Source organism: Seriola dumerili, unplaced genomic scaffold (genome assembly GCF_002260705.1).
Source record: "Seriola dumerili isolate Sdu_G_001 unplaced genomic scaffold, Sdu_1.0 BDQW01000321.1, whole genome shotgun sequence".
NCBI lineage: Eukaryota > Metazoa > Chordata > Actinopteri > Carangiformes > Carangidae > Seriola > Seriola dumerili.
Genome location: NW_019174576.1, coordinates 1,422,868 through 1,528,535, shown reverse-complemented (window position 1 = coordinate 1,528,535; position 105,668 = coordinate 1,422,868). Strand labels below are relative to the sequence as shown.

Below are 105,668 nucleotides of genomic sequence, written 5' to 3'. Positions count from 1 at the left end.
TGAGCTATTTAGAGATCGATTTAACAACCAATTTATGGATTTATCTCATAATTTTTTAAAGGTTGCGTAGTGTTTTGTACCGCACACATGGCTGCATGGTGCACTGTTGACAGTGCTCGAGCCAACACGTGAAGCCACCACCACGCCCACTGGTTATTTAGCATGTGCACTGCTGAGAGCATAACTGTACAATGAAAAATGAGAGGATCGAGAGGGCGATGAAGCTTGTTGTCAGAGCTTCGCTTTCCAATTTTCTGTTGCTTCGACGAAACGTGTAACTGACGCAGCGGCAATTTAGCCTACGCAGTAACGTTAGCTAACATCTGCTACTGCAACTTTAAAAAATGCTAACATGGCGAGGCGCCTTATCCTTAGCCTGCTTGCTAGCTACCTAGCGGTCGGTACTCAATAACTAATGATAGTTTCCCCCCTAACGCCATCTGTAAAGTTTTGTTTTATCTACCGCGACAAGGCCGAAAGATCTTGTCAGATGCATTTTTCAACCACTTCGCGCAAGCATCTAATGTTAGCATAGCTAACACAGCTAACGCTACATACTGGCTGGCTGTTGAGAAGTGGTTGCGCTACACGTAAACGTTATAGGCTCCCAAGCTATGTTAGCTTTCGCAAATGTTTGATTCATTAGCTAGTAGAAACATCAGCCATCTTATTAGAATGTCACCTTTGGCAAACATGGCAATTTGGCAAGCATTACCGTGCTATCATTACCTTCCAAGATATCACGGGCTCTTGCGTTCAACTCTTCAGTAGCAGACGTCTCTACGGCAACCGCCTCAAATTTATACCCCTCAGCTCGAGGCTCTAGAACTGATTGGTCAAAACACCACTTACACGTGCTACAGTTCGCTTTTCTGCAGAGAAAGGCGCTGGAAACAATTTATTTCATGTAAGAAATGTAACCCACTTTGTCTCCTGTAAATGTGCAGCTAACTGTGGCTTTTCAGAGTTAGGTAAAGATTTTTGTGAAGTTCTTCCAAACAAAATGGTGGCTCTATGTCACGGAAGGATCCTGGAGCATTATCAATCGATGCGAATACTGACTGACACGTGCAACGTTAAGAGTCCTGCTGTTAATAAAGTCACTCGTCTGAATGTCCGCCTGTTAGTGAAGCTCTAGCAGCTTACAGGCAGTGGCTCTGTGCTGCTAACGCAGGCGGTAATGTGTCTGTGAAGCAAGAGGAAGGGAAAACTGGAATCTGGGCGGAGTGGTGATTTCAGGTGCTGACCCAGAAGCGGAAAACTTGGGTTCATTGACCACATAAAAGCTACCAACCCCACTCCACTAGAAATAAATACAATATTTACTATGTGGTACAATACCATGATTATGTGCCTCTTTCGCAGGATGTAGAAAACTACACGTTGTTAACAATAACAAGACGTGTGTGATATTTCCCTTGTTTCTAAGTTCACTGTTTTGCAGAGTCGACGTTTTTCGGGGACCTGCAAATTCAAAAATACGAAATGAAGGACAAAATTCACCAAACTGTAGAATATCAAATGTTGGAATAAGAGTTTTTCTTAGTATAGAACGAAGAGAGTTCCTAGTATTAAAATTGGGGAATAGAGTTTGGACTTTACCAGGTGACCGCGAACTAGACATAACTTTACTTCCTGTGAACTGGAAATTCAGAACAACTCAGCCATGTGTTAGTATCTGAGCCAAATTTGGTTTGAAGTTGGATTAGTTGTATTGTGTTCACGATTGACCACAACGTGAATACAATATTTTGATAAAATAACAGTCTAAAAATGTCAATTAGCATGGACTAGCAACATTACTAGCATCAATAGTGAAATCAATTCAAGTGTAGGCTATTTGTATACTGTGCAATATCACAAAAGTTTCAATGTGTTCACAAGGCATACCAGAGATATTTCAGCTCACTGAAAATCATTGCTAATTATTAATTCTGGAATCAGGATCTCAATTAAGGTCTATTACTGTTTTATTCACAAACATAAATGTCTTCCCTGAATGCTGTGGGCAGTGGGCTGAATTTACTAATTATGAAATGGGCCCTACTTGTCTCATGCTGTCTATATGCAAGCATTAGTGAACCAACTATAGGCCTAATAAAAAAGAAGCACTGATGAGCACAAATTGAACTCCTCAGTTAATAAATTAATAAATGCTAGAGTCATTTTTATCATAATTTCTTATTTGGTTTCTTGGACCTTGAAGCTTTGATGCAAATTAAAACTGAGTATATAATTTATAATTATGTGCCTGCATATATAAAGCATATATTAGTATGCTGCATATTTATTCGACTTATTCATCTTCTGTGTCAAAATTTCGGCACGTAACTAGTCCCGCAGCTTTGAGAAACCTCAGACAATATACAGTATATATATCAATATATAAGGAATGGTGTGCTATGACTTTTCTTTGGAGTAACCATGGCAACATCATACGTTTTATGTAATTTTTAGACAACTTCAGATTTTATAATGGGTGTGTATTACACAGAATGTTCAGAGCTAGAGTTGATGACATCACATGCACGCTAACTGCCATCCCTGAAAGGATTCCTAAAAGAAAAATCAGACAAACTCTTTAAAATATATGATATTGATAACAATTATAATGCTACCAATGATATATCATAATAATTGTAATAAATGATGTACATGTATGTTACGTATGTAACGGCAATGTACGTGTGCACTTATATAGACCCCTCATTAGCATTAGCATTAGCAGCTAGCTTGCTGGCATTGCTTATTGATAAATGATCAATGATGTCATTATAAGATTGCAAAATAACAAGTGGGGGGCGGGCTAGCTTGCTAGCATTAGCATTATCAGCTAGCTTGCTGGCATTTTTCATTGATGTATGAATTTAACACTTCCATAAACATTTGAAACCTTTCTCTGTCTCTCTCTCTCTTCAGGTGACAAAGAAGCTTGCTGGTGCAGCTTCTGAAATAGTTGCCTGGGTTACCAATGTTGGTATGTTGGCTTTCCAGGATGGCGGCCAGATTGATGATGCCGAATCTTTGAGGTGGACCCCCGGAGGCACCTGCCATCTCATTGAGGCATAGCAGTCCCAGCTGGAGGGGAAGCACAGGATGCTCGGCCTGACTGTTGCCAAGGCGATACAGAGGATCTCCTGAGGATCTCCTGGGAATCTCCTGGGATGAGTGGAGGCTCCACTGGTGCAATGATCCTGCCAGTCCTCAGCACAGCTGTTGCTTACCTTTTCCCCTAGCTGGGTCATAACCTAAAGACTGCCCACATACCATCATGGCTGCAGTGAACTGAAACCTGGCTCTGTGAACAGTCTGCCATGAGTAAGTAAATTTCCCAGGCTACAATTATGCCCAGTACTGGACCTAAGTCCCACATCATCTGAGGTTTTACTTTCCCAGCAAAGTGGTTCCACAAAGGGTTTATATCTTGATGCTTCACGTGAACAGTGAGAAATCTACTGGCCTGAATGCAAAATACAAATTTTGCATATCACAAATTGAATGCAAGAATAAGGAAAAGCATGACTGTATTTTATATTCTAAGCATAGATTTATATACTGTCAAAGCAAATCGAAATATGTTTTGTATGCATCAAATGTGTCAATATCAGTAAAGTTAAGCTCAATGTCTTCGTTTTAACTTAAGTGTCAAAACTAAGTTTGCAATGTGGGCAAAAAACAAAGCTTTACTTTTAAATGTCAGCTTTGGTGGTTATGCTGTAAAGGTGCAATATAAGATCTGGCCAGAACTTTAGTTTAAAATGTTCAAATAATGAATTAACACTATCAACAATGTGTGAAGGAGCCACTGTCATGATCAAGACCTCCATCTGTTGTATTTCAGAGTTATCTACTGAAATGAGCATGCTCACCAGCCAGCCCCGACCTGTCCTGTGTTGTTATACCACTTTGTGACACTAGACGCTGTGTGAGTCAGTGGAGCGTCAAGTCTGCTCTCAGTCCCACGAAGAAGAACAACTTCCTGCAGAGCTTGAAGTTATCGTCACAGAAACACAGAAATGGCTGAATCTCCTGAAAGGCAATATTCATCTGCATCCCGAAAGACCGCTCCTGACAAGAAACCACGTTCAATGGCAAAGAAAAGAAGCAACACGAGTAAATCTCGATGTGGCTTTCCACCGCTGGAGACAGCTCCTGAGATTAAGATGCGGTTTGATGCCGAACTCGCAACTTTCCTGTTAGCCCGGTGAGTAGCATCCATGTTAGCTCTTTAGCTAAAAGTATAATCAGTGCAACGACTGACAAACCGTACCGACAAACATTTCAGGTGGTGATATTGATACTGTTCCTAGAATTGTGCCCGTTCCTCTCGGCTGTTGTACAGCTAGTTACGTCAGTAACTTTGGGCTCATTTTGTAAGTGACTGACTGTGAATTGAGATTGTATGGACCCAGTAGACCGAGTGAATACACATCGATCACTTTACATTACTGTTAGAAGATCAGCCATGATTGAAAGTGCACTAGGTCTCAGGAGATTTCAGCATACCTCTGTCTGTATCAGGACCTGAGCCAGTACAGATGCAATACCGCCTCCACCTGTCTCACCAACGGTACAGACACAGCGAGGAGGGACTAGGTGAGTAACATGCTATCATTCACTTTTAAAAGTAAGACTTGTCTAAACCACTGTGATTAAATCAGACCCACAGTATATACATGTTCATAGTAGGAACTACTCAATAAGAACTCTGCTTAATGACTTTACTGCCCAAAGCTATACAACTCTAAAAACAACCACAATATGATGATGGATTTCACTCTAGTTTACAATGCAGGTCTGATGTAATGTGTTGCAATAACCGTTAATAATGTACTGCGAACAAGTTTTGCACGTGTAAAAAGAAAAACAAGACTTTGTGAATAAAACCGAACAAATGACCAGTGGAGAGGTAACGCAGAGACACTGACAAAGTGCTTTGTGTAAAACTTTGTGCTTTGAGTCATATTTACAGCTGAATCTAACTGGACAATGACTGTCCAATCAGAGGGCAGGTGGTTTTGTTGCCTTTATATCCTGAAAGGTGTAGTAGATTTTCAAGCCTGTGCCGTCGTCCACCTTGAAAATCTACTAAAATAAAAGCAGTTTGTATTTTGTGTAATTGCATTTCCACACAGATTGTAGTTAAATGTTTAAGATGAGTTGAAATGATATTCTGTTTATTACATTTAAGTCGTCATCATCGAAAGATCAGAAAACAACATGGATGTGATTATTAATATATTTGGCTTGAATATTACAATTAAAATACTTGTTTGGAAACTTTCTGTGTCTGATTTGTTGTTAAGGAACTTATTGTGATAGAGTAATGAAGAACTACTCTGTAACAACTACCAGTTAAACTACAAATAAAATTTTGCGTATGTGAAACAATTGCGCTTGTGTTGAAGAGATTTGTATTTGTTGCACTAAATTCTCACACAAATATTAATATTTGAAACCTTTCTGTCTCTCTCTCCCTCCAGGTGACAAAGACGTGCACTGGTGCTGCTTGTGAAACGGCTGCCTGGGTTACCAGTGTTGGTATGTTGGCTTTCCAGGATGGTGGCCGGATTGACGACACCGCATCTTCGAGGTGGACCCCCGGAGGTGAGGCATAGCGGTCCTAGCTGGAGGGTAAGCACAGGATGCTTGGCCTGACTGTTGCCAAGGTGATCCTGAGGAGTGGAGGCTCCACTGTTGGAGGAGGACACATGAGGCAGAGGAGACGGCCCTCCTCATCCAGGATCTCCACTTCACCCTGGACGTCCCTTTGCTGGATTCTCTCCGCATCCAGGACATATGGAGACACAGAGGCGCCACCTCAGCTGCACTCAGGACCCACCAGGTGTGCAGCTGTACACAGAGACTGGTAGTCTGACAAAGGGTGGGCTCAGCCTTCTGGTTTCCACCTTAACCAGTTTATCCCAGGTACATGCGTGTGTCTCGTAGCTTGTGATTAATTAGATTGTGTATTATCATTTAATGCAAACAAAAAAGGAGTGAAGTGCACACAACAAAGCAGCAGGCACATTAAAAATTTCTCCAGGAATTTTCTAGTGTAATACATAATTCAACTAGTGCTCCCTAAAATACAAATTCTGTATTGTTCAATTTACTTTCATATCAAAATTACCATCTTTAATTAGAAATATAAGGGAATGGTGCTAAAAGGCTTTCAAGCTGTAGGACATGATTGTTTCACATGTTTTTCTGTAATCACAGTCAAAACATTAATAAATCAAAGTTGCTTGGAAAACACTGCACTTTTAAGATACCTAATATTTTAACTCATAAATCAAATGATTGTAAACTTATACCTTCTTAATAATTTACACTTTTTGACCACAAGATGGAGCCATGGGCAAAAATGTAATTTATACTGTTCAACTGAAGAGATTCGATGGCAGAAGCTTGAGGGAAGTTGTGGTTTGTGTTTTTGATAACCAGAAGTAATTGACTGAACTATCTGGAGATTTATATGGGCAGGAAAAAGAAGTCATTGTGATGTGACATGTTATTGAACTCCTGAAACCAAACACAAGAAGTTGCGTAGCAGCTGTACATCTTTGAATGCTTAAAGGAAAATGAATGAATTTAATAGCAGACAAAAGATTTTTGAAGAAAATGTGTATAGCCTGTAATTTATGGTTAACAGGTTTATGGTTGACATTATTGCAATCTACAAATCATTCAATGTTTCAGCAAGAACCCCTGAAAATCCCACAGTTCACTGCCAACTATATTTAGAGTCATACTGTAAGAAAGCAGTAAAATAATTATGCAAATTAGGAGTTGGAGAGCAGAAATTATAAATTCGAGGAGATGAGGCTCAAGTACAACATGACAGTGTACAAAGGAGGAAGTATACAAAAGGCAAATTCCAGGGAGGTTTAGAAAGGGAAAGGAACGGGCGGTTAGTCAGGTTGTCAGATGTCCTAAATGAGTTTTGAATCAGACCATAAATACTGACACAGTGTCTGTTCCCCTGACAATGGCAGGAAGCTTGTTCAGAAGGGAGGAGGTCATAGAGGAAAAGGCTCTGCCCCCTGATGTTTCAAATGTGAGGAGTAACAAGGAGTATTTGTTTTTGAATGAGTAAATATAAACTCCTGAAAACAAGGGCACTAGCAAAGTTGACATATACTACTTCTTCTATTTAGTGGTGGAATGTAACTAAGCACATTTACACCGGTGCTATACTTACACTTTGAGTGTGCCGATTATATGTTACCATATGTATCCACTTTACTACATTTTCAGAGGTACATTTTGTACTTTTTACTCCATTATGTTCAACAGCTCTCGTTACTTGTTACTTTTCAGATTAAGATTTTACATATAAAATCTACAATGATCTTATGAAATGACATTAAAAAGTCCAACAGTAAATAAAGTAGGTAGAAATACTTCCACCTTGAACAGCTACGTAACACATCAGTCATATTTAGTCTGTTAATTGAATATATGAAAACACAAAAATTAGCAACTAGGACCAGTTACTTCCATACTGGTAGGTACATGTTTCTGCTAATATGTCTTTACATCTACTTTTGAATGCAGAACATTTCTACATTGTGATAATACTACTTAATGTGACATATCTGAACACTGAACAGCTCCTGCTCCTACAATACTACTAATAATAATGTGTACACTTTAATCGTCTGAATTCTATAATGAAGAAGATGGAATAAGAAATGTGCAAAGTAGGTTTATCTGTCTGAGGATAACCTTGATCTAAATCATCCATAAGAGGGCAACAGAAACCACATATTTGTGTTTAGCAAATGATTACATTGCACTGGGCGTGGGTTGTTTGGGATGGATATCTTCCAATTTTACTATTCAGTTTACTGGAAGCATAAAATGCTGAATTGTGAATTCACTACTACTCTCACTGTACAGTGCACATGAAGGCACTTGAAAGCCTAAATTTGTGTGTACATACATTGAAAGCAGGTAGGATAAGCGCTGACGGACAGGTCTGACTATTAAAAATGTACTTTCAAAATTGACTATTTTTATTGAAAGCTGCAATAAACAGGGGCAACATACTTGATGCACACAGGAATCTGTTATTAACCACCTACTAGGTTTATGTGTAATGTGCCCCATATGTTGTTAGTAACAGATGGGGAGTCTGATAGCTAAGGTTGTTTGGAGTGGTCCAGTGGCATGTGGTTTGGTTTTTTTAAATTAAGTAAAAGGAAAGCCCACATTTAGATAGGATTCAGATGTGTTTCTGCAATGATTTAGGGCATAAAACTCAGTATTACAAAAAAAAGAACACTGTACAACAATGAAAATCATCTTGTCTTTCCTGCTACTGGTAGGTATTTTGAAGTCAAAGTGAGAACATGTGAGAAACTGTCCTAGGTCCATTTACAGTCATGGCTGTGGTACCAAGAGCCAGCTGGAATAAAGTTTTAACATTGGGTTTGCCTTTTTTTTGTGGCCTTCATGCGATTGTGAAAGTATGAGGCAGCGGATCCCTCGTTGTTCCGTCCATCTGATAACTCCCTGCAACTCAAGTCAGCAGCAGTCCAAAAACAATCCCTGCCCAAATCAAATATTTAGAGTGTCCCAAAGACATTACTCGAAAAGAGACAAAGCAAAGGGGGAATCCCACTGCGATGAGAAGTTCTTCTTTTCAAGACCACTGCAACCTGGATATAGATGATACATTGATTCATTTATCTGTGAAAGTTTCATACCACTAAAAGAGAAGAGTACACAAAAACAAATAAAGAATATATACTTACTCAATGCATGACCTCTAAGTAAATGCAGTGACACATAACCTTTACAGAAAACAACAGAGATAAAAACATTCTTGCAAAAATGACACTTATATAAGACAAATTTGTCTAAAAATGCAGCATCTTTATTGTCTCTGAAACAATCTAATACTGAGATCATTTATACAGTAACACTTGGTGGCGTTTGCACTGACAGTAGCATGCTATCTCTGACAGAGCATGGTTGGATTTGACAACTAGTGCAATCAACTGGGTCAATACAAACCCAAGGACTCGAGTTATAATGCAATGTGACGATGCTTCAGATTGCAGGTATTTTTGATGCACTGTTACGCTTTCTATTCCCCTTCATCTCAGCTGTATTCACAACCCTAACACAGTGTAAATAAACAAAGTGGAACTCTTTATTGGAGACATGCATATGTATGAGATGTAAAATAATTTGATCCCTTTGAGCGTTTCCTTGTCAACTCTCAAAAGCAGCACATCAGTGTGTTTTTGTGTGTTTTCCACAACAAAAGTTTCCTTCCCTCTTTTCACAGGTGCCATCTCATTAGTGGTAAATCACGATGTTGACATTTATGTTGTACCCAGTCACACAGCATCTCCTTTGCACTGGAAGTCTGATATCACAGCAAAGCAATGCAGTGTTTGTTCAGGAGGGTACGAGAAATTTCACACACAGAAATCATTCTGCGTGCAGTTTAGTGCTTGTGATTTGGGGGCTGTGGGGTGCTGAAATGAAAGGATGTGACAAAAATGTCTTCTGAAAGCTGTAAAAAATATTTTACATCCTAATGTTGGAAGCCAACTAAGATTTAAATGTGGGAATGGCTGAGAAGCCAAATATATAATTGATGTGTATCGTGATTACTTTTCTAACATCTGGTCTTGTGAGATTATGATGACAATAAAGAGCTTAAAATGAAAAACAAGTTACTCCCAACTCTTCCTCTTCCTGAAATCAGAATGTATAGTATTATACTGATAGTGATTATGGTAAATCATTGTCTTTGGTGTCTTGTTGTTCCCTGGAACCTTGCAGTAGTAAAATACTGTATGAAGGTCCATACTGTGTCATTAGAAATCACAACAGTGGCATGTGTGTCACCATCATATACACTTCCTCTCATCTCCTCTCTCCTCTCTTCTAATATGACTGTCCCTGTTTTAGCTCCTGTGAAGATTTGGTGACTTCTTCCCTGCCTTTGACCACTGTATATTGAGATAAGATATCCCATTACCGCAACAAAAAACAACCACATAAGGAAAAGTGAACAATTATTCCATAAACAAACAAATACATATTGTATGTTAATGAATTATTAATTAATACACACATAAATATATGTGTATTAATAATATTAATGTATTAATAATTAAATGAAAAGGGCAAAACAGGTTTTTACTGTCATCTTCGTGGATTTTCCACAGCAACAGATCAGTTTAATGTTATTAGCAATAGGTTTGGCCTATTTCAATAATTAAACATAATAACTGTCTGGTTTAACATACTTGCTTCCCATTAGTATTTAATCTCAGCCTCTCCACTGGTCTACATAAAGATGTTGCTGGGAAACCAAAAGGTTGCACATGGCTGAAATGGTGCAATGCAAACCAGTCTGCAGTAAGCACAGCTGGCTGTTATGGTAATGCCAAAGATGTGTGTATTGACTGTGTAAGATTTTGGTAGCAGGCTCTGCTTGGCTCACAGCAATGACAACCTGAGTTCAAATCCACCAGGCTGCTGTTCTCGTTTCCTCCCACGTTCCAGAGACATGTAGGTTAGGACATGTAGAAATGGAGGCTATAAATTTCCTGCAGATTAACATGGGTGTGGATTTTTGTTGTCTGTTTGTAAGGTCCCTGTGATAGACTGGTTGTCCTGCCTATCATCCATTGCTTGCTGGAACATACTCCAACCTAGAACTGTCAGGTTTCAGCCCTGCAGCCCTCTGTTTTTACATTAACTGTCCTTAAGCAAGCCATTGATTTCTCCCTTTTCACACATAACACAGTTAGTCAGTTAAGTGGTGAAAAAAAGTTATCAGATAATAAATAATACTACAGTCACATTTACATTGTATGTGAAACTCTTGCATTCCAAATTTAAGCAAAAGTAGTAGAAGCCTACTCTTTTATGCAATATACTCACTTTAAGATTGTTTACTGTAAACTTATTACCTTACCTATTATGCATTAATGTGTACAGCTAATTGTTCTATCTGGTTGATGCATTTGAATAACTTTATATACTGTACATATTGTTTAAATACTGTACTTTAAAGCATAACAATGCATCATATTTTATAAAGTAATGGGTTTTGTAATGTCTGAATCTACAAAGTATTTGGTAACAACACCTGTTAAATAAGAGTAAAACGTTCAATAAGCATAAAGGAACATTGTCTTCAAGTCAAATAAAAAACGCCTCAAACAGCAGTAGGTGCGGCATTTAAGTGAGCTATGATTAGTAACAAGACCCTAACTAACTTAGCCAGACATTTCAATAATCTGGCATCCTGGATCCCCATATAGATAGGGACCACTCCATGGACCCTCATGTGATAAGGCTGGCTTGTAGTAACCTGATACAATACTAATAAGAATTGCACACCTGGCTGCGCTGTTAATGGTGACTGAGCGCTGACGCATTTCAATTCCAAGATTTGAACTAAAATCTATAAGAAAAGCCAAGTGCGTCAAGGAGCTCCTGACCCTGCAGCAGGGACCCCACTTTGGGAAGCTCTGCAACGGTCCCATCTCTCGCGCGGCTCAGCCTCCTTCCTCGAAGCCCCGCCCCTAGATGAAGCTCTTAGTAAGAGGGGAGATAGATAGTAGTGAACTGTTAAAAACTTTGAGAGAGGGGCTGTTTATCTACACTTTGGTGAACTGTCACGTCAGCTTCGTCCACAACTGTTTCTTTTCTTTTCTCTCTCCTCCAAAACAACGGAATGGTGTGAATGTGCAGCCGAGAGGACGACTCTGATATCCGCATCTACCAGAGCGCCTTCAAACTTCTACCAAGTTTACTCACATTTTCGGGAGACTCTGCATGGTAAGTACGCTCGTTTTCAAAGGCTAACGCTGTGAAAAGTCGCCAGTTATCTTGCTTCTGGAAGAGTATTGCTTATCAAATGACTGTCATTCTCCTAAACAAACCTGTGAATTGAGAAAAAAAAAAAATCTTTTCCAGCTAGCTAGTGTTTACTTAACCGCCCATAAATCCAGCTCAACATCTGTCTGTTGAGCCGTTGACATGCAGCTATCTTTCCTTTCCTTGAAGCTACGAGCTGTTAGCTAACGGTTGCTCGTGTTGAGGCCATGTTTTAACAGAAAACAAATGAGAGTTAAACGTGACACACAGGTAAACAGAGAGTGCTTCCAGCTAACAGAGGTAACTCCTTCAGCAGCATGATTCCGTGTGTACGCTGTCCCCTCTCAGTTAACGGGCAGTACAGACGCTCCTGTGGGATGAAACGTGACTGACAGTGGAGGCACAACTGCAGTATTTTACGTTTAAACTTATTAAGTTTACAGGAATTGTTTTATTTGCACATGGCAATAGGAGCTGCCTGAAATTAAACTGGTGGGTTGTTGTGTATTGTGAATGTTAGTCAGTGATGCTGTGACAGGATGAGGTTGTAATAGTTGTGGAATCAGCAGAGTGTAGATAAATGTGATTAATTAGCACAGCTATCAGACAGATTATTGATCTGCATTAATTAGATTGGTCCTGTATCTTACATGGAATCTGCACTTGTTTGTATTCATAGCATTTTACCAGCATTGATTGAAAGTTTGATTAACTCTGAATGGCCTGTCCAGGGATGTCTATGATGAAACATTTGACTGATTTGATCAATTGAGGGCTGCAGTTATTTTTACTATTACTTGATCTGACAATTATTTGTGGATTAATTGTTTAGTCTATGAAGTATCAAAAAACTAAATTTGAAACACCCATCGTAGTTTCTCAGAGCCCAAAGTAACGTCTTAAAATGTGTTATTTTGTCCCAGCAACTGTCCACATGCCGGAGATGTTCAATTTACAATGATACAAAACAGAGAATAGCAGTAAATCCTCACATTTGAAAAACCAGAACCAGTGAATGATGGTCATTTTTGCCTAATACATGACTGACAAGATTAAACAGTTATCAAAATAGTTACAGATTATGATTTTGTCAAATAACTAAATTAGTCATGTAATCGATTTAGCTCTAATTTAAGAAATTGGATATCAATACTAAAACTTGCCTGTTACAACATGGTATTTGATGGACTTAACAGGATCTGAAGTGTCAAAAATGCAGCACTATGACTAATACAAACTGGTTTCACCATTTGTTTTATGGTTAATCCTAATTATACAGTATGCAGGGAACTCAGATTGCAAATGTGCACACCATGCACAGCTGTCAGGGTCTGAACTCAGAGTGGGATGTTTGCAGCGTATCAGCCCTGAAGGTGTTGCTGTGTGCTGAATTGTGTGTGGTCAGGGTCTGTAGCTCTGTGAGAAATACGGCTGTGAGAAAAGACTTGTAATCAGTCATTCAGAGCTGCACTTTTGTGATGGAAGGGGTGAGAAGTTTGGTGGTTTGCCAGTAAGAGCCGGTACGCATTCACACAGAAAGAGGCCCAGTTCATCTGACCCGTGAACATCTAGATGACTTACTGTATGAAGCACACTAGTGTCAGATTAATAAGTCTTTACATCTTACTCATGCACCACATGATGCTGTTTGTAATACAGTCACTGCCTCAGCCTTTTGTGCTGCTGCTCTCTTCACTTATGGCTTTGTGATTATGGAAACATAGTATATGCCCTCTGGATATCACAACACTTAACTGCATTGTATGCATATATGATGACACAGATACAAGCCAGGCCTTTAACACTGAAGTGACCACAAGAATGTAGCTTGGTTTCAGTAATGTGCAGGACTTTCAGTCTGGGGGTCTACATGCTCTGATGTACTTTCCAGATCTTCTTTGGGTGAATAGTTGTTCGGCTTAGACGGTCAGGGTTGAAGAGAAGTCACATGAGGTGATTTGAGTTGTTGCTGCAACAAAACCAGGACCATGGCATGGGGCTTTTTGTGTAAAACCACTACACTCATCCCAAAACAAGTTTGAAAAGTCTCTGGGTAAATCTTTGAATATAATAAGTAAGTGTTTCCTTTTAGCTCCTTAAATCTTTGACCTTAATCTGAACAGCCTCATATGCATCAGAAGAATTAGATGCTGTTTTGTTTCACTCCTGAAAGTCACCTTCCTTTGCACTGGTCTGGGTATTGCAGCACAGTTTACCTTTGATTAGTCAGTGAGGAGATGAATGTCAAAGAGGGCCATATATCAAACAGAGGGCACTGGCTCTCCTTCAGTAGCTGAAAGTGTAATATTTGTCATGATCCTCCAAAATGACTTCCCAGCCCCAGCAGCTGCCACTCAGTGAAAGGCCCTTTTGTCCTGTGCAAGCTGCTTGCACTGCAGAGCAATGCACCTTAGTGCTTTGTGCATCACTTCCCATACACACTCTGCATGAGTCAGAAAGGTGCACATCTGTTTCTTCCACATGGTTCTTTACTAGTCACCCAGCCTTTAAACTGTGAACATATGCAGTTCCTGTCACAGCACCTTCAACACATGGGTCTGACATTAGAGTTACAGTTACAGTTTTTGTTGTCATAAAGTATCAGATATCACTCAGAGAAGCAGTTTGCATAACTTTGTCTGTGAACCGCATCTTTCTGAAAAATGTTTTGCTTGTGGCTGCAGAACGTGCCTGATAACCATCCAGAATTGGAGGAAAAAACACACAGTTTGAAATGATTGAAATGAATGAGATAAATTGGTGCCAGTTTAATCTTTCAATAATCCACTTTTAAACCTTGATTCAACATTTGAAAAACAAAGGTCCTGATGATCAGAAAGGAGAAGCTCTTGCATTGTTTTGGAATCTACAGGCCATAAATGTACAGTTAGTTTTAATGCAGAGTGTCAGAATAACTATTGTATGTGTTCCTAATCTGCTTTGCTGCTCCAAAGTTGTGAAACTCCTCAACTTCTCGTGTCTGATCCTCACGACTCACTGCTTTGATGCAATTGCAATGATATTTTTCTATCTGATGTCTTTCCTCTTTGTTGTAAAGCTTTTTGAAGTGTGGTAACCAAGAAAATGAAATGAATATATTGCTTTTATTTTAGGTTAATAGCGACTTTAATCATTTTACCTACTGGCATATCTTCTTTGTAAAGGTTCAGGATACATTTCTAATGGTCGTGTCTAAAATTAATGACCTTCAAATCCAACCCATCTAATCAAAATTATGTCTGTATAGAGTAGTACATAAATGGCAAAAATCAACATAATTGTTATTAGAGCTAGAATGATACATTGGCGCACAAATATATAAAGTGATATTGGCTTATTGCAGATAAATTTTATTGATGTATTGGTTGGGCTGTAATACCTGGATTTCTCTGATGTATGGCTGCCAAATCATGAAAAACTTAATAGAAAAATGTGGAAAAAAATTACCAATGCAAAACAATGAATTCTGATCAGAACAACAGTCATTTAATTCTATATACCTGCATATGAACTCTTGGGATAATGCAATACATTTCCTGTTTCTACAGTTATAATGAACTAAAATTTGAATACTGGTCACTGTATATAAACTGTCATGTTAGTGCAGCTGTTGTGTATGGGAAAAAGCCTCTGGGTGGGTTTTTCCGTGTGGCAGCAGGTGACTGATATCTGGGGGCCGGTGTTGCTAGGAGACATGCTGACAACTTCCGTGGTGTACCACTAACTGGAGCATGTGATAACCATATATAGCCTATGAATGTTGATACAAGACATTTTTTCCCTTTTTTCAGCATGGTACATATTGTTGGTTAGAGACATTTAAGACATCTTTCCAACATGCAGCATTTGGGAGGACTTGTCGTGCTGTTCAGTTTGTCTTTCACTCGGGAAGTGGAAGGTAGTTAGCCTAGCTGGTTAGAATAAGCACTGCTTCTCACAAGATGTTACTTTTTGTTCATGCCCTTTCACCCCCTACTCAGTATATTTGTTGCACATAATAGAAAAGAGGGGGTCTAGCTAGCGTTAGCAATCTCTCCTTCTTGGGTGCAGATGTGGAGATGGTAAATGACTTACAAAGCTAACAGCAACAGGCCTGTATCCTCGAATCACAGATCGGACATAGCGATGGCTACCAACATCAGTCCTCATCTGGTTGACTGCCTGTGATATAACAAACAGTGGCCACCCCCACACAGATATTGCACAAGTCAAACATTCACGGAGAATGTAGGGGGAGACTTCAGTTTGACTCCAGATTAGAATCACTCGCACTTTATATTTTGCATGTTCAACTTATTAGTTCACACTTAGGTGAAAATGAAAAGTTCTCGTCTTAAAGAGAGGGTTTCTTACCTGATTTTATGCAATCTTAACATTTCCTTTTAAAATATGTTTTATTTATTAAATGCAACCTTAATGTCATCTAAATGTTTTATTTGTAATGTATTTCCATTCCTCTGTAACTGTGCACTTTGAATTGTCTTGTGTCTGAATGATGCTATATAAATAAACTTGCCTTGTCTATTATTTTTTGTTGGTTAAGATGAACTCTGTAGAGTGTAAAAATGTGGGACATGCGTACTGTATAATAGTACATGATTTTTTATTTTTTTTGCTGTCATGGCAGTCAATGTTTGTGGTTAGATTACTAAAATTAAAGCTTCAGGTGAGGTCATGCTGATTAGCTTGGTGGTACTAAGCTGCTTACTCAAGACCCCACTGGAGCATCCAGTGTTTCCTGATGCTCTCAGTTAAAGTGTGTTAATAACCTGTGGCATGTTCCTGAGTGTTTCACACCCAGAAAGTCAGTCAGCCATCCCACACTCTCACCAGCCGTGGGCACGGGAAAGGTGTGTGTGCCACGAAGCATAAATGACCCCCAATTAACCCTCCCGGATTAATCCCCTGTTCTCCAAACTGCTCATTCTCATCGCATCATGCACACTGCGTATATTAAGCAGAGCCCAGTCCCCTGCTGTTTGGCCATGCTCAAATACAACATACTTCTTCTGGTTGACTTTCTGTACTTTTGTTCACTTTGCAGCTGGAGCTTGAAGCTGACTTCCTGTAGGCCGCTTCACAGAGAGGGAAATCCTTGTGGAAAGCAGGAGAAAGGCCTGTTCACCTACCTTCCTCACACTGGAAGCTGCAGGATAATAACAAAATGGCTAGAAGATCCCCCATTCCCGTGTTACTTCTTGCAATATGTTGCCTGGCATCTGCAGGTAAGTTTCTCTTACTCCCCATGTGTATCTGAAAATATTTCAGTTCTCAGATATGCATGATGTTGTTTGAATTTAATTGTCATTGTTTTGAGCCAAAATTGTATCCATTCAAATTACACTGACTATCCACTAAGGCTTGCCGTGCTGTGCCCATACTCTGGGATTTTCCACTCTTTCTCCCAGCATGCCTTTCTAGACAGTGCTTGTCAGAATCGTGAGTAAGGGGGATTTACCTTTTAAGAAAGTGCTGACAAGTTCAATCTCAGAACACAAAGACTCAGTAGGCCTACATGTATCTGTCAGATTGATTGGAATGAGACTCAAATACAGCCAAACACCCAGTAATTTACAGCCGTTAGACTTGAAAAATAGAGAGAGAGAGGGAGAGAGAGAGAGAGAGAGAGAGAATAACCAAGAAAACAGCTACAGAGGTGAATGCAGGAAATGTCTGGGCACTATCAATGTATCATATCAATTCACTTAAGGCTCTGAATGATGTCACATACTGCCTCAAACTACCCTACGAACCTTATCTCACTGATGAGAAATACAATGCTGTATCTCTCACTCAGGAGAAGATGAATGTTGTTCATGACCTTTTATAGTCCAGTAATTTTTGTCGGTGTGAGCAACAGTTTCCTACAGTGCTGAGACTTATATCTGTGACACCTTACCACTTACTTTACTTTGTCACAGTCACCTCTGTGGTCTTTAGATTGCCCCCATTGTGTCAGGCTGCGGGATGCAATGACTGGCTAATTTAACTGTGCTAAGGTTTAAGACCAGAGGAGATCGTGCTTTTGATGTTAGGGCACCTAAGCTCTGGAGCTCAGACTCACCAAATCACTATCTTCTTTTCACTTCTTAAATCTAATTTTCATTGCTTAACCTTTAGATAATTTGAATGTTTTTGTGTGACATCTTTTTATGGTTTATAAGCTGCACATTTCAGATATCAGTCTAATGGTCTGTAAAAGCATCATGTAACTTTTTTGTTGTTGTGTGTAAAGCACTTTGTGACATTGGTTTTGAAAGGTGCTTTGAAAACAAACTTGATTATTCTTATTTTTATTATTGTTATAAGACATGGGAAAATCTACTCATGTAAATAGAACATTCTCATAGAAAATGCATATCAGATATGTTGATAATACCATTTGGACTTGTAGGCCTCTGCCACTTACAGAAGATGTGGCTAAGAGTCCGCAGCGTGAGGCTGTACGTAGGTACACTGGTGCTTTGAGATCAATGCCAACACCAGCATGCTAAAATGCCCATAATTTTATCAGGTAATGTTGATCATCAGCATCTTAAGCATGTAAGCATGCTAACATTTGCTCATTAGCACTAAACACAAAGTACAGCTGAGGCTGATGCGAATAGAGGACTAGAGGAAAAGTCAGGGGATCAAAAACGTTATTACAGTGCATCCTTAGGTGGACAGGAATGTTGGCACTGAATGTTGGAGTTCATGTCAGATTTTTACCTTCAACCATGAACCTACTTGGAAATGTCAGGGGACCACCAAAGTCATTAGATTACATCCCCTTGGAACCACAAATGTCAGTATGAAATTACTGCTGGTCAATTTACTGACGTAGAGAAATTTCACTTGATACAGTGACTGTGACCTGCCTCTGGCCCCAGAAAGGTTAACGGACCAACAAGCGGTCAAGTCCTTAGGATTTCTCTTCCAGACTTAAATGTAATAGTCTCACAAGTTCTATGTTTGTCATTGTCATGGTCATAGAAATGTATGATTTCGGCTTCATTTCATGTGTCTGTTAAACTGCCAATGGTGTAAAAAGAGGGTCGCACCATGGCAACCACTCTGTCTTAGCACTTGTTGAATATAATATGGGAAAAATATGGGAAAGTCTACGACAATGGCACAGTCAATAAAAATAATTATTTTATGTCATTTCTATTTTCCTTATTGCAGAAAAAAACCCATAGATTTTCTGTTGCTGGTGAGAATTGGGTTTGTGGTCATATCTGTACTGACTAGAAGTGAGTGGAGTCTGAAGTTGTGGAGTTGGCCACTAGCTGTATTTAGAGGAACTGTCACTGCTGTAACATCTACATTGGTTTCAAAATCCAACAGTGGTTTTTGTTGCTTGGTAACTTGACCAAAATGTTAAATTTGCTGACCTAAGCCTGACACTCAGCCCCACGGTTTGATGACAGACATGTCAAGTTGGCTAGAATATGGCACGACCCGCTCAGAGAATCTATTGTACATTCCTCTTCTATTTTTCACATTGTTATATGTTTTGTTTATAGAGACTGGTTTTACAACGTACGACTTTGGATTTGAACCCACTCCAGCTTTAATCTGCAACATCCCGTATTGTTTTTCTGTGGTAGCCCAGGAATGATTACCCAGTAGGAGGCGTGCTACATAACTAGCGCAGCAAAAAAAGTGTGGTTCGTGTTTTTCATGCTTTCAGTCTGATTGCCGCCATAGGTTATTATTTCAAAAGTTCTTCTCCATTCTCTGGAGGTTTGAACCGCACTCTAGAGAGCTGCATTTTACTCAAACAATAGCAGTGTAGTCAGTATGTGCTGTGGGTAGAGCAAACATAATTTCTTCCACAATGCCAGGATCTCCAACACAATGAAGTCACGTATGAAGTTTTCCTCTAAATTCTTCCTCATACGGCACAAGGCATTGTTGTACTGTGTCACAAGGGACAGATATTTACAGTTGGACAACCAAATGCCCTTTCCTCCAAAGTGCACTGGCAGCCAGTGATTTATAGACAAATCTTCAGATTCTCTGAGTTATCCAAACACTTCATTTTTGAGCAGGTAAAATGCAGGTCAATCAACACATTTTGATTCAAATTTCAAGGCCACAAGACCTCCACCTGCTTTTATACAAATGAAGTTATTTTCCAACTGTCAATTGTAAGCTTATCATTTTTTTATCCACCACCTTTCAGCCTATCTTCCATCTCTCTTCTTATTCTGTCTGCTTCTATCATCTCACAGCATCTGTGTAAACAGTCACATCTGCCCTCTAAACTTGTCAGGACAGCTCTTACGTAATGTTTAGATTAGTCTGCAATGAGTCTTCTCTCAGCGTAATGCAACCCAGGATCTGGGCCTCCCATAACTCTTAAAAGTCAGGCTGAGAGCACCTTGACGTCAATATTTCAAGTCTCTGCTCTGCTGCTTCACTCTACTTTTCGGTGTTTATAACTTTTTTTTCTCCATATTCTTACTACCATTTTGTGGTTGTGTCTCCCCAACTTGCCAAAATAGTTATTTAATGAAGGATATATTGTGGAGCTTCGGGCTGACTTTGGGTTTTGCAGTGAAATAGAGTCTTGTAGGAGCCCTGCCAGATATTAATTTGAGGCACTTGCCAGAAACAGCTCCGGCAGGATGCTGGTTATCCTGGAGGCACAACGCCGGGCATCGCTCGCTGAAAAACACACCAGTATTATTGAGTGCAGAAGTACTTTCACCTCCTCTTATAGCCTTTCCTGATTTTACGTATGGGGCAGCTTGATGAATGACGAAGCAATCAGAGTGAATCTGTCTTCAGCTATTCATTGTAGAAGTTTTTAGTCTATACACTGGGATTGTGAAACATAACAATAACTGGAAAAAGGAATTCAATTGTGCACAGTCCATATGTTTAACTTAAGGATTTTTAAATGAATGTCTTTACAGTAAAGTAAACTTTCTCTCTGTCTGCATTTTTGTATACTCTTGGCAGACAAGAGTCACTATGATGCCAAAAGTGGTTGTGATGTTTTTTCCCCCCACAGTTGAGCAAAAGGTTCGTCTCTATATCCAAAATGTGTTCTTAGGGCCAGCAAGAGGGGGGCTGCCAAAATGCATTGTGCAACCACTGTAATCTGAGAGGTGGGATAGCCAGGGGGAGGAGAGAGGCCGGCGCAGGCGTGGGTCGTCTGGTCCAAATCGACACACTCCACACACGTACAGTTTGCCAAACCAACAGAGTCCCTTCCAGCATGCTAAACCAGATGTTGCCCTGTGATTCATGAGAGGAGCTGGAGCAGCGCAGCACAGAGGCAGTGTGCTGCTAGGCAGAGTGGTTGGGATGTTTACATAGCAACGGGAGTCCTGAGTGTGTCTAATTACAGGTCTTCTCTCCCCCATGGTGAGGCCTTTATCTTAACAGCGCTGTCAAGGAGGAGGCAGCCATTCTGTCCGTTTACATCTCTTGCTCATTAAACCCAGGTCACCCTAGTATTACCCACTTTAATTAAAAGCAGTGTATAAATTGAATTGTGGAGTATTTACATACCGATTTAAGTGAATCTTACTCACTTGCTTTGATTCTCTCTCTTGCACACACACTTAGTCAAGCGGGAGCACTTGAACTGCAGCAGACAGATCTTGTATCTCATATTTTCATCCAGGTTCGTCATTTCTTGTCAGTCTCCCATTAAGAGGAACGCTTACGCAAATCGGCAGGAGTAAACCGAATCCAGCCCCCTTTCCTCTCTATCTCTCCATAGTTCCAGTAAGCAGGCGTATAAATAATTTAGTTCAGAGCCAGTAATGAGAGACAGCTGGGGTGATTGTGCGTTTTCCATTGTGTTTCACAGCCCGGTAAAGAAAAAAAAAAAAAAGAAGCCACTGGAGCTGGGGAGAGTTAGAGTAAGTGTGACTTCATTGAAGAAAGAGAGAATAATAATGAAAAACTGGACTCTGTCTCTTCACTTAACCTTTGGAGGCAGAAAGAAAAAATATGTAGTGCTATCATGTTGTAAAGGTCACGATGTGGAGTAGTTTATATTTCTCAACCATGACCAGTGTGAGTTTATGGGAAATTTAGTTGCCTAATCACTTTGCAAAGGTGCCAACTTTTGAGTGCATGACTCTTTATCTCCAAAAAAAACATGGGATGCTAGGTGAAGGTTTCCAGGTGGTGTCTTTCATCAGACCAGCCCCTCTTGGGGCCTCACCTTCCCCAGTCTATTTCCACCAGATGAGTCCTGCTGAAAGACCATGTCCTAATTTTGGAAAGGTCCTTTGGAAAACAGGAGTGTCTGTCCAAAAAATGACAGCGGGCCCTTCTCTGAGCCTGATATTTGCCTCAGATCACAAACACACACTCTTGGAAATATTCTTCTTTTCCACTTGTTTTTCAAAATTTGATTTCAGAAATGTAATAGAGACAGGAGTTGCTTGGTTGCTGTAGAAATAAAATACCAATTAGATTATTTGGTATACCACTTTTAAAGCAGGTTGACAAAAAACAATAACAACACTTCTTTTGGTCTTTGTACTTTTTAAGTTATATTTTATAAATTCTCTTCATAGTTTATTTGTTGTCTGGTAACTGTTCACCTAACCTTTTGTTCATCGCACTTTCAGTTTAACTGTCCAGTTAAGAGGCCCTGCCAGCATTCTTTCAACATATTAATACACAACGCAGAAAGGCATTTGACAAGTCTTTCTTCTTCTTTGCCCTGTCTTTCCTGAAGACGAGAGAAGCCCAGTGGAATGTAGCCCCTTCCAGCTTGTTTGAAAACGCTGCCTGTCGTGCCCTTTCCCACCTTTCTGACTCCTTCACACAGGGCTCACACACTGGCACAAAGGCCCAGCATTGTGTCACTCTTTGCTTTCTGTTGATGGCAACCTGCTGCTTGTGAAAGGCCCCTGTTATCGTTTCTGAGTGATGATGTTTCTGTAGAATATCACAGGAGCAAAGACATCTTTTTGGGCTGCTATTTGATTGGTGTCAAAGAAAGAATGTGCTTGGTATTATTGATTTTAACAAAATCCTTTTCTCGTACTAAAATTATTATATGATATGCTTCAAGGTTCAACTTTGTTCAGCAGCTGTCATTTAGCGTTAGACTCAACAACTGCAGTGCTCTGTGCTGGCTAGCTAGTTACTTTTTTTAAACATTAAAAAATGATACATAGTGGTGCCTATTCTTTCACAGAACCTCCTTTGGCCAAGCAGACAGTGTGCAGAGAGCATAATTAACCATAGAAAAACCAAGAGTTTCTTTTTTGTTGTTTGACCAACTCACAGAATTAACATGAATTAGCTACAGCTGGTAGCTGGCTACAGCTTAAAGGTGCTATATGCAAGTGCTTGCTATTGCTCCGTAGACAATATTAGCATTAACAGCTGTAAACCTAGCAGTCTAGAAACCAATGTTAAATCTTGTTTTGCTTCTATTCCTATCACTTATTTTCTTTTACTGAAGTTAGCATGCTAACCAGCTAGCCCCAGCACGTCCCGTCTTGTAATACTATTTTGCAAATAGTGAGTCAGCGTAGCGTCCGATATGCCCTCAGTTCAGCATACTATAGGACATATTCTAACCTCTTGTTTTGTAAACACAACAATGGCTCAAGCTCTTGGCAAGTGACCATTATCACCACCACCATCACCTGATCCCGGCAAGAAACTATGTCCAGCAGCAGAGAAAACTTACATATAACCCATTTAATAGTTCAATACTATACATTGAGGAGATCTCGCAAAGCAGATGATCCAACACAAATGAAATGAGGCTGATATCAAGTGGGACAAGACAAATGACCCCAAGGCACCCTTCCCTGCCTCCCCTACTGAGTCTGAATCTTTGTGAATGTAGATTAGTTGGTTGCTCCCAAACACCCACAAAGCTGCTGTCAAAAACTTTTTTGCAGGCATCTGTGATTGATGAGTGATATACCCTTGAAGCAGCAGGAGAGACGTTGCCCTGTTTACTTAGGAGAGGCAGTTCTGCTCGGGTACTATAAGTACTATGTACTGCAATGTGCTGGATGAGCTGATGGCTGATGCACTCCACTTTATGATATCTCACCAAAGTCATGTCTGGTGGACAGCTTACACAACCACTGTATAATATGCCACTACACTGTTGGCGCCACTGCAGCATTTTATACTCTTTCTGTCATTACCAATCAAGCCTTCACTTGTTCTGGCCCCAGTCAGAATGTGACAATAATTCATCGCTCCCCCATAAACATTTACATTTTTAACTAGTTGACTACATCTGCAGTGTTAAGTCTATCTTCTTAACTATATTGGTTTATATTGTTTTACTGATACTGGACCAGTTTGTGCAAATGGTTGTTGGTTTCATCCATTTGCTACTTTTAGATACATGAACAGCCAGTTCTTGTTTGCTGACTGTGCTGACAACATTTTTGTTCTTTGATAATATAGGTCCAGACAGCATATGTCAGCACCCATCAGTAAAGACATACATTGGTAGCCCAGCCAGTAAAGTCTTTATTCATATGCACACATTCTCGGTCTCTCCCAGCTGTCTCACTTTACATTGTGGCTCCTGTGTTCCTGTGGGAATAAGCCTTGTCATCCATCTCTTCAAAGCCCTCTGATTTACTGTATGTCTGCATTTAGAGGTAGAGAGGAATGTACCCACTTCCATCTTGCCCGTGGGTTCACTTGCTACTCGTAATTGGTCGTGTATGTTTTTCAACCAATGCTGATGGTTAACCAACAGGTGCTCCCTCCATCTGTCAGGGCTGATGAATAAAAACCAGACTCACTGTCTGTAACAGAAAAGTGTTTTACCCACATTTTTTATTGCACAGAATACATGAACTACTGTATCTTTATCAAACAAAGCTGTTTAATATAAAGTCTTTTACAAGCGAACCTACTGCCATGACATTTGAAACCACAGGTAACTTTATAGTTTCAGTTTACTAAAATCTCTCGAAACAGTTTGCTCTTACTGTCCAGATACCAAAATCCAGACAAGATCAGCTAATTTTTGAGCTAAGCTAAGGTTTTTTGCCCAGGGTTTTGCCTCTCAGGCAACAAAATACCTTTCCTATCTTCATGGTGGGAGAGACTAAGAGGAAGACTACAGACACTACACAGGGTTGAAAAAAATTACTTAAAACTCAGTATGTTTATTGGGTAAAAAAAGAAAACCCAGACTTTTCCTTTTAGCTATGGGTGTAGATTCTTCGTCTTGTTTTTGTTATGCTGTCATTATAATGGAAAGTATTCATAATTAATGATTTACTAGATTGATATGCATATAAATGCAGGAAAAGTCATTTACTTTTTTCCTTTACTGTGCCCAAACCTACGCCTTAGCAAATGAGAGATGCATTTTTCCTTGAACTCTGTTTTCCTTTGTGTTCAGTGCCTTCACTGTTGCTGAAGCTTTTACATCCACATGAATGTAATTTATTGTCTGAACACCTGTTAACATACTTAGACTTTGCCTGCATAACCATACTTCTGTTTGCGCCACATCTCCCACCATAATAGAATATAATCTATTGAAACTTCTGTCTTTTAACAGTTTTTTCAATTGTATGCCAGCTGACAAGATTATGGTTGATGAATCTACCACTGAAGAGTGTTTGGGTGATTGAGTTACAGACAGGTTTGTGGGATATCTTCAGATTTCACACTCTGATGGGGGAGTTTACGACTTCCCTAATGGTGTTCGGGCTCACTCCTGCCCTCCTCCCTTCATCCCATTCCAACTTCCTCCTCTTATGCCTCCAATTTTACAGTCCAGAGATAAAGCCTTTTCATAGGCAGGCCAATGAAGTGAACTTGCACTACCCTTATGAAAGGCTTTGCTCACTTCCTGTAGTAGTGGCTCAAGGTTCAGGGGTGAGTGGGCTGCGCTAATGTCAACACTGCAGTGCTAGTGATTCTTCAGTCCAAAGCCCCTTAGGAAAACAAAAGCGGGCAGAATATTACGTTCCCTAAACTGGTTTGCGTGGTTCATGGTTCATGGGAATCATGCCCTCCAGTTAAAAGACCACAGGATTCATTTAATCCTGTGCTTCATATGGGAACTGGGATATCTTAGATAGCGAGCAGATATTGGAAACAAAGAGGCCCTTCTGAGCTACTTTGTATATATTGTAATTAAATTGGCCTTATTGTATCTTTGCATTATTGGAGAAGTGCATTCAAAATGCATTATGGTTCATTATTGTCTTCCTCTGCTCCATTGGTTTTTTCATATAGGGAATTATGGAATTGGTTTTATGAGGCAAAGTTATATTCACTGCTTTGACTTTCTTATGCATCTGAAGAAACTCAATCAGCCTGCTTGCTGAAGGATACTGGGAACTCGACATGTGAGGATGTGTATGCACACACAGGGGGAAGGTTCTGTTTGTTTATCTTCGGAAATGGCTTTGTGGGAATATCAGATTTGTCCCTAACTGGCACACAGACTGACATCACTTCCTGTACCCAAATCTTGGCTCAGTGCCACAGTGTGGAAAGCAACAAAGTGCATTCTCTGGAAACAGAGGCACTTATCTCTAGTAAGATATGAGAGGACTGTATTGATAAATGAACCTAGCAACGAGGGTCCAACTTTTCTACTCTTTCAAACTGAAATTTAAAGATAAACACACAGTCCACTTTCCAATTTTAGGACCTGAATAAAGTAGGTTCAACGTTGGAGTTTGACCAGAACTTGACAGAAGCTTTGATGATACAGTATAAAAGAGAATTTTGTCTAGATATGAAATGATTAATCAATTGGTCAACCAAAAGAAGTTCTTGCCTTTTAATAGTGGTCTTGGTTTTAATTGATATTAAACTGAATATTTTTAAATTCTGGACTATTGTTCAGACAAAACAAGACATTAGAAGACGTCAACTTGGGCTTTAAGAAATTGTATTTGGCATTTTCCAATACTTTCTACAACATTTCATAGGCCAAACAAAAGAGTTGCAACCGCAATATCTGATACTGACAAAGTATATCTTTCAGTTCAGTTTTTTTTCCTACTAACTTCTATAAATTTTTGTTCCATCCATTTTGTTGGTGGAGTAATCACAGATACTGACCTTTGATAATATGACATCAGCCCACATGATAGTGAAGTATTCACTTCAGAATGTGCTCATATTGATATATTCAGTGGAAGTACAAACACAGACTTCAGACCATTACAAACTGATTACAACATTGTTTCTGTTATGGATGTAGACACTTTCATTTTTTCTTAAATCCTTTTTGAGCCCCAAATAGTTGTAATTCTCTCATTTCCCTGATATTTTTGCAATTATTTTTTAGTACAAGCCTGGTTTTGATTCTTAAGACAGATCGTTTTCAAGAACTGCAAGACAACCAGGCGTCTGCATAATGTCAGTTTACATAGTGATTGGTTTTTTCCCTTTTGAAGTCTGAGAGGTGTGAAAAAGAAAGCAGGACTTTTGATCACCTTCATTTTATTACACGTTTTAATAGTCCGCAATGACAATCTGTTGGACTTAAAAGCATGTCTGAAAGAGATATTAGTGCTTAAATCACAAAGGAGGTTACAATGCAAAAGTAGCCTGCCAAAGACTAAAAAGTGGTCTATTTATGCAGTCTCTCCCTCTTTAATTTTGATTTACTATTTTTACTTCCTGACCTACCTCTAACAATATCGCAGCCAAAGCCTAAATACATTTTAGGCAGTGAATAATAATAACAGAAAATAATTAATATCCTTTTACAGAAAATAAATTCCTCTTGCATGTGGTCTTGTAATACCATATCCAGTGTGTCTGCTAGAAACAGTGTGTGTATGTGTATGTCTGGTGTTAATCCCTCAAAAAGGCATAATTGAAGCAATAAACATTGAACTGGGGGTGGGTAGGAGAAAAAGAAAAAGGGTAAGGTGCACGTCAGTCACTGGTATTAACCTTTCATGTTCATATCCTTTTCTCATTGTGTAGATTGAGCCACATTATGGGGAACCCTGGATATGGTCCCAGCTAAACAATCCTACACATGTCTGTCAAGCTTGTAATAAGTTCTTCCCTGGTACATGCCCCATCCCGCCACCAAGTTTGGTGCAAATCGGTTCAGTACTTTTTGTGCAGTCCTGCTGACGAACAAACAAACAGACAGGTGAAAACATAACGTAAGAAAGCGCCACTGTTTAGTCAATAAAATAAGCCAAATTATAACTTAAAGTGCTGTGAATGTTTAAAATCATTTCAGCTTCTTAAAGCGATTTGAACTGTCTCCAATGCTCCCACTTTGATTTCAACTACTTTTACCACCTACATGTGAACTGACATTTCATCTGCTTTCATCTCTTACTCTTTAACTGACATTTCTTCTGCTTTCAGCACAGTACTGGTCAACTTACAGTTCTGCTTCTCCTATTCTTTACTAAGAATGAAAGAATAAGACTCTCTCACTTACACTTTGTGATTTCAACTCCTTTCAGTGCTTGATTTTCAACAGAGAATTCAACTGATACTCCAACTTTATTCTGTGCTTCTATAAAACTCAACTTCTTTAAGCGCTTCAGTGTATTTTGACTGCCACCCCCACTTGAGTTTTCTTTAATATATCAAATGTTTTAACTGGAAATATTAATCAGCAGGCACACAATTTTCCTCAGAAAATGTAGCTCTTTCTAGTTTACAGTGTTCCCGTTAAGACACCCGCACCAATCTGCTATGTGTTGCTAAAGTCTAGCATCTGATTTCCATCTGTTTGGCACAATAAACCAAAATGTGGTATTATTATAGGATCTTTTATTAGTGTGTCTGTTGCAGTGACAGGATTCAATACTTACTTCTTTTTTTTTTTATCGGGTACTGAATATTGTGTATATTGATTATTTTAATACCCATATGTTTAAACTATATGTGCCATTATCATGGTAACCTGTAAGTTGAAGAGTATGAGGCACAAGTGGCTTGGGCAAAAATCATTTTCACTTTCTCCTACATCTAGAGACTGAAAGTAGCAATGAAAGTTTGAATAAGATCTATATCTGAATAAATCTGTTATTTTTTCCACCTAGTAACTTCTTCTCACTTTCACAAGTGAAACCACAGCACGCTCTTTCTATTATACTGTATGTGGTTTTTCACACGTGTGACGTTTGTCGTATTTGTCAGTTCTGATGCCTGTGACTTTTAAAGTTAGCGAAATGCAACCTGTCTTCTGACTGCAGTGAAGACAGTCATCTCTTTGTCTTTACAAGAGTACATTTCATGTTTAAGGTGGTGATGGTGGCCACGTAGAGATGTCCCCAGCTGACGTGCAGGATCGTGGATAGTTGCTGATAATCTTTGGATAGACCCTGTTGGCTAAATAAATTCTGAACCACTTCTGATCCTTTGTTTGTTTGCTCCATGTCTGGCAGTTGTCAAAATGCCCCCTTTGAGCCCTGTTACAACACACGAATATCTCCTGCACAGTGTTTTGTTTGCGTGTGAAACACAGAGCACAGCAAGCTGTTGGAGGGTCAGTGGGTGGTACCCAGTCTAGTTCAGTTTGTGGTGTATTTCTTTTCTGTCACTTTCAGATCTTTCCCTTGTTTAAACAGTGTCAGAAATCCAAGCATGCAAAGCTAAAAGAGCAGATGTGAAGGTGTGAGAGAAGTGTGCTGAATCTCCATGAGGCATTTTCTGAGACTCTACATTGACAAAAGTTAAAATGTCCATAACATTGCAAATATTACAATACATAAACAGATCCTTGTAGAGCTTGAGCTATTACTTTTGAAATCCTATTTTAAACATATCATCCAGTGGTTAACATTTCAAATGATTTCAGTTATTTGAAATAGTGAATGTGACTTGACCTCACAGCTGGGCAGGACGGAAGGATTAGAGTGATGATGAGATGTTGATGTTGAGTCTGTTCAGTCAGTTCGGACGCTGGACTTGTTGTCCATGTTAGCATTTGATCTGATTTAACCTGACACAGACACTTCTGTGACAACTAGACTTCCATGAATGTTAACAAAATGAATTCTCAGGATTTTAAGTTAAGAAATGCAGGGTCAGTTTGTCATGGTTGGCAGGATTGAGATGGATGTACAGCACCTTGAAGGTACAGGATCATTCATCTTTATACAGTACAGTACCTCAGATATCATGGGTCCGATTTTGCCAGATCCTGTTGAAATGAAGCATCTAACCACTTTATTCCATTATTTTCAAAATTATGCTAAGTCCCAAAAGTATGCTACAATTACCCTGCATTTGGTAATAGATTGTTTTCCTGTAATTTACTGTGGTTTGGAGATATTAATTTGTATCTTACAATACAGTTGTATAGTCAGTTTACTGGTAATTTGGTACTGTGGTACCAAAATAGTGTGGTAATCTACAAGGTGCAAAAGGGAAGGACACACCTGTTTTTGTATGTGTTATTGAAGGGTAGAGTGTTACACTCTCCGCTGCCATCTTTTATGCAGCGTTCTCTTATTGCATCTCTCTAAGGATGTTAACCAAAGTTTAGAGGTTACTGTCCTGGCTGGAACACCAGATTTACCATAAGATTTCGGCGTATATGTCGGGTTAAGGAGGTATTTGTGGTATCGTCTGCAGAGTGTCTGGTAGACTCAGGCTGGACTTGTTTTTCTGGCAGAGTGAACAACAGTTTCTCTCATTCCTCTGCTGTGGGCGTTTGGCCTGGCCAGCTAAAAGGCACTAGCAGCAGCTGGACAGGACATACACTGTACTCCATCGATGACCGAGGAAACAGAAAAGGTGGCTGGAGAGGAGGGGGGAGACAGAAGCGGGGGAGAGAGGCAGACAGACAAGGTGACAGAAGACACAAAGCTGTGGCAGGGAGAACAGATGCAAGCCTTATTTCCGCCATAATTTTTTTTCTGTCCTTTTAGGTTGTAGGCTAATGGCAATGACATATGTGATGGGATTAGAACTCAGCTGGCTTCAACTGAATGAGTGGTGAAAGCGTTTGTCCGTTGTTATGTATGACTTTGAAGGTTTTTCCATACACGCACTATAGATTATCATAGTAAGACTACATCCATATAGCTGTGAATGGTTTGTGTGAAGCTTTTATCAACCAAATCTAATAAACATAATTGGTTCATTTGAAAATATTAATCAGTTGAATATTATCCGAAATGATTATTAGGGCAAACATGTCAATACCATTTCTGAACAGCCACTTTTGGAGGCGGGGTGAAAAGCCAGCCGTGATATACTGGCACCTGAAACCCCGACTAGTTGCCCCTAGACGCTGCAGTGTAGCACTGAACACTAAACAGATAAAGTTAGCAGCTAGCTGTTGAACATAGTTGAGCATTTAACAGCTAAAGAGCTAAATATTTCCTTGCAAGAGTTGGTGAAGACTAAACTAGAGCTAATAGGAGAGTGGATATTGGACTTATATTCATCAGGTGACATGACTCTAAATTAATGCTAATGTTGCTCTGTATCCTCTGGATGTGTAAATAATTGTTCAACTCTCAAGTTTGCTCAACTTTAAAGATAATATAACAGGGATGGGTTTACATCTTAATTTCTGCTTCCTCCAAGTTGCCAAAAAAATATCAGATTTTGGCTAAAAATGTAAGTGTCCGGAGGTGCAAGAGAAATAGCCTTAGTATCATGACAATTAGAAGGCCCTTTTTCCTCTGCTGGTCAAGAATGTGCTCAGTGATAGTCCATGGCATCTATTTTGTATTTGGTTATATTTCTTGCTCTGGAACAAAGTACTGGAAACTAATATTACCTTTCACAGGCTTGGCAAAAACAAGACCATGACGCTCTGAATGCCCTACTTCTCTGTCTATGTGGTACCTTTTCCTCCTTTATTTCTCCCATTTCTGTTGGATTTGTAAGCACGTAAAAAATCAGATCATTGCCCAACAAGTATCGTAATCTTTTGGCAGTCTCCCAGAAAGAACTTCGTTTTTCTTTGTTTGTCTGGCAGTTGTTTGTTATTCTCCATGTGTGAGGGGAAAAAGTGAGTTGGAGTGCCCTCAGACCTGTTTGTGGGAGTGAGGCATGATGACATGGTTAGAGAGGGAATAGGCTTCGGTCCTTTGGGAGGAAAGGGGGGGGGGGTTAGGCGGGGGCTGGAATACTGATGCACCACAGGTTTTTGCCATTAAGCTCTGTGCTTTTATCACTATAGCAAGACCTTGCCATATTTTAATATATGTTTGTTCCCAATAAGAGGTTCAAAGTTAATCTCTATAGACTTGGAGTGGATTCACAGGCAGCACAAAGTTCAGGTTGAGACATATGTCAAGGGCTCATATTTGTCTCAAGAGACAAATATGGTAACAGTAAAGCATCTGTGTTTTTCTCACAACAAGGAGAGGGGAGCTATGCCATGATCTCTGGCATTATGTTGATCTAACATAGGCTTATTGGACATTACAGAAAGTGAAAACAATAGCAATGTGTTCTGAGCACAAAAAAAAAAAAGAAAAAGATTTTCCCCCTAGCTGTACCCCTTCGCTGAGGCACTGTGTTTTTGAGTCAGCTGGGGAGAATTTAACATTGTTATCTAGCTGTCTTTCACTTCGTCTTTAATTATTTCCAGATGTTCCATCTGATTGCTATTGGCAACCTTTGCGTCTTTAGCGCCATGTGTTTGAAATATGAGCGGAGCCTTGGTTGGCACAAGGGTGTGGGGGTAAAATACACGGTCAGACATTCTCATCGTATACATGACTTTCTAAAGGAAAAGAGATGTTTGTTGCCTCACTCAAAACTCAGCGCTGTGTGGGTTTTTTTTTTTGCCACCCTGACTTCATGTGAGATGGGTGTATCTGTGATTAACATCCTGGATTTGTTTATGTGGTTCATACGGACGTTAAATGCAAATAAAGTTTATACACAGGAAGATCACAGTCTGTGGTGAAGCTGTTAACCACCTGAAAGCTTGTGGCTGAAGAATCAAGACATTCTGTATCATGCAAGAGCTAATGTGGATCTTAAGTGCAATCCTCTTCATATTAGTGAATCTGTGTTTAAGTCAAGTCAATCACTGAACTGTTCATTGCAGCTTACTGTGGAGAAGACACAACACAGATAGAGACCCAACAGATTGGGCTTCAGTGCCTTTGCACCGTGCTGTTCTGCTTGATTGACGGAGCTCAGTCACTGTTTTTTTTTTTTTGTTTTTTTTTTTTTTGTAGTTGTGACTGCTGTGATGAAATGAGAGCACAGAGAGAGAGAGTAAAAGAAAGCAGTCTATAGATGTTCAGAGAAAAAACTACTGTACATTATAGGGGACTGAGAAAAACAGCATTTACGTACATTGATGTAAAATTTGTTGGCAGACGTTGCTTTTCAGAGTGAGTATTTACTGTGCTGTACACATCAAAAAATATATCAAAATATTCAAGCCAGCCCACCACCAACACCAACACCATGCATCAATAACAATGACTTTTTCTCTTGAGTATATCATTATGACCACGGGACATCACTGTACACTAGATGAAAGTGCATACAAGCTTCACATAAATAAGTCGACATCATGTGAGACAGGGCATTTGAATCCCGCACGTGCTGTTGCCTTTAGTACTCACATTATTCTCTTGTTCATCACTGCAGGGCCTTTGTTTCGCAGCCCATGTGAGCTGCTGCCGGTGGGGATGGGACACCCGGTGCAGGCCTCGTTGAAAAGCTTCACCGCCCTATCAGGCTGTGCAAGCAGGGGCACCGCCAGCCTCCCTCAGGAGGTCCACATCATCAACCTGAGAGGACATGCTCCAGAGGGACCAGACAACACCCCGGCAGAAGTGAGTCATCTCTAGTAAAAGACACTAAACTTGTGTTATATTTGCTACTGCCATAATTAACTCTTCAGTTAAGATCTGAGCTTTCGAGCCAAAATAGAACAGGAGAGAAGCATTTGAATATTCTCTAGATGCATATTTACTCTCATTATTCATTCATTCATCTGGTGACTTTATTGTTCAATCCGATAAAGAGTGCAAGATTTGCTGCACTTGAACTCTCCGCTGCCTTTGTTTGCTCTGTTTCATCAATCAGTGACTCTTGATAATGGGCAGCCATTACCAAGAGTCCAACAATCCTTTTTCCCTCTTGCTTAGAAGAAGCATCTTGGCCAGAGGAGTAAAGGCCTCACACAGAGAATTTCATTAACCCGTCCACACGAGTACTGTAGTTGGTGAGCTACCAGCTAACATACTAGCAAGCCGAGAAAAATGCTAATGTTAGCAGTAGTCAGTCACAATAGATGTCCGAGCTTCACTGGAACTGACACGTTTTTTTTCCCTTGAAAGTGTACACCGTTTCAGTCGACAAAGAAAGAAGGAAAAAAGCTCTGTGAGCTAGCAAGTTTATTAATTGCTGGTTAGCAAATTCAGTAAATTTAAACAGTAAGTTCAAACAGTTTACTCAATAGAAACAGTGTATCCCACTCTATGTTTGTAATATGTTTGTAATAATATCCTGTCTGCAAATCATTCCTCTGCTGTGGAGTAGTTTATAAAAGGAGGTTAAATAAGAGTGGAAGGTGCTACACAGCTAATAAGCAACAATAGCGTCCTCCATTTTGGACCCTATGGCTATGCGTTACCCTCAGCCTCACCATCAGTACAGCTTCCTATTAGTCAAAGGCACAATACTTTGTGTCAAAGTTCCCCAATGATGAACTGGACCCTGTGAGTGATTGTTGCAGCTTTATTGAAATGTATTTATTAACAGCAAAATGTTATCATTTTATAATGCTGGAGACCTACATTGGAGAATCCACAAGCCAAACCTGATGGTCACTTGGGCTTTACCTTATCTAATGCATAACTTTCCAGAGGGTGAAAGAAGAAGAAAATGGTTGGTACTTTCCAACCATTTACTTGTTTTGTGCAGGTCTGTTTAGTGCACTCATTCAAACTGTCAGCACATTTCCTAATAGTGTTCCAAACGTTGTGTTGGTTTTTAAACCACTCCCTGTCCTCAGGTGTTATACAGCATGTCTCGTGGCATGACTCCCCAAAGTTCGTCATAGTTTGAAGATGAATCATGGGCCCACGGCCTTCGAAAATGCTGTGTCTGTACTTTAAACTGTCCCAAGTTCCCACCCCCCTCCATCACAGCAGTGAGAAAAGCTGCATGTATAGACTTGCCAATGCAATTTTGCTGCTGATGTATGCTCAAACGTTTCCAAATACACAGAAACACAGTGGTGTGTGTGAGTGTGCTGCATCAGCAGGTAAAGAGAGAAATTACCCTCCGGTTTCAGTGGCTGTGCTTGTTCTGAAGCTTTACAACATGAACTCAAATGATCATTTCTGTGATCATAATAATGAAAATGTAATGATCTTTTTTGTAATCTGTCACGTTTAGTGTAATGTAGTAGTTGAAGCAGTTACAGGGCTTCTTATACATTTGAGATTTGTTGAGCTGAGCCGTAGGTTTCAGCATTGACATTGAGATGGATACATACTCTTCCCTGCTTTATAGTAACTAGCAAAGTTTACTTTATGAGTTATCACAAAGACAAATCCAGCTGACAATCTGTATTTATTTAATTGTAATGTGGTCTATGGTTGTGCACGCATACACTGCATGGGGAATAGCCAATCAGATTTCTTTCAAATACAAAGAAAAAAGTTAGTGGCTTGAAATGCACTTTATGCATCTAACTCTAAAAGGAAGACTTTTATCGTCTTCCTTTTAGAGTTAGATGCTTAACTTCTAAAAACAAAGAGTTGCTTGTGGAAATAAATTCTGCCAAAGATGATTTGTAATAAAAACAGGAACTCTTTCTCTTCAGTTTGATCCTCTGAAAATAAATAAATAAATACTTTTTTCTAGAAACAAAAATATGTCAGTGTTGTTGTGTTGTTGAGCTCCAATAGGAGGAAGGACAACACAGCATTGTCTGTTTGTCTGCCTGTCACAGAGATACAGTGTATAATGAGAGACTTGTTTTCCATTGGCTAGTTGGTTTACAGTTGGCCTAATGCTAAGTTGCTTTGAAAGTTGGTGTTTTTCTAAGTAAGATGTACTGTTCCTGGTGTAAACTTTGTATAATTTCCCCCAATATGTCAGTGATTTTGTCACATCAGAACACGGCTTTTAATGCATGGATTTGGGTGGTGTACGTATCACCACTTAAATCAAAACATATTCTCCTCTGAGTGTTTTGCTGTGTTTCATCTAACTGCAAATATAAGTAAGTAAGCAAGCAAAGTGTATTTGCATGGCACCTTTCACAGACACAAAATCAAAAAGTGCTTTACATCAATAAAAAAAGCAAAAAAGTTCCAAACACAGACAGAGAAATAGACCAATAAAAAGCAATAAAACGGAGCAGCTATTCAGACAAGCTAACCTAAATCCTGTTGGAATAAAAACGTTTTCAGCTGCTTCATAAAGATGTCACAGGAGTCTGGGGATTACAATGATAAGTTGAGAGCATTCCATAAATCGGGTGCAACAGCTTGAAAAGCACTGTCACCTCTGGTTTTATAGCAGGTACGAAGGACAGCCAGTAATTTTTCTTCAGCAGATCTGAGAGCCCCATTGGCCGTATAAGGGAGGAGGAGGTCAGCAATATACTGGGGTGTTTGACCAGGCAAGGCTCTAAATATTATGATTATGAAAATTATGATTTAACGCATATAGATATTCACAAAAAAACACATTCAAAACAAACCGAATTGGGTTTTGTTTGCACCTGCGGTCAGATAAGATAGCTGGTTGCATGCATTCAAACCCTCAGGTATTTCTCTGACCGCCTGTCTGACTGGCCTTTTATGAGACAGATGATTGAGTGCAAGGCAAAATGAAATGCAGGAAGGATCCTTCCTGTTATTAAAGGACACGGCAGAAAACCAAACAATCATAACCATATTTTAGTAGAAATGAAAGCTGTCCCAGCCCATGACACTGACTGGCTAAATCTTGTTTTTACTTGCTCTTGAGAGACCCCTCTGCTGATAGTGATGAACCAAATAATGGTTCATAGATACAGTAAACTGACAACGGCTGTAAAACTGATTTTTGTATGCTTTTGTTTGCTACTTTGTCCAAAGTAAATATTTTTCAGTCTTCTACAGAGTTTATTTATCAGGATTTAAAGCAGAGTGGTGCAACAATGAAGAAAAAGTTTGACTTTCTACTGACTTAGCTGCAGTTTTAGGAGCTTTATGCTTTTCCATTGTGTAACCGCTTTTTTGTTTGCACAACACGCAAAGAAAGTGAGTGGAGTGGAATTTTCTTTGTAAAATTTAGTATAGAATAATTTGCTCTGTAAATCTATAAATGGTCACTCATAGCATTACTGTTATGGATAGACCAATAAAACTTTTAGTTTGAGAGGCTGTAAAATCCATCTATTCTCATCAATTCATCTACTTTTTTCTGAACCATCACGTCCATTGTCAAGTGAGGACTTATGCGGAGGAGGCAGCGATCCAGCTGTCCGTTCCCTTGCCTACAGCCTTGGCCGCAGAAGGTCACTCCAGCTCTGGCTGAGATTAGGTGGCCCTGCAGAAGCTCATTCTGTGAGTGGAGGATTCAGCTTGTGATTAGATAAGAACCCCTAAAGGACACTCACACACTCTCTCCACTCCTCGCGCTCCAGTCCTTGATGACTTTTTCACCTGAGACGTGGGCACAGATTGGCCTGTTCAGATACACGCGGCCTCTTCCTAAGTGCTTAGCCTTCACCAAGACTGCGTTGAAGTTGAAGGGCACACAGTGCGTCAAAGTGATAATCAAGTGGAAAAAGAAATAATTGCAGAAAAGGAACAGGCTCTTAAAATGTTTAACACTCTTGACAGATTTGGGCATAGATGCTCTCACCTAAAAGGACGTTAATGCTCTTCATTCTTTAACTTTGACCAATGGGAATCTTCAGCATGAAACCTGCTCCTTATTTATGGAGCATTTGAAAGCAAATAAAGTTAGCTGTAGTCAGTTTGGATTCACAACAGTTACAGTGGATTCTGATGGCAACTTGGTTTCATGGTGAAATTAATTATCAAAACTTCTCAGGCCATTCTTGCAGCATTATCCATTTCTCCTCTGCCTGTCTGAAAATTTATAGCTAAATAAAAAGGTTTTGTTTGCTGCCAATGCAGTTTTTGAGAAATCTTGTCAGTGAAAAAATGATCTTAGTGCCATAGATCATCTTAAATGAAGTTGCTTTAGGGAAATGGCGCTGATGACTGTAAATAATAATGGTGGGAGTAATATATTCAAACAGGAATCTTTCATTTTCAGTTGCAATTGAGGCCATTTTCTTAATTTTAGTGTTTTAATCCATTTGATCCTTTGATTTGGAAGCATGCAAATTGATTTCACTCTCAGTAATGGGTCTTTTCCCTTGTTTGCTCTGGCACATGTATCCTTTGTTTATTTTTTAAGTCAGCACAGAGGTGCCTGGTCAATCAGCGATTATGTAGATTTTCTCTGACTTTTCCTCACCTCTGCTGATGGGGAGGAAGTGGTGTCTGGGCCACAGAACAGACTGTATTTGGATGTTTTGAGCGATGGCCTGTAGTACAAGAGGTGCCTGTGGCTGAGCTTTGGCCGTCTGGGTTGAGGGGCTTCTGGAGAACACGATGTGCCCCAGTGACTGCTTACCAAGTGCCGGCAAGGAAAAGCTTTGACCCGGTAGGGGTATAAATCTGCTATTGCACATGGTGTTCATGGACTAATATGGATAAGGGGGGATCACATGGTCAATTTCAGACACAGTCATACACACGCAGGCACACACGGATCCCAGCAACTGCGATGTGTGAGGCCCACTTCACATCTCTTTCACGTCCATATGTGAAAGTCGCGGCTTGCAGTTTGTCCATATTTTCAGTAAAGACGTGAGAGCAATGAATCGTTTCCGGCCTGCACCAGTGAACCCATTCTGTTCGGGTATTAACCAAGGGGTATGAACTGTTATCCAAAGAAAGAAATGCACAGCTGGACCTGACTCAGAATACACAGTTTGGCTCCTGGCCAATCTCAACACCAAAGCTGAGTTATTAAGTGCAACAGAACACCTCAGTAGTGACTGTGCATAGTGCTTTGTCGGGGATATCCTCACATTTACAAGACTTGCAGCCACCTTAGAATAACAGGCCTGAAGGAGAAAATATGGTAATCATTCATTCAAGAAGCTGGAAGTACCCACAATAATATTTGGGTCGTATTCCAGTGATGTGTGGGCCATGTGTTTGTATCTGCTCAGATGAAGGTACAACATCGTCAGCTGAGCAGATATAGTGTCTGTGCTTGATTAAAAGTCGTCTAATGCTGTAAGATTGAAGCTAAAAGGAGCAAATGAATGAGTCAGATGTTTTCTTATTGTTCTTGATGTATCCATAATGAAAGTGTGATCTTTAGAGTCGTTTGTGTTTAATACAGGTGCTGCTGATTTAGATTAATGAGTAACAACAGCTGTGAGACGCTTGTATCAGCATGAAAGAATTAATGTGGAAATTGGTTCAGCCTAGTTTTGCGAGCGTTCCCTCACAGAAAGCAAATGACTAAAACCAAGTACAGCTGCCTAACAACTGTGCTCAAGTACACTATTAATTACTTGGTTAGAGTCCAGAATTTCCACCTGATTACATACTTATTGTTGTAGTAGCATGTAGTGATAAAATAAGAAATCCATATCATTGTAATTGTCATGATAGGTTCAGCCTCACTTCAGTGTTGCTGCTACAGTATACCTGCTGTTTCTCTATGCTGCGAAGAAAACACTTAATTTGGAGGAATTAAACGTAGATTGAAATTAAATTTGGCACTGACATTCATGTTCCCCCAGAACAACTTTGGTGATCTTTAACTTTTCGTCTAGCACCACCATCAAGGTAACATTCAGATTTGTCCAACACTTTGGTTTATGACCAGATACCTGCAAAACTAATGGTTTTCTCATCTGCATTATTATATTAAACAAGATGCAGTGGCAGACAAGCCAGTGCTGCATTGGTTCATTTAGGTGAAGAAGAATTTATTAATATTGCAGCAAACGACTGCACTCGTCAGTCATTTTGCGCGTATCCTGAAAAGACAACAGCCCCAGATAGTGTCCACTGAGCATAGCCAGACCACACTCAGGGAAATTTATGAGCTGGCTTTACATGGCTAGTTTGTGATTTCAAACTAACATGTTTTTTTTTTTTGGGGGGGGGGGGGGGGGGGGGGTTTATCATACTCTGGCTTTTTACTCAACATTTCTTTTAGACAGTGGGCTGTTTGTTTTATAGACTCCTAACTCTCCTTTTCCATAAATGACCAGTATGGACACTGGCTTGCCTGGACAAAAAGTTTTACTTCTAAAGTGTTATTCACATTTGTCTGAAATAAAGAGTGATGATTTCTTCAGCTTCAGTGGTCCTGATCAAAGTAACAGAAGCCTCTTTTTTCTCTCCCATGTGGGCCTCTATAAAGAGAGGCAGCCCAGATTGCAAAGGCAGTAACCTTGGATAAGTCTAGTAAAGTGACTATTGGTTGAGCTGCCAAGTCATAGTGAAGCCTGTAGTGCCAGGTTGAGGCTGTGTGTTTCAGAAGGTAGTGATTTCCTCCAATAATGGCAGAATAATTTCCACATTTTCTCAAAATTCAGTTATGCTGTGCAAAGAAGATCTAATCTTCTAAAATAAGAGAACAAATGAGAGTTACAGTCAGAGTGAGCTGTGCTGCAGACTAGACTACTGCTCATATTTCATTTAAACTTTAAACCGCTTGGGATTTTGAGGCAAAATATCTTTTCGTGGGTTCACTATTGACCTGAAGGTGTTGGTGTTTTGCCACTTAAGCTCTACCAAAACAATGACCTCATAATGGTGTTCTTTTCTGTTCCCCATGCTCTGGTTCGACGGTGTAGGTATCAAGTTTGAACATTTTTCCATATGTTCTCCCTCTCACATGCCAAAGTGGCCTTTTGCACCCTTCTAACAACCCACCACCACATCTGCGTTGACGCAGAACCTGGCATTATGGCAGACACCTTGTTCCTAAGTTTCTGCAAATTGTAGAGCAAAAATAAGAAACTCAAAAAAGGAAGCCTGTCTGAGCATACAGTTACAGGGTGATAGGGTGGAAAATAAACAAAAGGGGCCCGTGATCTTGAATCGGCCATCTTTCTCTAATCAGTTCTACCAAAGGCAAACATCAAACACAGCCACTGGCTCTGAATCAGGGTGAGGCACAGCAGAGGAGTGTTTTATCAGCTGGAATTTACAGATATCTTTGACTGTGTGAGTGACAAGCTGGAGGAGCTCAGCAGGCACAAACAGCTGGCGAGAGCTCGGTGTCAGATATGAGTTGAACTCGCACACAAGACAAACTGCACACACAAATTTTCACCTAGGAGTTCTCCTGAGGTGCATTTTATAATGAAGATAGAGGGATGTAAGGCTTACCCCCGCTTAAAGATGAGCTGAAATTCAACTGAAAGGAAGTAGGAAGTGTTCATACTTTTCAAATTTTCAAAAAAGGGTGAAACTAGTTGTAGACATATTTGTGGGTGGAGGTTTCCCTTGACAGCTGCTGATTAAAATCTGAAAGCCCGCATTGGTAGGAGACTAGAGCGCTTGTATAGCCTACATACGTTGACAGAATCCTTTTCTTTTCCACTTTTGCAGGAAGCTGACATACTGCATTGTGAGTTATCAGTTGTTAGTGATTTAACAAATGTCTTTTTTCAACATTCAACATTTATGAGGACAGATTAAGTTTGTTAAGTTTGTATTCCACTCAGAAAGTGGAAGCTAGCATGCTAGGCTAACTAGTTTCACTTTCCAAGTGAAAGTCATCAACAGCTCCTGCATATTTAGTGTTGTCTTCATCCCACATTGGCATTAGAGCTAGCATGAGCTTTCTGTATTTCAGAAGTCTAGTTGTAGTGATGATAAATGAGAAGACTAATAGCAACGAGTCGTCTTTTAACCTCAGCATGCTGCATGTTACAACAGGAAGTAATGTCCTGAATCATGCGTAACACAGCGTATGCTGAAATTACAGATGAGACTTGGCAAGTTAGCAACAGCTAACAACAACGACCCCCTCACCCAAACTAGTCAATTGCCTGTGTGGTGTGGCTGTTGTAAATGCAAAGATATTACAACTAGAGGTGTTCCGATACCAATACTAGTATAAATGTTATAGTTTCACACCAAAATAAAATGTCAGTTTTCCCTTAAATCAATTCTTGTTCGCCGCTCTAGCCTACACCGGAAATTGCTGGATTTTTACACAGGATTTTTAATGACTCACAGTCAAATTAGATAGTAAAAGAAAGATTCTATGGATTCATGTATTGTTCATGTTTTATAAATGGTTTAACCTGAGCCATACCTGAGCTATCATTACCATATAACAGCAATCATATCACCATACAGGGTTAGTAGTATACAGCTGTTAAAAAAAAAAAAAAAAAGCAGTTGTATCAGATTGTTATTTAGTATTGGCTGATAAAAAAGTTCAGATATTGAATCAGTATCGGGAAACAAAAAAAGATATCGGAACATCTTTAATCACAACTTTTTTCAGTAACCATCCACACACACATTGCACCAAGAAAGTTACAGTAGTGATATCGTCCGTCTGAAGAAAATTTAGATTTCTCCTGCTCTGTAATTACAATTTTAACCAAATAAAAACATAAGTCAAAATAAAGACCAAGCAGGAGATGTGTACTATGGATTTTAATTTCAGTTTGTCTTCATCTAATCTAATCAGTGTAATCTGGGTCTGTCCACCTGACCCTCATTGCCGTGTTATTTTCTTTAGCATGTCCTGCCATTCTGCCATATCACTCAAAAGATTTCTATCCTGAGGTCCCATCTCACTTTGACATCTTTTTTTCGGGCTGTTTTCTTGCGGTACGGCATACGAGCTGAGTGCAGACTGATTACCATCGCAGGTTCAGGTAGCATCCCCATCCTGCTCAAATATGTGGGTGGCAATGATAAGAGCGTTCAACAGGTCTTGGTCCGCCTCCTCTCCGTCATTGAGCTCCTTTGCCCCAGCTCCCCTTCCCTCTGTACACTCTCAGTGATCCAGAAAGAACCAAGATCCAGACAGACAAGACACACGCACATACACACACATCAGATAACATAGTATGATTGCTCCCAGGCAGTGCGCCTTTCTCCTCTTGCAGCCATGACTTTGTAGTTCTTAGCCCCCAGCACTCTTTGTTTTCTACTTGCAGTTTGTCTGCACCCAGTTCAGTATGTGAAGTTTGTGTTTTTCTTATAATCTTGGATATTGACCTATCTTAACTCATACTTATTCTTATTTGTAACATGCAAACCAGTTCTGTTGTTATTCAGACACTGCATATGTTTATGTTTCATGACATGGAGTAGATTGTGATTTTTTTCTTGCTCAAGTTGATTATTATTTCCGGGGTGGGAGAGTGTGTTCCCAGATTAGTCTTACTTTTTGGCTAATTAAAGGATGTTTTGGGTTTTCTCTGAATCACCAGGGATCATCAGGCAGTTAATTAGCTCTGTCAATAAAGGAAACTCCCTTTTCCTGCAAGGACACTGAGCCGCGCTGATCCTGAGCTCTGACTGCAGGGTTACTGCTGGTTACATTGCTGGGCACCATATTTGTCTATGAAAGTATCACATTCCAGTGTTGATGCACACACTTGAAACTCAGTTGGCTTGAAATGTCATGAAATTGCGACTACACAATTACAGTGTCACAGGCATCAACTGGATCTGAAGCTAACCATGTGGCTTTGTTACACGATAAATGCTTGTGCGTGATTTATCTTTTCAGTTTGCTCCATGTTTGTTGTTGGAGGTGATTTACAGCTTAAAGTTGATGCTGTATTGTTTTGGGTTTTTTTTAACATTTCCATTGTTTACAAATGCTACCACCACTAATGGTATGCTCTGTGACAGGCCTTGCTTATCCTGCCCCAGCTGTCGTCCCTTGTGTGGAGTTTAATTTCAGTAATGTGATAGGTCTAGACAAGCCTCCATCCCTGGTTGCTGGCAAATGTGCCCCTTAACTGTAATGTACACTGGACCTCCAAATCCCTGTGCCAGCCTCCTGATAATCAATCAGGAGCGGCCTCCTGTCCCCAGCAGACCTCTCTCTCTAGGTACTTTGATGCCTGGTGTTTCTGCACCTCTTCTCTTCACACCCCCGGCTGTGTGACAAGGTCACTTGTTATGAGCACCGATCTTACCAAGCCTCATGACAGCAGCTCCGTGGGCAGAGATGCGCATCAGCTGCTGCTTGCTTACAGTCTGTAACCCAGAACTGATTTTGACTGGTGTTATCACAGTGAACCTTGAAAGTGACATTTACCACAGTTTTCCCTTTTTTCACCCTCAGTGCCTCTTGGCACTTCCTCTCCCTCCTCTTCCTCTCTGTTTATGCGTGTGTTTGCAGGTGACTCACGTCTTCTGGAAACGTTTCTGTCTGGGTTTAAAATTCCTCATCTTTTACAACTCTCTCCCTCACTCTCATTCTCCTTCTGCCTCCCTCTCCCATCTCTCAAAGCCAAGGCCTCAAAGCCAAGCCAGGTATGATTATATCTTGGTTGTTGTTATTCTCAGAGGAGCGATGCACACGCTTTTTCCAGAGTCTGGACTAAGGAAGGGGGGGGGGGGGGACTCAGTGAGTCTTTGAGTCTCTGATGTGTTTGTTTGGATCACCATCCAGTTTGCCTCATAGATAAGTGTTCAGTAATTTCTTCCATTTCTGTGTCTCTGAGGGAATTTTTAATGATTTTTGCAGCACTTTCATGGACCACATCTCTAAACACTCTCTTTTGTCTTGCTCCCCTCCAGGGCTTACATCTGTGGAGGTCTGATAATTAGGCTTTGATGCTTCATGTTCACTCAATGCTGTGCAATGTCTATGCTGTCAGTGTCTCTTGTTAAATGGTTTCATGCGGCATCGCAGTGACAAGTCTTTGAACGCAGAGTATCTGTCAGAATACACAGAATATAAAAATCACACTTTCATGGGTGGAATACAACATCTCTGGTGAGGGACTTGGCTCGGTGAAGTACAGACAATGTGTGTATCTCGCCTAATGAGAGTTAACGATATCAAGAGAATATCAAACAGTAATTTTTCTGTATTATTGTAATTGCAATCATAATTGTGATTATTGTCTGAAAAATAAATACCAGGTATGTATTTGTGTCAAACAGTACTTCTCTGTTTAGGTCTATTTAGTAGGAGCTTTTCATTGTATCACCATTTGACCTTCATCCGCTGATTAAGTTTGCCCAATTAGAAACATGAAGACTTCCAAAAAAAGGGGGAAGAAAATCTATACCAACTGAGTGTTACAAATCAGGGTAATCAAATAAAGCTGTGATGAGATCCAAGAGTCTACATAATCAAGAAACGTGAAACAAAGAAATCGTATTGGTATAAATGCCAGTCGGGTGACTGCTGTATTTTATCCCAAAGAAGGTCATTCGCCAAAATGTTGCTGTGGCATTAGTTGAAATAAATGTACACGGCGTTTCGGGTATGTGCCTTTTTCATCCATGTTGGCATAAAAGATGGGTTTGTTTTGAGTGTAACCAAATTCTTATCTTGTTTTCACATGAAAGAAATCTGATAAAAGCTTGCAGCTGCTTGTCGTTTATGTCCTTTGAGGACTCCTGAACTTTTATTAAACACAGTCAGTTTGACTGTAAATTTGACAAATTAAGCACATCACTGTAGTGGTAGACTTGACTTGGTTTATAATTTTGAGTGGCCACCTAATACTGACAAAATAATTATGACAAACTGCTGGTAAGTCACGTCTGACAATGTCACTAAAAGTTTGGATATTTGACTGAACTATTCTAACAGAAAAAAAATCACTAGGTGCACCTAACTCCATTTGCCATATGCTGGTGTCAGTAGCCAGCAAATTCAAACAGTTTGACCTCTTAATTGTTTGCTATGATACTATTCATGATTTGTGATAGAACTAATTTGAAAATAGCACTGTTTCAAATTTCAGCCCCACTCACAGCACATGAAAATATCAGTGCAGCAGGGAGACATATGGAAAATAATGATGGGATGAAAGAAGAGTGTTTTTCACTCTGTATTCAGTATTTAATCTGGTTCAGGACCCATAACAGACTGTTATATAAGTGGTTTATTTTTTTCCTTTAAACAAATCAGTCTAAAAGAGAACAGAACTGTTTGTAAATATGATTTGTAGTGACCAAAATAAAGAGCATATGATTGTAGCAGAAAAGCACTGTACCACAAAATAGTTTTTTTTTATTGTATACACACCATAACCACATCCAACAAGTTACTGGTATGAATGTTCTCTACAGTTTTTCATGGTTCTAACTCATTCAAACACTCCTAATATTAAACTCTCAACTATTTTTTTACAATCTCCATCAATGTAATTATAGATTATTTGTTCCATTATTAGCTGCTATGAGGCTCAAAGGCCGCATTCATTGTTAAAAGCAACAGCCAATGTTTTTTGCGAGGCATGACCGATTAAGTTACTGTGGGGATTGTTTTATCATATAATGTGAATCCTTGTGGGTTGAATTAGTGATTTACAGGCTTTTACTGCTGACACACAGAATTGGACTAATGTGATTAGTCTGGGAATACAGAGGGAAAGAAGTTTAAAGAGGAGTGTCAGTTCTTAATGGTGCTTGTGAGAACAACTGAGGGTTTTTAACAACAACAAGTAAGTACTGCTGATGATGATGTTTACCAACTATAAAGAAATATTTTAAGAATTAAAGGAAGATGATGGAAAGCCAGATCCCTGCCTGAGACGTGTTAAGGTTGAGTGAATGCTCAGACCCTGAACCACCTGACTAGATTTGGTCCAAGTGATCCAGACAAGTGTGATGCTGAAAACAAAAAAAAAACAACAGTTCAGGTCCCAAAACATCAAGTTTGTTTTCCCCGCGCCTCACCAACAGACTGTGAAAATCTGTTTTAATGGCAGTCTGAGCACCAAAGGCATAGTTGCATGCTGTAGAGATGGTAACAGAGACCCACCACTCGCAATTTTTTTTTTTTTCCTCTGTTAACAAAGACTCCACTGTGTGAAAGTTCAGATCCCGCTGAGGCTACATATCAGAGCTAAGCAAGTGCCTTTTAGGGAGAACACAGCATGCCGTCTTTGTGAGTTTATCAGCAAAGTGAGTACATAAACAACCACAAAGCCTGATAAAAAAAGAACAATCTACAACGTGATAGTGCTGCAATTACACCAGGATGGCAACTGTGTAACGCTTGATATTTTTGATTATATTTAAGTAAACATGAGAAAATCAAAGCTTTAACATATGTACCATGTGTGAATGGGATCATGTGATGTACTGTGACTGATCTTGCAGTGATTTTTCTATGTTTATGTCCTTATCTCTCAGTATACTCATAATGCTATACCAATGTGCTGTTCCTTTATGTGTCTTTTGTGCCTTACCAGGTTGAGTTGCATCTGAAGCCCATCCAGTCTCTGCTGCGCCACCAGAAGCCCCTGGTCTTTGTGCTTAACTCCCCCCAACCACTGATCTGGGAGATCAAGACAGAGAACCTGGCCCTGGGCATCAAACGTACCTTTCATGTGAGTCCAGCATCACTAAAAGCCTTTAAGTCCTACTTCCCTAAAACTGTGTATTCATTTCCTCACAGGCTAAGCTGTATTCCCATTTCAGTAGCCATCTACTCTCAGTAAAATACTTCAAGTGATGTAAATCTGTGAAGGAGTCCTTTCCACACTCCAAAACAAGTTTCCCATGATAAAAGTTGGATCCGCACAGTCATTGTGGCTAGGTATTGGTCTCTTTATGTTCATATATAATGTTTCATCTGCTAAACTGTGAACTCTTCTCAGAAATGGATTAGATGTAGACTTTAGGGCAGTACGAGTTTGATTCATATGAATATTCTTTCATTCATATCAAAGAATTTGATACCTGTATCGCTCCCTCACATCATGGTGTAGAGTGTGTTTATCTGAAAAGGTGAAATGTGCTTTGTCAGCTTTATTCTCACTCTGCAACCACAGGCCCATATCCCCACCGCCTCCCGCCCTCCTCTAAACAGTCCTGTTGATAGCTTGGCAGCTGTTCAAATCATTCAGAGCGTATCCGCGTACCACGAAAACCCTAACAACGGGGAGTGTGTGGTAACAAACACTAAACCACTAAAACTCTGCTGAGGAGGGAGTTGATCTATCCTATCGCCCGCTGATAATATGCTGAAATCCTCAAAACTGTAGATTGTCAACTGGTTTGTAAATAATTTGGATCTTGCAGAGGAAGAAGTTGACCCAAATTTCAGCAGGACACTCATTCAAAAAAGAAGTGTTCATCACTGTGGCTGGCTCCATCACTGAGCCTACGTAAGTTTTTGCTGAATAGTGGCCGCTGTGGCCACCAGTGGTTATTACAGGACAACAGCTCATGGAATTTGCCTTCATTTCCCAAGATTCTTTTGAGGTGGTTGCTTTAAAGACCTTTTCATGTTATTTGTGTGATATGCTGAAATGTAGTGTAAGGGGATCAGAGTTAAAGAATAGTCAGCAACCTGACTGTTTAAGGTTAGTTACACAGCATCTATTTAAAGGAGCTATTTGTAAGTTCTACTAGTGCTGCAAAGCCAACATTAGCATTCACGGTTTTTTACTTACCAGTCTTGAAGAAACGTTGCAAGTTCAACATCAAACTTCATTCCTTTACTCGCCAACAGCTGTCTCCAGCGGTTGAAAGCAGCTCCAGTGTTCACTTGTGTCTCTATCACATCTTTTCTTCTACTGAATTTAGCATGCTAACCGGCTAGCCCCAGCCTGTCTTGCCACTTTTTGATAGTGACTCACTGGAGCCTCCAATCTGCCCTGATGAAGTAGTGCTGCTCAGAGGGCGTATTATAACCTCCTGTCTTGTAAACGCAATGATGCCCGAAGCTCTTCTCAAGCGACAATCGCCACTACTGGCTCCCAGCAAGAAACCACGTTCAGTGGTAGAAAAAACTTACAAATAGCCCTTTTGATGTCTGCCAAGATTAGCAAACATTACTACCAACATTATTATTGTAAAGGACAAAATTTCTGAATGTTTTCAATTGATGAATGGTGTGTTTTATTGTCCATGACTTTTCATTTTTTTTCAAAAAGTTACTTCCACACTTGCTTTTAACTCATCATATCCAAATAGCTTAATGGAGGGTTGTATTAGTACCAGCTTGCATGAGGGGGAGGAAGAGAAGAAGTTTTGGTGAGGGGTATCTCAGTGTAGTTGGAGCCAGGTCCCCTGGAGAGCCAGCCATATTTAGTAAAGGTGCCAGGGGGCCTCGCTGGGAAACTTAATAAAAAATGTAAAAATGGATTTCTTCAGTGCCCTCGTTCAAAGCTTGTGTATCACATGAGAAAACCATTGCAAAATGAGACCCAGAAGCATCAGCTGTGGCTTAACTATACTATATTGCTATGAAAACTTACGTCTTTGCCTTTATATGCTCTGAAGGCTTTTCAATGTCTTTGGCTTCCTAGAAGTAATCATTTTCAGTTCTATGTTAACACCACAGAAATCTGCAAGAATGCAGTATCAGGTACACAAATCATTTCCATATGTGGTCAAGTGTTTTCTTGCTTACTTCTCACGCGCAAAACATCCTGCCGTGAAAGCCAATGTGACACAGAGAGGAATATATATTTATTGCAAAACCCTTGCATTATGCACAGTCTCATCTACACACACACACACACACACACACATACACATACGCACTCAAATTATATAAAGAGCTGTGTATTCCAGCCCCTTTGACCTTCAGAACAGAGTATTAATATGTCTCTTCTGGACCTTATGGTGAACTGGAGCGAACCAAAAATCTTTCTATAATTTTCTTGTGCGTGAGCAGGATGATAGCTTTCAGAGAAATGCACAACAGATGAAGCCTGTATGCCAAACACTCTTTTAATTATTATTTCCCGTAATGGAACTGTTCTCATGTTTATGGAGATGGATGCGCATGTGGCCGGCTTGTATTTTCCTAAGCTGTGATAATGTGTGGCCAGTGAGATGGTCGTCTCTGTGGAGACCAGCAGGTCAGCATCACAGTAAACGTCTCCCCTTGTCAGCGATTGCAGACAGAAAGCAGCTGACAACCATCATTAAAACTTATATAGAGCTGTTGCTGTGCGTCTAATGATGTCGGACATCAGTGCTTTTACAGAGTAAGAAGATATCACTTCGTCTTAATCTCAAATGAAAAAAACGTTGCTCTGAATTTAAATGATAAGATGCATGTCTGTATTAGAGGAATGTCTGTCTTTAGATTAATTTACAGTAGCTACAGATGCTCAGCTATTCGTCTGACTCCATATAAAAAAAACTTATCTTTTTGGAGACAAAACTGAGGTATTAGATTTCTCTGTTCATCCTGCGGTTTTTCAAGTGTGGCGAGGAGAGATAAAGGGAATCTTAACAGTGAAGAAGGAGGCCCCTGCAGTCATACAAAGCTGCGTTAATGGCTTTGACTGACTGCAGGGGCCCCTGCTGAATTAGGTGTTAAGTATTTTTGTGTTTGAGTGACAGCACTGAGCCTTCTGGCAGTTCAAGCTCTTGGTATCTTATCCACCAGCCTGACTGCACATAGCGGTAACTCAGAGGATTCCCAGACGCTGCTCCTCTTCTCAAGTTCTCTCCACGGTGACACGACACTTAACATGCCACAAAACTCAAACACCACGCGGCATCCTGCGGGAAGAACAATTGCCAGACTTTTTTTTGTTAACGGTTAAGATTCCCTCTTTTCATAAAACTTGAATAAATTGCAAATGAACATTTGCTAAGTACCGCCCCCCTCAGTTACTGTTGTTATGCTGGTAAAGCTCTCTATTCTCACACGGCACATAACGCATGTGAGAATCTTTTCATTTTCAAAACAATTGATCCTGCAGCACAATACACGTATCTTTTTTTACGTACTGTGTAACCCCACTGAGTAATGTCGATGATGTGCCCCTTTTGCAATAGAAGTAATGCTCCATTATTACTTTAGATAGGATGCTAGTTAGCTGGACATGCGAACAATTGAAGCTTATTTTAGTCAGTAAACACACCTTTTAAGGCATTCCTTGCACACTCTTGCTTTTCCGGTTTTTGAAAGGGTAACAAAAAGGTCACCACCCTCCCAAACCTAAAGTGCTGAGTATCGTTGTTGCTACAGCCCCGTGTGCACCGCTCCAACATGTGGTGTAATCTAAAAACTAAACTCGGCAGGCCTGCCGTACCTACTTAGGGTTGCTGTGCTTTGATTGGATAATCGTTTTTGGGAGGAGTTTAGCAAATAGTCAATTAAATTAAAAACTTGCATCGGCCACAGAAGTGTGCATGTATCATCACCACAGATGCAAAGAAGTCTGTGTGTTAGGGACCTTGCCAATTCCTGCACGTTTTCATCGGTAGCTCTCAGGTGGAGATGAGATGTTGCTGTGGTGAGGGTGTAGAGTAACAGAGTCAAGAGTAACTGGTTTTGGGCTTAACACTTCACAACAGAAACCCACTGCCAGACCTCCCTCACTCTGCCTTTCCACTGGAGAGGCTGTTTCCAGGGGCTAATTGGACTCTGAGTCAGGCCTGCCAGTCCTTGTTTCCTGGTCCCAGTGCTCTGGGCTCCGCGGACACAGATGGGCTGCCTGGAAAAGCTTCAGAGACGTTGAGCACACTGTTGCTGTTGGCCACTGGACCTGGTTGGCTTTTAAAATGCCAGACTTTTGTTGTAAAACATGTTCTCTGCAGTACTCCTTGTCAATCAGCAGCAGGCAGGAATCATCAGGGGTCTAAAATGATATGAAATATGAACATTGAAATCAGGCCAAATTTTATTTTACCAAGGGACACAAGCATTCAAAGTGAGACACATGTGCAGTGTGTGCTGTGTTGACTTTGTGGCCAAATGTATATATTTCTTTTGGGGGTTTGGGGGAGGAGGGTTGCATTGCATCTCTGCTTGAAAGGCTTGATCTGGACCAAATGTTTTATGACTCTTGATGGAACAACACTGTAAAGTTTTGCTGTTGGCTTGAGTTGCCTATTGTTTGTTTGCCAAGTGTTGCCTTTTCACTCCTGCATTACTTTCATTAGTTGAAGGCTTATAGTATGAGCTCTTTTACTCTCACACACACACGAGCACTCTCCTCAGTGTAATTGTTCATGGAAACCATGGGTAGCCACGATTGGTTTTTATTTGGAGACAGGAATGGCAGAGGAACGCTCCAGAGTGGCGCTAAGACATATGGTATTGTTTTCTCCACAACAGAGCCTGCCAGTTCACAGGAACACATGCACATCTGCAGCGAAGCAGCGTGATTAGCTCCCTCTATCTCATCAAGAGAGAGAAGATCAAATCAGCCACCAAAGCATTTATCACATTAATATCACCAGAGAGCTATTGCATGCTCATATCATCTATCAACCCTGTCTGCACTTTCCGTCACCCTCCTCTGTTTGCAACACCTCTTAATTTCCAAACAGCCATTTGTGATTTCCCCGGCTGAGGGTGTTGCCCTGTGAGAATGCAGTGGAGGATTACAGCTCTATGATAATTGATCTCAAACATTTGGCATGCATTTTCCTTTTTACCTCACATATGGCCATAATATGTTAATGCTTACAGGCAGAAAGGGCGAAGAATATACTGTTATAATATACTGGACCGATACTCAGTACCAGCAGATGTTCCTTTATCAAAACAGATGATGGAGAAAAGTGTTATCTTACAATTTAAAAGTGCAGTAGAAAAGCACTTTAAACATGTATGACACACATTTTATATCATTTAAAATACAACAGTTGCTGAAGCAGCATGCCTGCCTGCAAATACCATTACAAACATGACATACATGAGTTTCTACCATTACAAACATGAAAGCATGAGTTTCAGTTCCCATGGTAGCGTATCCAGCTAACTCCTCCTCTACATTCTTTGTTTGATCTCAGCTGCCAAGTCTGAGAAATTCCTCTCAAGTCAAGGTAATATCCAGTTTTCATGTATTTCAACTTCCGAACACATTACAAGGTCCATCAAGACAGTTTCTGGCAATAACGGCAATGGATTGTTTAATAAGAGATGAGCTATATTTTCATATAGTAAGGCTATGCTTTACTTGGCAGGAGGCTGCTGCTTGCAGCTCGGGAACACTACATAGACACGAGAGCTTCGCTGCATCACTGATTGGTCTCAACATGTATCCAACATAAAGATCTTATAGATGTTTTTCTAGAAATTGCTAATATGAGAATAAACAAAATAGATTAATTGGAGCATGCTGTGCTCTAGTTTAACTTCAAATCAAACAGATTTTTATGATTGCAACAGTTTTCTTCAAATGTAATACAGCTTTTTTCTCTTTTTTTTTTTGCTTTATGTGAATGCATTAGCAACAAAAGTAACAGTACTGAGTGACAGCTTATGTAAATAGTATGCAGTATAATATGTTTATATTTATATATTCTATTTAAGACCATGACTGAAATTGCTCTTTGCTTTCCAGCACTTTAAGTCATTTGGTCCATCAACTGGGCATGCAGAGGGGGGAGCGAGAGAGGAAGAAGGAGAGGGAGAGTTTGTTAAGGCCCAGAATGGGTCCCTCACTTCCCCATTTCAAATTCCTGAGGTTTCAGAGCTCTGGAAGGCCTGGAGCTAATTTGGCTTTCAGGCTTTCCCCTCTAATTCTTTGCGACTAATTACAGTCGTATTCCCGCAATTAAACTGATAAACTCTGCTGAACTTGGCAGGGTAAACGAAGAAACCCCGGCCCCTCCTCGCCGGCTCAGGGCACCACTTCTCTCCTCTTTGCCATCTTTCTCCGTGCTCCTACTCATCATGGTAAACGCACTAAAAATAAAAATCAACATGAATTCTTCGATAGAGTCTGTCTCCTCAGCCTCAGTATTTATCGCCGCTGGTGACAATGCCAGGAACACCGAGAGGAGCGTCCAGAGGTCAGACAGATGTTGCACATGAAGGGATTTGAATAGTTATGTCTGAAATACCTAAACACCCCAGAGGGATGTTATTCTATTATCATTAAAGCATGATTGCAATTTAGGGATAACTTCATAACATCATCACGAACAAGTGGCCGTTCGTATTCCTCTTGGATTAAAATGGATTTAATATTTGAATTGGGCCTGCCAGCAGTGTCTCAGCTCACGCATACAGATAGGATACCTTGGGAGAAAGAAAACAAGCATGGAAATAAAATGAGGTAGGCTGTCTAGACCGAGTGCTTGGACTCATTTGGTTGTTCGGTAGGTTTTCAGCACATGTGAATGTTTATCTCTCTGAAATGAAGCATATGGGCTGAGCTCCATTAAGTGCCAAAGGGGTGGTCCCTCCTAAATACAGTTTTCTCTGTCAAACTCAAATCAGCACGTCTTTGCCCGCCATATAGTTGAGACTTCTCCCTGATTTTTGTGTTTTTTTTGTGACTGTTTATAGAATTTACAGCTGGATCCACAACATTAACAACCGATAGTATCACTGTAGTACCTAGCGAGCCTAAAGAATTAGGGTTAGGGCAGTAAAAAGGTATTCAGTAAGTTAATGTCCTCTGGAAAAAGTCTGAATGTCTTCATAATATGTTTTTATAAAAGTGGCTTAACCACCAGGAGCACCAGCATGTGGCTTCACCATGTTTGTGTAAGTGACCACCTACTGTCCTGCTGTCTTTGTCAAGTGTTTTTTGCGTCTTCTGCATCAGCCCTCGTGGCCATGTTGAAGCATACACATTTGTGATGACGCACTGCAACGCAACACGCTGTATAAACACTGGAAACCAGACACCTTATTGTGTAGGGGAACATGTGTAAAAATACGCTGAGCATATTTGTAGAAGCTTTGAAATAACGGTTGGGATGGAGTGTGAAGGATAGGTTTTTACCAATGTTTAGAGAGCAGGTTTAATTTTGGAAAGGCTGAGCTCTTCTTTTCAGTCTGCCTGCAGGTTCTTCATTTTACATTGTGTAAAGCAAGGATGAGTGTAGTGGAGATGACTTTTATGTGCATATAGTTCTGGTAGAAATAGACACTCTTGAAAAGTTGCACTCAAAATATTTGATCTTTCTTTCTGTGAAGGCAGACTACTATTCTTCCCTCTCTAATATTTTTTTTTCCTTTAGCAGATAACTGAAGTTGAATAGACAGAAGAAAACATTCAGTTATCCCTTCTGCAGTTCAGCGTTCACTATCACATTGCAAAGAACTGAGATAAGAGCTTATCACAGCTTCCCTTTGTCCTCTAACACTCCTGCCTTTTCTCCTCCTCCAGGTATCAGAGGGCTCAGAGGTCCACTTTCAGCCGGGAAACTTCTCCCTTTCCTGCCAGATCCAGAAGGAGACCTTTCCCCACGGCAATGAGCACCTCCTCAGCTGGGCCCAGAAGAAGTACAGGGCAGTCACCTCTTTCTCTGAGCTCAGGATGACTCAAGACATCTACATCAAAGTCGGAGAAGGTATGTGCTAGAGCCCCAAAATTCCCAAACATAGCTCTAGGCCCCAAGGCACACCTCCCCATTCCCCTTCAGCTCCCACAACTTTACTTAGCTTTTGTGTTTGAGCCCTGGCTAGAGGTTTACATGCACTACTCTGGTGAAAGAATTTCCTTCCCTCAACAGGCATTTAGCCTTTCACACTATTGAACAGGCTATCTGTGGTAATTCTGAGTTGTGGCTGCTTATGGCCTTAAGAATAAAGAAAGTGCACTGATCATGTATTTGACTGAATTACAATAAATTTAAGGTTGTTTCACTCAGTACACAGTGATTACATATTTTTGATGTAGAAACAAATTCTCTGTTTTTGGCCTCATGATCTCTTTATTAGAGCTGAAACAATTAGTTAATTCATTGTGGATTTGTCATGAATACGACAGAAGAGCAACTGTCCGTCTCTTTACAGTGCAGCCAAACAAACACTTCTTTCAATAAAGACATTCAATAATTGTCCTACTTCCATCATGCCATGAGCAACAGTAATCTGATGACTCTGTCTTGATGTATAGAAGCTTTTTGGGGGCAAATAAATTGCATTTCCTGTCACTGCTTTTGCATGAAAAACCATCCTGGGTTTCACCATTTGCACAACAATAGGAAATGTTAGGTTTGTATTAGCAATCACTTAAGGCAGCTCTGATGCAGCTGTAGGAGAGTGAAACAGTGAGGTAGGATTACTGACAGTAAACTACAGCATAGAAAGGTAGTAACAGAAAATAAATACACTGAATGGCCATTTAAAAAAAAATCTGAGTATAAATGGCAACAAAAACTGGGTTTGATTTCATGAAAACCATAAAGTGAAACTTAAATACTTTGGAAAGAGGAGATTTAGACACCAACAGTATCTTACAAGTGGATTAAAATCCTGAGAAACATCCATCATTTGTTTCTTTGCAAAGTCATTGTTACTCATTTAGTTTCTGAATTGGTTTTGTAAATTGTAATAATGAAATAACAACAACAGCATGTTTTCCTGTGGAGGGAATACATAGTAAGTTGACCAGATGTCAGTGGGGAAAAAAAAAGCTGAGCTAAGCAGGAGATAAATCATGCCTTTCCAGTTTTTCCAGTGATAAGGAAGGATGAGCAGTCTGCTGTGAAGAATCACCAGGGTGATTCTCAGGAGAGGCTATGATTGATCTTCACGTATGTTCGAGTCTTGGACTTCTCAAATCTTTATTCTCCACTGGCTGGTCCACACAGTGAACAGACAGCATGTCCAGCTACACAGTACGTCAGCTCTCAGACGGGACATGTTTTTAATGAGCATCTTTCACTACATGGAAATAAAGCAAAGCTCATGTCTGGAGAGACATAATGGCTCCACTACTCCTGGTGATAAGTTCTCTCTTTATGTTATTGGTTGCTGTGGAGAGCAGAGCGGTTGCTCAGCCTTCAAGCGTTTGGCTTGTGTCATTAAGGGGCTGTGGTTTGGCAAGAGCCCAGGGTGCCATGATGTTTACTTCAAGCAAAGAGCTGTAGATTTCCACTCCTTCACATCTTCAGTAGTGTTTCATGAAGATGGACAGATTCTCACTTTGCTTCCTACCCAGGGCTGTACTCCAGGTCTCCCCTCAGCTCTTTAAAAGTGCCACAAGAGTTCCGGAGAGGAAGGTGCCAACCTTCAGTTTACACTTTGTCCAAGGCTCTGTTTGCCAAATAAGGAAGCATCTGTCTTGTGTTTTCTTCGTGCGCTAAGAAGGAGCTTAACTTTTCATGCTCTGAAAGTATTTTCTTAGCTGTTAACGAATTTTTGAACAGTCGTGAAAGCTGAGGAAAAAACACTAGAAGATTTGATTAAATGTGTATATGAATATTATTATCCTGTTATTGTGGAGGTATTCTGGTAAAATATCAGGATTAGTTTTCCCACGTATAATGAGAAGAGAAATTTCCCTGTTGATAGCTTGACAGGAAGATGGGTCATGCCAACCAGAGCACCTCGTCCAAGAAAGGAAGAAAAGGCTTGTCCTTGTTAGCAGTGCATTTTGGACGAGAGACAATGGGAATACCAGCTGCGGGGTTGCAGGGAAGCTGTTCTTCAGCTGGAATGGCTGGGTCAAAGCAAACATCCCCCCTACTGAAGTCTCTGTGAGCAGGACACTGAAATCCTCTCAGAAGCAGGGGGTGCTGGTCTGCGGCTGACCTCGGACTCTGACACCTCTGCGGTGGAGTGGCCATATTTCTCCTTTGGGAGATCAAAATAGCCTCACAGTCCAACCAGTAATGCAAACATCTTTCTACTTTCAGATCCAGTGTTTTCTGACACCTGCAAGATTGATACCAAGTTCCTGTCTCTGAACTACCTGGGCGGTTACGTGGAGCCACAGACATCAAAGGGTTGTGTCCTGTCAGGACCTGACAAAGACCAAGAGGTGCACATCATTGAGCTCCAGGCCCCAAACTCCAGCAGGTGAGCAGCCAAAGCAGCCGAAGCCAAGAATACATGTTGTCATAGTTTATTTTTGAGGTCAAAATGCTCTCACTAATCTCAGTGGAGTTTGTTTTGGATGGGAACTAACATGAAGACGGGGGGGGGGGGGGGTTACTTTTCACTTAGTCGTGTTCTTTTGAGAAAGATATTTCAAAACTGGGTCTATAAGTACAGGTTGCCAGATAATCTTCTCACTCCCCCAGTGGAGTGATTATTCTGTTCACCCAAAAGACCACAAATCTGGGAATGTGTTGGTAGCTGTGCTGTATCTCACTCTAGTACTATCTGGTCTGTAGTGCATATGTCTGCTTTTTTTCTGGGAATGCATCCAGCTTTTTAATTAGTTGGCCAGACACAGAAGGCACGATAACACAATGTCGACCCAACCATCCAAAATTCTTCTTTTTCTTTCTCTCTCTGTCGTTTTCTGCAGTGCTTTCCAGGTGGACGTCATCGTGGATCTACGGCCTCTGGAGGACGATGCCCCCCTGCATCGCGACGTTGTCTTGCTGCTCAAGTGCGCTAAGTCTGTCAACTGGGTCATCAAGGCCCACCGTGTGATTGGCAAGCTGGAAGTAGTGGTAAGCTGGCAGCAACACAACACATGAAAGCTTTCCATCCAGAGATGTCTTTTTTTTTTTCTTTTTCTTTTTTTTTTTTTGCCTTTACAGACTTCACCGCTGTGATTTGATAAAGTCTTATCACACATCACAGTAGCTTACAAGGCATGTCACAGACAGAAATGTCATCACTTTGCACCGCTGACCCAAAGAATTTGTTACACCGGAATGTGTGTTGAATTGGCGCCTGGTCCCTGCTGCACGAGAGGGTGGGGATAACAGGTTAGGAGGAACTGTGAAATTTCATCACGACAGCTCCAGGGATTGTCATCGCATTCAGACAGCCAGGGGCAGGAGCGGTGGGGGCATCACATATTTTCAGAGCCACGGCCACTGCAGCGCTTTAGCTGCGCAGAAAGTCTGACTTGCGCCCCATCAGTCACAATGTGAATTATGAGCAGCGCTTGCCTCAGGCCCTTTGTTAAGCTGCGAGCTGTTAGGACCTCCTCACCACCCACGAAAGATAAACCCTCGTTAATTACTACAATATATCATAGCACCCTTTACTTAGAAAAATGGTTTCGTACATATCAGCGCTGAGCATGAGTATACAGTTTTGATATTAAATCTTCATTACTGTAACTCAGGTCTCTCAGGACCCTCAGGAACTATAAGAATATGACACCTATGTACACTTTGGAAGAATAGTTTAACTGTAGATCATGTTGATAGGCAACTGGCAGTTGTCCAACCACCATAATTGCTCCAGGGTTGGAATTTTAAACCCTGTTTCTGGAACAAAAAAAATAAAAAATCAGTGTAGTAAAAATGGAAAGAAACCAATATTGTATATTTCCCAAAGCATTTCATATGTGCAGAGTCAGGTGACATTTGGTATTTACCCTGGCTGACTCATGCTGCCAACCTCGTTTTCTGTTGTCTTGTGTGTTACCCCTCGGCTCTGTTGGCCCTGTGCTGGTTTCAGTGGACGTGCGCAGGAGCTTCTGTGTTTCCTCAGAGTGTAATGCTGATACTCCTGCAGGGCGACCGTAGCCATGACACAGCGCTTTTGCCAGGCGCGGTGTGTTTGTACAGCTGCTCGGTCACTGCTTTACAGTAAGTCGGTCAGGTTGTGTGAGTGACCTGGGAAACTTAAAGAGCAGCACAAATGGATGGCAAAGCCTCTGATGGAGGTGCACAGCAGAAACTGTGTATGTTTCCTTATACCCACTTAACACTTGGACCTTATACAACAACGTAGAAGCTCTCGTTAGGAATTTAGATCATTTTTTATATTTAAATTGTTAATGTATTAGCTTACATACAGCAGAAACTTGCGCATTAGGCGTGCAGCTAACAATTATTTTCCTTCCTGATTAATCTATTGATTATTTCTTCAATTAATCTATTGTCATAGAATGAAGAAGTTGCCAAAGCTAAAGGTGAGGTCTGCTAGAGGCATGGCTCCAAGGATGCCACTGTTGGTCAGTCTATCAGTCCAGAGTGAAATGTGTCGACAACTATTGAATGGATTGCCATGAAATTTTGTACAGGCATTCATGTCTTTCTGAGGAGGACTTGCAATCACGTTGTGATCCTCTGACTTTTCAGTTAACGCCACCAGCAGGTCGACATTTCTTTTATTATCCCATAATTTAGTTTTTATATCAACTATGATCACATCCTCATCAGCCTCAGCTGTACACTGTGGCAAATGTTAGCATGCTAACATGTTAAACTAAAATGGTGAACATGTAAAGATTATACCTGCTAGACATCAGCATCTTAATATTGTCATTGTGTCCATATTATTATTATTATCATTATTATGGACAGTAATGCTTAGCAACATGGTGAGAGGAATGTCAATAACAGGCACAAACACATTTAGAAACACAGTAAATTGTTTTAATGCTACAAACTTAACTACCCACTTACAACTATGTTTGTGTTATTCTGTAATAATGTGCAATATTCCTCATTCAGAAATTTTCCAGAAATGTCCACAAGGTATTAAAATAAAACTGAAGGATGGTCAGTCTAAACACAAGAACATTTAGTAGTTACAAACCACGCTATGACTTTTACTTGACAACAATAGTACACAGGATGCTGTGATTGTGCAACCAATGTTTGGGGAGGGTTAACAATTCATGTCATATGATAGCCTCATAAAAGTGAGGCCTCACTTCTGTCAGAAACTGGGTTTTCCTCAGCTTTTGCTCAAGAGAGTTGAAAGTGTGGGAAATGGCTGTGAGAGGGAGTCGGTCTTCCCTCACACAGGGAGGGTATACAGCAGGGCAGGACACATTTTAAGAGCAAACTAACGTTGGTTTCTCAGCATTGATCGAGCTGTGACACGCCCATTACCTCACACTTATACACATGATTCACACTTGACACTTGAATAAGTGCAGGACAGGACTTGAACTTGAATATCTGTGATAATTCCTGAACAGTAAATCATGCCTTTTGTGTCTTTTAAAGGAATTGACTTGTAAATGTATGGTCTTTTAGAAGCAACTCTTTCTTTTTGATAAAAACATACACTAAGACAAATTACTTTCTTGTCCACAGGCCTCTGATACTGTGAGTGTTAGCTCAAATACAGAGAGACTGATGCAAGTGTCCAAAACCCCCAAGCAGCACTTACCATCAGGATCACAAGCCTTGATCAAGTGGGCAGAAGAGCAAGGCTACAGTCCAGTGACCTCTTACACCAGCACTCCTGTGGCTAACCACTTCAATATCCGACTCAGAGAGCCAGGTAAATGCAAGAATTTTCTGCTTAGTTTAGATAATACTTGAGCAGAAATAGTTTGTTCACTTGGTTAAATACAAGTTTAAATACAATGTGTTACACCTATATTTCAGCAGCTGCTCCTATTTTGTTTGTGACTAATATTGCACATTTCACGAGCGTGAAATTGAGAAATGGTTTATAGTCGTCGTTCAGTGTAATTTCCCTGCCTGTAAAATCAGCCTCATGAGGCTCTAACCATGTGTGACTTCCAGATGTGGTGGATCCTCTGGAGAGCATGTTCCCTCCAGAGCTCTCCATCCTGCGTGACTCCAATCCTCACCTAAGGGCAGGAACTGCTTCACGGCGCCCAGGACTGCCCTTCCCTTTCCACCCGCCCATGTCTGACGGCCTGCCGTACCTGACGCTACATTCCTCTGTCGATGACCGGCCCTGGGAGAACGGAGAGCCCGAGGAGCAGCAGGGCGTTCTGAGTGTTGGCCTCAGTGTGCAGTGTGAGGAAACAAAGATGGTGGTCAGCATCGACAAAGAGAGTCTGCAAGTGAGTGGACAGCATGATGTTATCCATATTAGATCCTGCCTCAAAGCATATACAGCTACAACTAACGATTATTTTTAGATGATGATGATTAATAGTTTTATTTAGTTCAATTCTGTCATAAAACAACACAAAAGACACAGATTCAATTCAGATTGGAAGATGGACAAAATTATAAATTGCACGAGAGGGGCGCTTCGATAGCGCCGACCTCCGCCAAGGTCAGTGTCGAACAACATACACCAGACTTCACAGAAAAATATCGAATTCATGGTAAATAATCCTGATCTGCCCCAAAATTGAATGGGTTCTACCCAGGCCCATGCCCTATCTGTCCACCAAGCTCAGTTCAGTACTCTTGCATAATCCACTTGACAAATAAACAGACATGGGTGAAAACATAATAACATAATTAATTTTCTATTGAAGTGAAACTAAGGAGCAAGCACATCTGAGCATATGTAAAGCTCTAGCCAGGTGTTTATAGGTATCTTGTTAAAAATAAGTTATAATCAAATTAAATTAATGTATTTGCTGTCAATCAGTTAATCAATTAAAGAATAAATTCTTACAGCACAGAAACAGACAGTTCAGGGATGCACCCTCCGGTTAAAAAGACAGACAGACAGATGACTCAAATACAGGGTTTCCTCCTATTTGATGCTTGATAATACTCGTTTCCTTAGTCTGAACAGCAAAAAAGAAAAACAAATTCAATCTTTTGTTTCCAAACCAGACTTAATCCAGCGTGGATTGGAGTCGCACATCTGAAAAATTTTCTCAGTCTGATCAATCACGTTGCCACGTTCGTTTCTGCAAGTTCTCTCATGCGACACAGACGAGATGTGACAAACTGTGACAAAAAGACCAGAAAACAACAAACACAGAGGACAACCCAAGAGAATACCAGTGTCTAGACCAATTAAGAGGCTGAATAAATGTCGTCTGCACGGTGATTGGATAATGCCAAATATAAACCTGCATGCTGTGAGGTTGTTGTTATCTGAAAAGTATCGCAATGCGTGCAGGCATCTGTAATATTACTACAATGGTGATAGCGAATGAAGACACTGTCTCAACACACAGATCTGATGGTCACTTGTAGGTTAATGGAAATAAGTATACTAAAAAATGCTGCCATTGTGCTGTTGTTTTTGCCAGTGTCCCTGGTATACACTGGCTGACATTGAAGGGAGCAGGACTGTTCCCAACATTTGGCATCTGTACACAGGGACAGCTCAGTCAGCCCACATCACAGAATGGAAACTGGCATGGACTGTAATTAGGAGAAGCTGGGGCTGGAACTAGACCACCTTGTGGGATTTGTTTATTCCTGGGAACTTGAAGTCTCACACAACCGCTTTTTTTGACTGTTCTAAAAATCAGTTAATAAAGGAAACTTTTTTATCTTTATCCAATGTTGCCATTTTTTGATGTTTCCTCAGGCGAACGGGTTTATTCATGCCAACCTCACGCTCCAAGACCCAGAATGCAAAGCAACAGTGAATGCCACCCACTACACACTGGAAACTCCTCTGACTGGCTGTCAGACCACCATATATTCCATGCAGGGTACGGGTACGGCCTTCTACATCAACTCTGTGAGTATAATACCTGTTATTACGTTGTAGTTTAAAACAAGTCAGACCAATAGACTCCTCCTTGGTTATGATATAAATACAAAGAATGTGTTTTTAAAGTCAAACTTCGTAGGATGTGAATTTTAGCTTTCGACTGACCATGTTCATTCTGATGAAATAAAAATAGTTAGTAATACCAACAGCCACACAGGCAGCCAACCAGCTGGGAAAGCGTGTGTTGTTTGCTGTCCCGTCTATGATATGAGCAAAGATGACTCCATGTCTCTATAAGTTACGTGACTTAAATCACAGGGTAACGCACTGAGTGCTAAGGTTAGCAGACTACCTGTTCATGGGAGTTTCGACACTCTGGTCAATTGTCATCACTGCATCTGGACCATGAAAGAGAGACAGCCAACGCTAGCTTTAGACCCCCTCCATTGTACAATATGGGATAAACATACATGACTCAGTAGGTATTAGAATAACTTGAAGGCTAACTGGGTTAACCATTTTCCAATTGGAATTTCACAAAGAAAATGGAAGCTAGTTAGTCTAGTCTAATACATCTTGTATTAATGTTCGTAGGCTATACAGGGCTCCGATGTTCTCCAGTCTGTATCTCACCGCAGGAGTTAACAGTGTATCTTCATCAAATCAGTCAGTCAGCTGTTGCAACAGGAAATGCCCAATCAGAAGCTTGACATTAAGTCCCTGTTTCCGCAAATATGCCCAAAGACTGGAGTTATTTCTTGCCCATTTCATGCCTTTATTTGACAGTGATGCTGAAGATAGAGAAAGTAGGGGAGTGACATAATGTAGTAAATCGGCCAGGACTTGACCCAGGGACTTGCCGTTCAGGGCTTTTTACGCCCATATGGTATGCGCCCTAAACACATGGCTATTGCGCCACGCCTGTTTTATCCTGTTTTGCGGATGAATGAAAAATGAAAAAAATATCCTATTTTGCTGCAGTGTCGTGTTTTATATGTTCTTACACAAAAAGTGAAAGAGTAAGAAATTTCTTTTTATCTTTAAGATAGTTTTTCATTTAAAGGTAAACACTCACATCTGACATCCCCAGTCATCTTCATTATTGTAGAATACATTCATTCAGCATGTTTGTTCTAACAAGTAGGGATGAATCACTTCCTACCCGACCTTTTGAAACTCTTTTGTGGGTGGGGGGTTTGGAACGACACATATTCTGTCCAATGCAGATTGAAAACCGGGGCACATGTCCAAGGTCATCCTTTGTGTTAGTGCTTGGATGCAGGAATAACCTCTGATCTCTGGTCAAAAGAGATTAATTTTCATTGTCCACGTCCCCAAACATCAAAGATAATCTGTTTTGGCTGCCATTTCTCCTGTTGATTTAATTTAGCAGTGGCACCAACAGAAGGTCTGCAAACATTTGGTGCAGACTTTTAAAAAAAAAAACACTGCAAGTGTCATTGAAACTTTCCTCTGACCTCATGAGATCAGAATTTTCTTAAAGCTGCATGTACTCATCTCAGACTCTGACATGCCTCTGCTCTACTGAGAAATTAAAAATATGTTTTCTGTTTTTGTCCAGTGTGAGTCCCACTGCTAAGGCCACAGGACATTCCCACATTTTAAATCCAACTCATTGGTCATAGAATGTTTTGGCGACTCCTCTCAAAGAATCAAATCTCTGCCTGAATTAAACAACACTACTTGCAACTGTGATTTGTTAAAAAAAAAAAAAAAAATCTGGAAAAGACTTTTTCCTTTCACTTCCTAACTCACGTGGCTCAGGTTTTGTGACTAACAGACTCCTCTCTGCATCACAGGTCTTGATAAGTCATGCTGAGACTAAGGATGGGAGTGGCGGGCCGGTGGATTATGAGGATCTGGAATCCGGAGACGTGCTGTTCCCGAAGGACCCAGTGGAGTTAGAGAGGACGTTTACAGAGCCCACAGAGCACCAGTCTGTCATAGTGGTAAGACAGTGGACTTATTGTGGTTTCTCTGTGAGAGCTGCACTTTATCGCAGGGTGAAAGTTGACCATTGACCACTGATCACCTAAATCTTTATGTAAATCATTCAAAATTGGAAGTAACTCTGTTTCCCAGAGTCCCTTGGTGCCAGTAAAGACTCATCTGGCTCCTGAAATCTCACCGTCTTTCCATGATGTCTGCTTCATGAACTTGACCTGACATTTTCCATTTTGAAGTTTCCCCATCTTCTTCTCTCTACTGACTTATTTTTCCTTTGTCTCATCCATTCCTAGTCTCCCACTTATTGATCTTGTTTATACAGTATCTCTTAGGTTCCTGCCCTATTTTCTGCTCCATCTTGATGCGGTCAAACATTAAGACACAGTCATGTAGGGTTAGGGTGCTTAGCAATGGAATCTGATGTCAGATCCCTGCTGATATTTGTGTTGGCTTTCTCTCATTCCCCTCCTAGTTCAATTGCACGTACAGAAAGAACCAGGAAACCTCAGAAACACTTCCCAGGATTGTACCGGGACCAGCCAGGCAGCCGGTCAACAACATGACGTTCAGTATGGAGCTGTACAAAACGCTGCCGTCCAGCAACCCCTCACGCCAGGCCTTCCACACTGTTTCACAAAATCAACAAGTCTTTGTGGAGGTGCGCTTTCCATTTCTAATATATTAATTGTTATTTCAGTGTCATGTGTGGTCTGTAGATTAATGCAGTGTTGTCTTATGCAAGTTGTGTTTTTGTCTCTAAATTGAGACTTTCATAAAAGCAGAGAAAACTAAGCTGTGTGTACTCTGTCTGGGATTTTAGCTCTTCCTGCTTTGATCTCTTGGTGTGGCATCCGCAAGGTCAATTTGTATTTTGTCTGGTTGGGGCTAAAAAGCTAACACTCACTTTCACCTCTCACATTCATTGTATCTCCCTTCTATGTGTCTGTCTGACTCAAAATCCTTGTTTCGCAACAGTAATTATTGAGGCCATGTAAGGGATGGCAAAGCCTTGCACTCTGAGTTTCCTTTGAAGAGATGATTTATGATGATATCAGCAGGAGATGCTTCGATGACAGTGTGGACGCAGAGCCAGCAGGTTACAAAGAGTGTTCTGTGTATGAGGCTTTGGCCTAAGCCTTTCCTCAGAACTCACACTGTGCTGAGACCTGACCTGAGGCTATGGCCAAAAGGTGCAGAGGTGCACTTTGATGCTCATAGAGCAGCTTTTTGTCCGTTCAAAACATACCTCTTACCAGTTGTGCACGTGATATATTGTCGTGTAATCAAATTTACATTCTGTTATACATTATAAGCCTTAATTTGTGTTATTTAAATACTTTTATGCATCTGTGTCTGTTTTTCACTCTGGCCAAGACCTGTCTCCTGAGGATACCACTGACAATCCAAAAGAAAAAGAAGGAAAGGAAAAAGTAGGAAGGAGAAGGAATAATAACTCAGGGGACTGTCTTGTGGTTATGGGTGGAAAGATGTTACTACCATCCTAACTGGGACTGAAATACTACTTGAAGAAATTTGTTTGAGTTTCTGTCTTGTGTCAATATCAAGGCGGTGGTCCTCGCTGTGGTTTCCAGACACTCATAGTCGCAGCTAAATTTTGACAAATGGTTCAGGGATGAATATGAAGTCTTTCCTTTAGTTGATGGCTGAATTAAACAGTTATCATTTTACTTTTTGGGGTTCATTCCTGACTTTATATTTTCCTGCCCAATCCCAATTTGTAGTATAAACAAACTGCATACAGATACAGAGGAACATTAGCATCCATATCGAATTTGTGTGTGTTTAGTCCATTATTAACTCTCTCTATAGTTAGTTTTAGTTTTGTTCCCCCCAACTCCTTAGACAAATATCTGGCTCTTTAGCAAGTAAAAGCTCCACTGCGTTAGCCAGTCGCTAACTTTGTCTGTCTGTACAGGTACAATACAGTTTTTTGTCTGTTTGTTTTGTTTGGTTGTTTTTTTTCTGCTGATTTAAAGCCGTAACGATGACAAGAAGATGCTACAAACTCTTTGTAGAACTGAGGGGAACTCCGTTTGATCAACCCCTTTTTGTTTACATGAAAATATCGACTAGGAACATTTACGCATTTTGAGTAATTAGCTTATTCGCTTTCTCGCTGAGAATTACAAGAGGAGACAGATGCCACTCTCATGCGGTGAAGCTAAACCCAGGAGGTGGCTAGCTTAGCTTAGCTTAGCTTAGCATAAAGACTCGTAGCAGGCAAGGGTAAACAGTTAGCCTGGTTCTGTCCAAAGGATTAAAATTGAAAATTTATATTTTATATTCTCTGGTTTCATGACGGCGCCTCATAGTTGTGCTTGAATTTGACAGAATACCGTTTGAGTATCCAGCACGCTGTCTGCCCATGACATAAAGGCTACAGCAGACATCTCTCATTACTTACACTGATACTGACCTTACACTGATACTCTGGCAGCCTGCCAGCTACTGTCCATCAAGGAGCACACAGACCTCTTTCCTTCCTTTTAATTATTAATTATACATTTAAAAGACATGATGACAGATGTGATTTCAGTCAAAAACAACAAGTTGTGGTTTTATGTGGTTTATTTGCCAGACTACTTCTTGGCCAGGAGCAGTGACTTCCTGGAGTCTTGTTGACCTGCTGGTTCCCCCTGCTTCAAGTATTTATACCAAGCTGAGCTTACTGTCTCCTGGCTATAGCTTCATTTTTATATACAGATGTGCGAGCATTGTGTCATCTAACTCTAATACAACTAATTAACTAACTAATTACAATATGGCGATTTATTCTTTTAAAGACTTTTTCCACTGATCATTACTGTGTTGACTTAGGGTCAAAGGCCTGGGTTTATGAATAGATGATGATGAAATGGGTGTAAAATGGAAATTTGTGTTAACTGAAGTATAAGAGCAGTATAAATGAATGTGGTGTAAAAAGATGATTTCAGTCTTACTTCCACAAAGAGGCCTGTCTTGACAAATGACAAACAATATTTGAAGAATAAATGTTTTTCTTCTCTCTCCTGTGCTTCAGGTCACATCAACCGCATCAGATCCAGATCTGGGGTTCACCATCATATCATGCTTCATTTCTCCGAACTCCAACCCCAACGTGGCCTCAAACTACACTCTCATTGAGACAGTCTGCCCCATGGATGACTCTGTCTTCCCTGTCCCTCACACACAGATTGATAGGAAAAGTTTCAGCTTCAACTTCAGCTCAAAGTTTAACATGTCCCTGCTTTTCCTGCACTGTGAGATGACTCTGTGCACCAAGAAATCTCACATCAACCACAGACTACCGCCGGTATGCAGTGTAATCTTCTCCAAATTACCTTTAGTCTTTTGCATGTTTAATGATTTTACTGTACAAGCCACCAGGGTTGTTATAGTCTCTCCAGAGCCATATAGTATTAACAGAGTTTGTTTGAGAACTCAGTGTTGTAGTGAAGCACCTTTACTCTGGCTGAGCAGCGTCAAGTCTGCACCCAAAGCTAGGCAGGAAACATGGGTCGTTGGAAGGTTTGCCAAGTATCAAGCTGCAGAACAAAATAAGCATCCGTCTTAGCCATCATTTTCTTTTTTCACTTACTCTGGTATCTATCCAACTCATACAGACTCTTGCGAGCTCTTTTTTTTTTTACCTCTTTTCACCTGAAAAAAATAGTGATGGAGTAGTGGCCTGAGGCTGAATTGTGATTGTGAAGCTAATAGTTATGCGCTGATAATAATCAGAATCAGGTTGAGGCTAATGAAATAGTAATTTGTTTAATTTCCAAGTTGATACTTTTGGTCAGGTATGACAGAAGGAATTTACTTGAGGTTGAAAAATGTAAATGCTTAATTTTGCTTTTACAAAAAACCCTTTTTGGTAGAAAATTGCAGAGGATAAAATGCCTTTCATGAAGTAACGTTTGTTTTCTGTTCTTAATTCTCTCATTTTTTCATCTTTTGTCCACATAGTGCTTACAGCCCAGCGAGTCCTGTGATTCTCTTAATGCGGACAACATCGTCATGATGATGATGAACAAAAAGACGTCTACTATGCCGCTGGTTGTGGTGGACAACTTTGTTATACCAGACTTGACAGGTCAGTGAGAGGAAAAGAAAACACATTTTACACCCACTTAGACCTTATGCCATGAGCAGAGTTGTGTTTTGAGATTTGATTTCCACAAGTGTGAGTATGGACAGTGTGATAAGAAACCGGGAGTAAAGAAAGAAAGAAGCTGGTGTGAGGGCGAGGGAGCCAGGGAAAGCTCAGTCTGATTCTTGGAGATTACATCAAACCACAAAACACTGCACATCACTTCCCCACATCTGGTCATCATTAAGTGTGGCGTGTGTGTGTGTGTGTGTTGTGTTATTGTGTACGCAGGTGCGTGTGTATGCACATTTGGTGTGTGCGTACCCGTGTCTGTTTACATTAAACATCTGTACACAAGTGCGCGGCGCGCGTGTGTGTGTGTGTCTGTGTGTACGTACATACAAGCATGTGGTTGCCGGCAGTAAAGAGGAGTGTGCTCACACTGAGGCCCAGTTCGGTTGCGCTGGACCAGTCCACGCTGAGGTGGAAAAAGAAGAGTCATACAGCATCGAGCTCCAGTTGTTTTCACTTAGGACCTTCACTGTGGCCTCCCCTTTCCACTAGAGAAGGGGGAGAAGGGAGGAGTGTGTGTGTGTGTGAGAGAGTATGTGTGTGTGTGAGGGGAGTGGTGGTCCTCTCATTGGCTTTGGGAATCCAGCCAGAGTGTAAAGGCCCTCAATCATGACTTGGTTAGTCACACACATTCACTTTCTGTATCTCTGGGGCTGTAGTGTGATCAGGGGGAGGGAGCAGCATGCAGGGAGGGCCTGAGGTCACCATCATAACACGTCACTAATTATGACCTAAACTAAGATGGGGGTGATATCATGAGTGCCCAAATCTCTAGTGGACTGCCAGAGTTTTTCAAATGAGGATCCCCTCTGAGCAATGACACCAGCAGGAGAGCTGTGGTCATTTTGAGTCAACTTTATGGACTCATGAGTTTGAAATCACGTCATTTTAATCAGCGTGAGCTCGAGCCCGAGCGATATATATATCAGCATGGCCGATTCTCGCTTATTGTATCGGTGTAAGAGGCAGCTGATACATAACATGACATTGCTGCAGAGAGTCATTTCAAAGCGCTGACATGCAGTGGAGGCTCCGGGATTTTAGAAATGGGGTGACCAAGGGTAATTAGATTTTTTCTACCAGCTTCACTATGTCCATACCAAGATGGTATAAGAACAACAACAGCCATCCTGCAAGGAGGCAGAAGCCAATGATGAGGCAGAATTTTTGCAGTCTTTTGCATCTTGGGTAGCCAACTCAATTCGACTGTATCTGCCCATGCTGACGATTGTATTTTTGGTCAATAAAATATCTTAACTTAACTGGAAACAATTTTGATAAGAGATGAATTGTTGAAATAATTTGAATTTCAAAAATACCAAAGTTTTCTGGTTCCACTTAAACGTGAATATCTTCCTTCAGCCATGGACTCGCTGCTCAGAGCATTATTTTGTGTTGGCCACAACTCTTTAACCAAGCTCAAAGGGATTTGACCAAAATGATCATATATGTTGTGTTTTTAATTTTTAGATTCTTGTAACTCTGAAATATTGATATTGGTAACATCCTCAAAAATCTGATATCAGTCGAGCTCTAGTGCGTAGAGTAGTCAGGGTTGAAGAGAAAACATAAGTGGGTGTGTTTATTACATTTTAACTGGACATCGGGTTTCACTGCTGGGCAGAGATACCTTATGGATGCAGTCACTTTTTGGCACAGCAGCGCCAGTGTTAGTGTTGGAGAAGTTATTGGTGAAGATATTAGTGAACAGAGACCATAAAATCTGCAGTAATGAGTAAATGAGTGAGCTAACCTAGTTCAGTAAGCAGCAGGATGCGCTGCCACACCACTGTGCCACTGCAGCGGGTTTATTTTACATGGAGGAGATTAAGTAAACACAGATATGCAATAACCATAGTGAAAAAAACTCAATTTCAAAGTGTTTTCTAAAACAAAGGCATCACTTATGCTCAGATGGCAAACAAAACAAGCAGCCTTTTCAAGGGCCACAGTTCTGCCCTGGACAGCATCCCAAAGAGCTGAACTTGATCTACAAATCAAAGAGGACCACTTGTGGCCAACTTGGTGCATGGAAAAACATAACAGCCTCAAAGCCCGGCCATCAAAAGTAGATTTACTGCTTCGAAACATCAATAAATTTTATCCCTCTTTTATGGATCTGGTAACATTCAGGAAAAGTTGAACAGTATCGTTTATTTGAGAGGTTGGCAGTGCAGATCGTTACACCGGTACAAGTGGTATTGCTTTAGTCTAAGTCTGCAGAGAGTAAAGGAGGAAGAAAACCTTTTAATATCAGGGTTATTGTATTTAAAATATTGTGCAGGCTGAAACTGCAGCATATAAAATATACTCTGTAAGTGAATGTGTTGACCCTTCAGATTGCTTATCCTTCTAAGTAGCTGATTTCTGTGATAAATATCTATGATGATGCATCACCTTAAAACCTGCACAATGAGGTCTTTTTGTCCTCTCCACATGAGCTGCTGTTTTCATTGGCTGCGTATCGCGTAGCTTCCTTTATCATTAAAATTCCCATAAAACTCAAAAACATCACATTAAAACTCAACGGAAAAGGATGTTTCGAGTTATACATGAGTGAAGATTCATGCCTCAGCTGATTGTGGCCATTAAATAAATGTGTTATAATTTATAGTTTATAAATATATAAATATTATAATATATTCTTATCTTCTTTTTTTTCATCGTCTAAACTGAGCAGAAAGATGTTTGAGTCCTGTGTAAGTAAAAACACTGTATATTATCTGTAGTACAGTATGTGGTGCTCGTGGCTTCATGGAGCTGAGCTGGTTGCACTAACAAGCTTTGAGTGACATAAGTGGATTCTGCTCTCCATGATGAGAGGTCAGAGTTGAACAAAACACAAGTCATTCCCCATAGCAAGCCAACTTACATAAACGAATGACATTCATACAGATATCTGTGCTGCTCCAACTCTGGCAACAGCTTAAAAGCTGCAAACACAAGTCATCAGTTTAACCTCTAGAGCTCTGTCTGGTTCTGTTAAAGTAGGGAACATAAGTCAAGACCTGACAGACGCCCAGAAGAGTATTGTTCCCCATAGGCATCCAGGCGTTATTTGAAAAGGTATATTGAGTTTTCAGCTTGATAATCATGGACGTTCTTAAAGTAGAGTCATATAAAAAAAGAAATTACAAGTTTTTAGTTTAGTGTGCTTTTCCTCTCTCTTCTGCTTCTGGAGCAGAAATCATTACTGGCCACTCTCTCTACTCTCTAGCATAACAAGCCACACTGGACAGATAACGCTGGAGCAGAGGGATGGGGGGGGGTGGAGGTTGGCAGAGAGGACGTCCTCTGGCTATCGTCCCCTCTGAAATTAAAGTCTTCTCTGATGACCTGTCATCATCCATTATGCAAGATGAAAACTCAGAGGTGTTCTTTCCAAGAATAGCACCCATTGTGCCGGAGTCTTGGACACGTACCAGGCTTGCCTCTTGAGTTCGCCCGTACACAAGCGCCTTTGTATTTTTAGTTAAGACATCATTAAACAGCTAATTTCACTTTTGAAAGCTTTCCAGATGGCTTGAAATAAATGGGTGAGCAGAACTAGTCGGTGTCAGAAGGTTCATCCTTTAGGACAGAAGAGCTGCTCCCTCAGTGTTTTCCTGCTTCAGGTTCCTGTATTACATTCCACAGAGAACTGCTTATCAACACAGTTCAATAACAGACACATATTGATCCTCTGGCCTGTGACTGACAGGCTAACTCAGAGCATGCATTGTGTTATTTTTTGATGAATTAAAATATACAAAACTGTAAACTGTGCATCAGTATACATGATGGTTAACATACATTACATTTTTATTTCTATTTTGCAGTTATTCCTCCGCATGAAACACCAGAACCCACAGAGGATCCTCCTAATTACGGTACGTTGTCTTACTGAAGTGTCATACTGTATTATTCTCTTTATTTGTATTTTACTCTTATCTTCTTCTTTATACTGTATGTCCATTTATGTATGTGAATATTATGGAGCTCCACTGTGCTCAGTGTTCAATAAATAAACAAGAGAGCATCTTGCAAAGGCGCCTCACAGCTGCAACTGTCAACAGGTTGACGTTCTAACAGCAGCTAAATCACTTAATTTGGGAGCAGTTGTTGTGCTTGCTAGCTCAAGAGCAGCAGTGGCCATGTTATTCGGCTAAAGGCGAAAAGGAAGTAACTGGTGACAACTCCAACTTTTATAAAAGTGACATTATGAAATGTTTTTATGCTATGAAATGCTTTTAAAAATGACATCAAAGTAAAAATCTCAATTTCCTGTCATTTCTCTTCTATTGTTTATCTACTAACCCAAACCCCAAAAGACTCATAAAGATTATTATAAAAATAAGAATAACAGAATATTTCACAATGAGTTCAGTTTTAATAATATCTTTAATTATTGTTAATTTATATATTTTACACAATTAATTCATGTTATTCTTTATTAAATGATGTCTTATTTATTTATGTAACAATGAAAACTTATGGGCTCCATACAATTGGTGTTATGGTTTTAAATATGTCCAAGCTGTCATGTCAACATATATGAATTGTGTGCTGTTTTTTTTTTTACCCCCTCAGGGACAATGTACGTGCTGGACACTCCAACAGTGGTGGGGATCGCCTTTGCGGCCTTTGTGATTGGGGCTCTGTTGACTGGAGCCCTGTGGTTTATCTACTCTCACACAGGTAGGTCCTTAACCTGCTGCTCCACGGCCCCAGCTCACCTTTCTACATTAATGAAAAGATAAAATCCAAAGGAATGTTCGAGCGGTGTCAGTGCCAGAAAATGTGCTGCTGGGATTGCCAAACATCCTGCTGCTGACAGAGGCCAGTTCACAATAACATATTGACTCCTCTACTGCAAATATATCCTGTTGGTCAGCAGCAAGAGCTCTTCTCTTTCCTGCCTTTGAATGTTTCGGGGGCTGCGGGGTGGTCAGCGAATATTCTCAGTACAATGGCTGGAGACGAGTTGGAAATTCCCCTTGTTGGGTGTAGCGGGCGCTCAGAGGAAAAGACACACAATCTGTCCATTAGATGCCAAGACTTTCCCCATCTTCCCCATGCTGCTGACCCAGGCCGACCCCTGAGAGGAAGTGTGCTCCCAGCAGCCCACTGAGTTCACCGCTGCATAGAGCTGCCCTGTTCTCCTTGGCCTTGATGACTGGTGATCCGCTATGCCACTGACCTGCTGCCCCGCGGCTCATGTGTTCTCCGTGGACGTCTTTCATAAACGTGGTCAGGATGTTTGATCTTAGAAGTTGAGTCTTTCAGAAAATCCAACAATGTGAGTGTTTTAGTTTATGCTAAGTTTACAGTTTGGAAGGAGGTCACAGTTTGACAGTGTCAGATAGTTGGAGTAGTAAATCGTTCTCCCTGATAGCGGTGAATTTAGCAGCGATAAGGACACTTGTCAAAACAGTTACAGTATTACACACTGTTTAAAACTCAGTCATACTCAGTCACACTGAAAAGTGTTCACTGAACACAATTTCATTTAGCAGGAAAGACCAGCTGTCAGATTTTAGTGCCCTTATCTGTATCACAATATTGCTATTGGCTCCTCTTTAGAGAGTCACTTTATTTAAGAGTTATGGGTTTCTTGGAGTCACCAGTAATGAAAAACTGCTCAATGTTCCAAATACATTAGATGTCAAAAGTGAACATGTGTAGGGAGAAGGTGGAAGGATAGTAGTTATAAAAAAAATAAAGAAAGAACACATAGCCTAGACTCTTTAATACAGACACATGTTCCTGTTGACATTATTTGAATAGGCCTTAGTGTAGAGGAACTCTGGATGAGTCTGTTTAGCTATCTCCACTGAAATGACCTTATATGGCAACACTGGCAGCTCCACGTAAACCCCAAGAATGTAGATCCCCAAAACAGTCACCAAAAATATCAGTTCAGAGTATATTTAAATCAGTGTTTAGAGTGATGAAACAGGAAAACAGAATTGGGTGTATCCCCTCAGGGTCTGAGGACAATGTTCCTGGCCTTTCCAGAAACACTTTTCCCCTTTTTTTTTTTTTTTTTTTTCTTTTCAAAGTTAGTCATTGGAATTATATTTGGAGTTTTCTGACCTTTACAGATTAATTCCATATAAGGCAATTAGAGGCATAAAGGCTTTAAAAAGCACCCCACAACATATTATTTGACATTTTGCTCGTTATCTTGGCACATACAATAGGTCTGCATTCTGCCAACGCTATAGTCACCTCTGCCAAGAGATCTACTCTCCTTCTCTGCTCAATTGGTGAAATAACATATGAATAAAAAGGTTGAATCACCCACAAGGGGAGAAATTTCACACTTTATCTACTCTGAAATCCAAACATATGCTGCAAGATTAGAAAATAATAGGGATCACACACTACACAATAGGAAGACAAACTATCTTGACAGAGAAAACAATGCCAGCTTCCTTTTTTAGCCACCAGAGTCTCTGGGGATGCTACCACTTTGGTGCATATCTCAACAACTATTAGATGGACTGACTTCTAATTGTGCACAGACAGTCATGGTACTCAGGATGAATCCTAATAACTGTGGTGATCCCATGACTTTTCCTCGAGTGCCAACATGAGGTTTAAATTTGTAGTTGTGAGTGAAATTCTTTGACGGATGATTTGCTATGAAATTTTCTTAACAAATTTATTTATTTATTTATTTCATTTATATATTAATTTAAATCCATTTACTTCTAATCTAGCGCCATCATCATGTCAAGATTTTACTGTGTCCAATGCTTTGGTTTATGACCAACACCTGCAATAATGACATTCCCATGAGCCTCAGCTGTGCTTTATATTCAGTGCTAACTCGCAAATGTTAGCATGCTAAAAGGTTGAACTAAGATAATGATCAGGGTAAACATGGAAAACATAATACAGCACCTGCTAAACATCAGCATGTTAGCATGCTAACATTAGCATGTAGCTCAAGTACAGCCCCACAGCGCTGATAGCATACTGCTCTGTAATCTCTTTTGGAGTTGCAACATCTTTTGTCCATGCAGATATATTTCTTGTAAGACAGGTTAGTTTTGGCACTTTTCTCCGAGTCTCTACATCATTGGAGCGATCCATCATGCTTGTAGGAGATTAGTGGTCCACAGAAAACTTTGTATTTCTCCACTTTCTTAGATTAAAAAATACCTGGAGTCAGCTGAGACTGAAAACTGTGATTAGCCGGACGGATGGCTGAGACTGAGACAAGTTTCTGTATTAGTGAGTTTCAGAAATGTCATGGCCTTCAAAGGAGTTTTGTATTTTCTATTCTTGGATACTTTGTCCATTACTTACATTGTAAGTTTAAAGTGTTGCTTGCACTGTTGTCCAAGAGACACTGAGATTGTGCTTATATGCATTTGTTATTCTCTGTTCAGAGTTTGAGGCAAATTGTCTCTGAGTCAGACATCTGTTACCACAACTGGACACAGTATGCGCACTATGTTCCTGTGACATAAAAGCAGCCTTTATCTCTACTATCTAGAAAGATAATATTAAACTTGGGAATATATATTTCCTCAGACAGATGAGGTGAATTGAAGTCCCTTTGTTTTGTAGAGATTTTGATCCTGTGAGAGAGAGCGGCTGCTGGCAGCTCTGCTCTGGTAAACATTAGCAGAACTGAGGGGCCCCAGAGAGGGAGCGGGATGCAGGAACGCCTGTGGACACATAGGCTTATCATATATGCAAGCACTCATACATGTACACACTAGATTCAGCACACACTAAACTATCAACAGAAAATCTTTGTCTAAGATAGTTTAATTTTAGTGTGTGTTCTCCATTTTTCTGAGACAGCAGAATGAATTGAGCCAAAAACTCAAATTAAACATAGACTGGGCCTTATTTTAAAAGCTGTCCATTATCAATCAGAGACGTTTTCATAAACAAATGTAAGCACTATTATTTGCCCTTTAAAGCGTTGGATCCTGAGAGTCTGCGAAATGACATGCTTATTTAGACCTAGAACAATAAACCAGTCAGCGGTTTTGAGCTCCAGTCAGAGGGCCCTGTGTCGTGTTTGTTCTGCTTTATCTGCTAAAGCCAGACTAATTGATTCCAGATAAAAGAAATGAATTCCATGAACGAGATACCTCCTCATCTCTTTTTGTCTACAATATCATCTGTCAAAGATGTTGTGACTGGTTGTTTTGGGCTAATCTGAGGCTTTCTTTCAGAGCCGGACAGTTGAAAACAGATTATGCTTTCAGATGATAAAAGTCGGGGCAGATGCAGTCCAGAGTTCTTCATGTACACTTTTGCACATTTGCCATGTGCTTTTACTTGAGTAACAATGAATCCATCTACGTAGGGCTGTAGTAAAGGATACAATATTTTTATTTTAACTGCAGTCCAAGGTTTCTGTCGAGTACTGACAGTCATAGTAAACAGTAGAAGACGAACAGTATTTTTTTCCTTTACAATAGAAGAGAACAGACGAACAATGGAGGCTCCAGAGAATTAGGGTCCAATTTGTAGCTTCACCCAAATCGATTTGTCATATTCCAGCTGACCTCTCCTCCTGGCTTTTTCTAATACATATACATTTTTTTCTATCTCCCTTTGGTCCAATCTCCTCCCTCTCCCTCTCCCTCTCCCTCTCCCTCTCCTGCTCCATGTCTAGGTGAGACAGCTGGCACCCAGCGGGTCCAGAATTCTCAACCCGCCTCTGAGAACAGCAGCGCGGCCCACAGTATCGGCAGCACACAGAGCACGCCCTGCTCCAGCAGCAGCACGGCGTAGCCCAGGACACACATTGGCGGGACACACAAGCCCGGCTGTGGCACAGGAAGGGCCTGGCGGGTTCACAGGGACCGGTTTGTTGATTTCCTTCCATGAAAGGAATTATTTTTGGGCATGCGATAGGAAGGAAAAAAAATCTGAATTTAAAAAAGAAGAAAAAACACAATAACACCCTTAGTTCTTGTGTAAGTCCCTTTGTGCCACTTCAAGTGTGTGTGCAGACAAGTATACTGTCCTGGTGTTATTGGTGTGTAACAGTTCTGAGACCCAACTTGGCAGCCGCACCTCATATCTAGTACAAAAAAGTACAAGAAACAAATGTGAGTTTATACCAGGCATTTCTTTCTAATCCAAATGCTGCTTTTTTTCTGATGACAACAGAGCCTTTTGTTTTGACCTTAAATGGTTTGATTTTCGGCTGTTTCGAACAAGCAGGTGAACAGCGGTGATGTCAGTATTTGTAAGTGAGATGTCGACGGCTGGGCTGTTACACGTTACTTTAGGACATGTAACCATTAAGGTGGCAAAGGAGCAAAGCAACCACTATTAACAAGCGGACAAAAGTGCAGTATGAACAGAAGTCATCATCTTGACCCAAAGAGAGATCATGGCTTTTAAAAGATGCGAGACAGTGTAGGTATTGAATGTATACAGAAGAGTAAACGCCAAAAAATGTGAAAGAAAAATGTGAAAGACATGCTGATAAAATTCCACATTTGATAATGTACTAATTTCACTCATTCTTCCCTCATAATGGATTTATAGACACAGGCAGGTAAAACATATTTTACCAGTGCTTTCTATACACACTTTATAGAAATGCATTTCAGTAGATGGGGGTCTGAGTTTCAATTTCATAGATACATAACTTCACAGGGGCATTATGGGTTCCCTTTTATTAGTTGTTGTTATGGAATAGGTCGACATTTTGGGAAATGCGATGATTTTTTTTTTTATCCAACAGAAGATCGATACCTCTCTCCTGTTTTTGCGTTAGTTACGTAGCTCAATACAGGGGGTGATTAGCCTAGCTTAGCATGAAGATTGCAAGCAAAGGGAAAACAGAGATAGTTCAACATTTTTAAGAAAAATATACAGAATGAAAAAACACTGTAAAACTCCTAATTGTCATTTTAAATATCTGCCTGTGCCAAGTTGAAGAAACATCTTAGTTAGTTAGTTAGTTAGTTAGTTAGTTAGTTAGTTAGTTAGTTAGTTAGTTCGTTAGTTAGTTAGTGAGCTTTAGATGTACTGCTCACTAAGTGTATTTTATTTTGCATGGCCAGGCTAGCTCGTTTTTTATGCTAAGGTAAGTTTATAAAACCTAAAAAATACACCTGCCAACACCACTGAAAGGCATTAATTCACACACGTCTGTTGAACCTGCACGCAAACTGAAAAGTAAAAACATCATTGTGGTGTTTCAGGGGATGTTTCGTACAGTTGTTTTTCTTGAAAACGCTAAGCTAGGCTAACCCCCTCCCGGCTCCAGCGCCATACTTAACACACAGACATGAGAGTGGGTTTGATCTTCTCATAATCATCTTTCCTAAAACTATTCGTTTAAGATGTGTATATTTTTGTAAATATTGTAAATACTCCAAAATGTCATGAGGCAGAGCGTGGAAATTTATGTTTTTGTACTTCTACCATGTCATATTTTAAAAGTTACAAAATACACACTAATGTGTTTAATGACAAAATCAACAGGGTGTTATTTCAAGACACAAATTTCTAATCATGTCTTAGCATAGTTGACGTAGTTTAGGTCCCACTGTCTGTCAGACAGAGCACAAGAAAGAGTACTTTTGTTATTTTATAAAGCCAATTGTACAGTGAATTGAATTTCCTTGTCACGGTTTGTAGAAATCTTGGCACTGACAGTGTGTCAAATAAGCTGTAGCTCAAGCTCCGTGTTATGGACATACATATTCAGGTGTTCCTCAAACTGCGACACCACGTCTACCCCCACCGTCTCCGAATAATATGAATGTTTGCTCCCGTGCCTTCCTTTTATTAACCTGTATGTGTTTTCTATCAGACTGTGTGTGGGACTAACTGGGAAATTCGAGAAAGGAGGTTTCCCTGTAACGATTTAACCAAGTCTCTGGTGAAGAGTAACAAGAAAAAACAGAATGTATGTTATCTCAAAGCTTTTTATTTTCTTTTCATTTCATATGTAAACATGTATAAAACTTTCTACAGAGGGAACAGAGTATAAATATATATATTTGTGTATAAAATTATATTTTGGAATATATTTACCGAGAGAAAATTTATCTTCTATGTGTGTAAGACTGTGAATTGTGGATGTGCTCATACATAACACACGTTTGTTGGGGATTGGTTTATATTATTCATAAAAGCCTCATGGCATGTTTTATGACACTTGACCAATGAAAATTTGTATTACAAAAATTATTAAGCCCCTTTCTTTTTAAATAACACTTTGAGTTTGTTTTATTCACTAATAAAAGTGAAAAGTTACAATTTCCTCACAAAATTTGAAAATATGTACGCCAAAACAAAAAATTCTAGTTTTATATGTCAGTTTTTTATTAAATAATGAGTCATAAAACATGTTATGAGTTTGTAATGAATACCACATTTAAATACTTTTCAAACAAAGCAGATTATTTCTTCTGTACATGGAAGAAATACGTCCAAAACTCCTGTGTTTTGTTTAAACGTTACTATAGTTTCGATCGAATCTTTTATTTTCCCACTTGGCAATGATGACTCATTACTGAAGCTGTTGCATATTAATACTACTTTGTATGAATTGTGTGTTTACTAAAATATTTTCATATGACGGAAATAAATTTATATGTTAAATTTATATATTTGAATCAGTATCTTAAATTTGAGTTTCATATCTTTGAAGATAAGCTGTAACGATGACTATTAAACTTTGTTTTTTATCATGATATTAGTTAGATTCAGTTGTTGCCACAGAACAAAACCCAGATCCCCAATGTGTTTTGTTCCTCCTATTGCCATGAGCAATGACAGTTGTCCCCTTAAAATGAAAAAAGAAATGACTTCAATGCTAAACCACTAATGGCAGCGGTTAAACCAAATTTGAAATAAAGTGGAATAAATATTAAATGTGCAAACATTCAGTTAAAATGAAGAAAATCCAACATTTTCTTAGTTTGTTTCTGGAAACTCAACTGGTTTCACATGAGAAGTCCTTTTTTAAATTACATTAGATCCGCTTGGGTTTTGGGGCAACATTAGAACTTGTTTAAAGCCAGCAGTGTCTCAGTTAACTCAGCTACACAGTAAATACACAGCAATGATATGTTGTGCACTGTTATTGTGAACAACAACACTGTATCCCTCTGTACTGAATACAGAGCAGACTCAGAGAGCAATCCATGTCTTACAGAGTGGTAATATAATCAGCGGTCATTGTGGGATTAAGGCTCTCTGACATTCCTGCAGTTTTGTGGTTTCTGTTATCGACCGTGGCAAATCCATCTCCCCATATGTAATTACCCTACCACCCCCCCACCTCCCCACCCCACCCCACCCGCTCCAACCCCCTCCACCATGCTGTTAACCAGCTGAGCCTCAAATTATGTTCTGGATCTATAATCTTCTCGTTTTGAGATCATTTGGAGATATTCTCTCACTCAAGCTAATGATACAATTCAGGGTTGCTGCTCAAATATCAAGATTCCTCCTCCTCCGTTACTCCAGTGCATGCTGGGAAAACCTCCAGCCACTTTCCCCCTCATTGCCACCAATAAGCACAAGCAGGTATATGCTATCAATATGAAATAATGATGCTGTATCACACAAAGGCGTATTGTTACAATAAGTGTGCTGAAGTACCAGAGCTCCACTGTATAAATCTGCAAACAGCTGTAATTGGAGCACAAATCCATATAACTAGTTATTGATTGTATTTTTTTTAACCATTTGACTACCTCATGTTTTTCTATGAATGTGTCATTTGTGTGTTTGTATGTGTGCGAGTGTTTTCTGTGCCTATGTTTGAGCTAAAGAAAAGTTTAAAAGCTTATGGATTACACTGCGGTTTTATCATTCGGGGGCCCCTTATGTGGTTTAACTGCAGCTCACGTTTAATTTTTCAGTCTCAAAAACAAACAATGAAGAGTTTGCTGTTTCCCATGATGACAAGATTGCCCTTTGAGGGCGTTGTAAATGTGTAAAACTTTATTGTTTCCTTTGGATTTTGAAACTTTTTATACGCTGTAAATATGCATGAAATTTGTATACCCATTATGTTCAATAAATTTTCATTACAATTCACATGATTGTTGTCCGTAGTTTTCCTCTGCCATTTTGGGAGTTTTCACACCAGGCGGCTCCAGATGTGGGAGGGTGCAGTGTGAACATCCCCTGTATGGATTTTGTTTAGAACAATGAGCTGTAATAATGATGTGTCAGGCTTGGCTCTGTTGCGGTGAAGTCATGGCTCGTCTGTGGTGAGCTCATAAATGATACAGACCATGTGGACCTCTGGCTGGAGGTTTTCGGTGGGGGGAGACCACAGAGATGAGTGTATCGCAGTCCTCACCTCTTCCCCCTCCCCACCGACATCTTTGCTTTTGATTAGAGCTCCCTGGAGACGGCTGCGAGCGGCGTGCCTCGGAGTAGATTGGAAAGCTCTGTGATTATAGAGCGAGAGAAAGAGGCCAAGGGCGAAACGGTAAAGCAGCCTCTTGATATGCCAGCTCAGGTTTGGGTTGACTGGTCCACATGTCCCAAATCCTTCTGACCCCTTTATGGCCTGTGTGGTGTCATATCTGTATCTTTTTGTTTTCCCTGAATGCCCCTCACAGAGCCATCCTCGTGCAGCGAGGCTCTCGTCCAACTCATGACTAATTTATTGAATTCACAAACAAATGCTTATCCAGGTCATCCAGCTGTAGATCATGATGTAAATATTTTCATTTCTAACCCCCCCCCCCTTAAGGGTACCTGGAACACAAACTTGTTGTTCTGCAGCTAATCCATTTAGTCACTGATTGCATATACCCCAGACAATGGTGCATGATAAATACAGGCTCAAATAGAAAGAGGCTTTCTGTTCTCCAAACACTGACGCTGGGGAGAGCTGGACTAATTTAGACCAGACCTTTGGACCTAAACATGATTACTTCAATTAAGTTAAATAAGATGCTCTGGAACTTTTTTGGCTGGTTCACAGCATCAGAGGGGGAATGAGACCACATTAACAGGCTGTGTATACCAACCCTCACAGCCTCTCTCCCTGTCCCATGGCAAGTAAATATAATATAGCTGGAAGAATGCAGCTGTAAATGTAATTAACAAAACTTTTGCAGCATCACAAGAAAGCAAATCCTCCTATTGAGGTTATGATGTCAGTGAAAAATACAACTGTAGTGTAGCAACTGCTTCAGCTCTGCTGCGTCGTCACACCTATCATACAGTATTTTATGTACCTGCCGTGGTGATTATAAAAGGAAAGCAATAAAAAAACAACAATGCTACAGTGCTGCAGCCTGTCAGCCTCTGCAGAGGGCTTAAGTTTCCCATTAATTGTTTGTTCATATGAGTGCAAGCACAAAAATAAATTCTATTGTAATGCAATTTAACGAGTGCTTGAATTTTAAAATTGAATCTATGCACAAGCTGAAAGCACAACATCTGATATAGCACTTTATTGAGTTGTGAAGCAGGCAAAGACTATTTTGGGCACCCTTGATTCTGGAAGTAAAAGGCCCATTCATTTCCTCCGCGCTCGACGTAAGGTGACTCACAGCTGGAGCACTTCCATGGCTGGGGTGGATGTTAAAGTCTCCTGGATGAAGCATCAGAACATAAGGTGAACAATTACTCTAAAAATATCTGGTATCTGGAAGAAGAAGAAAAAAAGGGTGAAAGGTACGAGCCTGTGTACATGAAAACAAATGTGAGGGGGAGAATGTAACTACAATTCCCAAGACGCATTTTGGGAAGAAATATCCAATAGAGTGCTGCAGAAATGAGTACTAACATTTTAGCACTTTCATCCCGAAGTCTATGGGTTTTTCGTTAGATGCCTGAAGGTCTGTGTTTAACACAAGCTCAAGACTTTTTGCCATTTTATACTACGACATAAAATAACGTCAAATACGTCAGTAAATACCCCAGTTGTGACTTCTTTAGGCTTTTATGTGTCTTAAAAAGGCCGGTTGCTAACAAGTGGCTAAATGAGGCTACAGGGTTTTTCGGGGACGTCATCGTACTTAACACAAAAACCGATCTACTCACCAGTCCACCTTTACAGCCTCGATCTGTTTATACTTGTACTTGCAAACTGTTGCTAACCTTCTACGAGACTTTCATAGAAAGAGTAAGAGCTCTGCTACAACTACAAGTGGTGACGCTGAAGTCATGCAACCGCGGTGTAGTTCGTTTACAGCCTAACATTGGCTTTTTACTTCTTGTGATTGTATTTAGGCTTCAAAAATCATATTAAGTGGGGGTTCATTTGTGAGAATTATCTTGCTGAACAAAGTATGTCAATATCATAAACTTTTGTTTGTCACAGAACTTATTTTCTGCAGTAGTCCAAAACCCAATGTAAAGGTCCCATTGGCTTTTTGTCAGTGGAACCAGGGTGATGGTGTTTTATGCAGCAACAGCTCATGGGTATTGTAGTCTTGTGGTTGAGAACACTGAAAGATTGTAAATGGGAATGTAGAAAAGGAAAAAGCTCAGAGCTGAAAGAAGCTAAGAAGCTCCATGTAGCTGAGGGGAATGTAAGGCCGGTGTGATAAATCTACCTTTGTCATTCATCGTAGCCATTTGAGCCATTGTTAATATAAAATATACCAATTAGTGGTGCTTTAATAATATCAGTGGCTACTCAGTAACATGAGGATTCCCACCATTTGATTCTGATCAGTAATCTAACTATGTAAAATCTGTGCAGCCACACCACTCTCTTGAGCTCTGCTGAGATATTCCTGAAATTTGAGTTTCAACAAGTCGAACACATTGAGCAATAAAAGTGCTTATCTGGTCCAGTTGGCATTCTTTTCCTGTTGGGGGAGTTCTCTTTCAGCTATGCTGAAACCGTAGCCCCTGTCTGAGGTATGCTAACTTTAGCCGCATCACACACAGCTGGTTCCTATGCTGCACAAAAATATAACTACGCTACGTTTCATATTGCTGCCAGAATCCATAAACCAGTCTCATTTTGCTGAATCGCAAACTCTGTTTTGATTGTGGCACATGGGCACTGCATGTGTGTATTTTTTTAGAGATTTGAGGCCCTTGTACTTATTGCTGGAAAACACTAGAGTGTTTCCAGTTGGAAGAAAAGAAAAAAAAGTCCTCTCTAGCCTAAAATTACACTGCTCGTAATGAAAAAGCTCGATCATAACTGGCTTTACACCACAAACATCTCCCAATCAATTAATGTTAACGACTTTTTTTTTCTCTCTGTACCCTTTTTTCTTCATTTCCAAGCAATGGACTTATGCATGCACATGTGCAATATGCATGGCCATACACACACACACACACACACACACACACACACACACACATACACACACAGCAAACAGGCTGTTTCCTCCATGCATAATTTTACTGACTGATTTGCTGCCCAAGCCACAAATCCAAACTGAAAACATAAACAAACTGGAAAAAGTGAGGCAGCACTAACTCTCCTGATTCATATGTCTGCACTGTTTGGACAAAGTGTCTTATTTGAGAAAGCTGTTATCTATATCTGCTTTTTAAATGGAGGCACCAAAACTAAAAATGAAGTCTGACAGCTTGCAGTGATTGCTATTAGACTCATTTGCTACTGATTTTATCTAGATCCACTGTATCCAGATGATACAGTATGCACACCTGGCCACATCCTCCCTCACACAGCAGAAGGCTGATTGCATCGACTCAACAGCCTCCTGTGAAAATAACTTTTTTCTCTTCTGAGCTGGTTGGGAGTTTATGTTTCCGCTGGTGTGGTTGAAGTCGTAACATTTTAGGAGAAGCACAGCGGCACACGTGGCTTGTGCAGACACATCGTTCATTTACACTTGACCAACTTGTGGCCTCAAACCCAAAGCGTCCCAAACCACTTTGGGAGGCGGTTTTTAATACATATAGCAGATAAACAGCTTAGCATCCTGAACCATAATGTGTGTTGGTTGCATTTATTCTTGGCTTTTTATCTCTCTGACAGATCTAAGACGTGACTGTGTAAATGAGCTGATAGATTTGTACATGTTCTGTTTTGAAAAGCATCGATCCATAGACAGAATTTAAACTTCAGCAAGGGTTGAACCATTGTGAGTGACTGTTATTACTCTAAAACTCATAGAGGGAGAGGAACGACCACTGTTTATTTTCAATAGAAGGAACTTTTGCTGCGCTCATTTGGATTTGTGCCAACACAAGCATATCATCTGTGGTGCAGATGACATTCATGCAGCAGACCGAGCCTGCTTGTGTGTTTGCAGCTTCTATGCTTAAAATCACATTTTTATGCCTCTTGGTTTTTCAATCAGCATTTTGATTATACAGAGAATAAACTGTTGAGTATAGGGTTTAAATGCATTATTAATCTAAACCTAATTCGTTGTGGAACTAGTGTTTATTTCTGCCAAACCAGCCTCAGACTTGAATAGAGTTGGGGAAATGCATTTAAAGCCTATGGCATTGAGTGGACCAGGTAAAATGATTTCTTTATGTAAATATTTATTTACTGGGGGAGAAATCACATATCAAAGCAAAATTTCACATGTAATTCTTATATTTTATGGTAATAGAAAAATGACGAACGCTAAAGTGAAACAACCAATCAACTAACCAAACAACCACAACACACACACCAAGAACGCAAACAACAATAATTTAAAAAACCTAGACCATCCAACCAACCAACCGACAAAACCAACCAACCAACCAACCAACCAAACAACCAAACAACCAACCAAACAAACAAATACTGAGTCAAATGTCTGTCATCACATTTAATTAGAGATAAAGCATCAGTAAACTCTGCAGCTCCATTTGCACTCTAAGCTGCAGGTGTTTTTCTTACAAAATAGAGAATCTTCTGTAGAACCCAGCAGGAGGTAAGTTCATTGATCCGTTGTGTTTTCCATGGACAGAATCTGGAATTCCGGTTCAATAAGACACATTTTCCCAGCAGGACTGGGGGAAAAAAGAGAAAAAAGTAGAAAATCGAATTTTTACTTGATGGTTTACAGTCAGTATGCTCAGGTCACTATAGAATTGGCCCTGAGTCATATGTAAGATCTTCAGTTGCTAAGTTGAAAACTCTTTCTCTAACCACTGAGTCTGGCAGATTCAGAATATTCAGGAGAAAAACAGATTGTGAGGTGTGAGATTTGACTGAAGTGAAAAGTGAGTCCCATATTCCTTTGCACTGCACAAACTCAGATGCTTTAAGTAAGAAATTTTTTTTTCCATTGTTTGAAAATGTATTCGCAGCATAGGTGTTTTGGCCACAGTGGGGTTTGGGATGGCATGTTTCTAAATCTGCGGTCCAAAGAGTGAAATGGCATGAAAGTGAGGGTGTTGTTGAATATTACTGGGTTCTTCGTAATTGTACAACATTTCTCCTTGTTACCGAGAAGTAGTGCGGCATTGAGTGGAAAGGCATTGAGCTCATGTTGTTCAGTTGTGATCCTTGTGATTTCACTTTCTTCAGAATGAAGCTAAATCCATACTCACCTGAACTCGGTTGCAAGATCAAAATTGGAAAAAGATTCAGTTCAACTTAGAGATGAAAACTTTAACATAAAGCTGATAGAATTTAGCAAAACCACAAAAATAGCCATTGCGTCAGGGGACAACTGAGTATTTGTTTTCGTTTAACTGATTTCTGGTAAATTTTCCTTTGAGCTTCCTGATGAAAACGCAGCTCTCCTTGCTGCCAGCGTCCGAAAGAGACACACAGCACAAGTTTCAGGAGGGCCAGACTTCATCAAGGTTTGTTTTTCCATCTAGGAGAACTGCCCCGCCAGGCTTCCAGAGTTCAAATCTGCACTGCAACCAAACCAAATAAGCCAGGTCCAAGTACCCGCTCCTAAATACAACCAGATGTCTGCCCACAACTAATAATCAGAGAAAATACACACCTTTCCTACGACGGGTCCAGCAGAAGCCCCAGCTGATCAGTGAAAGCTGTCATCCAGAAAACAGATGTGCAGACTGTGCGTAGAAATTACGCTCACAGCCCGAGGCAGCACTGAAAGGTGAATGGAGCAGAGGTGCAGTTAAAGAAAATAATAAAGCTGCAGCAAGTTGCTCTGCAAAACTCTGCAGCTGATATTGACAGAGAGAGGATCACTAGACGTTTCAGTGTTTCAAAGTGGACAGTTTTGAAGATTGACACCTGCTTGTGTCATGCTTAATTCATGTTCTCTAAATATAATATTCTGAATCAAGTTTTTTCTTTTTTCTTTGCATTTTATTTGTAATTATTCTAGTGCAAATGCTGGCTCTCCCTTACTGTTGATGTTTTATATAAAATAAGATTTAAAGAGCCTTTCCCCAGAATGAACACCGTAAACCTACTCATTGATAACTGAGCGGTCTGAGTGATTGTACTGTTTCCTGTCTGATTGTCAGACTGACATGAACAACCTCAGTGTGTCTCCGATGAGACCAACCAAATCAAATTTCACAAAATGGCCCACAAAGCCCGAGGCAGCCCCGAGGCAGAGAGAACTGTTCTCACGTAAAGACCGTTATTTGTGTTCCCTTCAACACCAGGCACCAGGTTCCAGACAGAATACCTGAGCGCAAATCATTACGTTTTTTTTTTATCATTTTAAACAAAGAGTGGAGGAGGACGTATGTGTAAATCTGACAGAATCTGTGACGGATCATTTGCCCTTGAAAAGATGCAGTATATTCACTACCAGCCGCTGGTTAAAGGGCTGGTTCACCCATATGTGCTGACTTACACTTATGAAATTATCCAACCGTGCAGATAGCGTTGTGTGTGGATTATCCGACACCGTTTGTGGAAAGACACGAGGCCATTAAACATATTTTTTCAAAAGTTGTAAACACCGCAAACAAAATTCTATTCACCTCCACTGTAAAGGGATGGAGAGAGACATTTTTCTGAGATGGATAACTCAAAGTCTGGTCAGATAAAAATAAAGAAAAGCTTAACCTAAGTGAATAAAACATGGTTTGTTCAGTTTCTTCAGCAGGGCCGGAGGCGTTTTTGTGTTGTCCGCCTGTTCCATTCTCGTGAACACAAAATCTCAGTATCGCCTTGAGGGAATTTCTGAAATTTGGCACAAATATTCACTTGGACTCAACGGTGAGCTGATCAGATTTGTGGGCAAAGGTCAAAGTTCAGGATGACAGTGACCTCACGTTCTTGCGAATGCAATCTATCAGGAACACCTGGAGGAAATTTCATTACGTCTGGCACAAATATTCATTTGGACTCAAGGATGAGCGGATTAGAATTTGGTGGTCAAAGGTCAAAGTTCACGGTCACTCTGAATCCATGAATTGTCATGAATTCATATGCTAATTATGACACAATATAACACAAATGTCTGTAGGGATAAAATAATGAAATGATGACATTTTATATCTAAAAGGTCAAAGGTTGACTTCCCTGTGACATCATAATATAGGAAGGGGAGATTTCCTGCAACTGGTAGGTGGAGGCATAAAACTCAAGGTGGTAATTCTATTTTTTTTGGGGGGGGTGAACCAAACCATTCAATTTAAACTGAGTCGTGAACTTGGAGTCAAGACAGACTCAACTTTGACCGTAACAAAGACAACACCACACCACAGATTAAAAACCATGATTATGAAATTACAGAGTCTGTGTTTTCCTGAACAATTACATGAAAAACATCTGGCTTTAAAATGTCAAGTTATTGTAATTATTATTTCCGTAAAGTTAAAATACTCTGAGCCTCTCTTCTCATTGGCTGACTGTTTTCTGAGTGATCAAATAAAAATACAGCAGATTTCAGGTAAACACGCAGAGAAACCAAATCCTGCAAGGTTAGATGGCAGTTCCAGGTGGGCGGGGCTTGGGGCATGGCTGAGGGTGGTGACTGCTTTGTTGTGACATCACAAAGTCACAGAAGTTACAGAAGTGGACTGAGGACTTTGATACTTTCACAGTATCAATATAGAACCTAGACCTGATCTATAATCAAACAAGACATGGACAGAGAGCTTTATACTATATGGGACCTTTAAACAAAAGAAGGATTATTCCCTTATATTGCTGATATTTGACATTAGAGCAGCTGGTAGTGGGAAGGAGTCTAATAAACTTGCAGTGAGTCGTACCAATCAGCCTTGAAGGGGAAAGCTGACGTCTGTTCTTTGGGGTATCTCAAGGACAAATGTGAAAAATCTTTTTCTAACATTGGTCACATTTTTTGAGAAAGAGAAATATCAGAGTACAATCGTCAAAGGTAACCTATCCCTTAAAGGGGCCCTTTCTGTTGGCTGGACTGAGCTGAATTCCACAGACACGTTATCATGAAGCCTCCCTGAGGAGTTTTCATCTCTGCTCTCAATCTTAATAACAGACTCTTCCATGCAGCCCAGTCATAGTTAAATCAGACCTGGCTATGGTCTGTCTCTTCTTCTCTCCTCCTCCATCTGTAGGCCCTCCCCCTCTTTTACCAATCAGTACGACTCTTGATTTTTTTTTTTTTTTGATTTTTTTTCCAGTCTGCTGCAATTTGTCTTCCAGCATTGGTACAAAGATTCCTGGCGTTTTGATGGTTCAAGAAGCTTCTCATTACAAATCTACTAGGTTTTATAGTCTGACAGCTGGGCTTGACTTACTCTTGATTTCCCCTGAAGATCAATAATGTCCTGCAGACAGCAATGGCAGTATTATATAAACAGCTCTCTTGATGAGGGTCCCATACACAGGATCACGACTCGGTAAGCCTTAGAGACGGAGCACCTTTCACACCGAGATATCTGCTTCTCTTACTCTGGAGGCTGTCAGGGCTAGAGGGGCAGCAGGAACGCTAATTTATGAAAAGAAGCCCCGTGATTCTTATAAAAGTCCTGCTGGCCTGATTGCTCTGGTATAAACAGTGCTGTCCCCGCTCTGCAGATTCAGCCATGCTCCACTGCCCTGCAGAGTCTACACCCTATATGGTCAGCATAGTAAAAACACTCGGGGTTAGAACCCAAAACAAATTATTCACAGGGACCTCTGTTTATGGAAGTGTCACCTTCTTGACGTTTCACATTTTTGTGAGGGTTCCTGTCCTCTGCTGCAGCCCAGCTGCACAAGATTTCACCCTCGACACACGGGAAAGTGAAACATGAACCTCACGCAGTAAGCAGAGCATTTAAGGGTTCAGATTAAACCGCACATCTCAATGTCATAAATCCCTAATGATCAATATGTCACATACACAGGATTAAAGTTGACGTCCATGAAAGTGCCACGTGTTCCTCGGCACCTGTGAGACCTCCTCAGGCCAGCAGCTGTTACTCACCATCAGTTTACATCAGCTGTTCAGTTTATTAAGCATGCACATGTGTTTCTTTTGTTCGCCATTTTCCAATCATGAGGGGAATTCGCTGGTGTGCTAACACCTCAGCGCTGATGTAAATCAGACGTGCATATGATGCAGAGCAGAGCGTTATGACCTTGCCTGGTAGTGGTGAGAGCTACTAGACATACAGCCAGTGTTTGGTTTGATCTGCTAATGCATTATCCAGCTGGACCTCCTCCTCTCTCTCTTATTATGGAGGTCTTGGATGAATGCCGTTGGAAGGTTGATCTTATTGAGAATTGTTAATGCTGTAGTTATTTTCACCTGAAATATCATATACTAATATAAGATGTTTCAGATATAAATCGAGAGAGAAGTAAATAGCCAAATTCTTTGTGACAGAATAAAAATGCCTTTAAATGTCTGTGTATGTTAAACACACGTTACTATGTATAGAGGGAGTTTTAATTTCAGCCCATCGATTCCAGGTGTTCCAGGTTGGCAGATTGTTAGGTGTTGGGGCTTTGCTTTATGCCACAGTGAAAGTCTCAAACTGTACACACAGTAGCTTTAATAACTGACTGAACAAATGTATATTCACCACTTTGTGTTTATTACAGTTTTCCAATTAGCACTGAGAAAATTCAGTAAGCTACAAAGTGAATATAGACCAGAAAAAATACATACAAATATATACAATTATGTATGTGCATACATGTAGAAAAACAAAACAAAACAAAACATTATTTTACTCACCAACAGTTGTCTCCTCAGGCGGGAAGAAACACGACCAACTCTGTCAATGTCTTTTCTTTTACTGAAGTTAGCATGCTAACCAGCTAGCCCCCGGCCCATCTCATCACCTTCCAATACCAAGTCGCTGCAGCCTCCAGTCTGCCCTGAAGATGTAGCGCTGCCCAGAGGCCGTATTACAACCTGTTGTCTTGTAAACTAAATGATAGCTGAAGTTCTTGTGAGGCAACAATCACCACCGCCCACCACTGGCAAGAATCCAAGTTTGGCAGCAGGGAAAACTTACAAATAGCCCCTTTAAAGACGATTAAACCCAGTTATACCTAGAGTAATATCTGCCAGAACACAGACACAAGTCACTATTCATCAGCCACCCGATCTAATATTGCAGAACTGAGCTAATTATCTTAGTTATGTCATTAACCGAATTTCACCTCCAGTCATTGCATTTCGCTGAACAAGGCCCATGAGACTTCTACCAAACTGAGCAGTGATATCGTTTTTCATGTTGCACAAACCGACACCTCAGTACCAACTTACATACAACTAAGAAATCCTCTGCTGTCCTGTAAACCTTCCTGAAGTTAAGAAAAACTATCAGCAACTGTGACATTTAAAGCCCAAATGTTCAGCGAAGCAGTTTGAGAAGTTAAAGTCATAAAGAATAGTTGTTCTAAAAGTTGAGCTCTGCTCATGAGAAAGATTTTTTTCTCCTGACATCAGACTTTCTGCCTCACAGAGAAAATCAAATGTGCCGCAGCTCTTATCTCGTCTTATGAGCAGAAAAATGTGTAAACCCTTCCTCGCTGCCTTGAACACTGGACGCCAGCAGAGGGTTCATGTGGCTGCAGATGACAGCTGACCATCACCGGCTGCATCTATTATGAATCACACTAAGTTTGCCTCCGTAACCTACGACTCCCTCTAGCCATTTTCAACCAGTGGCCCTGTCTTGTCAAAGAGACAGCCTTGACGCACCTTGGTTCTTCCTCCAAACAATATATTTACTCCACAGCCTTGACAGAGTAGCCTTACTGTGTGAAGGCTGCCATATTTCTGGCTCTAAGCCTCCTTTTATTTGTTGTATCCCTGCTGTCCCTACTGTCAGCGTGCCTCGCTGCTATTGTGGGCACCGTGCTCATCAAGGTTAACTCTCTGACTCTGTCAGCATCGTCTCCAGCTGTTCTTTTGTACAGTTCCCACGAACCCTGACAAGAATAATCTTTACTTAAATAAGCCGATAAACTGAATATTTTCTTTACATTCAAGATGATTCTATATTTTTCCTTTACAATACGCAGAGCTGAAAGCAAACTGCAGCAGCAGAACATTTTCTCAAATGTTCCTCTGTTGGTGCTGCTCAGGGCTTAAAGGCAAGAGCAGGGAAGACACAGTGATATTTTTACAAAACTCAACTGGAGTTGATTATGTTTAATGTAGCTATTTATTTAGCGATTACCTCTATTACCATTGTGGAGGAAAAGCTTGTGTCTCCACATGCTGCTGTTGTTAAAGCTCTGACGTCACTGCTGATATTAAAGCTACTGTGTGTTGACCTGGAGGATTGTTGTACACTCTCCAGTGCACTGGTATACTTCAATAATCACTGTCTTCCTCTGTCTTATAATAACATAACATATAACAGAGAAATAATTAATATAGAGCAATATAAAATATAGAAAAGGTGTATGAAATAGAAGAAATGGTTGAGATGACTTTCAGGGAATTTGCACATCTACTCTTACGTCCTCATAGAGAAATCTGGATCAGGCCTTATGCCCCGCCCACCACCGCTGCTTGCACTAGGTCGACAGGTGAGAGAGCAGAGAGCATCTGGATGGTTAGAGGAGGAAACATTGTGTTGTGCACCAAAATCGGCGCTTTTATTTTTTTATTGGCTTGTATGTACATGAAAAACACCACACGTCAACAAGGTTAAACACCTGATTTCCATCAGAGGACGTCTTGAACTGAGTAACTGAGTAATATTCCTTTCATCAGTTCATTTATTTCTTTAAAATACAATTCATATCTGATCATCAAACAACGACCGATATAACGAATGAAATAAAAGGCTAAAAAAAAAGAAGTTTATCATTTTGCAGCTAAAACATCAGTTTGGCCCACACGATGCCTTTCCTGTGAGGCCTCCGCATCGATGCATGTATGATGTGTACTTGAGAATTCAAAGCAGCCCTCTGAGGCAACGCACAGAGCTGCAAATGGGGGGGGGGGACTGTAGCCAGTGTATCAGTCATGGGGGACATGGACAGTCCACTTTGATTAGACAGGTTCACTGGCGTCCCGTCGGGGTGTGTGTAGTCCTTCAAGAGCTTCATCAGTGCCCTGCAGGAGCTAAATGTATCGCTCCTGCTCTTCATCTCGGGCCTCGCTGTTGATTCAGAGACTGCAGCGGTCAGTTACTCACATTCACAGTCTCTTTTATGCACAGTATCAAACATCAGCAACTATTCCCCATATTCCCTCTAATCCATATGAACTGTGAACTTTGTTTTTGAATGTTGTCAGTCATTAAAAGTAAGTCTGCTCTTTAAATGTCTTTAACGCCACCTACTTGCAGAAAGAAATGTGAATACTGTGCGTAATTACAGTCATTGCTGCACTGTAGAGTGGCCACAGCGAATAATTCACCCCAAGGATTTATGACTTTAAAAAAATCTGCTGACATGAATAGTAATTTTTTTTTTTTTTTCTTCTTCGGGGTGAGGAGGGGCAACAATCCTATTTGTGCCAGCTCTGTGTTATTTGCATGCCTGCAGGGTCCTGAGCTAAGAAAAGAAAAGATGCTATCTGCATGGGGCAGTCAGACTCTGAAATAAACACTCTTTAAGTTAATATATTTAAATGGAAGTTTCATACTGATAAAACATAGTCATGACTGGTGACAGGGTTTAGTGTAAAGCCTTCACATTATGCCAGTTTAGTCCAGCTGACTGGAGCCTGATCACAGCATCTGATACACTGTGGTGCCAAGGAAATACAGTGCGTTGTGTAAAACTGCAGACGACATGCTTACGGTGGTCTCAAAGCAGATAGGGACCTTCTTTGCCGTAAACTGCACGGTTACCGACACCAGTGCAGCTCATGTGGTAGCTGGGCCGCACTAAATCTCCGTTCCCAGGGGTAAACGTAGTCATGCGGGCAATCATTAAAATTCAGGCTCTGTTGCGATCACAAAACTGCGGCGTACACACAAAAAGCTCCCCCTGCTCTTATAAAGCATATTTAGACCATTAGATTAGCCACAGCTGACAATTAAGTTCTTGGCTGCCTCTCCCACACACACACATTTTCCTGAGCCTGGTTCGAATATTATAACACAATCTTTGCACAGAGTGAGCAAAGGGGCTTCCTTATCAAACACTTTCAGTTTCTTTTTATAGCTGCTGAAAGTGTTGATTCAGTGTAAATCCACGTGAGGGAATTAATCCCTTCACACAGTAAATTGTGTAGTTGTTGTTGAGTCTCTTTGTGTGCTTTGATTTGAATGTGCAAATGCAGTCCATCTTATCTGTGCCAGATGTTTCCAGCTTGAGGCCATTTTAGTGCGTGTGACTTGAAGGGTGCTAACTAAAGGAAATTACATCAACCGTCTGACAGACTACTGTCACATGTATCCTAACATTCAGCCTAGTAAACAGGAAATGGCTGAAGAGAGCAACAAATCATTTAAATGAACTCAATGAGCTGCAGAAAACTAAACAAAGGCTCTTTTGTTATTCCGCTGCAAACTGGGAAAGATTAATTGTTTGAAAAAACAAAAATGGATGTCCAAAGAAAATCACTGCAAAAGCATTTCTGGGTATAAGATTACATTTGTGAATGTGGCGTCTGTTACCTGTTGAGATCTTTCATGGCTTTGAAGCAGGACATGGCATTTTCCCAGACTACTCCTCTTCTGGAAGCTGCGGCGTACCTGCGGTCCGGCAGCCACCTGCTCTTCCCCACAGAACAGCAAAAACATCTGCGACCTGCAGAGACTTGGCCGCCTGGTGTAAGCCCGGTGAGCAGACACCAAATCATAGAGGGGAGAGGAAAAAATATAGAGAAATAAAGAGAGACTCACAGATGTTGCATTGCATATTAATGCTAGCAATCTGCGCAAAGATGGGAAGAAAAAAAAACATAGTCAGGCATCCAGATGTGTGGAGGGAGCGACTCCCTGGGGGATACTCCTGGCAGAGGAGTGGCGTCTCCTCTAGATGGAGAGGAATAATTCATCCTCGCATGAACGCTGCAGACTCTGCTCGCGTTGTGTTTGGGCCAAAGGGTCGGTGTGGATGTCTGGTGATCAACCTCAGATAAACCGAACTGTTCCCTCCAACCGTCCACTGTCACCTTATCAAAGACGTCACAACAAATTAAAGGAGCATTTGTGAGGGCACAAGGGTTTCTCTGAATGGCTTGATGAGTATGAAAATGATGTGAATCCAATGCTATTACCCAATCATAGCTAATAGGCACATCACACCTCTCAGCGTTACCAGGTGCCAAGAATCATATAGAGCATCCCACTGGCTAACAGGTTGACTGCAATGGGCTCGGACTATGGGCAAGTATGTATAATGCGACTTTTCTTTCCATTTTGCACAAAACTGCAATGGTAACCGGATACTCTCGTGAAAAAGAACTGTAAAATTGTACATGTAAGGGTTGTTAAAGGGCTGAATTATCACATATATCACATTGTGGTGCACCTGGCAACACTGAAGCATTTCTCCACATCACAGAGGTAGTATACACGGCACATGGGGCTGTAAGGCGTTTACCATTTGGTTTAAGCACGACATCATGTATGTAGCAATCACATGCGTGTCTAAGACCTCTTCCTTATGAGATTTGCGTGTTATAGCTGGAGCTAATGGTAGCTTAACTAGCTAGCTTACTGGAGCTAGCTCTGCTGAGTTGTTTCAACTGGGTCACCGGCTGCTTTAGTCTGCCAATAACACCAAGTCTCAATGATTACTTAGAGTTGTCAAAGTGGTAAAATCTGCCACCGTTACTGTAAAGTGCCAGTGGCTGATAGCGTAGCAAAACTAGAAGGAGCATGGCTCAGCGAAAGAGATTTTGGAGGGGAAAAGTTTAACAGCCCCCCCTCAATGTCATCAAGGAGAAGTGAAACGATTATGGAGGCTTGTGATGAAACGACACTTTCTCCTGCAGCTTCTTCCACGTCTTACTGAGGCAAACAGGGAAATGTAGTCCTTCCACTGAGTCCTGGCTCAGCACCAAAGTTTCCATCCAGTGTGTTGTGCTTGGTTCACCTCCAAAAAGAGGAATGGCATCATTCAGCACCTCAAGTGATCTAATAATTCTTAATAAGACTACAGCTGGCCGTCACTATTGAACAGCAGAATGAAAGGTCAAGGAGGAGCATGACTCAGGTTCCAATACAAACAATTAGAAGTCCTGTTTATTGGTCATTTAAATCTGTTCACTACGAGGGGGCAGTGCAAGTTGCTTGTTCTCGCTTGCTCAGTGAAACCTACCCGAAATTACAGATGGCACAAAGTGTAGTTTCTGCTGCTGCCTGCGATGTGTTCATTGGCACTGCAGAGGGGCCGTGGTTACACACTGTAGAGGCAGAAAAGGTTTGTGTTGGATAAGGACCAGCAGAGAGGGTTGCGCAACATTCGGCTGAGCTCACTCTGCATCATATCTGGGATGGGGAGGGACAGAGGCAGAAGACAAACCACCAGAGCAGAACTCGGAGAGTAATGGAAGCGAAGGTGAGTCAAGCTGTCCCAGGGGACGACGGGTCCATGTCCTCTTCGTATAGAAGGTGATGAGTGGAGTTTAACTCAGACTTTTGTCACGGAGACTTTGTCAGAATAAACTGAATCCACGGCTCCAAGTGTGTGTGCATGTGCAATGGTCAGGAGGTGAAACTGTAAGAATGAGCTCATTCTGCACTGTCAGGACTGAGAGATTAGATCACACACACAACATCATATTTCTCTGTGAGGTTGATGTGCTGAGGTCAGTGCCGTTACATTATGCAACTGTGTCATCACCAGAAAATTCAGGTGTCTGCACACACACACACACACACACACACACACACACACACACACACACACACACACACTGGCAGCGACCTAGTTCTTTGTAGTTGCACATACACATGCGTGCCAGATGCACATACAGCACACTGTAAGGCATATATTACCCAACACGCTTACACACAATGTGCAGGATGCAAGTTTGCACAGGCATGCACACACTCACACACACACACACACACACACACAATAATTCAGAGAAGCATTAATTTTTGCTTATTATTCACTGTGTACATAGTATATATATTAGAAGTATTGTAATAGTATATAGTATATGTAGTACTATATCCAAGTATATAGTTAATGCAACATCCATGAAGACAGAAGTAATATTTGTGTCTGTATTTAACAGCTGTTCCTAAATGATTGCTCAGGTAACCGTTGGTTAAAGCGAAGGTGGTGGAGTGAGGTCACTCAAATGAATTTGCTCATATGCAGCTCCCTCTAGTGGAAATAAAGTGCCATTAGAGTCTAGAGCGGGATAATAGCAAACACGTCAGCTGCCTAATTCAGTGGTGAATAATACATCGTATCATCATAATTATCAGTGTTTTGTTTTTTTTAATCTTTTCATATTAAACATCATAACAATAAGGACTACATTCACTGAAAGGAGAAGTAGGAAATGTTGGGTGTGTGTACATTTGAATAGGTGTGTATATGACTGAGTGTAATGTCTGCATTTAGCATGGATGATCAAAATAATGGCCAGGAGGAAACTATAGCTTTTATAGTTAATTATAAATTTGTGTCGCAGCAGCTTAGAAACAAATCTATCCACGGCAGTGACACGGCTTGACTTCCATGGGCTCCTTCATGTACCATATATTCCAAATGATAAGTAATTAAAGGGCTTGGATTCGCACAGTGCTATTCACTAATACCATTCACCCATCCTCATATAGTAAAGTCCATGTCCTGTACTGATCCCCCCTCTCCTGCAGCTCTCAAGAGTTCACCTTCGTATACAGGCTCTCACTTGGTGGCCTATAGCAGTAAATAAAAATACATAACATATACTGCAATGTCCCTGGTTTGATTCTGGCTGGGGGGGGGTCTATATTTCTTAACCTCCTCCCACATTTCCTGTGTGTATCTACAGTTTTCTATTAAAAACAAAAACACATAAATGTGCAAACAGGAAAAACAGCCAGACACTGCTGAACTGAGGATAGGAGAAAACAAACATTGCTCCATCACTGTTCATTCCACAACAACACTTCATAAATGTGCATGCATTAATGCATTCGAACAATTCTGTGTAGCTCGTTTCACCAGGATAGTTCACCCAGTGTCAGTATTGCACCTCGGGGAGTCCTGGGTACATACATTTAATAGAATAACACAATTTAACTTGGTATAGATCAAGTGCTCTGGTGTCCCGAGTTCAGTTTACATTTGAAAGCCTGCAGACCAGTTTGTTTCCATGTAGACCTGTCCAGCTGATTTCATATAGTTGCATCATAATAATACAGACTGAATGCAGCATCTTTGGCTGCAGGGATTTTTCCAGGAAATGTAGATCCCATGTTTCTAAAACTCCAGTGACTCCAAACGGGCGGCAGAGCGGTGGGGTGGCCGGCCAATGTGACATATTAAAGGCCATGTCAGTGCAGTTGCTTTAATTCTGTCCACTACACTGGTGAACGTGCTTACCCACTGGCAGCATAAAGTCTTAAAGTCTGTTGCTTGTGTGTGGAATTTGGGCTCTTTTTTGTGCCATTTAAACACACAACCACAAAAACTTTACTTATATTTTCTGAAATATCATCCATTCAGAGCTGCAGAGAAATTTACTGTCACTTCACCAGTTTATGCCGAAATAATTTAAAACTAAAACTCAAACGGAAATGGCTGGTCAGCAGCGTTTCATTAAATTCGTGCACACGGTGTACTAAGCCGTCTCTGACTGTAATGCAGAAGTAAAAGTGGTGCGGGATACTTTGAGATGCATCTGAACTTGATTGAACCTCTTCAGCACAGACAGACACTTCTGCAGCGAGAGGGATGAGTGTGTAGAGGAGTGCAGACTGCGACCCCGAGCCAAAGTCTGCATTCCGCAGCACTACAGTACATTTATTACAGCAGCTGGATGTACAGGAAGCTGCTTGGCTGGTTGAGTGCGTTCATCATGCCAAAGTGTTGGGAATAACTGGCTGAGGCTGCTGAGTGAAAAAAAAAAAGCACATCATATGCTGCTGCCACACTCCCACTAAAAACAAGTGAAACTCCTGCGCCGCTACTGTCTCGGAAAGAAAAAGAAAGAATTAATCTGTGATATTGAAATTGACACGGGGCAGCCAGCTGGATGCCACCATACATATCCAACTGGGATGGGATTTCGCCGAAAAGATGATGACTGTGAACAATAAAATCACTCACAGCGTACTGTCATCATGAGATCAGAGTGCAGAGAGACTCAGTTCACTGTGGATCTAACTTCTCTGGCGGGGGAATCATTAAAACAGTCCCATCGCTTGATTTCCCCCGATGGCAGTGTTGCCCTTATACCCAATTGTTTCTCAATTAAACTGAAAGTGTTGCAGCATGAAGGCGCAACAGTAAATAATACAACTGCATGAAAGCTCAAAGACTGTCAATCAATTATCCCATTAGTGAAAAACTTTGCTGAAGAGCCCAAACAGGCCTTGTTTGTCTTGTGTGATTATAAACTCGAGCAGACTGGCTTGTTCCAAGGGGCCACATTCTGAGGCGGACTCATCCAGTGGCCCCGATAACAAGGCAGACGGGGGGTCCCGCCGTAACCTCACTGTTACCCAAACCAGCATCTGTTATTCTTTTGTGCAAAAGCATTAACTTAACAACAGAGCCAGGGCCATTCACTATTCTCTTTATAGAGCAATCATGGGAGGCAAAATTGGCTTATTGCAATAATGAGCATGCACATACAACATCTGACACGGACTCACAAGATTTCTCTCGGCTTTGAAGAGAACAAACACATCGGTGAAACTTTAAGCATTCTCTTTATTTCTCTTCCTCAGATATGTTGTGAAAAGAAAACAAATATCATCGCAGACTCCAAAGCACTTCTCATCTCCAGTGTACAGAACTAATCAGCCTGTGTTACTCGCCCAAGGTCTTCCCATTTTTTTATTAGCAACGTTCAGCCCCCAAAGTGAGGCAACATGAAAGAGAAAGCAGAGCGCTCAAAAGATGGCTTCGTCTTTGCAATTTATGTCAATCTCACTTGCTTTAGCGTGTTTACAGAGAGATCAATTCCCAAACTCCGAGGGCCAACACTGTCAAAAATGAATAATTTAATAATGATAACCTTAAACTTTCTGTTTTTCCATAATTGCCTCTGTAATATTCTTCCTGATTTTTTTTTTTTTCTGTGCCAAATAGACATGACTGGAATCAAAGTAGTGCTGCTTGTTTATTTCGTAGCGGTGACAGAAACAGTTTTTTTTTTTAATGACTTTGACCTTCAGTTGTTCACAGATTTGGAAAAGAGGCTTTGTCTGCGAAGCCCTGACGTCTTCTAATCTATCCTAATGTCGACACAGTTATTAAATGACTTTCCTGGCTGATTTCTAGGCATAATAAATGACTACAAAGTTCACACAGATTAGTTTTCCTTGCCCTCTACTTAGCCCTTTAAATCAGTCTGAGGCAGCGCTAAGGCCGGCAGCCCAGCACCGCACCGCTCTGTTACATCCATTCCACAACTCAACTGTTTAAGATCTTGTATGAGCGTTAGGATGTGAATATCCGCACTCCACGTGGCTCATCAATGAATTATGGCCCACTGCTTTCCAAAAGATACCACTGTGTGAGATCTGCTTAGCTGATGAAAAATTACATCAACATCAAAGAAGTCCTCTTAAAAGAGCAAGTTTAGAAGAATTAATATTTGATAATGCTGAAACCCTGCATAAGCACACAGGCAATGAGTGCCTGATAATCTCTTAAGAATATTAAAAGCCCTAATATGCCATATTTACTGATATTAGGGATTAAAACAGCATATAATATGCATTTAAAAATCGTTTTGCATATCAAAATACAATTTGTGAGCAGTGATTTAATGGTAGTTAATAAGACTCACACTCGGAATGGGCACAGCAGGCTTCCCTCTGCCACCTTGTGGTCATTTGATCGTACTGCAGGGATGAAGGGGAGAAGGGGTGTTCAAAACATTATTACATTATGATTATCTTGTACGTATTTGATGCGGTGCATGTTTCGGTTTATTTTTTGATCTTATATTGCACGCATGTACAAAGCCAGTACAGATGTTGTTACAGGTGTAAGTTAAAGGATCAATCCGCAGATTTCACACATGCTGGTCATCATTACAAGTATCGCCTCTCATGTATGTAGTTTTCTGTGGGTGAGGAAAAACACTGTGATGATTTCTTCATGGTTATTTCAGTTTAGGCCTGGTGTGTGTGTGTGTGTGTGTGTGTGTGTGTGTGTGTGTGTGTGTGTGTGGGTGTGTGAAGTTAGTGACCAAACATCAGAGTTTTACTGTTTTAATTCTGACAGTTCTTCTTAAAAATCTGTCTCCTCTGAGTTCTCTTACTTTTTGGAAGTACAACACTTAGCTGGAGTACAGTCAAGAATCTATGTCATTTCAATTTTACAAATGTTAATGTTAGTTATTTTGAATTCACAGTATTAGCATACATTGCTAAATTTGTGTTGCCAATTTATCAGTGGTGAAATGTTACCAAGTACTTAAGTACAGTTATTGGTACTTGTATTTCTTTGTGCATCACCAAGGGACATATTGTAGTTTTTTATATTAAGAATTTTCATATAAAATCTATAACCAGTTTATAAAATATGCTGCATTTTCAGGATTTATTTTTCAAATTAGCTTCCTCTCAACCAACTACAACACAATACAATACTGCTTACATGTTAATGCATAAAAAGAAAAGCAATTTCTAATGCAGCACTTTTACGTAATACAAGATATTTCCATTGTGGTTTTGCTTACGGATCTAAATATATCTTCCACCAATGCAATTTCTTAAATACATTTAATAATGGATACTGTTTATATTTTGTACTGGTTGTTTTCTACGGTGGACTAGTTGTTTGTTGCTTGTTTTTCAGATTTAGTTAAACTCGGTCTATCATCTGTAATAGTTGCATTTTGTGTGTGCTATAGTGCAGCATCGAGCAAAGCTCCCCTGCTGATTCTAAAGTCTATAACCACAGGGCGCTTCTTATACTTTGGAATTACCTGCTTTGAAATTAAAATTTCCGTCATCTTTTAAATCACAGATAAATCTTTTTTCTTTTTTTTTCGAGAGACATGATGACATGTCACAGCAGGAAAAGCACAGGTGTAAATAAAGTATGAATAAATGTCTGGAAAAGGTTCATAACCGGTGCTCAGCAGATGCATGGGACTTGCTTGGGCTAAAGCTTAATTTATAATAGAAAAAAATGAATTTAAAATATTGAAGAGTGGTCAGGTGCTGACCTTGAATTCTGAGTGAGGTCTGAAGCAACCTTTATTAGTGAGGCAGTTCACCTGTGCGGCTGGGGAGAGACAGGCTATGATCTGTGTTAGTGAACTCAGTAATTCACATACTGTCTTGTGCCCTGTGATTTAAACTGGTTCTCTGCCTCTCTTTGTTAACTAGCTTCAGTATAATGATGTAGTTTTCTGTGATGTTCCAACACCATGGCTGGAGGCAGGAGTTTAGTCAGCAGCGAGCAGGATCAAGAAAAAAAAAAGTGAGCCACTGAAAATGGAGAAAAATGGCTTTCAGTACCCCAAGGTAGGAAATAAATTGCAGACGATAACTAGTGAAGCGAGGCACAAACAGCATAATAAATTGTTCGAGATTTTTGCTCTCATTTTGCAGAGCAAAATCAAACTTTGGAGTGCACAGTTGGCAGGCCATTAAAAGAATTACTTCATGCTCTGAAAACAGAGGGCTTGTGTCAATCCCTATATCTCACACAAAAAGACAACGCACTCCTCGGAATTGCTTTGTGTTTTCTGCCATCTAGGTGGGTACGATGATAAGCTCAGATCACAGTGATGCAAGCACAAATACAGTAAGTGACTTGGAAATAGCTTTAAAAGCAACACATCTCTGTTGAATAAGGAGCTAAACCAAGAGTTAATACACACTGGCATGGAGTAGATAAATATTTATGCACAAATATTTATGTCTTACAGTTTCTCAATATATCAATATTAATGATTAATGATCTGCATTCCACACATTTAATAATTTAGCAAAAATAAATAAGTCATATTTTGCCCACTCTATAAATATTAAACAGATTTGGAGAAATTTTAGCTGTCTGCAGACTATTTTTGTTGATAATAACAATGTAATTCAAAGATTTGTTAGTTGTTTGCTTAATCCAATCAATATTTTATGTGTTTATGAATATGTGAATTACCACTGCAATCACCCACTGAAGACACCACACACATACTGTGCTTTCCTAAATGCACTGGTCAAAAACGTACTAATGTTACACACAATAAAAGTATATTATGGTTTGGGATATCTGATTGTGTGCATGGTCTATAGTAGAATTCAGGTGGATAACCTAACATACCTAACCTAACCTGTAAGTTTGGACTCCTCCTCGAGTTGAGCTCCCAAGAACCCAATGGTCACTCTGACAGAGCTTCAGAGATGGGACAACCTGCCAAAAGGACAAAGGTCAACTAAAGTACCGAATTAGGGGGTGAATTATTTTTTTGAATGAATAATTTCAGTTTTTGATTTTTTAATAAATTTGCAAAAAATTCTAAAAACATGTTTTCACTTTGTCATTCTGGGCTATTACATGTATAGACAAATGGACAAAAATGGCAATTTTATCAATTTAAATTAAATCCACTATAAAGTGTGCAAGCCACTAAAACTCAATCAAAAAGGCTTCCAGTCTGCAGTCAGTTTAACTTTTCATAAAAATTAATCTAAACATGTTCCAGACGTTTTGGATGTCTTTTAATAGCCTAAAATGGAAGGAACAGAAGGTAACTTAAACATATTAATTCATCATTGTGTATATGAGGTTAACCATGCTTAAAGCTTGCGATTTTGACTACTTAGATAAGGAATAGAAAATACATACAACATTTCAATAAATGATTATTGTGGTAAATAACACCTGTTCCAAGAGACACTGAGGATGACATGATTTTTTTTCCCTTAGACGCGAGGTTTTCAAGTGGAAACATGAAAATTACACTGGGGCCAGAAAAACCATGCAACAGTATTAATAATGCATTTTCAACATGCATTCTGCATCATTATTCTACAATTTAAATGAGGGTTAAAGCTCACTAGCTTCACTTGTACAAGAGCAATT

The 105,668-nt window shown here is 40.4% G+C and overlaps 1 protein-coding gene and 1 long non-coding RNA gene across 2 annotated transcripts; both read left to right on the top strand.

Moving 5' to 3' along the window:
- Window positions 1-4,170: 4,170 nt before the first annotated feature.
- Window positions 4,171-5,712, top strand: LOC111231982. Its single transcript, XR_002665527.1, has 3 exons — window positions 4,171-4,204; window positions 4,522-4,596; window positions 5,484-5,712. It is a non-coding gene; the product is annotated as an uncharacterized LOC111231982 (long non-coding RNA).
- Window positions 5,713-11,620: 5,908 nt separating this feature from the next.
- tgfbr3 (transforming growth factor beta receptor 3) lies at window positions 11,621-81,558 on the top strand. Its single transcript, XM_022759223.1, has 17 exons — window positions 11,621-11,817; window positions 16,901-17,081; window positions 33,385-33,572; window positions 47,210-47,347; window positions 55,061-55,244; window positions 57,537-57,699; window positions 58,154-58,301; window positions 60,858-61,047; window positions 61,296-61,582; window positions 63,025-63,180; window positions 64,974-65,123; window positions 65,594-65,779; window positions 68,162-68,434; window positions 69,091-69,217; window positions 73,105-73,155; window positions 73,856-73,963; window positions 77,913-81,558. Exons 2-17 carry the CDS (start codon window positions 17,021-17,023, stop codon window positions 78,029-78,031), a joined length of 2,529 nt encoding a protein of 842 aa, XP_022614944.1. The 5' UTR covers window positions 11,621-11,817; window positions 16,901-17,020; the 3' UTR covers window positions 78,032-81,558.
- The last annotated feature ends 24,110 nt before the right edge of the window (window positions 81,559-105,668 follow it).

Coding starts and splice junctions, on each gene's coding strand:
- tgfbr3 (XM_022759223.1), top strand. CDS start 17,021: ATGGCTAGAAGATCCCCCATTCCCGTGTTACTTCTTGCAATATGTTGC. Junction 61,048..61,295: donor TATCCGACTCAGAGAGCCAG/GTAAATGCAAGA, acceptor TGTGACTTCCAG/ATGTGGTGGATCCTCTGGAG. Junction 65,124..65,593: donor AGCACCAGTCTGTCATAGTG/GTAAGACAGTGG, acceptor TTCCCCTCCTAG/TTCAATTGCACGTACAGAAA.